This window comes from Ochotona curzoniae, unplaced genomic scaffold (genome assembly GCF_017591425.1).
Source record: "Ochotona curzoniae isolate NIBS_2020 unplaced genomic scaffold, NIBS_Ocur_1.0 contig_1014, whole genome shotgun sequence".
NCBI lineage: Eukaryota > Metazoa > Chordata > Mammalia > Lagomorpha > Ochotonidae > Ochotona > Ochotona curzoniae.
In genome coordinates, this window is record NW_024464920.1 from 40,360,226 (window position 1) to 40,502,080 (window position 141,855).

Below are 141,855 nucleotides of genomic sequence, written 5' to 3' on the forward strand. Positions count from 1 at the left end.
GATCGGCCAGTTTGGTGTTGGTTTCTATTCTGCCTTCCTTGTGGCAGATAAAGTTATAGTCACATCAAAACACAACAATGATACCCAGCACATCTGGGAGTCTGACTCCAATGAATTTTCTGTAATTGCTGACCCAAGAGGAAACACTTTAGGACGGGGAACGACAATTACGTGAGTATTCCAGATCTCTAGTTAGAATTAATGGGGAGTAGAGTAAGGGACTGGGTTCTCCAGGTCTGGCACTGTGAAGAAATAATAGGTTATAGGCCTGAAGTCCTTTGCCTATAAAATGAGGAGTCTGAACTGTTCTCGTCACCTGAAGAAAAAGTTCTGAGGGTGAAGTAGGAAACCCCAGCTTTGCTTGGGAAAAGGGCAAAGGAGGCCTCTTGCAGGGAGGAGGGCGTGTGCAGCTCCAGGGAATACAAGGCCTTGAGGGGCTGTGGGGCAGGGAAGAAGTCTCCATGGGGGGTGGTTTCTGATTCCCAAGGAGATGGGAGGTGGGAACTCTGGGTTTAAGTCCATGGTTTAACCAGCTTAGGAAGAGCAGGTAGAAATAAAAGGGCTGAATGGAAGTTATGGAAGGTCTATGGAGGAAAGTGTCTCAATTGGAGAGTAATTTCTTAAATTCGGATTGGATTTCCTCTTAAGCCAATAACATCAGTTTGTAAACATCAAACACTAGATCTTATTCCTCACAGTAACTTATTTTTTACTCAGAGTACTGAAGTATCCAGGGTAGCTTTTTTGTATGTTTTACAAATATTTTCCACAGTTTTGAAGGGAAGCAATTCCATTTCAGAGATCAGTTGGCTGTCCCAGTCCTGATGGGTGTAAGAGAATGTGCAAACAACTTTAATTCTCTTTCTCTGAATTTCAAATTGTCTCAACAGTTAGACTTTTTAAAAATGTCTTCCCCTAGGAAAGCATAACTACCATTTTGATCATATTTCTTCATCACAGAAGGTAGCATTTTGTTTCTTGATTGTCATCCTCTTTCAGCAAGCATGAATTGGAGAGCTGCATTGTAGTATTTCACTAGCCTGGTGTTACCTGTTTACCATTTACTTTTCCCTGCATTTGTTGCTAATATCCACATCTCCAGGGCTCAGGAGGCATCATGAGGACCGAAACCCCGCTGCCCCGTGGGTCTAAGATGTGAGGAGAGCCGTTTGCTGGAGGTAGCAGGTGGTTAGCCCGGGAGCGGTTGCTATGCAGGGATCTTTGGCTGTCAAACTTGAGAGCAAATGTTTTGTTGGTAGCTCCATTTCTAGAACCTAACACTTGGCTAGCAGATGGATTTCACAGTATCAGCAAGTTCAAGACAGTGTAGTTAAAAGATAGTTAAGTTGCATGGTTTTTCATAGTATATCTTCTCCATAACTTTTTGCAGATTTTCTCCTCATGCCTCTGTCTTGTCAGTCAACATGCCAGAGTGGAGAGAGGGGAGTGGGGAGGAAAGCAGGCAGTACCACCATGTCCTGTCCGACACTGGGAGACACCCCACCCCCACTCACAGTGGAGCTGCTTGACAGAAGGCCTCTGGTATCCACAGGGCCCTGCTTTCAGAACCAATACCGAAATCTGCAGATGTGCAGGCCCTCACAGGAAGTGGTGAACGCTGCATTGAACCCATTTGCATTTAACATTCTGTATACATCAGATCTGTCTCTGGGTTGTTTGGAATGCTTAACTGGATGTGAGTGCTGTGTTGTCACACTGTACTGTTCAGGGAGTAATGACAAGAAACCAGCCTGTTGGTAGGGATGCAACCTTGTTAGGCCTAATGGTTCTGAGTACGCTACACAGCAGCCTCAGCGGCACATTGCTGATGCCAGTGGTTGTGTGTGCTAACACTGCGCCTGCTGCTGTCTCCTGGTTATGGTGACTGGAACTTCCTCCCCGTTGAAATAAGTTAGTGAATCTTGCTGGTAAGCCTAGTGGTTTTCTCAATTTTAAGCTTGTGTGAGTGTGTGTGAACATGTATGAATGTATGTGGTCTGTCACATGCACAGTTCCTGGATCGAAAGCATCCATAGACTGAGATCACACTCTGGGTAGCAGATGTAATTTGTCTCCATCTCACTTTGGGCTCCTGCCCAAGATGTTCAACCAACTACTTCTGTTTGCGTCTAAAGCGAACTCCTTGACCATCACCTGTCTCTGGGACTTGTGCGTGTTCTGAGAGCAGAGACCCAGTCACAGCACTAGACCGGTGGCAGGGGCCACTGCATTGTAAGGCTCTGAGGCAGAAGCCTGGGTGTACCACCTCCTGTCCTTGCGGACAGCCAGATACCAGGATAGGCTGCTGGGCTGACACTGTTTTTGGGTGGAGGAGGGTTTACAGGAGGGGTACTAAGAAAGAGAAAGCGGTGCTGCAGTTCAGTGTGGAGTGATCCAGCCACCACTGCCCGGCAGTAGAGCTTTCCGTCCGGTGGCAGCGCTCTCCAGAAGGGACGCAGCCTGGGACTTCAGGCTGGCATTTTGCAGACAGTGAGATGTGGGTAATCAGATTAGGTTTTTTTTTAAGACTAGGTATTAATTAGAAATTAAGAGATGGGTATATCATGATTATGTAGCCATGAGAGTTGAATTAATTCCATTTTTTTAATCATAATGTTTCAGTGCTTTCTTACCTTGAAAAACAAAAAACAAAAAACGTCACTCCAAAGATTGGGAAGTTTTATTTTCTAGTTGAAGCTAAGGATGCTGTCCATTGAGATGCAGGAGTCTTCTCTCTCCCATGCCCTGAAATGTTTGATATTTAACTCTCAGCCCCTCCTCACTGGTGAAGCAGAGTTCTTGGCGGCAATAATGGGGCCATCTTAGATTGCCCAGAACTGTTCATAGTTGTCATTATCATCAAGACATTTAGATGAATTTATAATTCAACCATCTAAACTTTGGGTGTCTTTCTCTGTTTTCCTGTTGCAGCCTTGTCTTAAAGGAAGAAGCATCCGATTACCTTGAATTGGATACAATTAAAAATCTTGTCAAGAAATACTCACAGTTCATAAACTTCCCTATTTATGTGTGGAGCAGCAAGGTACGGGCGTCCTGGTAATATGTGCCACAGTAGTGCAGGTAGATTTGTAACATTACATGAAGGGTGAATGTGGTTATTTCAGTTAAGGATCCTTTCCGGGTCTCCTAAAGACATTTTTAAGTGTTAAGTTGTTTCATAAGCAATAGACAGATTTATTAAACAAATGTATTTAACTAAAATTCAACAGACCGAAACAGTTGAGGAGCCCGTAGAGGAAGAGGAAGCAGCAAAAGAGGAGAAGGAAGAATCGGACGATGAGGCTGCGGTAGAAGAAGAGGAAGAAGAGAAGAAACCAAAAACCAAAAAGGTAAGTGGTTCATCTTGCTGCTTGAAGTGTGGGTTGGAATACATCCAAAGCCAAGTACAGACTCCTGTGCTCTGAGTGCCCCTTGCCCAGGTGGCCCAGCTGTCACACCATGGCCGCCTTTCATGAGAAAGCTTTCAGACCTCTGTTTTGCCAGAGGCTGGTATATTCTGAATTTTTTAAAATCCTAAAATTCTTTGTGGACCTTTGGTGCTTTTATTTATGGAGATTAATCAGGTAGCAGAATAAGTACTGGTGATAAATGTTAAAAAATGTACATTAAATGGTGAATTCACTCTGGTCCATCTGGTTGGAGCATTCCCAGGTAACAGATACCTTTTGTGCTCTGTATATTGTGTTGCAATCTGCTGAAGCTGTGGTTTGTGCTGCAGTAACTACTCATGAGTGCTGAGAGCCTAATCAAATGCTGTAACTTCAGGTTGAAAAGACAGTCTGGGATTGGGAACTTATGAATGATATCAAACCAATATGGCAGAGACCATCAAAAGAAGTAGAAGAAGATGAATACAAAGCTTTCTACAAATCATTTTCAAAGGTAAATATTTAAAATTTCCTAACCTCAGAGTATTGGTGAGTAAACAAAATGATTACTGTAATAGTTTTGTTGAATATGATATGACCATAGATGAGGTAGTCTCCCCATTTTTTCCATTGAAAAGATTTAGCAAAACTTTTAGGCCAATTAGAATATGTCTCCAGGAGTATAGATGAGTTAGTACTTCTCACTCGAAAGATATAACTTGCCCACTTAGTTGCAAGTAAAATTACATTTAAATTTTACATGAGCCTTTGAGATTAGTATCGAACCAGAGACAGTCTCTGACAGTAATTGCTTTTTAAAGACACCGAAGTTTTTGCTGATTCCTGCTTCTGAATCCCGCAGGGAGCCAGGTGTGTGGTGCAGGGACAGGATGCAGCTTGGGAGGCTCCTTGCATGTGGTAGAGCCAGCTCCACTCCCAGCCCTGGCTTGCTGCTCTTGTTCACATTGGAAGGCTCGGTTGTGGCTCCAGTGCCACCTGGGACCCTGCCATCCGCTAAGAGATTTCAGCTAAAGCTGCTGGCTTTGGCTGTCAGACCTCTGAGGACTGGAAGATCGGTCGGTCATTGTCTCTGCCTGATACTTTTCTTTTTTTTTTTTTAACTTGAGATTATGAGAATCAATACTAGCTCTCAATGTGCTAGTAAGAGATGTTTTGAAACAGTTTCATATGTATTTTAAACATTTCTTAAGTTATTCTGAGAACTGAAGTGACGTATGTTAACAGGATTAAGTACTGCCTGCAGAAGCTGAGTGCTTGGTTTCCATTCTATTGCCCACAAGCCCTGCACTCATGCTACCATGTGCCTTTCTAATGTAGTGTTTAAGCAGCTTGTTTATAGTCTGCAACATTCATTGTGAGAACATGGGCCCAGTTACTAAATATATTGAGACTCTTAATCTAAAGCTAGCATTGATATTACATGACTGCCTATATGGCATTTTATGCTAATAACAGAATCCTGTAATGGATTTCAGAGAACTAGATAAAACTAGTTCCTAATGTTATTCTTTATTCCATACCTTAATTTTGGGGGTTTGTTTGTTTTTTGGTTTTATTTGTTTCAACTCTTGAAATTTTCCCTTGTTCTGTCTGTACTTGTATATTTATGAGTAATAATGTCCTATATGTAAACTTTTCAGGTAAGACAGCTATAAGAACTTAACCCTCAAAGTAATATTTCAGAATATAGTTAGTGTAAGAAAATTAATGAGACATTTTAAATTCTTACTGGTTTTATTTGTACTATACCTTAACACATATCAGTTCAGAATAGCCACATGTCAGGTGCTTAGTGGCCATGCATGGGTCTAGTAATGGATAGTGCAGACTTAGGACATCTCACACATGCCTCCTGATATTCTCTGCTAGAGACCACACTATGTGGGAGAGCTCTGTCCTTACGCACTTTGTGTGGTTCTTCAACATTGTGCCCTTGAGGGGTGACGGTTGTCCTGTCCTGTTCTCACACACTTGGGAAAGCTAGTTTAGCCCTTCCCTCCCTGGGTTTAGGAGACACTGAGAGTCATCCTTAACTGTATCAGGCTAGCTGGAATGGCGGTCTTGATCATTTCTTCTCTCCAGGCTAGCATCCCAGCTCTTGGTGAGGAAACCTTGCTGCATTAAACACTAAGTAAGCTGAATTTGTACGGTGTACTAGATTGCTTAGCCTTTGCATTGCTTTTGTCTAAAAGATGAATTTTTCATAGGAAAGTGATGACCCCATGGCCTATATCCACTTTACTGCTGAAGGGGAAGTTACCTTCAAATCCATTTTATTTGTGCCCACATCTGCTCCACGTGGTCTGTTTGACGAATATGGATCTAAGAAGAGTGATTACATTAAGGTGGGTCTTAAGTAGCATGCAGTGAGCTTAAAATTTGAAAATGCAGTTTCTGCATTTTTCCTGTGCCAGAAAGTGACATTTGTGTGATCTCTGTGTAGCTCTATGTGCGCCGAGTTTTCATCACGGACGACTTCCATGACATGATGCCCAAGTACCTGAATTTTGTCAAGGGTGTTGTAAGTAGCTGAGAACTGGGGGCCGGGACTGGCAGGCTTGGGTTTTGTCTGGCTTTGCTCTTCTCAGTACCATCGATGTTCAGTGACCTTTCTTCTGTCTTAAGGTGGACTCAGATGACCTACCCTTGAACGTTTCCCGTGAAACTCTTCAGCAGCATAAGCTGCTCAAGGTGAGCACTGAGGCCACTGGCCACTGCTCTGGTGTGGGTTCGGGACAGGCCCATGAGTGGAGTAACCCAGTTCTGAGTCCAGCTCCAGCTTTATTGAGAAATAGAGTTCCTTTCCTCTTTCCTCATCAGATCCTGAGAACCTGTTAGGTTTCCCCCAGCTTTGCCTGGCAATTCATAAAATATCAAACACAGAAGAGTGGAACGAATCGCCGAGTGATGAGCTGTGTGCACCCACTGCCTGGTCCTTGGGGAATGTTTCGTCATCCCAGCTTTCCCCCATAAACCATCCAGTTGTTAAATCTTTCCTTTAAACAACCTCTCCCACCCCGGTACTTGCATAATTACAAGATTCTCAGGTTCCTACATTTGAAAGTAGCCCATTCACTTTATGTAGATCCTTGAAAGATCGTGTCAGTGAGTTCTGAAGTTAGACTGGACATTCAGGTGATCTTGGGCCTGTTGCCACCGACAGTTTGAGCTCAGTCAACATAGGAGCATGTCCTGTTCCCTTCCCAATGAATAGCTGTGACAGTGCTATTGACTCACCACAGTTCCCATAGTACCTTACATCCTCGGGTTTTACATGGGCTTCTCTAAGAGATGATTCTTATAATTTTGTGTAGGTGATTCGGAAGAAGCTTGTCCGTAAAACTCTGGACATGATCAAGAAAATTGCTGATGAGAAATACAACGACACTTTCTGGAAGGAATTCGGTACAAACATCAAGCTTGGTGTTATTGAAGACCATTCTAATCGCACACGTCTTGCTAAGCTGCTCCGATTTCAGTCTTCCCATCACCCAACTGATATTACTAGTCTTGACCAGTATGTGGAAAGAATGAAGGAAAAACAGGACAAGATCTACTTCATGGCTGGGGCCAGCAGGAAAGAGGTAGGGTGGACTTTCCCAATGTTCCGGGGACCTTGATGTGCAGCTAAGGATTTCTAGCCAGCTTCTGAGAAAGAAAGGAAAAGTTAAAATTTGTGCAACTAGGTAATTAAGAGGCCTGGCCAGTCACATGTAAGGTGGGCTTAACATTGGCTACACAGCAATGCTGTGACTAAGGAGGCCACAGCCAGACCTGTAGAACCGAGTCTCCTCCCTTCATCCTGCAGGCCGAGTCTTCTCCATTTGTTGAACGACTTCTGAAAAAGGGCTATGAAGTCATTTACCTCACAGAACCTGTGGATGAATACTGCATTCAGGCCCTCCCCGAGTTTGATGGGAAGAGGTTTCAGAATGTGGCCAAGGAAGGGGTGAAGTTTGACGAAAGTGAGAAAACAAAAGAGAATCGTGAGGCCACTGAGAAGGAATTTGAGCCTCTGCTCAACTGGATGAAGGACAAAGCCCTCAAGGACAAGGTATGCTCCTGGGCGGGACACGCTGGGAATGGCGGGCCACTCAGTCAACTGTTGGAACTGCAAGTAGTTACTCTGTAACCCTTAAAAATTGTGAGGAACATTTAATAATGTAACTATTAGGAGGAATTTGAAACTTTGAAGCATTTTCTATAGTTTAATACTGCTTTTATGATTTCTAAGCTTTTACATTATATAATAGTTTTCTGTTTCTAATAGTGTTATTAAAGTATTTCTGATGAAACACTGCAGTGATTGAATGACAGTATTTCAAGAATCTGTAACCCTGAGCGAAAGCTCTGTTTGTGACTGTCTCCTGCTTGTGATCCTAAGTGGGGGCTTAGAAGGCTAAAATGCAGTTTTGGAATGACCTTCCTGTTGATAACCTCATTTTTTGTTTCTTAAGATTGAAAAGGCTGTGGTGTCCCAGCGCCTGACAGAGTCTCCTTGCGCACTGGTGGCCAGCCAGTACGGGTGGTCCGGGAACATGGAACGGATCATGAAAGCCCAGGCCTACCAGACGGGCAAGGACATCTCCACAAAGTAAGAAGCCCTCCCGGGGTCCCTACCAGGTGCTGGCCCTGCAGCAGCAAGCATGTGTAGACACTGAAGCTTGCAGAGGGATTCTGCTGAGTGTTGGCTCACTCCCTAAATATGGCTGCAACAGTTGAAGGCTGTGCTGGGCCAAAGACAGGAGTTCAATCAGAAGTGGAGCAGCCAGGACTGGTACCAGTACCATATGGGATGCAGGTGTCAGAGCTGTTAGCTTTATGTGCTGTGCCACAACCCTGGTCCCAAAGGAGATTTGTACATTAGATTGATTGGTCTTTAGCCTATAACTTTATTGTATATTCAGATGCAAATTTTTTTATCCACTAAGTAAGTATGGAGGGGCATCCAAAAATTCCTGGGAAAATTGAAATAAAAGATAAGCCAGTGGCAGGCTTTTACAGCCTCACAGTAAGACAGCCCGCCTTCCCTCAGAGGCCCTGGGTTTGCTTCCCACCTCTGCTCTAGCTGCCACCTCCTGCTAATGCAGACCCTGACAGGCCGCAGCGACAGCTCCGTAATTGACAGCCACAGGTGTGAGACCTTGGCTGAATTTTTGCCACCTGGCTTTGTCCCAGCCACCGAGATCATTGGGAGAAACTAAGTAAGAACTTACTCTCTCAAATGAATAAAAGGTGTTTTACACAGTGGGTAAGACACAGTGTGGGAGACCCACCTCCCATATCACTGTCCAGGTTCAAATCCCAGCTCCTCTTTGAATCCAGACCCTGCTTTTCATGTGGGAGGCCTACCCTGAGTTTCAGGCTCCTGGCTTCCGCCTGGGTCAGCCCTTGCAGTTGCAGGCATGGGGAAGTGAGCCACAGACAAGTCTGCTTCTCTGCCTTTCAAATGACCAAGTACTGGAAGTACAGCGAGTCTTTGGTACTCATTTTCAGGAAATGGAATGTTTCAGGTTTATATGTGGCACAGCAGTGGCCTTAAAATGACTTCTATCATGTTTTTCTTTCATCTGAAATATCTTTACTTGCTACTTAGTATCGGTTTTCCCAAGGCCTAACTTCAGTAGAACCCCCGTTTTTAAAACCCTTTATCCCAGGTGTAGTACCTGTTGCTGTGATTCTAAAACTGCGCGTATACTCATCCACACGGTCGCATGCCACCTCGCGGCAGGGATCCCTGCTGAGGAGGGGAGGGGGGGCCGTGCGGTTGGAGGAGCCGCACTGATGGTCGTTCTCACTTCACAGTTACTACGCCAGTCAGAAGAAGACGTTTGAAATCAACCCCAGGCATCCACTCATCAGAGACATGCTCCGGCGAGTTAAGGTGCTGTGCGCCCGCCCGTGGCTGGCCTTCCAGGGAGGGTACTTGGGACTTTTAAGGAAGGCTTTTTTCCATTTCAGGAAGATGAAGATGACAAGACGGTTTTGGATCTCGCTGTGGTTTTATTTGAGACGGCGACACTTCGGTCAGGATATTTGTTACCGGACACTAAGGCCTACGGAGATAGGATAGAAAGAATGCTTCGGCTCAGTTTGAACATTGACCCTGATGCCAAGGTTTGTGCCCCAGGCCTTGTCCGTGTGCTGGCTGGCTGGCCTGTGTTTCCCTCCTCAATCAGCCGCTCACGACTGATAAGACATTTACCTGACAGACTCTTGAAAATAATGTTTGCATCCCCATAGTGGCAGGCCCTCACCTAGGAATTAATGAACAATTTCCCCTCTGGTCTGTTCTGTGCTTTTGCCTGCCTGCCCTCATTGGCTTGCCTGTTCACTGACCAGTGTGAACATATGAGCTCAGGCATTCAAACGAGCAAACTGAAAACGGCTCAGGGCGCTGACGCTGCTAACTGCTCCTAGGTGGAAGAAGAACCCGAGGAACCTGAAGACGCCGCGGAGGACACCACGGAGGACACCGAGCAAGACGAGGAGGAAGAGGTGGATGCAGGGGCGGATGAAGAGGAACAGGAACCAACAGAGGTACGCAGGGCAGGGCGGGCCTTGCTCGGTGCTTCCCACGGGGTTAGCACTGTGTCCCCTGGAGAAGCCACGAAGTCACGCTCAGTCAAGTAAAGGGGAGCTTGAGCAGAATGCCTTTTCCATTTCACTGTTGGCCGAGTTCAAGGGCCCTTAGTCTGGTTTGTGAGTTCTAAACTGTTTCTCCAAACCAACAGGATGAAGTTCAGAGGTACAACTGAACTTTGCAGATAGGCTGAGCACTTTGTTCATGAGTAAATGTTGTTTAAGCCAGCTTTTCTGCCAGACTTTAACATCTTGCAACTTTTGTTTTCACAGAAATCGACAGCTGAAAAGGATGAACTGTAAATTCTATTCACCATTTGGATCCTGTGTGGAGAGGGAATATGAAATTGAAGTCATTTCTTTTGGGAGAGACTTGTTTTAGATGCTCCCCCAGCTCCCTCCTCCCCTGCACTGTAAAATGTTGGGATTTTGGGTCACAGGAAAAAGTGGGTTTTTTTAGTTTAATTTTTTTTAACATTCCTCATGAATGTAAATTTGTACTATTTAACTGACTTCTTGGTGTAAAATCTTGTCATGTGTAAAAAAATAAAAAAGGTCCCAAACACCGTCTCTTGTCTCTGTTTTATAACACATAGCATGGCAAGTGTGTTACTGGGCTGATGTTCTTTAAATCCTGGCACCCTGAGCTGGCATCGGAGCACGCGTGTGAGGCTGCCGCTTGGATCATCTGCATTGGTGTTTGGCTCAGCCCAGCCGCTCTGCTTCCCCTCCAGCTCCTGATGTGCACAGGAAGGCAGCAGGTCACACAGCTGGGTGGGAGCCTGAGTCCCTGGCTCCTGGCTTTTGCCTGGTCCAGTCCTGGTTGTTTGAGGAATAACACTACCAGATGAAGGATCTTGCTGTACCTCTCTGCTACTCTACCTTTCAAATAAAAATGTTTTAAAATTGAACTGTAATTATTCTTAAAAGAGAATGTTGAAAAAAAAAAAGTTACTTGATTCAGGGCCTGCACGGCAGCAACATTCCATATAGGCACGCTTGTGTCCTTGCTGCTCCATTTCCCATCCAGCTCCCTGCTAATAGCCTGGGAAGGCATCGGAGCACAGCCCAAGGCCTTAGATCTGCACCCACATTGGAGACGTTGAAAAAGCTCCTGGCTCCTTACTTTGGATTAGCTCACTGCAGCCATTTATGACCACTTAGGGGGTGACGCAGCAGATGTAAGCTCTCTTAACTTCACCCATCCACCAAAAAAAGGAAGTGGAGGGAGAGTTAGACCGAGTATTCAGCCAGAAGAGGACGATCCCATATCGGAGCTGGGTTGTTTTCACCTCTGGCTGCTGCTCACATCCTTACAGTGGCACAAGATGGAGTTCAAGCAACTGCACTAAGAGCATTTAGAGGACGCTAGCTAGGAGCATGTCCTGGCGCAGCGGCTGAAGTCCTCACCTTGAACACGCCGGGGTCCCATATGGGTGCTGGTTCTAATCCCGGCAGCTCCACTTTCCCATCCAGCTCCCTGCCTGTGGCTTGGGAAAGCAGTCGAGGATGGCCCAAAGCCTTGGGACCCTGCGCCCGCGTGGGAGACCTGGAGAAAAGTTCCTGGCTCAGGATCGCTGCAGCTCCGGCCGTTGCGCTCACTTGGGGAGTGAATCATCGGACAGAAGATCTTCCTCTCTGTCTCTCTGTGTATCTGACTTTGCAATAAAAATAAGCCTTTAAAAATTTTAGGTGAAAAATCCTTTTTTTAAACCGAACGATCCTTTTGTTTTAAGCAAAGATCATGTTTTGTACAGGGGAGTTCCAAAGGAACTTTCAGAGAGGTGGCCCTTGATCATCCGTGAAAAAAGTTGGACAAACCTGGTGTACACTGCCTTAATGAAGTGCTGAAGTTCTGTTATGTACCCACAACAGACTGAGAAGGGTACTTCACCTCCAGGACTCTTCCCTAAAACAAACTGGATGGACAGTACTCTGAAAATTTCAGTCATTGAAAAAATGGTCATGGGCCTGTGCAGTGACAACATGCCAGTTGTCTGCAGCCCCAGCGTATCCTATGGGCACCAGTTTCAGTCCTGGCTGCTCTGCTTCTGATCTAGCTCCCTGCTTGTGGCCTAGGAAAGCAGGAGGTGTGGTGTTGAACAAGGCCACTCTGGGTCCTGTCTTTGCTGAAGGCATTCACCAAATGTACCCAGTGCTGGGGCCACCAGTCTTTCCTTAGGTAATGTGGAACGATTGCCCTGAGCAGAAAGTTACTTTTGCCCTAAATTCAGTTAGAAAAGGGTTGAAATGTTTGGTTTTTTAGTGCTAATGAAACCAGGTGGCTTAAAACAGCTGTCTTCTGCTTTGGAGAGTAGAAATATGAACTCTACTCTGGTGTACTGTAAAGCCTCTGCCTGCTGCACTGGCAGCAGGTTACCGGTTTGAGCCCCAGCTGCTCCTCTTCTACAGCTCCCTATTAACAGCCTGTAAAAGTAGGGAAGGTCGGCCTAAGTACCCGGGCCCTGTACCTGCATGGGAGACCCAGAAGAAGCTCCTGGCTTCAGAGTGGGCCAGTGCTGGTGTTAATCACTTGGGGAGTGGGTGGAAGACCTCTGTTATCTCTGCCTTTCAAATAAATTATTTCCAAATAAGGCCACACAAGTACCTAACCTCCAGGTTAGCATTTCAATGTCTTTCTAGTAGATACAATTCAATTTATGACAATGTCCATTTCAGTCAGTTATTTATTCTATTTATTTAGTTAGTTAGTTGGAAAGGCAGAGAGGATGAGACAGGCACAGGAAAAGGTCTTCTGTCCACTGGCTCATTCCCCAATCGGCACCACCAGCCAGGCCTGGACCAGACCCAAGCTAATACCCAGGAGCTTGTTCTAGGTCTGCCAGGTGGGTACAGGGACCCAAGTACTTGGATCACATTCTGCTGTTTTTACACGCTTATTCTCAGGCAGTTGGATCAGAAGTGGAGCAACCACTGTGCACAAACTGATTGTATGACTGAAACAACCAGTACCTGAACATGCAACCATATGGGATAGCAGCACTGCAGCCGACAGCTTAACCCACGATGCCAGAGCATAAGGCCCCAATTAACTTAAAAGATTTATTTTTTTAAAATTAGGAAATCAGATTTACAGAAAGATCTTGTCATCGCCTCTCGGCCTTTTGGCTAAGATCAAGTGCAAACAGATCTTGTCCACTGGTTCACTCCCCAAGCAGCCAGAATGATGGGAGCTGAGCCCGTCTGAAGCCAGGAGCCAGGAGCTTCTTATAGGTCTCCCACATTGGTGCAGGGTCCCAAAACTGTGGGCTGTCCTCGACTGTTTTTCCAGGCCACAAGTAGAGAGCTGGAAGGAAAGTGGAGCTGCCAGTTCCCAAACTGGTAACCATATGGGATGCCAGCGCATGCAATGGATCCATTATAATTTATTTTATAGAAATATATTTTATAGGGCCTGGTGCCATGGCCTAGTGGCTAAAGTCCTCACCTTGAATGTGCCAGGATCCCATGTGGGCGCTGGTTCTAATCTTGGCAGCCCCGCTTCCCACCCAGCTCCCTGCTTGTGGCTTGGGAAAGCAGTCGAGGATGGCCCAAAGCCTTGGGACCCTGCACCTGCATGGGAGACCCGGAAGAGGCTCCTGGCTCCTGGCCCCTGGCTTTGGATTGGCATAGCCACTTGTAGTCACTTGGGGAGTGAATCATGGGACGGAAGATACTTTCGTCTCTCCTCTCTCTATATATATATCCGACTTTGTAATAAAAAAATAAATATTTAAAAATATATGTGTATTTTATAGAGAAATGTTATTTTATAGAAAAAAATTAAATCTCAAATTTTAATTTGGTTTCTTAGATCCTGGGGATTTCTCAAATTTGATAGAGAACTCTTGTATGACCCAGTCACAAAGGTTATAATTTTGTTATGTACAAATAACACTTTATAATATTGAGTGAAATATTAACATCATGCCAGAAGCAATCATTGTCACTATTACTTTTATTATACAGTGTAGTCAAGCTTCCTCAAGGAAGTATCTTCCAGACCACACTCAAGAGCCTGACAGGAAGCACCAAGCAGTTCCCAAGAATGACTGCCTGAATTACAATTAAAGTTCAATGTATCAGTTTGTATCTGCGAAGCACCTTCTCTTGCGGTCAGCATGGTTTCGGGACTCAAAAACAAGAAGTCCGAGCAGTTTGACTCAATAAATTAACCAAAATCCATGGATCTAGGAGAGAGCGTTCCTCCCAGCGCCCTTGGCACAGGCAGCTTCTACTGCTGACACGGCTGGCGTCTCTGCTGCCTCTCCTTCAGGCCCAGGAGCTCGGTTCTGAGCTCTCCACGCTCCGGCGGAACGTCAGGGATCGTCTACAAGAGAAACGAACAGCAGAACAGCACATAAACACACGCACCGTTCCTGGGTAATGTCTCCATGTGACCGAAAGACTGAGGCCGGTCACAAAGAGTAAGAAGGCAGGACAAGCCCCTGCCTGCTGCTGTGGACTCTGACCAGGTCCCTCCGGACAGCCTGCAGCAGACAGGCCTCGCACTCACCATTAGCAGTCAGACTCATCAATCGCAGTGATTCCTCACGGAGATGCATGCCTGAACTACCAGTGTGCTTCAAAAACCTTCATGGGGAATGTCTACCACGCAAAACTATGCATGGATTTCAATTTGCTTCTGACATTTAGCTACATGTGGGGGCACAGCAATCCTTCATCCACTGATTTTTCTTGCCAAGCACTTGGGCCTTTTTCCACTGCTCCCAAGATATAGTAGCAGGAAGCTGGATCAGAAGTGGAATAGCCACAACGCAAACTGGCACTCCGCCACTGGATAGCAGCATCCAAGTCCTTGGAACCCTGAACCCAGGTGGGAGACCAAGAAGCAGCTGGCTTCGGCTTGGCTCAGCGCCAGTCATTGCTACCCTTAGGGGAGTGAACCAGTGGATGGAAGGACTCTGTAACTCTGCCTTTCAAATAAATAAATCATGCAAACACACACACACATATAAAATGCTATGCAATGATTACCAAGGAGGACTGTACAGAAACATCTGTGCACAAAAATGTGCACATGACCTCCGGTTTAATGTGCAGGAAGCATCACAAGCTGTACTTGTGTGTACACACACAGTCAACAAGCAAAAAGAGTGGCTACACACCACCTGAGCACGGGGGCTTCTCTCTGAAATAAACTGCAGAAAGGGAGGCTTTCTTCTTGTTCTTTTACTTCTCTGTTTCTTAAACATTCAATTTTTTTTTTTAAAGATTTACCTTTCCACTTACTTGAAAGGCAGAGTTAGAGTGGAAAGAGAGAAATCTTATTTCACTCCCCAAAAGGCCATGATAGCAGGAGCTGGACCAGGCCAAAGCTGGGAACCCCTGTGGGTGTCACCAAAGGACAGGATGGTCACCGCTGAGTGAGCAATGAAAGAATCTAGACATTTAATGGGAGTTTAACTGAATGTAGTTAGCACCAAGGAAGCCTGGGAGTCAAAGGTGCTTTGGGGAAAATGGGCTTGGGGAGGCGGGGATGGGACAGCGGGGTGTGGATCACTCCGGACAGGCTCAGTAAAGCCTCACGCTGTGGCCAGACGCAGCCCCTGCTCTGGGTTTCTTTTTTCTTTCTGTTAATAAAATATAACCACACTCTCGTAAAGCGTTAGAATGGAATTCTGAGTAAGAAGTAAAAATACTGTGGCTAGACTGTAGTGTTGCACGTTAAGCTCCCGCCTGAGGCACCAGCATCCCATATGGGTGCTGGCTGGAGTCCCGGCTGCTCCAATTCCCATTCAGTTCAGTTATGGCCTGGGAAAGCAGTGCAAGACGCCCACGTGGGCCCCTGAACCCACGAGGGAGACCGGGAGTGAACCAGAGGATGCAAATCCTATTTGTGTAACTTTGCCTTACAAGTAACATAAATAAACCGAAACAAGCACACGCTCAAGAATGAGCGGCTAGACAGTCTCTTCGTGGTCAACACGCCAAGGGAGCAAGACGTGGATTAAAACTCAGTGGGGCGTAGGGCCAGCCCACAGGAGGCGCAGCTCTGAACGCAGCGGGGCGCATCCCAAGGTCGGGCACCCCCGACGCGCCGGGAGCCGCGGGCGCCCGCGCACTCACCAGGTCCGGCCGGTAGTACCGGTGCACCACCTCGGCCCCCGCGCACATGGCCAGCAGGCTGGCCGCGAACATCTTCAGGTAGCTGGGCCACGACACGCCGGCGGGCATGGCGGGCAGCCGGGGCCCCGCGCGAAGGGCTCGCGACCTCGGCCTCCTCGGACACCACGCGAGGGGGATGTGGGGACGAAGGGCCCCCCACTTCAGGCCCCCCGTCGGCGGGTTCTCGGGGAGCAGGCGGAAGGTCGGAACGGAAAGGTGTCCCCGAATTCCCTCAACTTCTAGGAAGGGAAGAAGCGCTCTCGGCGTCGCTTCTGCTCAGGGAAAACACGGTAGGTCAGAGGACGGGCGGAAGTGCGCTCTGCAGTCCCGGCGAACCGGAAGTGCAGGGCGTGCAGCCGGAGGGGAAGGCGGGGGCACGGGCGGCGGCGCGGACACGTGACTAGGGCGGACGTGGGACGCCGACAGCCTGGGGCCCACACCTCTACCAGCCGTGATTTGCTGCGCCCCGTCCCCAGCCTCGAGCTGCATTTCCCTGGCAGAGGGCACTTGGGGTGGGCTCAGGATCACCTTTGGGGAGATAAACGCGCTGAGAAGTTCCCTGTAGTTTGTGAAGGCCGGTGCTCAACCACCTGGTAGCACCTGCCCTGTGACACCTGTAACAGAGCCTCACTCAGACATCTAGTCCTGGGTCTCTGCAGCTCCCGGGAAAGAGGAAACCCGACATGATGGCAGCCCATGCATCTTGAGATTGGATTCTGATTGTGGGTTGAGTTTTGTGCAAAAATGAGTGCAAGAAGGGTTAGGGTTGTGTGAATAGTATGAGTTATGACACACTCACGTGTGTATATGTGATGTATAAGTAGATAGGAAGGAACATCCTCCACCTGTTGATTGCCTCGCTGAATGGCTGCAACAGCCAGGGCTGAGCCAGGGTCCTACAGCTCCATCCAGGTCTCCCTTGTGTGTGGCCAACTTCTACATTTCCGGGGAACATTAGCAGGGAGCTGCATCCATGGCAGGATAGTATTGCAACCAGTACCAGGGTCAAAGACACATCTTCATCCAGTGGCGCATTCCCCAATTGCCTGCAACTGCCAAGGTCGGGGGAGGCAGGAGCCAGGAGCCCCACACTCAATCCAGGTCTCCCAATGGCTGGCTAGACATTGTTCTCCTGTCATCTCCCATGGAAGCTGGAATCAGAAACACAGTATCTGGGACTCAAACCAGGCATTCTGATGAAGGATGTGGGTATAAAGGCAGTGGATCAAATCCCTGCTCCCTCGTGTTTTCAGTCTTATTTTTGGCAGACAATACACATATTTACAGTACAGTTTGATGTCGTTTAAACATTGTGTGCTCCTGTGAAAACATCATCACAGTCAAGATAATCTAGCTACACTCTAAAAGCATCTTTGTGCTGCTCGTCTGCTCCCCTCACACTGCCACATTTCGTGGGGAACTACTGAGCTGCTATCATCACATTAGTTAGCATTTTCATTTATTTGATTTTTTAAATAAAGATTTATTTTTATTGGAAAGTCATGTTTGACAGAAAGATCTTCTGTCTGCTGGTTCACACCCTAAGTGGCCACAACAGCTGCAGCTGATCCAATGCCAGGAGCCAGGAGCTTCCCCCAGGTCTCCCACACACGGCTGCATGGTCCCAAGGCTAGGGGCCGTCCTCGACTGCTTTCCCAGGCCACAAGCAGGGAGCTGGATGGGAAGCGGGGCTGGATGAACTGGTGCCCACATGGGATCTCAGGACATGCAAAGCAAGGACTTTGCACAGTGCCTGGGCCCTAGCCTGCTTTTAGGATCTTACATAAATGGAAGCACACCATGCATTTGCACTTGTCTGTATGGCTTATTCCTCCAGGCTGTGTTGCATCAGTTGAGTACCTCTGACCATTCACCTGTGGGGGGACACGTTAAGTTAGCTGCAGTTGTTGACTAATAGAAATAAAATTTCTACTCACGTTATAGGTGTGAGCATTCTATATAAATCTCTGTGCACCAGGAATCCATTTCTGTGAGGTACATACCAGAAGAATGGTAATTTGGGGAGTGAACCACAGGTGGAAGATCTTCCTCTGCATTCCAATAAGCTTTTTAAAACATCTTTTGTAGGGCCCAGCATGATGGCACAGTGGTTAAGGTCCTCGCTTCGCACGCCCAGGATCCCATATGGGCGCCGATTCTAATCCCGGCAGCTCCACTTCCCATCCAGCTCCCTGCCTGTGGCCCGGGAAAGCAGTCGAGGACAGCCCAAAGCTTTGGGACCCTGCACCCGCGTGGGAGACCCGGAAGAGGCTCCTGGCTTTGGATTGGCTCAGCTCCAGCCGTTGCGGCCGCCTGGGGGGTGAATCATGGGACGGAAGATCTTCCTCTCTGTCTCTCCTCTCTGTATATCCGCCTTTCCAATGAAAATAAATCTTTAAAAAAAAAAATCTTTTGTAAAAATGTCAAACTACCTAACAAAGCAATGGTAATAATTTGCGCACCCAGCAGCAGCGAAGGAGCGTTCTGCTACATCCCACACTGCTCCAGTGTTTTGGTTTTTGTCCTTTGTAATGTGAGCCACTCTAATAGGCAAGTGGGGTTTCTCTTTTGAGTTTTAGTTTGTTTCTCATGACTAAACACCAGGTTGTAGGCAATATCCAATAGACAGGATTCCACAAAGCTCCTGAAACACTTTTTAATAGAAAAAGTTCTTTCAATCTGATACAAAGCAATCGTTTTCTATTTTCTCCTGAATGCTCCTTTTGGACTGCTGGAGTGCCAGCCTAAGGCGCACCCAGACATGCAATGAGCCAGAGAAATACACTGCGGCTACTGTACACCACAGGGGATTCGGCAACAGCTCTGAAAATGGCATAATCTCAGGAAAGCCGATTGCTTTCCCAGCAGCCAGGTTTGTCACCCTGCAAGCCTGAGAGAGGCCCGTCTCCACCCGGAATTCCCGAATGGGGGTCCCATACAAACACCACAACAGCTAATGCTACAAACCCCAGCTGCAAGAACGCTGGAGGTGTGAGACGTGACGGTGTCCGATAGGCTCCCATGTCTGGTGCTGCAAACCTCAAAGATCTCAACCCCAGGTATCTAGAGCAGAGCAGGGTCCGTGTTCTGGCATTTCACGAAGCAATCACCCACACAGGCCTGGGACACCGGGCGGCGCCCCGTCGCAGGCTTTGCTTTCTTTATCCCCGGTTCACTTGAATGACGTGACTACACGACGTGCTGCTGCTTGCCGGGCTGAGAATTGGGGGACGGAGAGGACAGGGAGGATGCTGACTGCGGGGAAGGGCCCTCTGCACCCCGCCAGCCCTAAACGTGCGGTAGGGCCCAGAGCTGACGTCACGGGGCGCGGCTCGTCCTCCTCCCTCGTCCGCCGGCTGTCCTCCACCTTCCCGAAAGGCCCAGCGCCGGAGCAGGTGGCTCACGAGAAGGGGCGCGAACGTGATTGGGCTGCTCTGCATCACGTGGCCGTCACTGGGTCTGGGAAGACGGAAGTGGTGCGCGGACAGGGCCCAGCAGCGGGGTGGGGGGTGGAGCTTGTGGAAACCGGCCGTTGTCCGTGTCCAGCCGGCCATCAGGGCCCAATCGGTGCTCGGGTACCGCCGTGCGAACGCCGCCGTAGCCTCGGGACCAGACGCGCGGGAGCGGCCGCTGGGCATGGAAGCGGAGAACGCGGGCAGGTGAGTCCGGGGCGGGGCGGGGCGCGGCCGCGAGCGCCCGGCGAGTGCGCGCACGCAGGGGTCCCGAGTGGGCACAAAGGCCGTGGCGGCGCGTGCGCACTGTGAGCTGCGCTGTCCCTGCTCGGACCCTGCTTGGACCCTGCTTGGACCCTGCTCGCCGGTCCCCCTGCTGCTACCGCCCCTGGGGATTGGTTCACCGCCTCCCTGCTGATGACCAGGTTCCTCCACCTTCCAGTGCCAAGTTGCCCTGACGATGGAGTCTCTTAGGAATCCAGCTACCGTCGTCATAGTTGGTGGAGTGACTGTGGTGTCCTCCTCTTTGCAAGTGGTATTAAGGATCGCGGAGTAGATAACATTGGTGTAATACTATAGGTAGCACTCTCAGGCTAAAAAAAACAAAAAACTGGGTTTTCCAAAGTGTCTCGGGACGATCTTCAGAACCTATAAAACCCCTTTTAAAGTATTAGCTACGACCAGGGAGGGCTTTGTGAAGGTAGTATGTTAGAAAGCTGAATGAAAAATAAGGTCTTTGAAAAGGAAAAGAACGATATAGTACTGTTAGGCCTAATAAAAGACTGGGAGGGCGGTATTGCAGGAGGAACAGGGCCAGACCACACTTCTTCGGGCCTCCTGGTCAAGGCTAAGAGAAGCAGCTCTGGAATCTGCCGTCGCTGCTGTGTGGCTGGGGCATGCTTAAGTAACCAGAGTAAGTTCTCTCTGAGTTTAGGAGAAGAGATGTATGTGGATGGAGTGTGTGTTTCTTCCTGACTTTATGGGGTCAAATTCTGAAATACAGTCCACTTCCTTCCCACAAGAAATCTGCCAGCAGAGGACTCACCCAGGACTTGTGGCTGTCTCACACCCCGCGAGCTTGCTTCCAGGCGGGACCGGGGCAGAGCGTGCGCTGAGTGCGGCAGGCGCATCTCCAGCCTGTACTTTGGGTCTTACAAGTGCAAGTGGTGACTTTGTTCGCTTCATGCGTAGTACTATTATAGATGCTTTTTGTTTGTTTGTTGGGAGTTGCAAAGCTGACACGTTTGGAAAGTGCCGAGAATATGTGGAATAGCCCAAAGACTTGCTCCTGGGGGCTTCAGAAAAGACTCAGGTTCCTGGTGGGCCCACAGCAGTGGGTCTCTGTCTTGCTTGATTCAAGGCTGACCCAGGAATGGGAAGCTATGCATTAAAAAGTTTTATTTCTTTTTTAACAAACATTTTTGTTTTTTAAATTTACTTTCATGTGAAAGGCAGATTTTAGAGAGAGAGAAGGAAAGCTAGGGAGAGAAGATCTTCTATCCATTACTGGTTCACTCCCCAGATGGTTGCAACAGAGCTGGGCTGATGCAAAGCCAGGAGCCAGGGAGCAAAGCCTGGAGCTTCCTCCAGGCCTCCCATGTGAGTGCAGGGACCCAAGGACTCGGGCCGTCCTCTGCTGCTTTCCCAGGCTATAAGCAGGAAGCTGGATGGGAGGTGGAACAGCCAGGACATGAAGCGGTGCCCATGCCACGGGTAAAGGATTGGCCTGTATGGCACTGCAGCGACCCTAATACATTTTTTGTTTGGAATGATAATTTAAAACGTTTTGAAGAAAGATAGTCCATGGATAAATAGACTTTAAAGAAAAAAACAGAGTCATCAAAGGCAGGTACAGAGTAATCAACCAGAAGAGGAGGAAAGAGCAGTCGTGTAACGGGACTCGAATTTGTCACACACATGGAAAGGACTTTTTACCCAGGATGGAAAACAGGATGTTAGGCCAGATCTAAAGAGATTTTCTTAGAGAGACTTACATGGGCCAGATTCTGCACATGGGAACATCAGTTTTTTACTGTGATTAAGATTTCTGGGAATGCCAAGCAAACCAGGAGGGACTGTTCTAGTCAGGTGGGGGCAATGGAAGGGATTTAGGTTTTCTGCCTGGTTCATTGATGTCGTGTTAGTCAGTGGCAGAAAATACACTTAGATCTGATTTTGCTTTTGTTAGGGAAAATGATGGTTAGGTTGGAAATGGCAGTATAAGTGTCACTAAGAGAGATGGAAGATCAGTTCAGTGCGGGCCTTGGAGAAAACTTTGAGCTGCTTTTGCAGAAATTGTGCGTCCCAGCCTAGCTGGGAAAGGCCTGGTTGTGGCAGTCTTTGGGTACTCAGAGACCAGCAGGTGTGGGCTCTGAAGTGGGATAATAAACTTGTGAGTCCCTGTTTTTCCCAAAGGAAGAGTGGATCCCACGTTGACATTGATTCTGAGCCGCTTTTCCGGTGTGTTGTAGAAACGAACTAATGCCCACAGTTCTGTAATAGATGTTTAGAAGAAACAAAGGCCTAGACCAGGTAGACTGCTTCAGGAGGATGCCAACAGGAAACCACTTACTCCTGGGCACATTCAGGCTTGTTCAAGTCATTATAGTCATATTTGCTGATAGTGCAAATGTAATATACACATCTACATTTAGTAACATCACATATGGTGTTCTGGTGGTTGTGGTGGTATTCCATTATAGATCAGGCAACTTGAGCATTCAGGTTGTTTAGCATTGGTCATTGTTTTATAAGTATTCAGTGTTACATATGCTCAAGAGAAGTGTTTTCAGAAAATAGAAACCTAAATACTTAAGCTAGTATAACTTAAGACTAAGGAAGTTAGAGGCACTAATTCTTTTTTCTAAGATGTATTTTTTGTTAGAAAATCAGATTTACAGAGAGAAGGAGAAACAGAAAAATCTTCCATCTACTGGTTCACTCCCCAAGTGGCCGTAATGACCAGAGCTGAGCCTATCTAAAGCCGGGAGTCTCTTCCAGGTCTCCCAGGCAGGTGCAGGGTCCCAAAGCTTTGGGCCATCCTCGACTGCTTTCCCAGGCCAGCAGGGAGCTGGAAGGAAGTGGAGCTGTTGGGATATGAACCAGCACCCACATAGGAACTTAGCACATTCAAGGCAAGGATTTAGCCACAGGGCCATCACGCTGGGCCCTGGAGGTATTAATTCTAAATATTTATTTCATCTGTTTGGAATATACAGCAAAGAGAGAGATTGCATCTTCTAGTTCACTCCCTAAATACCAGTAAGAACCAGGGCTTGGGTCAGGCTGAAGTTAGGAGGCAGGACTTCCATCAGGGTCTCCCACATGGATGACAGGGGCCCAAACACTCAAGCCATCATCATCTGCTGCCTTCCAGACACAGCGCAGGAGACTGGATGAGAGGCAGAGCAGGCAGGACTCAAACTGGCACCCCAGTATGGGTGGCAGTCATCCCAAGCGGTCACTTAGCCCACTGTGCCACAATGTCCACCACTAGAGTCTAATTCTACAGAAAACATGAAGGAGCTCATTTTCTGAAAAACAGAAATCTAAATTGTCGTGTTGTTCAGCTTGTGTATGTGTGTGTAGGCACATGTGTGTGTGTTTTGAGATAAGTTGTCAGAAAAAACAGTTTATCTGTTTGAGGTGTCTGGACAGAGCAGTCCTGTGAGCCCTGTAGTTCAATGAAAGATGGGTACACCTGGAGGCGAGGAGAGAAAAAGGGGTGAACAGTAGGAGGAAGAGGGGTCATGTGGGATGGTTGGGGTGCACATAAAGATAGATGAAAAAAAGTAAACAGGGCCTGGTGTGGTGGCCTGGCGGATGAAGTCCTCGCCTTGACTGCGTCTGCTGGGATCCCATATGGGCATCGGTTCTAATCCCAGCAGCTCCACTTCCCATCCAGCTCCCTGCCTGTGGCCTGGGAAAGCTGTGGAGGACGGCCCGAAGCTTTGGGACCCTGCGCCTGCGTGGGAAACCTGGAAGAGCTCCTGGCTTCGGAAAGAATGATAAGAATCATTCATAAAAAGAGATTCTTGCTTCATAATTTTTATAGATACCTACAGTAGATCCGCTTGTGATCTGCATTTAGTGACAAATGTAGCAACAGCAAATTTTAGTGGATAAGTGAATCAACAGATGATATAGGGAAGGAGAGCCTCGAGCGGGAGAGGAGCGCCGTGATCAGATGATAAAATGGTGAAGGGGGGGACAAGTTGCATGTATGGACGTTATAGCTCTGTTTGTTTGAATAGCCTTTCCGGTCTGGTCTCTAGAAAATTCTCATGATCTCATTTGAGTGTAGGCCAACTTAACAATACTGCTCTGTTCATTGGTGAGCGCTCCTGTCATTATGGTGCACGGCAGTTCATGTCACAGGAAAGGTTGGCTGAGTGCGTGTGTGTGTGTGTGCACACGCGTGTGCTCTAGGAACTGTTATCTAGGTGTACCCCATCGTCTGTGACAAGGCACCTGGAGCCTGATGTTTCTTCGTGGCTGCTGCTTTGACCTTGGAGAATTGCATCAAGCTTACATCTTCTTTCTGCCTGTTGTCCTTGCAGCTACTCCCTTCAGCAAGCCCAAGCTTTTTATCCATTTCCCTTTCCACACGTGATGGCGGAGGCCCCTGCTTTGCCAGTTATGAATGAACAGCAAATGCCAGTGGAAGGTGCAGTCCCAGCTCCCGCTCCGGAACCCATACCAGGTAATATTCACCATGATGGTTAGCGCAAGCAAGTATTGACTCAGCCAGATTATCTCAGAAAGGGTTCAGTGATGAAGGTTAAGTGCTGTGTGTGTGTGCTGGGCATTGGAATAAGTTCTCGGCGATAAAAGGATACTGGTCTAACCTTCAGATACCTCACAGTCTAGTCGAGGAAGGCAGCGAGCCCACGAAGTAGTGAGAGCGTACCCTGGGGCCTCAGGTGGTTGGCATCTAACACGGACCAAGGGCTCGGGCAGTGGGAGCGGTGTGTGCCAAAGCACAGCCAAGAGGAAGCCCACGCAGCAGCACTGTGGAGCGGTTCTCCGTTATTGCAGTCCAGGATGCAGCAAGGAAATGTGGAGGGCTGAGGCTGGGGTGGGGGTGGGGAACAAGGCTGGTCCCATCCGTTGACTCACTCCCCAAATGGCCACAGTCACCAGGGCTGGGTCAGGCTGAAGCCAGAAGTATCTTCCTGGTGTCCCACATGGGTGGCAGGGGTCGACACACTTGGGCCGATCTGTTACTGCCCTTCTCTAGCCATTAGCAGAGAGCTGGATCAGAAGTGGAGCAGCCGGGATGTGAACCTGTGTCCATATGGGGTGCCAGCAGCTGTGTGTGCCAGGGCACTATCCCCCTAAAACCTTTCCTAAGATCGTGCCTTCACGTAACCAGTGGACATGCTAGACCACATCTCCTTTTTGTCTTTGTTGTTTATGTTTTAAAAATGTATTTATTTGAAAGGCAGAGCTATGGAGAGAAAGGCAGAGAAAGAGATGTCCCCTGCACTGGTTTACTGCCACAGTGGTGGCGCTGGGCAAAGCTGACGCTAGGCGCTGTCTCATCCTTCCATGTGGGCGGCAGAGGCCTGAGTGTAGGGGTGTCTTGTAATACTTTCCCCAGTTAGCTGGGGAAACAGGGTGCTGGATCATAAACAGAACGGTGAAACTTGAAGCAGGATTTGTATTTGCTGGCATCACAGGCAGTGGCTTAATCCACTTTGCCACTAGGCCAGTCGTAGGCCTCACCTCTTAAAGGTTTCACACCAGCTTCCAACACTGCCACCCTAGGGACTGGCCTTCCCACCACATCAACCCGTGGGACGCAAGCTCGGACCCTAGTAAACTCCTCCATTGCTGGCATAGGTGGCTGGTTGAATAAAGTGCCACTCAGCAAGAGACTTGCAAGGGGAGGAAACAGGTGGAGAAAGAGAAGTTTTCTCTGTTGTTGCAGCGTCTGTCTGAGCTCAGAGTTTGGGTTTGTGATTCCAGGAGGGCCTCTGACTGCTCTGCCGTGGGATCCCGCCTGCCCTGATCGCTGCCGCGTTTCTGTGCGTGGAGCACTCGAGCTTCCCTGACTCTCTGGGCGTAGGGAGCAGCTGCAGCAGTGAGCAGAAGGGAGGAAGAGCGACCTGGACGGCTCCAGGCCCCGTCAGGGAAATGCCGAGTAGGAACGGGGTGCTGTAGCAGCCGAGAAGTGAGAACAGTGTTAGAGACCCATGAGTGAGAAAACCTAGGCTTCCTGGTGTAGCTGTAGGCCGGTGGCTCTTGGCCGAGGATGCTTTTGTCCTTCAGGAAGACATTGGAAAGGCCTGAGCAGCAGGTGCTACTGACATCTAGTGGATAGAGACCACAGATGCTGCCAGAACATTGTGTCATTTGCAGAAGATCCCCTGCCACAAAGTTACCTAGTCTAAAACGTCTGCAGGGCAGAGGCTGAGAGCGGCCTGGCCTGCCTGCTTCCTGAGATCGGAGCCCCAGGCTTCTGAGAAACACTGCAGCCCAGTGGTGTCCCCTTCAGCGCCTCCCTTGGATGGACTGTGGGACAGGCTGTGGAACCCCTGGCAGGAGCCACTAGAGGATTTCTGCTGCTAGAAGCTAAGGGATCTTGGTTTCCTTTCCTATTTTTCTGTTTGATCTTCTCTTTGTTAGCTTGCTTCTTGGTATCATTACATCTAGACTCCCTGGTGTTGAGTGAGATGCTGAGTCAGAGTGTGTGGAAAAGTGATCTGTGATGATGCTGGTGTTTCTTTGCATGAGCAGTTATGACGGGAGTGGGTGGTGGGCTGGGACCCCACACAAGGCAGCTCCAGGGTACAAGAAGAGGGGACTGATGGGGGAGGTATAAGTGAATGTAGGGAATTTTAGGGAGTACGTAGAGAGAGCATCAGTGGGGCCACTTCAGGGAAGGCTGCTGGCGGTTGTGGGCTGCTGCTTTCTGTGCTGCATTCTGGAAATCGTTGTGTTTCAGAGGCTCCAAGAGGAAGGAAGAGAAGAACTCGAGCCACAGAAGCAACAAAGCCAACAGAGCCGACAGAAGCAGCAGAACCCAAAAAACCTGCCGAGTCAAAAAAATCTGGCAAGTCTGCCAAATCAAAGGAAAAGCAAGAAAAAATTACAGACGCATTTAAAGTGAAAAGAAAAGTAGACCGTTTCAATGGGGTTTCAGAAGCCGAGCTTTTGACCAAAACGCTCCCTGATATTTTGACCTTCAACCTGGACATTGTGATTGTAAGGATTTTTTACTTCATTTGCTTTATAAACAGCATTAGTGGCGTAGCTGTACTCAGCAGTTGTCCGAGCAAATAAAATTTTGCTGAAAAGAACCATTCTGGGAATCCTTCTTAAGGTTGTGCTATGCGGGAAAGGGTTCCCCCCCCAAAGATATATTTATTTTTGTTGCAAATATACAATACTTACAGAGATACACAAAGAGGAAATATGCAATACTTATTGAGATATACAGAGCAGAGTCGAGAGAGAGGAAGATCTTCCATCCGCTGGTTCACTCCCAATGAACCTGCAGTGGCCAGAGCTGGCTGCAATGTGGCTGCAATGGCCAGAACTGAGCTGATCCGAAGCTAAAAGCAGGGGCTTCCTCCTGGTCTCCCACGTGGATGCAGGTTCCAATCCTCCACTGCTTTCCCAGGCCACAGGCAGGGAGCTGGATGGGAAGTGGGGCCGCCCAGATTAAACCCGGCACCCATATGGGATCCCAGCAGATGTAACGTGAGGACGTTAGACACTAGACTACCGCGCCAGGCCCCTGTGTGGGGAAGTAAGAGAGTGGATTCTAGGTTGGAAGCAGCTGAAGCCACAGGTAAGCCTGGACCTTCTTGTGTACTGTTTTCCTCATTATAAACAGAGTTGATACCAGTGCCTCCCTTATGGGGGTGCTGTTCGATGGAAACACCCTTGGGATCACTTAGATGACGTGTGCCCTGTGCATGCAGTCAATGACTGCATTGATTTTGAACCTGTAGTTTTGTCAGTTACCGTGAGAAACGTCAACACGTGGTGTAATCAGCTAAGTGGTGCAGAGTGTGTTGTGAGCAGGGACTGAGAACAAGGCTGTTAGGCATGGGCTCCGACTGATACACTGCTTCAAAATCTTTTCCTTTCAGGCTGAAGGTAGCCCCGTGGGTGAGGGTGATGGGGCTGGGGGTCTTGAGGTTTTTATAAACAGTGATTCTTTAATATAAAGAAGGTCCAGGAGTGCTGACTGACAGGTGATACTGCCTATGAAGCTGAAGATTGTATTTTATTAGCCAGTGTTGTCCACCACTCCTGCATAGAAACCCTAAGTTTTCTTAAGCCCTGGTTTCTAAGACTTCAAGGCATAATTATTTTGTTTTATAGATTGGCATAAACCCAGGACTAATGGCTGCTTACAAAGGACATCATTACCCTGGACCTGGAAACCATTTTTGTAAGTAATTGCTTTTTATTAATTTACTTTAAAAGGCAGAAAGATTTATTTGGGCCTGGCATGGTAGCCTAGTGGCTAAAGTCCTCACCTTAACATGCCAGGATCCTATTTGGGCACCAGTTCTAATCCCGGCAGTCCTGCTTCCCATCCAGCTCCCTGCTTGTGGCCTGGGAAAGCAGTTGAGGATGGTCCAAAGCCTTGGGATCCTGCACCCATGCGAGAGACCCGAAGAGGCTCATGGCTCTTGGCCTCTGGCTTTGGATTGGCCCAGCTGTGGCTGTTGTGGCTGCTTGAGGAGTGATCAGCGGATGGAAGATCTCTCTGTCTCTCCTCCACTCTGTGTATCTGTATATCAATAAATCTAAATAAATCTATTTTTTCTTTGTTTAAACTGTTTCACTACTAAATGGCTGCAACAGTCAGAGACGAGCAGGTCTAAAAGCAGGAGCCAGGCGCTGCTTGCAGGTCTCCCGTGTCGATGCAGGGACCCCAAACACTCGGACCATCCTTTGCTGCTGTCAGCAGCAAACTGATTCAGAAGTGGAACAGCTAGAACATGAACTGGCACCAATGTGGGATACTGTGCCAGAGCACTGGCCCCTAATTTGCTTTTAAATCCAATATCCTTGTTGATAGAGTTTCCTTTAAACAGCTGTGTCTTTTTAAAGGATTTATGTGTAGTTATATCTTCATCTTTGTGTGTGTGCATTATGCTACAGGCTTTGAAGTGCTATGCCGCTGTTAACATGAGCGGAGGGCGTGAAGAAGAGTCCTTTCTCTTCTGTTTGAATTGTGCTCACTGAGTGTTACTACTGTATACATTTTTTTTTTAAGATTTATTTTTATTATTTTTATTTTCATTGGAAAGGCGGATATACAGAGAGGAGAGACAGAGAGGAAGATCTTCCGTCTGATGATTCACTCCCCAAGTGAACGCAACGGGCCGATACTATGCCGATCCGAAGCCAGGAGCCTCTTCCGGGTCTCCCACACGGGTGCAGGGTCCCAAAGCCTTGGACCGTCCTCAACTGCTTTCCCGGGCCACAGGCAGGGAGCTGGAAGGGAAGCGGGGCTGCCGGGATTAGAACCGGCGCCCATATGGGATCCCGGGCATGCAAGGCAAGGACCTTTAACCACTTGCGCCACCGTGCCGGGCCCTACTGTATACATTTTTTAAAGCTCACTGTAGGCTTGCTAGCGTCAGTAGCTCTTCATGGCTCTGCAGACATGATAATGACCCAGATTTTCCTAAGAGAAATGAAGTGATGAAATGCATTTTCACTTGGCACTTGAGCTGTCATAGTTGTGCAGTGCCGTGATTGAGACATTCTGTACAGGAACTACTAGCAGAACATAGTAGTGAAGGTGCTCATGCTTATAAATTGCTCGATGATTTACTTGAAAGGCAGAAACCTCTCATCCCCTGGCTCATGCCACAGCTGCCTGCCCGGAGCCTGGAAGCCAGCTGGGTCTCCCATGTGGCTGACAGGGCACACCTGCTGCCTGCCACGATGCACATAAACAGGAGGTACACTTGAGAGGCGAGCCAGAGCGTGAACCCAAGCGTTCTGATGTCAGGTGTAGTATTGCAGGTCATTGTTTTGAAAGGCAGAGTTACACAGAGAGCGAGAGATCTTCCATCTACTGGTTCATTCCCCAGATGGCTGCAACAGCTGGAATCGAACCGATCTAAAGCCAGGAGCTTCTTCTGGGTCTCTCATATGGGTGCAGGGCCCCAAGGACTTGGGCTTTCTTCTGCTGCTTTCCCAGGCCACAAGCAGGGAGCTGGATGGGAAGTGGAGTAGATGGGACTAGAACTGGGCACTCAGATTGTATGCCAGCACTGTAGTGTAAGGATTAGCCTGTAGGGCTACCACACTGGCCCTGCAAAGGACTTCTTACATGCTGTGCCAAACACCAAGCCTGCAATGGTTATAAGTTTAGAATGACCTTTGAAATCACATATAAGCCACCTTTTTTAAAAAAGAAAAAAAAGATTTGTTTATTTAAACTTTGGCAAGAGAGCTTTCATTCTTGGTTCAGTCTCTAGCGGGCAGTTACAGCCGGAGCTGGGCTAGGCTGACTCCTGGATTAAGAAACTCCTTCTGTGTCTCCCACATATGAGTGGCAGGAAGTCAAGTACATGAGCCGTTATCCACTGCCTCTGCAGGTGCTGCGGTGGGCAGCCGGCTCAGAAGATAAGTAGCTGGAACCCAAATCAGTACCCCAACCTGGGGTGCTGGTGTCTGCAGTGGTGGCACAAGGTGCTGCACCATAGCAAGCACTCACTGACAAGCTGTCTTGTTTAACACAGCCCAGAGGAGTGGCGTTCGCAGAGTGTCCCTCAGGAAACATGAGCTGATTAACATTTAGAGCAAGTGACAGTAATGTTTTTAGAACTGTTAATATTTTGTCTTCATTATTTTTGAAGCTTTTGTGGTGGAGGTGGTATTACAGCGCTGCAGGCCAGGCTGCACCGCGACAGCAGCGTTGTGACTGTACACGGGTTCGGCTGCCAGCCACTCCACCTCAATGCTGCCGATTCATCTGGGAAAGCAGTGGGAGACGGCGCAAGAACCTGTGCCCCTGGCACCCGTCTGGGAGAGCGGGATGGAGTCTCAGGCTTCTGAACAGGCCATTGAGGCCTTTCGGGGCATGAACCAGCAGATGGGAGAGTTCTCTGTCTCTCCCCCTCTGTCTCTCAGCTTTTCAAATAAATTAAGGTTTAGGAAAAACAGACACACTTTCTAGAGAAAGCTGAACTGTTTTCCTCAGTTCCAGGTGTGTCTAGGTTATCTGTGCGGTGTCCCGGGAGCAGGTGATGTTATCAGCAGTTATTGCAAACGAAAATAGTTTGAGAGTTTTCTGCACCTCTTCTCAGACCTGAGAGATGACGGTGGTGTCTCAGACGGTCACTGTGCTGACTGAAGGGGCCTATGCGTGTCAGGGGTGACCCAGCACATACTAGTTCCTCAATATGGGATTTGAGCTATGTTACAGCTTTTTTTAAAAAAGATTTATTTATTTTTATTGGCAAGTCAGACTTACAGAGAGAAGGATAGTTAGAAAAATCTTTGATCTGCTGGTTCACTCTCCACAATGGCCTCTGCTGAGCTGATCCAAAGCCAGGAGCCAGGAACCTCCTCTGGGTCTCCCACGTGGGTGCAGGGTCCCAAAGCATTGGGCCGTCCTCGACTGCCCTCCCAGGCCACAAGCAGGGAGCTGGATGGGAAGTGAGGCCACCGGGGTTAGAACTGGCGCCACATGAGATCCCGGCTTGTGCAAGACTAGAACTTTAGCCACTAGGCTGCTGCACCGGGCCCACGTATTGCAAGAATAGGATGTGGATGATCACATTGCTCTTTGCACAAAAGCCCTTGACCTTGCGCAGAAGTCAGCCAGCCTGTCTTTTTCCCAGGGAAGTGTCTGTTTATGTCAGGCCTGAGTGAGGTGCAGCTGAATCACATGGACGATCACACGTTGCCTGGGAAGTATGGCATTGGATTCACCAACATGGTGGAGAGGACGACGCCAGGCAGCAAAGACCTTTCCAGGTAAGGATGGCGTACGGAGGGGCTGGCGCCGAGCCGACCCTGAGAGCATCACGTGCTCCTGCTTCAAACTGAGCTCTGCGCATGTGTGCCGGGGTCCTCACTGAGACTGCCTGGGTTGAGCGTGCTGCACATGCTGTCCTGTTTGTGTCTGTGACTACTTCTTCGTTCCATTTTAGTAAAGAATTTCGTGAAGGAGGACGTATTCTAGTACAGAAATTACAGAAATACCAGCCACGAATAGCAGTGTTTAATGGAAAATGTAAGATTTACTTTTAAATTTTGTGGTTTTTTTTTTCTTTGCTAACATTATAGGCATGGTAAATAGATTTGTATTGTGTTTCATTTTAGGTATTTATGAAATTTTTAGTAGAGAAGTTTTTGGAGTAAAGGTTAAGAACTTGGAATTTGGGCTCCAACCCCACAAGATTCCAGACACAGAAACTGTAAGTCATCAAAGTGGCAGCCAGATGTGTAATGTTTCTCATTCATTTCCCTTTCTATTTGTCCTATTCTTTGTATTTCAAGCTACAAGAAAAATTCCACTGTGTTTTATTGAATAACATCTCCGTGTGTATCAGCTTGAACTATCACTTGTAAAATAATTCAGATACTGCTAGAATTTTATTAGAGATATGTTTATCAGCAAAAAGTCTTTTTTAAGTAAAGATTCATTTTTATTGGAAAGGCAGATTTACAGAGAGGAGAGACAGAGAAAGATCTATCCCCTTTTTCACTCCCCAAGTGGCCACAGCGGCCAGAGCTGCGCCAAGATCCAAGGCCAGAAGTAAGCAGCTTCCTCTGGGTCTCCCACGTGGGTGCAGGGTCCCAAGGCCTTGGGCCGTCCTCTGCTGCTTTCCCAGGCCACAAGCAGGGAGCTGGATGGGAAGTGGAGCAGCCGGGACATCAACCCCTCACTGGGCCCAGCCAGGTGTCTTAATGATGTGATCTAGCTAAAGTTTAAGAGGAACTGGTTTATGTGCTTCGTTTAAAATATATTTAATAGCATATTCTTGTTGCGTTCAGTTGGCCCTTGAAGCAAACATGCAAATTGAGACATGATTCTCATGAAGAAAACTATTACCCTACTTGTGTATTCATTTCAGAGCCGTTTAAATATGCCCTGCACGGACGTGCAGCCAACCTCAATGGTGTTCGACCTTCATGTCTTAGATACGAAGGCATCATGAAAAAACAGTGGCTTTCAAACCTGTCCTTGCCACAGATAACTTGATTCCAAACTTGTGTCTTAAATACAGTGGTTTTGGTGATCTTGCTAATATTTATTTTTTTATAAGAATTTTTTTAATTGGAAAGTCATATTTGCACAGAGAAGAAAAGACAGAAAGATCTTCCATCTGCTGGTTCACTCCCCAAGTGCCCACAGCGGCCGATGCTGAGCTAGTCTGAAGCCAGGAGCCAGGAGCTCTTCCGTGTCTCCCACCCAGGGGTAGGGTCGCAAGGCTTTGGGCTGTCCTTGACTGCTTTCCCAGGCCACAAGCAGGGTAAATATCACAAATTTGAACCTCAGCACAACTACTTTTACTAATTTTATGTATACAATATATGTATATGGTTAGACATCAAGTTATTACCTTGATAATCTGAAGGTTGATTCTCTTAACTCCGCACTGTCAGCTGCTAAGAGGGGAGAGAAGAATGTTGGTTAAATCTACTTAGTCTACTTACAAACTTAAATGATCAAGTCAGGAGATTCTGTTCTGAGGTCATCACAGGGTTGCCCTGGCTCTGTGTCCAAGTAGGTCGTCATGGTTACCGGGGGATGCTGGGCATCGTCGAATGATAAGTGGTATGATTTCAATAGGAATCAGTTCAGTAGAGTTGCAGCATTTCTGAAACGGAACTTTGTGATTCCAGCTCTGCTACGTCATGCCGTCATCCAGCGCGAGGTGTGCCCAGTTCCCTCGGGCCCAGGACAAGGTTCATTACTACATTAAGCTGAAGGACTTAAGGGATCAGTTGAAAGGCATTGAACGAAATACAGATGTTCAGGAGGTGCAGTACACGTTCGACCTGCAGCTGGCCCAAGGTACACCACTGCTATCACTCCTTTCGTTATACAAAGTAGGTTAATAGAAGCCGGAGAAGAGGTCACCTCTGTGTCAGAGAGTCGTGCTGCAGATCAGGCTCCTCCCCTGGGCTCCCCCTCGCCAGGCGCAAGGCACACCCCGAGGAGCAAGTGGACTTTGTCTGCTGCCTGAAATTAAGCGCCCTCAGGGTTTCTTCCGTGCTTAAGAGTAAAGCTGGCATGTGCCACAAAGAGTTGAAAAGATGATAGCAAAATGAATTTCAGTATTCATGAACACTTAAAAAGAATAGTCCATGGTTTCTTAATAAAGATCTTCAAAATCACTATTACCTAGTCAGTGTTTAATTTTTTCTCCCTATTTCACAGAGGATGCAAAGAAAATGGCTGTTAAAGAAGAGAAATACGATCCTGGTTATGAAGCAGCCTATGGCGGTGCTTACAGTGAGAACCCGTGTGGCAGTGAACCGGGCAGCTTCCCGTCCAGTGGGGCAGGTGGGTTCCTCCTGCGTGAGCGTGCCTCCCAGAGCACTGGCCCTGTCAGGGTGCGGGGTGGGGTGGATTTAACAGGAAGGGGAAAATTCGCAGATGGGAATGATAATGCAAAATGTCACATGGTAACAGCAAAAAGTTGGTGCTTATTTGGTGGCCGTATAGCTTGTTTCCTTTAAGTCTTCTTAGTTACATTCTTTTCTTTTAATATAATAATAATTCCCTTTTATTGGACTGTGAGAATCTGCTGACTTGATCACTTAAGCTTGTATTTTTAACCAACATTCTTTTCTCCCCTCTTAGCTGCTGACAGTGCGGAGTTAAGAGAATCATCTTTCAGTGACATTCCAAACGGGCAGTGGATGGCCCAGCCGTTTAACAATCATTGTGGAACGCAAGAGCAGGAGGAAGGAAACCGTGTTTAGGAGTGGTGCTTCTCAGCTCAGCTGAATGCTGCAGTTTTAATGCAGTCGTCAAGATACGGAACCTCGTTGTGCTGACCTGAAGTATTTTAGCAGTATTTTACTTTAGCGGTGTCTTTAGTATAGAACAGTTGTGTGGTAGATTCAGCTGTATGAACCCAAGTAATTTGGAAGGAAAAGTAGGGGGTTTTGTATGTGCTTTTATATTGGAATTAACCATCGTTCCAACTTTTTATATACTGTATCTCATGTATGAAGAAATTGATTTGGGAAATTTTGATCTTTAATTTTGAAATACAGCAGTCTGAGTATTTATCATTGATTCTTAACTGCATAAACCGAGATAGAGCCTTCCTCCTTCTATGCCTGAGGAGGGTGTGTTGATAGGAAGGATCATCACAGATACATTGATCTTCATATATGAAGTTGGCCCTTGCTGGAGTCCCATTTGTTAGTTTTTGGTGTCACCCGGAGGTCACCCCAGGTCTCCTTCGGCTGCTCTCAGCTCACACCTCTGTGTTCTGAGGGTGTTCAGAGAGTCACTGCTTAGGAATGTGGAGTGTGGCCTTGCTTCCCACCAGGGCGGAGCCCAGGCCTCTTTGCCCCTGGGTACTAATCCTCCAGGAGGCAGAACATCTGCTGGAATGGGAGGTTCTAGAGAATGCAGCAGAACTTTTATATTATGTGACTCAACTGTGTTTTACTTGAGAGATAAATTTGCTGGGGGTGGGGAGACAATTTCTCCTTTAGTATTTATCACCATTCTAGTTTTAGCCTTCTTGATTTTAACGTTAGTGGCATGAAAAAGTAGTAAGAAATGAACTTTCAGGCTGAGCAAGATTGCTGGAGGGGTTCTATAATTTTTTTCCTAAACTGGTGCTTTCTGTACATGAGATGTACTGAGCTAAGTAATGCAGAACTTCCTTGGCAGGGAAATCCAGGAAGCTCCTTTCTCTGCATCCTTGTCATTGTGGAGTCAGGGGAGCTCCTGGGAGGGTTGGATGCATTCCCACGGTGCTACAGTAGTCCGGCCTGCGGATCTGGAAGCCATCCCCACCTGTCAAGGAGTATGCCCATTTTCAATATGAATATTTATGAGGGTCCTCCTTCCCCCGAGAGGTTGTATGTCGTCTTCTCTTTATAACAAGAGAAACTTTGAATCTTAATGAACTTTGTAGCTTTGGTAATGGTGGGTTTTCTTTCTCCTCGAGTCTAGGCCAAGCTGTGTGTAAGTCATCCATGTTATTTAAATGCTGTACTGTGTTGCTGTTTACATGGACGTTTGCGGGTGCTCTGAAGTGCCTTGCATCAGGGATTAGGAGCAATGGAATTATTTTTTCATGGGACTATTTAAGGCACGTAACTAGGCATTGCTGTAGAAAATAACTTGCAGATTTACAATAGACCTTTTTTAATTTGACTGCAGAAAATACCCCTTAAATTATGACAGGTGCCCACTAGAGAATGGGTTTTCCAAGTATACAATAATGGTGTTTTTCACTGAGCCTGACAGATGCATAGTGCTTATTGCTATATCCTGTATGTGACAGTATAAGACTTTTTCATTAAATAATGCTGAAAGGTTTTTAAATTCATTTGAAAGTCTGATGGTATTTACAATAAAAAAAATCTTGAGAACAGCTGCCCTTAGACTATGCTTTTTTTTCTAGCCAAACTTAATGGTTTTCTCCTCCCCCTGCCTTTTCAACCTGCATCATCTAACCTTCTGATGTTTAGCACACAAAATAATATACAGGGTGGAAAGTTTTTAAAAATCTAGGAAAATTTTATTTCTTCAGACCTCCGTGTTTTGGAAGTAACAATTCTATAAAAGACAAGATTTGACAGCCTGTTAAAACTCTAACCCGTGTGTGAAAAAGGCATTGAGGAGATGCTGCAGCTGTGGCCGCCGTCCAGCAGGAAGCACACTGGTTGCCGACGCCTCTGGGGCTCCTTTTAGCAACGTCTCGCTCCCAGAACCATGGTCTCCACAACAACCACTTGTGCTTAAGGCAGCACGTCCATGCTCCCTGGTCCAAGTCCAGTCTGCACAAAGAAGTTTCTGGTTCTCATGTGGGGGATCAGCTGTGTGGAAGGCACTGCTCATAAAGAACAGTGCGATAGAAGGCTACAAAGGGACAGTTCCACCTTTTTATATAGGGAGTTTTTAAAATGTTGAGTACTATCAGCTATTGTGACGGAGTTTAAATATCCCAGCAGGGTCGGGGACAAACCAGCTTTCCCATAAGTCGTTGTGAACACTTGGGAAGTCCCAGGGTTTGTGCCTTCCATTCCAGTGCAGTAACTTGGCTTCCTGCAGGAAGTGCTCCGAGTACCTGGCGTCAGGATTCCAGCCTGTGTCACAAGCAGAGGGAAAGAACAGGCTTGTTAGAGAATACAGTCTTTACGGTAGCTTTGAATAAGTTCATGTTCTGAGAAAAAAACAAAGGCTTTTGCCATGAGGAATTTCCACCCACCGCAGATCTCCAAAGCGGCCATAATTTACAGTCTGCGATGTTAGTAATGTTGTGCGTGCCTACCTGTACAAAGAAGTGTGTTCCAAAAAATCCATGGGAAATGGAAGTAAGAGATAAGCTGATTTTGCTACAAAAGGTTCTGAAATTCATGTTTCCATGGAAGGGAATTTAGTGTTTTTTCATTTATTAGGATTTATTTGAAAGGCAGAATACCAGGGAGACAGACAGCACTTGTCCTGGGCACTGGTTCACACTGCCCCCAAGTGGCCACAGCAGACACGGGGGTAAGCCACAAGCCTGCAGATCTATCCAAATTTCCCATCAGGTAGTGGGGGCCCAACTACCGAGGTTTAATTATCTGCTGCCTTCTCTGCTCTAGCATGGAGCTAGATAAGAAGCATAGCAACCAGGACTTGAACAAGCTCTGATACAGGGTGCCAGCAGCACAAACAGAAGCTTAACCTACCTCACCACAATGCCAGCCCCTCAGGGGCTTTTTTTTTTTTTTTAAGATTTTTTAATTTTTATTGTAAATTTTTAGAGAGAGGAGGAGAGACAGAGAGTAGGATCTTCTGTCTGATGATTCACTCCCCAAGTGACCGCAATGGCTGGAGCTGAGCCGATCCAAAACCAGGAGCCAGGAACTTCTTCCGGGTCTCCCATGCGGGTGCAGGATCCCAAGGCTTTGGGCCATCTTTGACTGCTTTCCCAGGCCACAAGCAGGGCGCTGGATGGGAAGAGGGGCTGTCAGGATTAGAAACAGCACATTCAAGGCAATGGCTTTAGCTGCTAGGCCTTCCCCCTCAGTGTTATTTTAAAACATCTCCAAGGCCACTGAGTAGAGAGGACAATTAGCAAGAACATGTTAGTCTGATTTATGATGTTGACAAAGTCTGGCTTAGTGTTTGTAAAACTAGCTGAGAAGGTGGCTGCACAGCTGGTTTCCAGCTGTAGTACGATAACGAGTGATTTCTAGGTGCAGGCAGTCTGCACAAAGGAAATGCTCTGTGAGTGAGGGCCGTGCCCAGTGAGTGCCTCCTTCAGAGTTCTGTGAGTGAGGGCCAAATTTAACGCCTGTTAGTGTTAGATTGCTTTATGCCTTCAAAACACCAAAGTATTTGTGTAGATACAGCTTTACAGATTATCCCTGATTCCAGATCCTTCCAGAGTAAAATGACAGCTCTCATTTCTACATGTCAGTAAGCTCAGAAAGTAAGCTATATCATAACATGCAGTGCACCGTCTCTGTTCCAGGACCACAGCACATTCAGACCTTATCATGGTACGCTCTGTATAGACCTACTTTGATGGAAATTTCTGTACACAGAAATGCCATTTGATTTAAAGCCTAAAGTTACTACACACCAAAAAATGACCACACTAGGACCTGTAGTGTCCCTTGGGTGCCCGCAGATGCTCAGGAACATCGAGAGCTTCAGTAGGGGACATGTAAGTGCACACAGGACTGCTAAGAGCAGACCAATACCCGGCATCCATAGTTAATGTCTGCTTTCGTTGTAGCAGAAGCAGGGATCTTTTCAGGACTGTGAGAATTGGAAGTAATACTTTTATCAGCCCACCATAGGCCAGTGCTTAACATGAGTACTTAGTCAACACGTTCGTATCCATTCTCTAAATCCCCAAGGTGAAAACAGAAGCCTTTTTGATGACTCCTTTGGCAGTAAACCTTAAATCGCACACAGAGTCACATTTCCCGTTTTTAAAATCTAAAGTATTTCCAAATTTCTCAACAATCCTGGCTCACTTTGTTAGGGGCCGGTGTTGTAGCTTAGCCAGCAAGGCTGCCAACTGCAACACCTGCATCCCATATGGGTACTGCTGGTGTCCCAGCTGCTGCACTTCCAATCCAGGATCACAGCTGATGGCCTAGAAAAGCAGTGGAGGGTGGCCAAAGTCATGGTTCCCTGCTACCCAGGTTGGAGACCAGATGAAGCTTGTGGCTTAGGCGTGGCCTGCCCCTGGTCATTGTGGCCATTCAGGGAGTGAGCTGATGAATGGAATGTAATCTTTCTCTTCTTCACCATAAGTCTGACTTTCAAATAAATAAAATCTCTAAAGAACAACAAACAAAAAAATATGAATGTGTTCCCAATGCCAGACTCTTCTAAAAAAAAAACAGTTCATGTGTATTTGATTCTAATTGATTCACCTAAGATTACATAATGGCCGATTTGGGCTCCAAATTCATAGCGTAGACCTGCATTCTTGGAGTAAACAAAACACGGGTAAATAAGTGTCTGTTAATTGTGGGGCTGGCTCCATGGCACTGGCATCTCATATGGGCACCTGTTTCGAGTTTCAGCTACTCTACATCTGACCCAACTCCCTGCTTATGGCCTGGGAAAGCAGAGGAGGATGGCTCAAATTCTTGAGTACGTGCATGCATGTGGAAGACCCAGAGGAGGCTCCAGGCTCCTGGCTTCAGATCAGCTCAGCTCCAGCCGTTGCAGCCATTTGGGGAGTGAGCCAGTGGATGGAAGGTTTGTCTCTCTGTCTCTCCTTCACTCTGTAAATCTGCCTTTTAGATTAAAATAAAGAAAGCTTTAAAATGAGAGAGGGCCTGGTGCAGTAGCCTACCGGCTAAAGTCTTAGCTTCACACCAGCCAAGATCCCATTTGGGCGCCAGATCTAATCCATCCTGGCAGCCCCACTTGCCATGCAGCTCCCTGCTTGTGGCCTGGGAAAGCAGACGAGGACAGCACAAAGCCTTGGGACCCTGCACCCGCATGGGAGACCCGGAAGAGGCTCCTGGCTCAGCTCCAGCCGTTGTGATCATTGGGGAGTTCTTCTCTGTCTCTCCTCTCTTATATCTGACTTTACAATAAAAATAAATAAGTCTTTAAAAAGAGAGAAAGAGAGAGAATGTAACGCCAGCTCATCTCAGACAACCATAGGCCATTGTACAACTGGTTTTGTCCACAGCAGCAATAAGGCATGCAAAAAAGTCCTGAGTTACATTTTAACCACAATGAAGTCAGATAAGGCACACAATTATGTACTAATTATTCATGTAATAACTTTTCATGAATTCCTAGAAGCGCAGCCATGGTGGCTAAGGAAATCAGCTGCATTGGCAGAATCTGAGCACCGAAGTAGAGTGACACCCCAAGTCATGAGGAGTTGTACCTGTTCACTGGGTCTACCAGATGGACATTTGCAGTTTCTCTGGAACACTTACCCAGGTGCCTGATGTGCCACAGGGGGTTGATGGTGGAATGTTTCCCATGAAACACGATCAGCATGGGAGAGGTGGCAACCCCTCCACCCAGGGAGCTGCTGTACAGGTTCTCCCTAGGATGGAATGGAAAAGTGTCATTTGGCCTGAGTCCCCACAAACTCAGCGTACAACTAAACACTTTTAAAATATGTACACGGTGCACTCTGTTAGAATGCCAGGAGGTCATAACACACATCACCCACATTCACAGAGTGTCGATTTTTTTTTTTAAGATTTATTTTTATTGGAAAGGCAGATATATAGAGAGGAGGGGAGACAGAGAGGAAGATCTTCCATCTGATGGTTCACTCCCCAAGCGGCTGCAACTGCTGAAGTTGAGCCAATCTGAAGCCAGGAGACTCTTCTGGGTCTCCCATGCCAGTACAGGGTCCCAAAGCCTTGGGCCGTTCTCGACTGCCTTCCCAGGCCACAAGCAGGGAGCTGGATGGGAAGTGGAGCCATCAGGATCAGAACTGATGTACACATGAGATCCCGGTGTGTTCAAGGCGAGGACTTTAACTGCTACGGTATCATGCTGGGCCTGAGTGTTGATGTTTTAATAGTACTTTGTCTACTATTAAAGATCAAATTCTGACCCTGTATTAGCTGGGTTAACTTACAAATTCAAGGTTATGATGGTATTAAGATATCCAGATTTAAAAAAAGACTGAAATGGATGGGGCCAGCATTGTGGTGTAACATGTTAAACCTCAGCCTGTGACACCGATATCCCTATGATTGCTGGCCCACACCCCAGCTGCTCCACTTCCAACCAGCTCCCTACAAACGCACCCGAGCAAGCAGCAGAAGTAGCTCAAGTATTTGTGTCCCTGCCACCTAAAGGGGAGACCTTTACTAAAGAAGATTCTGGCTTCAGCTTGGTCTAGCCAGCATTGTGGCCATTTGGGGAATGAACCAATGAATGGAAGATCTCTCTGTTTCTCCCTCACTCTCTCTGTGACTGCCTTTCAATTTTTTTTTTTTTTTAACAACAAAAAGACTGTGACGCCAGTGCCATGGCTCAACTAGCTAATCCTCTGCCTGCAGGCGCTGGCCTCCCAGATGGGCACCAGTCTGTGTCCCAACTGCTCCACTTCTGTTCGGCTCCCTGCTTACTGTCTGAGAAAGCAGTGAGGGATAGCTCAAGTCCATGGGACCCTGCACCCCTGTGGGAGACCAGAAAAAACTCCAGGCTCCCAGCTTCAATTTGGCTCAGCTCCAGCTGTTGTGGCCAACTAAGCAGTGAACCAGTGTCTCTATGTTTCTCCTCTCTGTAAATCTTTAAAAAAAAAAAAAGTGGTTCATATTTTTTTTTAAAAAATGACTCATAAAACACAATGATAGGATAATAGTGGCTGGGTTACAGTTACTTTACTTTTAAACATTAATAATGAAAAGTTGTAATTTTAAAAAATCAACCTTAAAAGGCGAAAGTGACATGACATACTCCTTAAGCATAAATTTTCATCAGGACAAACGTGACTAACGTAAAGGAGGTGACCAGTGGAGAATATTCAAGTCACACTGTTGTTAGGACAGTGCATGAGGCTCCTTCACAGGAGCTTGGTTCTTCTGATATCAGTTGAGGAGAGATTTTTATCTACTGCCCCCATTTTCTTTCTCAAAAGTGCCTCTATAAAAAAAAACCCTGTGAAACACATCTAACCCCTGAGCTATGCATAGAAAATGAACAGAATTATTTTATGCCCGAGCATGGGAAGAATGCTAACCCAACACATACTCCACATTTTTCTGCATCCATTTCTCCAGTTGCTTGGTGATACGCTGGTGTTTCCATTCCGTCATGTTGGCTACAATCACGCCGGGATTGAAAGAGCAGGTGCTGGGGCTGATGCCAAGGTCCTTTATGGTCTTCTTCCGATAGTCCAGATAGCCCATGTATGTGTTCTGGAAAGGAATGGGGCACATGTGCTTTTGAGCTGTCACTTCAATCTCCACCTTTTTCATTGGCTACTTCCTCGCTGGTTCTGCTTGCTGGTCTGTCTTCCTCTAGAGGCCCAGTGCTCCACTCTCACCCCCAGCACCTGTTCCCTTTGCTGGCACTGACTGCCAAGCAGCCACATCGAGGCTCTTGGCTCTGACTGCCGTCTGTCTGTCAGCTTTGCCCTCTCCCCAGAGTCCAGTTCCTGCTGTCTGCCAACTCAGTGTCTCCTGCTGTATGCTTACTAGGGCAGCTCCAAACGGGTCCTAAGCCCATGCCAAGCCTGCTTTGCCTCTACCTGCTCCACCCCTGTGAGTGGCCACTCTGTCCTTCTGGTTCCTCGGGCAGGAGGCCCAGAGCAATAGGTTTTGCCCTGACTTCATTCTCACCCACCTCTCATCCAAGTGCATCAGCAAGTCCTGTTGCTCACACCTTCAAAGCATGTCCAGGAACGACTGCTCCTCTTGCCTCAACTGCCTGTTCCAGTCACGGGAATTTCTGCAACTGCCTCCTCACCAGGTCCCTACTTCCGCCCTCAAGAACTCCACTCTGTCTCTGCATCACTCATTTCTTCACCGCCCTTTCAATGATGTCCTATTTCATCCATGGTAAAAAGCCAGAGTTCCTAAAATGCTTGCCATGTGCTACACATTTTAGCCACCCATTCCTTCTCCAATTTCTGCTATATTCCCCCAGTTCTTCTGACACCAGGTTCGCTCAGGCCCTTTGCACTGGCTGTTGGCTTATTCCTGGAGTGTCTGCTCCTTCAGTACCTGCCTCGATGTTTCACTCAGTTCTCCCAGGTAAGGGCACAAACCACACCAACTCTGTGGAGCCTCACCCAATTTCAATACAACCCCACCTCTGCTGTGATTCTTGGTTACATAATTCACTTGTTCACTGTCTTCTCCTTGGAATGTAAGCTACACAAAGGCAGCAATTCAGGTTTTGTTCCCTGTTTTACCAGGACCCAAAGCAGGATAAGTAAGCATGGATAAGTAAGTAAATAAATGTAGTGGGAGGAAGCATATATTCTTTCATCCAAAGAGATCATCATAATGCACTTTAATACAATGTTCCTAAATATGACTCCAGGGTGGCAGAAATACTCGAGCACTTTCTGGGTACCAGGCACTGCCCTAAGAAATTTCTAGGCATTACTTCATTCACAGCATGTCTTTGCTCATTTAATTCCCACAATCACTGTACAAGTGAAGTATGACTAGTACTTCTGTTGCCAACTAGTGGCAGGAAGGGGGGATGATTGGCCAGGCAAATTGCCCAAGGCCATAAAGCTAGTGACAGCACCAAGGTTCTGAGACAGTTGGATCTGGTACCAGAACCTACACGTTAAGATGCCTTAAATGTCACAAAAATAAAATGATTTGCCAAACATGCTTTTGAAGGACAGCATACAATTCATAAATAATAACCCCTCATATTTCAAAACCATTCCTCAGTTTCAGTATTAGACATAGGTTCAGTTTCCCTTATTTCCACCAGGGTAAAGAGATACAGATATCTCTGAACAAAATACTTTGTCCTACTAAAAGGTGATGGGAGAGCAATGGTCCCAACTCCACAAACAGAGCCAGCATTTCAGCAAGTGTCTTAGTGAATGCATCAAGTCTGTAACAGTGTGGTTAGGAACACCCCAACTAAGTCATTTCTGGAGCTGGACACTTGGACATGGCATTATTTCATCTCAGCTCAGAAACTGCAACCTAGGACAGCTTCTAGGTCTCCGATAACGGAAAGTAGGACTTTGCAGGATGAAAGTGACTGGCCCCAGAGATGATAAGGAACAGAGCTGTGGGAGGAACGGGAAGACCAACCCCATGCACTGCTCCCCTCTTTCCCACCAGCAGCACACACAAATGGGTTTCCCAGGTGTGTAGGGTATGTGTTCCAAGTTGAAAAGCAGGCAGGGTCAAAGCAGCAGAGAGCCGGGTCTTGGAGTCAAGTGTCCCTACCTGAAGTCCCACTAGTCTGCTTATATCCTGGGAAGAGGGCAAATCGCAGTCATCAGAGAAAGCTGCTGCATGGCCCAGGGCCAAGGTGGTGTCGTACAGCTCTTGGATGTCACCTGCATTGAGACGTGTCACAGTTTAAATGGGACAGTGTTTGTGCAGGCTGGGCAGTCTTAGAGCTCAATTCCTGAGGTTTCTGTAAAGGAAGACTATGAGATCCCTGATTCCAGTGGATGGGCAAGTTGCATAGAAGCTTGTGCCAATTGAGGAAAAACACTTAATAGATTCAAACTAACATCAAATTTCATTTCAGTTGCTGTACAGGTAGCACACCAACACTTCTTGCAGGTGTGGGTACATAGTAGTCCTCAGAAAGGCAACTGGATTGTCTGGGAGAGTTTATCTCCTTGAGAAAACTTCCCATTGTACAATAATGCTGCATCCCAAGATTAGTTAGCAAAATCACTCAGCAACTAGCTGCAGGGAAAGCGAGGGAACACGTGATGTTCATCAGAGAGCCTTTCCCAAGGGTTCAGGCAGTCAGCGAGTCTACCTTGTACAATGACGTCATCGTCCAAGTAGATGACTTTCTCATGCTGGTGGATCAGCAGGGGGAGGTAAAATCGAACAAAGTTCAGCTGTTAAAACAAAAACACAAACAGGGCGTGCAGCTTGGACCGTGGCCTCCATTCAGCTCCAGGTTTGGAACAGAATACAGAGTTACACAAACACCTCTCCCAGCTTCTTCCTGTCCCATTGTTACTGAACCCTGGGCTGATTTCAGCACCAGCAGACCAGGAACTCTCCCATGCCACATACACTTTCTACTTTCCCCAAGTTGCTGTGGCAGGCTGGCAGAGGCCTCCTGGTCTACCTTTAAGGGAAAAACCAGGCTGTCTTTTTTTTTTATTTGTTTTTTTTTTTAAGGATTTATGTATTTATCTTGTATTGGAAAGGTAGATTTTTTTATGGAAAGTCAGAGAGTTCATCCATCCACTGGTTTACTCCCAAAATGGCTGCAATAGCCAGAGCTGAGCCAGTCTGAAGCCAGAGCATCTTCTGGGGCTCACCACATGGGTACAGGGTCCCAAGGCTTTGGGCTGTCCTCTACTGCTTTCCTAAGCCAAAAGCAGGGAGTTGGATGGGGCAGTTGGGACATGAACCAGCACCCATATGGGATCTCAGCACTTGAAGGTTTAGGATTAGCCAATTGAGCCCCTGTGCTGGACCTGACTGCCTTCTGTGTTCACTCATTTTGTTAGACACCCACCACTGAATCCCACACACACAAAAGCACATGCATCATTCCCACACTTAGCTCAACCTTTTGGCTCCAAGGAGTTTTAAAGTTTCTAGTTAAACACTCTAATTCAGATTGCACTCTGACAAATACCTGGAGTTGGGGAAACATGGCATCAGAGACAAAATGCTTCGACTACTATATCCAGATGTGAAGCTACAATGCAATATGCATCCTTACTTCTAAATCAAAGATGGACTCCCAATGAAACTGCTGGACATGTCTAGACAATGGGAGGCTAGACTGTCATTGGCTATACCAGCAATGTCAGGGCACACTTAAATAACAGACGGATGGAATTATAACTTATTATGAAGGACTATACTATTATGGGGAAAATCAGTCAGGGGGAGGGAATTTGGGCATGAGGAATCTCAGACCCTACACAATTATACCATGAAATTAAAAAAAAAAAAACAACTGTAGTACATTTTCAAGAATGGGTTTAAGTAATAACTATTACCTGAAGGTGGATGCACTATCTGTACAACTGCCACAATGCCCCCTTTTCATTTTTTAAACATTTTATTGGAAAGCCAAATTTACAGAGAGAAGGAGATAAAGATCTTCCATAGACGGGTTGTTTTTTGTAAGTCTTACGATTAAATCTCTAAAAATTTCCAGGCCAGGAAAAAAAAAAACATGCGCTAGTCAACATTAGGAAGTATTATTGTATCGTGCTTTTCTTCATAGCTTCTAGCAAACCCAGAGCCAGGTCTGATGTGCAGTGGCACAGGCTGAGGTTTGAGGTGTTTTTTCCTGGCCCACTTCTAACTCCTTGTCCTATAGACATGTTCAAACACAGAAATGCATCTTACATTTCTAATGCTTCATCATGCTTAGGTAAACAGGCTTAAGTTCTTTGGGGAGCAGGTGGTTTATAAATTGTAAATGAGCAGAGGGGTAGGCGTTGGGTGTAGCAATTAAAGCACCAGTTTAAATGCCTGGTCCCACATCGAAGTTGCTGGGTTCGAGTCCTGGCTCCTCTCCTAGTTCCAGCTTCCGACTAAGACACACCTGGGGAGGTGGCAGGCAATGGCTCCAGTGCTTGGTCCCATATGGGAAACTCAGAGTTCTTGGTTCTTGGAACTTCTGCCTGACCCAGCACTGGATGTTATGGCACTTGGTGAGCGAAGCAGTGGACAGGAGACCTCTCTGTAGCTGTTCTTCTACCTTTTTGTGTCTGTCCTTCTACCTTTTCTCTTTTTAAGATTTATTTGTCTTTATTGGAAAAGGCAGATTTACAGAGAGAAGGCGAGATGAGAGAGAGATCCGTCTGTTGGTTCATTCCCCAAGTGGCCACAATGGCTGAAGTTGTGCCAATCCAGAGCCAGGAGTTTCTTCTGGGTCTTCCACACGGGTGTAGAGTCCCAAGGCTTTGGGCCATCCTCTCCTGCTTTCCCAGGCCACAAACAGGGAGCTGGATGGGAAATGAGACTTGAACTGGTGCCCATAGGGGATCCTGGCGCTTGCAAGCAAGGATTTAGCCACTAGGTTACTGGGCTGGGCCCATCTACCTTTTGAATAATTTAAAAAAAAAAAAGAGTAGTGTAAGCAGTGTTTGGTGGCAATCTAACACTGTGAGGGTCCGAAGCACTGTGCATGCCTGCTAGTGGCTGCTGCTCCCTGTGGACCAGGGCCTTCCTCAGTGCGGCCACAGCCCCTGCATGCCTCCTACTCACAGGCTGTAGCAATTCAGGCCTCGATGAGTCTGGTCGGATCTTCCCTTTGAGCACCATCGGGTTGAACTCCACAATCTTAAAGTTTATCTCTTTCAGCTTAGAATGTTCAATCCATTTCCTAAAGAGATGAGAAAAAAACATCCTCTTGTACTCGCTTCCAGGCTCTTTTCCATTTGCCTTTTGCCTCGGGATCTGTGCCTCTCCAGGAACATAAAAAGAAAATGTGTTTGGCCTATGAATCCTTTTGATTCTTTCCCCATCTGTTCTAGATTGATTTTTTTTTTTAATCTTCACATAACTCGGCAAAGGAAAGGAAGCAAAATAGTAAAAATCAAATTACTTCTTGGACTTGGATAATCTCTCCCGGACAGTGGGGGAACAAAAGCATTCTTTTTTCTTCCCAAAGCAGCATCTACAGCTCTTGAAACACACTTGGCCATGTGGTGACAGCTCTCAGTCAGGAAGAAACAAGACTTTGACCCTGCGGCTTTAACTAAAGGCATCTGCCCTCCAAGACTGACTTGAGTTCGTCTTTGTCTCTCTCTCTTTTTTAAAGATTTATTTTATTTTTATTGGAAAGTCAGATATATAGAGAGTGGAGGAGAGACAGGGAGATCTTCCGTCCATTGATTCACTCCCCAAGCAGCTGCAATGGCCAGAGCTGCACCAATCCGAAGCCAGGAGCCAGGAACTTCCTCTAAGTCTCCCATGCGGGTGCAGGGTCCCAAGGCTTTGGGCCATCCAAGACTGCTTTCCCAGGCCACAAGCAGGGAGCTGGATGGGAAGTGGAGCTGCCAGGATTAGAACTGGCGCCCATATGGGATCCTGGCACTTTCAAGGCGAGGACTTTAGCCACTAGGCCACCGTGCCTTCGTCTCTTTGACCTGAACTCTGATCTTCCACATCTGGCCTCAACTGCCACCTTCTCTTCCTCCTTCCTCTTCTCTGCCTTTCCATTTCCTCCCTCTAACAGATTGTCTTTTATACTGTCCATAATGAGATTTTTTGATACATATAATCTCAAAATAGAATTTCCAACAATTAAAGTCACATATGGTAGCATTTGTTGTGTTGCTGATTAAAATTTGACGAAAGAGTGGCTGACATTGTGGTGCAGTACATTAAGCTTCTTGGGGCATGATGGCTCAGTTGGCCGGGCCTCCCCGCTTCAAGTGCTGGGATCCCATGCAGGCACTTGTTTATGCCCCACTGCTACACTTCCCATCCAGCTTCCTACTTGTGACCTTGGAAGGCAGAGGAGGATGGTTCTGGAGGAAGGTCTTTCTGCCTTTCTCTGTGGATCTGCCTTTCCACTGAAAATAAATGATTCTTTTTTTTTTTTTTTCTTAAAGCTTGCTGATACCTGCATCCCATGTAAACACTGGTTCAAGTCCTGCTTGCCCCAGTTCTGATCCATCTTCCTGATAATGTGCCTCAAAAACCAGCAGATAATGGTCCAAGCGCTTGGGCCCTGCACCTATGTGGGAGACTGAAATGGAGTTGCAGACTCCTGGCTTCAGCCTGACCCAGCTCAACTAAGATGGCCATTTGGGAGTGAACAAGCAGATTCAGAACCTGCATCTCATATCATAGTGTCTGATCTGAGCTGGGGCTACAACATACTTTATTTTTTATTTTTATTAGAAAGGCACATTTACAGAGAAAAGGAAAAACAAAGATCTTCCATCTCCTGGTTCACTATCAAAATAGCTGCAACAGCTGGAGCTGAGCCGATCTGAAGCCAGGAGTCAGGAATTTCTTCTGGGTCTCCAGAAGATTATGCAGGTGCATAATCCCAAAGCATTGGGCCATTCTGCTATCTCCAATATGGACTGGCTGTTTGTTTTTCCAGTCCATAAGCAGAGCCAGAACATGAACTGGCACCCATCTGGGATACCAGGTGGACAATTAGCTAGTGTGGCCCAGTGCACGCTTAAAAAAAAATGTATTTATTGTAAGTCAGAGTTACAGAAAAAGAACACACACGTACGGGGGCCTGGGGGGAGATGGAGAGAGACCTTCTATCAACTGGGTTATTCCTCAAATGGCTGTTATCAATCAGGGCTGAGAAGCCAGGAACTTTTTTTTTTTTCATTTAAAAGTCAAATTTACAGAGAGAAGGAGAGAGAGAAAAATCTTCCATCCATTGGTTCACTCCCCAAGTAGCCACAATGGCGAGAGCTGAGCCAGAGAAGCTAGGAGCCTGGAGCTTTTTCCAGTCTTCCACATGGGTGCAGGGTCCCAAGGTTTTTGGGCCATTCTCAACTGCTTTCCCAGGCCACAAACAGGGATTTGAATGGAAAGAGGGGCTGCTGGGATTAGAACCACTGCCTATATGGTATCCTGGTACGTTCAAGTCAAGGACTTTAGCTACCAGGCCAGGCCCCAGGAGCTTTTTTTGTCCAAATTTCTCATGTGGGTTCAGGAGCTCAAAACACTCGGACCCTCCTCCACTGCCTTCCCAGCGGCATTACCAGGGATCTGGCTCAGAAATGAAGCAGTGGGACTTGAACTGGCACTCTGATATGGGATACTGGCATTGAAGGTGGCAGCTTAATTTGCAGTGCCATAACAGTGATCCCCAGCCCTTGTTCATCCTAACGGGAATTACCAATCCAAAAGGAAGATGATTCACTCAAGGAAAGCTATGAAGAGTGAAAGTTGGCAGAATGCTCCCCCAATGTGTCACATACAAATTACCGAATCCGAGTCAGAGTGTTCCGCAGTCCAACCACATAGAAGAGAATGTTGGCGTCGGTGTTGCTGTAGATGCTGTTGATGGCAGCCATGGCAGCACCCATCCTCCCCGCGGCCGCACAGATCACCACGGGAATCTCCTCCTCCACTTCCTCTGGAGTCTCGGCGTCCTCATCTGCAAACATCCAAATCAGTGCCTTAGAATAGAACGAGCTTGCACAGGTGCGCCAGTGTTAGCTGTCCCCCACACTCCTCAGGTTAGGCTGCACAGTGTAGAAGGGACTGCTGCCCTTTTCCAATAGCCAGTTTTCTGCTTCTTCCCACAGAAAAGAATGGGGGTGGCATAGCATTGTGGCACACCAGCTGCTCCACTTCCAATTCAGCTACCTTCTGGTGTACCAGGGAAGGCAGTAGAAGACAGTCCAAGTCTTTGGGTTCCTATACCCTCATGATAGATCATGATGCAGTTCTAGGATCCTAGCTTTGGACTGCGCTTGCTCAAGTCATTGTGGCCCCTTGGGGAGGGAACCAGTGGATGCAGAATCAATGTCTTTCTCTCTCTCTCTTTGCCTCTGTGTGTGTGTGTGTGTGTGTGTGTGTGTGTGTGTGTGTGTCTCTATCACTCTGCCTTTAAAATAAAATAAAAATGGAGCCAGACACACAATAGCCAAGTGGCTAAATCCTCATCTTATATTCACCAGGATCCCATGTGGGCACCAGTTCATGTCCTGGATGCTCCACTTCCTGTCCAGCTCCCTGCTTGTGGCCTGGGAAAGTATTGGAGGATGGTCCAAAGCCTTGGGACCCTGCACCCATGTGAGAGACCCAGAGGAGGCTCCTGTTCCTGGCTTCGAATTGGCTCAGCTCCTGCCATTGTGGTCACCTGTGGAGTGAACCAGCGGATGGAAGATCTCTCTGTGTATCGTTCTCTCTGTATATCTGCCCTTGAGATATAATAAATAAATCTTCTAAAAAATAATAAAATAAAAATGTTGGGACTCTTGCTGGTACACAGCCATTTACTAAGACTATTTTTCCTACACCCTGTTGTTGCTGCATGTGATCAAGTTCAAATCCATGAGATGTTACTTCATGTGATACATGTAACTGCTAGAACTGCCCTTCAGAGGAATCTGCTTACTGCCACTCCCTTTATCCTTCCTCTTTCCCATCAGCTGAAACATTGATTTGTTGGCTGAGGTGAGAGCAGGCAACCCCAAGAGGGAGGCTACCTGTTGAGGACACCAACACCTAAAGACAAACTGAATCTTGACCTAGATGATAGTGAATCTGACGTATCCAGCTTTCACTAGAGGAGAAAGTAAATTTCTCTTTTGTTTAAATCACTGTTGTTTTGGAGCTCTCTGACAGGAGCCAGATACACACCACACACGCACTGCTGGACAACATAACAATGAGAAGCCTTCTTTGTTCAACAGCCCTCAATACCTCCCCGAGCCTCCACCTTCCCTCCACAGCTGCAGAATAAGCTGCATGTGACTCCCCTCCCCGAGCCTAGTTTCTCAACGCTGACGGCAAGAGAGGAGGAAAGTGCAAGTTCAAAACTAACACACAAAAGGAAGAAGTGACGACTGTTTCTAGTATCACTGGAAACATGCAAAGTGTTAATGCCGCAAGATCATGCTTTGCTTCTGGAACTTTCAGATATGAAGAATAATCGTCGGTATGCAGAGTGTCTGCTAGCAAACACCCACCTAATTTTCCTGAAAGTTTTCTCTCTCTACAGACGTCTTTGGGCAGCACCTCCTTCCTTCAGGGCTAGGGTAGTTCTGGCTGATATTTAATTCAATCATCAATTATGGACTTGACCTTCCAGGAACTTGCTTTGTGTCATTTGAGAATAATTATATGGGCCCCCTTTTCTCCTTGTACATCATTCCCTCCAGCTAGCAAGGACATTTGAAATTTCCATCACCAGAACATTGTTTTTAGGATGATTGATTGACATGAGAGCGTAATTATAATATGCAAGCATTATAAAAAGAGGAAATACAAAATTCTCTCTAGTAGCTGATACCAATGTGAGACATGCATATTTTTAAATGTTCCTATATTTATTTGTATGATTATGAAAGATTGTGTCTTATATTTTCAGATTATCTAAAACAGTCACAAGTTATTTATGTAAATAGGGCAAAATATAGTTTCTCAAGGTCTGTTCCTTATGGCCTCGATTGTCATCCTGGGAGGTCCCCAGACCAAGGGTATTTTATCCACAGGCAATGAAGTGATCTGCCTGAAATGCAAATCTGTCTGTACTTTATTGCCGAGAGTCCTTCAGTATTTCCTAAAAGGTAAAAAGCCACATTTCTTGGTTAGCCACCCAATATCCCTCCCAAGTCATCCCATGCTCACCTCCCCAGCCTTATTGGCTCCCATGAGAGCAAGATCAAACTCATGGCCCTCCTAGCATGATTCCACGCTGTCTGCTGCCTCAGGGTCTTTGTGCACACTCGTCCTGATGCCTGGGATGCTCTTTGAATCCTTTCTTGCAGGGCAACCTCTTTCCTGCTCATTCTGGTTGCAGTACAGACTTCAGGGAGCCTCTAACAGCTCTATACCCAAACCAGCCTGTCCCTTGGTTTTCACCTTGTGATGGGAGTGACTACATTGCCACGAGTCTGGATGCATGTCTTTCCTGTTACACTGGCTGTTCTGTGTGGCAGAGATGGTGTCTTGCTCATCTGTGTCCTCTATACCTACCCTAGTGCACGGCACACAGCAGACGCTCCTTACACGTGGATGGGTTTATTAGACACTACTATTTGAGCACTCATCACACTGTACTGGAAGAATTTACATGTCTGTCTGCCCCCATTGGACCATAAGCCCATGAATTTGGCATATTGAAAGTACATAATCAAAGGTTGCTGAAAGGAATGATATTGAACTGATGGATTGGCTCTAAAGAATCGGATCATGGAACAATGATTCATGGTCTATACCTAGGAACAAAGTGATAAGGAAGAGCTGAGAAGCTGAGACACAGCCCAACTGCCAAGCCCAAGGAAGTCTTTCACAGACAACAGGCAGCAGGAAGTGGGAGAGAGACAGCATCCCAACAGTACAGCATTGAGTGGACATTACCCTGCCACACTTCTGAAGAGTCACTCCACCAGAGAAGCAGGGAGCAACCTCAGCCAAAAATACTGATCTCTTCCAAGAAATCTCTCCTGGACAGAACGAAGAATGAAGGACCGTTGAGCAAACGCAAGGGAAGGCTAGCCAACTGTAGATTCCCCACTAATGCTCCTCTCTTGGCAACTTTTTCGGGCATTGTCTGTTGAACTATTTGTATCCATTGGTACCTGAGCCAATCTATTTAAAGATTTGGCTGTGGGCCCAGCATGGTGGCTAGTGGCTGAAGTCCTCGCCTTGAACATGCCCAGATCCTATTTGGGCACTGGTTCTAATCCCAGCAGCCCCGCTTCCCATCCAGCTCCCTGCTTGTGGCCTGGGAAAGCAGTTGAGGATGGTCCAAAGCCTTGGGACCCCACACCCATGTGGGAGACCTGGAAGAACTCCTGGCTTCTGGCTTTGGATTGGCGCAGCTCTAGCCATTGTGGCTACTTGGGGAGTGAATCAATGGATGGAAGATCTTCCTCTCTGTCTCTCCTCTCTATATGACTTTACAATAAAAATAAATAAATCTTAAAAAAAAAAGATTTGGCTGAGGGAAAACATATGGTGCCTAACAAAATGAGAGAACAAAATGACAATGACAGGATGAACTGGAAAGGACATTGCCTGAGTTCCTTTCCACAAGCTGATCTTAATTGTGGAAGAGGTGAAATATCTGCTCTGTCAAGGTCAATACCCAGAATCCCATTTAGAAAAGGATTATTTTAGCCCCAAAGTACTTTGCTGCAAATGAGACGGGAATGAGTTGCCAGCACACTAACTGCAAGGAAATGATCAAGAGAATACCTGTGTGTCATTGTTGCTAAGACACACAGAATGGCATGAAGATTTTGTCACATTGCAACCTCACCAGGCCTCTGAACACCAACTGATCACACTTGTTCTTTAAATCATTGTGGCTTTTTAAATTATAGAAATAATATGTATTTTGTTTTTTAGAGACTTGTTCATTTTTGTTGGAAAGGCAGACTCACAGAGAGGAGATTCAGTGAGAAAGATCTTCCATTTGTTGGTTCACTCCCCAGGTGGCCACAATAGCCAGAGCTGAGCTGGTCTGAAGCCAGGATTCTGGAGGTTTTTCCAGGACTCCCACACCCCTCTCACATGGGTACAGGATCCCAAGCTCCTGGGTCATCCTCTACTGCCTTCCCAGGCCACAAGCAAGGAGCTGGTTGGGAAGTATAGCTACCAAGACAGAAACTGGTGCCCATTGGGGATCCTGGTGCTTGCAAGGCGAGGATTTAGCCACTGAACTATCATGCCAGGCCTTAACATGCATTTCTTGAAATAATTTCAGCTCAAACAGAAGAGTATCTGGAAAAGTCATGACTGTATTTTTTAGGCGTCTCCACTCTCACTCCCAAGGCAGAGGCAGGTTACCCATATGGTGATTGCCCCCAAAACCTTTTTCAGGCAATTACATGAATAAGAGAAATGCACCACACATATGTATATTGAGTCACACTTTATCATACTTTTCTGCCATCTGCATTTCCTATTTAATCTACCGTTATCATCATGTCTATCAATACCTCCTGCTTCTGAAAGGAGTTTCCTAAAGTGGATTTATTTTCACTGTAACATTGAATGGGTTAACTGTAACACTGGATCCCCTCTGTGTGGTCCAGACACTTTGTTTATCTGTGGATAACCGACAAATTGGTCAGGATGCACATTTCCATGCAGTTGTTTCCACAGCTGCTCTAAGAATTGCCCGTTTCTTTGTGGAAAACAGAGTCTGTGGTCAGATTTACCATCCCATAGATGGGCTCATTTCTTTTTTTATTTTTAAAGATTTATTTATTTTTATTGCAAAGTCAGATATACAGAGAGGAGGAGAGACAGAAAGGAAGATCTTCTGTCCTACAATTCATTCCCTAAATGACCACAATGGCCGGAGCTGCACCTATCTGGAGCCAGGAGCCAGGAGTTCTTCCAGGTCTCCCAAATGGGTACAGGGTCCCAAGGCTTTGGGCTGTCCTCAACTGCTTTCCCAGGCCACAAGCAGGGAGCTGGATGGAAAGTGTGGCTGCTGGGATTAGAACCAGCACCCAAATAGGATTCTGGCACATGCAAGGCAAGGACTTTAGCCACAAGGCCACCACCCTGGACCCTAATTCAGCTCTTTAGTAATGCACTTGGCAAAGGTAGTGGAAGATGGCTGAGTTGCTGGACCCTTGAACTCACATGAAAGTCCTGGATAAAGCTTACAACTCTGACCTGGCCCATTCCCAGCAATTGTGACCATTTGGGAAGTAAACCAGCACGAGGTCTTTCTCTCTTATGCTACCTTTCAAGTTAATAAATAAGTCTTTAAAAAAACTCACCTACTTTAAGTGCTCAGTGATTTTTAGTATATCGATGGATTTGTGCAACCATCACCACAATCTAACTTGGAATACTTTCTTTACCCCAACTGCTAATCTGCTTGTTGTCTCCCTAGCTTTGCCTTTTCCATCAATTTTCACACAGGTAGAATCATACAATGTGGTGCCTGGGTCTTCCTTCTTTCACTGAGTACACTGTTTGAGATTCACCCGCGTTGAGCTTGCATCAGTAGTCTGTTCCTCTGAGTTCCTGGAAAGTACAGCACTGTGTGGACATACTATGTATCCTCTACCCCCCCCCCCCACTGGTTGACGTATGTTGGACTCTTTCCAGCTTATGGCTGTTATGACTACCATCCAATGAATATTCCCATACTGTATGCCTTTGTATGAGAATCAGCCTTTTCCCGTATGCTCCCAATATACATTTAGACCAATTATATGTGTTCTCAATATTTTAAAATGCTTTTTCCTAATCAAAAAAATACCAGAGGGCCCGGTTAGGTACCCTAACTGCTAAAGTCCTCACCTTGAATGCACTGGGATCCCATAGGTTTGCCGGTTCATGACCTAGCTGCTCCACTTCCCTTCCAGCTCCCTGCTTGTGGCTTGGGAAGGCAATTGAGGACAACCCAAAGCCTTGGAACCCTGCACCCGCATGGGAGACCCGGAAGAAGCTTCAGATTGGTGCAACTCCAGCCGTTGCGGCCACTTGGGAAGTGAATCAGCATATAGATCTCCCTCTCTGTCTCTTCTATCTGTATATCTGACTTTCCAATAAAAATAAACTAAATCTTAAAAAAAAAAAAAAAATAGGGCCCGGTATGGTGACCTAGCACTAAAGTCCTCGCCTTGAACACACTGGGATCCCATATGGGTGTTGGTTTTAATCCCGGCAGCTCCACTTCCCTTCCAGCTGCCTGCTTGTGTCCTGGAAAGGCAGTCGAGGACAGCCCAAAGTCTTGGGACCCTGAGCCCATGTGGAAGACCCAGAGGAAGTTCCTGGCTCCTGGCTTTGGATCCGTGCAGCTCTGGCTGTTGTGGTCACTTGGGGAGTGAATCATTGGACGGAAGATCTTCCTCTCTGTCTCTCCTCTTCTCTGTATATCTGACTTTGCAATAAAAATAAATAAATCTTTAAAAAAAAAAAACAGAGGTAATGTCAGCTTTATGAGAGTAGGGACATTCCCTTGTTAATTGTTATGTATCTAGTCCTTAGGCTCTGGGAGTTGTAAAGATTTATTTTTTTATTTAATTTCTTAAAAGGCAGAGCAACAGAGAGGGGCCAATACCTTCCATGCACTGGTTCACTCCCCACATGCCCACAGGAGCCAGGGTTGGGCCAGGGTGAAGCTAGAAGCCAGGAATTCCATTCTGGTCTACCAGGTTGGGAGCAGGAAGCCCAGTACTCGGGTTATCATCTTTTGCCTCCTTGGCACGTTAGTAGAAAGCTGGACTGGGAACAGATTCGGAATTTGAATTGGCACGCTGATACTTAATGTGAACATCCCAAGCAAAAACTTAACCTACACCACAATAGCTGCCTCTCAATTCTGGCCTTTTTCAAAAATGTGGAATAAACGTATATAATATACCATTGTTTCAACTGCATTTTGTCTTTGGCTGATGCACTTAGGGGTGCTATTTTTCTTTTCTGTATTTCCCATAAGTCAGTAGATCTGCTTGACGAGTGTAAGTAGAGGAGCTGAAGACAGATTGACTTTGTATATGTGTTGAGGTTCCCAAAACACCTTCTCACTCAGTTCACCCCTGAGGAGGGCTCTAAGGGCAGCTGCTAGAGGATGTGGAGTCAGTAAAAGATCCCTTTGAAGCTGAGAGGCAGCTGTGAGGCTGCCGGGGCACTGATGGGGATAAGTCAGCAGGAAGAGGAACAAGAGAGCAATGCCCATAAGCGTGAGGTTAGAGGGTGCCAATGGGAGGGGATGCAGAGCAATCCTGCACAGTGTGATCCGAGGGCCCATCCCATCAGCACCCACTGGAAGCATATCTGAAATGCACCTGCTCAGGCCACATCCGTTCCAGTCCTCGCAGATGCGGCTTAGGATTGTACTTAACAAGCCTGCCCCGCAGGTATTACGCATGCAACAGTGTGAAGAACACTGGTCACCACACAGCCCAGAAGGACATTCAGCACTGGTGCCAGGAACTCCTCGGGAGCTCACGAAATGGTCACTTGTCTCTGAACTCAGCTACCTATAGCACCTGAAGGAGTACATCTGAGCCATGGGCCTGGTGTCCCTGGGTTCCCCACCTGCTTACCTGCGTCATTCCTGAGCACCGTTCCCCTGTGCACTTTCTTGTACACAATCCCACAGATGGTCACAATCAGTAGGAACAGCAGCACCTGATTAACTGAAATAAAGACAGAAGCGTGTTAAAGCTTAGCCGTGGACATGAAAACACGCTGGAGAGCATGGCTCAGTGTGAGCAGATGCCTCTGCAGCTTCAGAGGAGTCTGTGGGGCCTGAAGCTCTTCTTTGACGAGAGAGCACGAGTATGAAAGTGCCCACTCAGGGCACTGTTATTCAATGGAAATTACCTTGAAATGATGCCAAAAATTGCCTGTGAGAAAGCTATCCTTGAACAGAAAAAAAATTTATCCTTGAAAAAATTTATCCTTGAAAAAAAATTTCAAGATTTATTTATTTTTATTGGAAAGCCAGATCAGATTTACTGGGAGAAGGAGACACAGAAAGAAAGATCCACTGGTTCATTCCCCAAATGGCTGCAACCGCCAGAGCTGAGCTGATCTGAAGCTGGGAGTCATGAGCATCTTCCAGGTCTTCCATGTGGGTGCAGGGTCCTAAGAACTTAAACCATCCTCTGCTGCTTTCCCAGGCCACAAGCAGGGAGCTGGACAGGAGTGGAGCAGCTGGGACATGAACCAGTGCTCCTATGGGATCCTAAAGTTTGCAAGGTGAGGATTTAGCCATTGAACCATAGCACTGGGGCCAAAAAGAGAATCTTTAAAAAGCCTCAACATCAAAACAGTCTTTTTTTTTTTAAGATTCAGGATTTTTAGAAGTTATAATCTTACTTTTTCGTAGCAGAGCCATGAGTGTTCACGTGGATAAGAATCGTGACCTGTGGATTAAAGAATATAATTATGCTTAAAAGACAATCAATTTGAAAGTCATCAACACATGTTCAGGACTAAGCCTCCTTTGAAAGCCTATTGCCTTGGGAGACATGTGGTCATCCCTCCCTGCTGTGTATCTAGACTTCTGGAAGTGAAGTCTTTCTGGAAGTTAGATATATAGAGAGGAGGAGAGACAGAGAGGAAGATCTCCCATCTGTTGATTCACTCCCCAAGTGGCTGCAATGGCTGGTGCTGCTCTGATCTGAAGCCAGGAGCCTCTTCCGGGTCTCCCACGCTTGTGAGGGTCCTAAGGCTTTGGGCCGTCTTCGACTGCTTTCCCAGGCCACAAGCAGGGAGTTGGATGGGAAGTGGAGCAGGTGAGGGATGAATGGCACTCATATGGGATTCCAGTGCATGCAAGGCAAGGATTTAGCTACTAGGCTACCATTTCAGGCCCCCGTTAAAATTTATTTTAAACAGATTTCAACTGTGGAACATTTACTCCAGGCATATTATCTGGTCAATTTCAAAATTTGACTTAATGAGAGCCAGCGTTGTGGTATGGCAAATAAAGCTGCCATTAGTAAAGCCCATATAGAGAACCAGTTCAAGTCCCAGCAGCTCTAGTTGTAATCCAGCTCCCTGCTAGTGGGCCTGGGAAAGCAACATGCCACCTCTGTGAGACGCTGGAAAGGCAGCGCCTGGTTCTCCTGGCTTAATCCTGGACCAGCTTCTAGCTATCGCAGCCCTCTGGGGAGTAAACCAGGCCACAGACATGATCTTGCTCATTCTCCTCCTGCCTCTATCCTTCTGCCTATGAAGTAAGTTTAAAAATGTTTAAAATATCTTGACTTGATAATTTTTAGATTTTAATATTCTGCATGCACTAGATTCATTTTACAGTTGCATAGCTGTATGCATTCTAACACATGTGTGCCTTCTAACAACGATCACAAGCAAGTGAGAAAATAATTTCAATCCTCCTGAAGATCTTCCCTCTACTTGCATACTCCCTAGCACCTGCTTTCTTGGCAACCTCTAATCTGTTTCCTGTTACTTTAGTTCTGCTTTTTCCAGAATGCTATATAAATTAAATCATACGGTGTGTGATGGTTTGAAACTTTCTTCTCTCACGGAGCATTGCTGTATTTGAGATTCTTACTTGTTGCTGCTGTGTGCTTAGACCTGTTTAAATTTATGTTTTATCTGAGACAGAGAGGGAGGCAGAGAAAGACAGAGATTTTTCATCTGCTGGTTCAGTTCCCAAATGGCTGTTAACAGCCAGAGCTGAGTTGATCTGAAGCCAGGAGCCAGGAGCTTCTGGGTTTCCCATATGGATACAGGGTTCCAAGCACTTGGGCCATCCTCTGTTGCTTTCCCAAACACATTAGTGGGGAACCAGATTAGAAGTGGAGCTGGCAGGAGTCAATTGGTGCCCACATAGGATGCTGGCACTGCAGGCAGAGGCTTAGCTTGATATACCACCACACTGGCCATGTACTTGTACATGTTTATCAATGAATAATATTCCACAGTATGGATATGCCATCGTGTATTGATTCATTCACCCACTAAGGGAAATTTAGGTTGCTCCTGGTGCTTTCTATTTGCTTCTGTGCAAATATTTTTCCCTCAGGAAAATAACCAGAAATGACCCTGCTGTGCCATTTGGTAGCAATATGGTTCATTCTTATAAGAAACTGCCAATTTGTTTTTCTGAATGGAAACAGAAGTTCATTTTGCACACACACCAGAAGCATTCTAATTGCTGTATCCTGCCAGCATTTTGTATTGTATTTTTGATTATGTTCTAATAGCTGTATTACATCACTATTTTAACTTACTCTTTCCTAATTACTACTAGTATAGAGAATCATATATGTTTACTAGCCATCCATTTATGGTATATATTTTGTCTATTTTATATGTTTATTGTTTCCTTATTTTTTAGTTTTGAGCATTATTTATTTATCCTGAATACAAGTCCTTGGTTAGATATATGATTTGCAAGTACCCGCCTCTAATAATTTGCCTTATCATCCTCTTAATAAGGAATTTTCCATGGCAAAATTTATAAATTTTGATTAAAATTTATCATTTTTTCCTTTCATGGATCATAATTTTGGTGTCATTGCTAAGAATTTTCAGCCTAACTCTAATGGAGAACAAGTTTCTCAGGTTTTCTTCTGAGAAGCCTATAGTTTTATATTTTGCATTTACACTTTGGTTTAATTTTTGACTATAACACAAAGTATAGCTTACAAATTCACTGTTTGGGGCTGTTGTCGTGGTACACAGTCTAATCTTCCACCTGCAGAACCAGCCTTCCACAAGGGCACCAGTTGGAGTCCTTGTTGCTCTACTTTTAATTCAGCTCCCTGGTAATGGCTGGGAGAGCAGCAGAGGATGGCCCAAAGCCTTGGACCCCTGAACCCACATGGGAGACCCAGAAGAAGCTCCTGGCTCCCAGCTTTGGGACTGGCCCAGCTCTGGTCACTGCAGCCACTTGGGGAAGTGAATTAGCATAGGAAAGACCTTTCTCTCTCTGTATTTCCCTTTGTCTCTCTGTAAATCTGTCTTTCAAGTAAACTTACATAAAATTATTTTTACAAATGTATCTTTTGATGTATGAAAATCCATTTGTTTTCAAGGCTGCTTGCCCGCCCCCTCCCTTTTTTTCTTTTCTGCTTATTTGAAAGACAAGGACTCAGATACATAGACAGAAAAAAAGATTTTCCATCCACTGGGTCCCAAATATAAGCAACGGTCAGTGCTCGCCCAGACTGAAGTCAAAATCGTAAAATTCAACCTGGATCTCTGTGTGTGCGGCAGGGATCTGATCATTTTAGGCATCACCTGCTACTGCTAGGATGCACATGAGTGGAAGTAAAAATTGGAAGCAGCATCAGAACTTCCACCCAGAGCTCCACAGCAGGAGGCAGGTGTCCCAAGCAGAGTGTTAACTTCTGTGCCACAACCTCTGCTCTCCAGGACCTTTTGTTGAAAATATTGTCCTTTTCACGAGACTGAGCTTTTTAAGTATTTCATTCCAATTTTAGGGCACATAGCAAGGATGTGATGTCCGTCACAGGGTTTGGATCTAGAAGATTAAGTGTCTTCCAAAGAAGGGAGACAGATCAACAGAGATTTTGAATTCTTTCCAGTGATCGCTAGAAAAGGGCCTTGGTGGCTCTCAGAACTCAACATCACATATTCAGGAATGTTTCTAGAATAGTCTCATGATGGATTTGCCAGGAAAAGGGCAAATCCATCATGCACAAGTTCCAACCACACATTTTCCCAAGTTTAATTGCTGTCTTGGTACTACTTGGGTTTGTTTATGCTCCAAATTGGAGAAAGTAAACTAGCTCTATGGTCTCAAAATATACCTGATGTTTTCCTAAAGTGGTTTAACAGTGAGATAAGAACTTTAGATAATAAAATTCATGTTAATCCAAAACCAAACTTTCAATTTTGCCACATTCACTTCTCAGCAGCGCTTTGTCAACAATCCCAAAAGGCAGAAACTTTCTTTTATTTTTTTCTAAAGTTAATTTAGCATAAATAGCAATTTGTCTTGAAAACTCAGTTTGTTTTAAAATTAAGTTCATCTTCCTTAGTTTCGGCCCTTCAAAGGAACTTCTGGACTTGACATTTGGCAGTAGGCGGCAGATAGCAAACAGAGAATCCGAGGTTTTTGGAAACTTTCAACGTGACGGAGCCAGCCTTATAGGAGAAATCAGAGAGGGATGGGTGTCGGTGCTCCAGGCCTGCTGGGCCCAAGGGTGATGAGAACCTACTGGCAGTGACTAGGAGAACTCTTCAGCTGAGGCTGGATTCCAGGGATTAGTTTACTGTAAACAGGCAGCTACAACGTCCCCTTTATTTTCCTGCAAGTGTGGATCGCACACCCAGACATCTGCCATTGCTCTTCTCCTCTTCCCCTCTTAACTTGGCAAAGAATTGAGTCAAAACAGCCAAATGGCTCAGGACGTTGCTGAGCCTTAAGCACATTCCATCCACTTACAATATTGGTGATAGGCATCCGTCTGACTCATGGGGATAAAGTTAACTTAGGGTGGAGTTTAGCCACCTAGCCCCTCCTACTGCTTAGATGAAGGAAGTCATCTGGTACCAGGAGAGAGAGTGTGTGTAAAATGGACGGCCGTACAGAGTGAGGGTGAGGGTAAGGGTGAGATCCCTGAGGCCTGTCCTCCTCGGATGTCCCAGTTACCCAGCCAAGAAACTTCTCTTCTTTTTATTTAAACTGATTGGAAATGAGATATACTTTCTTGCCATCACAAATCCTTCCAGGCAGAATGATGTGAAAGTCTGCAAAGTTGTTTATTTTGATTTGCTTCAAAGGCAGAGTGACAGAAAGAGACAGAATGAGAGAGACAGTGACAGAGAGAGAGAGAAATCTTGTGGCCTTTGGTTCACTTCTCAGACACCTGTAATAGCTGAAACTGGGTTAGGCCAAAGCCAGAACCAGGAATTTCCATCTGAGTCTCCCACATGGATGCAGAAGCCCACATGCTTGGGCCTGCTTCTGCTGCATTCCCATAATATTAGCAAAGGCATGGATTAGAAGCAGAGTGGGGACTCATCAAAGGAAATCTGAAATGTGATATTGGTGCCCCAAGCCTAGCTTCACCTGCCGTGCAGTGAGATCTGCCCTGGGGAGAAGTGCACAGCGGTCAGATGATACAGTGTTATTGAAATTTCAATTTGTACACAGCTCTGACAATTTAAGTACCTTATCTCCTTTAGTTCTTACAACACCATTAGGGCAGATGGATATATTACTTTACAAAAAGGATTTACTTATTTATTTCAAAGGCAGAATGATGGGGAGACAGACAAAGAGTAACAGAGAGGGAACTTACATCCACTGGTTCATTTCCCAAACGGCAGTACAGATGAGGCTGGGCCAGGCTAAGGCTAATAGGCTAGTAACCAGAAACTCTATCCAAGTGTCCCATACAGACAGCAGAAACTCAAGCACCTGAGTCAACACCTGCTGTTTCCCTGGCACATTAACAGGTAGTTGGATCAGAACTGGGGCATCTGTGACTCAGAGTCATTCTGACAGGGGGCACCAGTATCCCAAGCAGCTGCTCAACTCACTGTGCCCAAATGCCTGCCTCCAATTTTCAAATGGTGAAAATCTGAGTTCAGAGAGGTTCCGTAACTTGCTCAAAACCACACAACCAGTAAATGGTAGATCAGGAATTAGACATTAGAATTTTGTGATGCCAGCACTCCCTAGCCACAAAGTCCTAGCTACTGTAGGGCTGTCCTGTGTGCACCAGGGGGCAGATTGAGCTGCAGGTCACAGATCTCACTGCAGGCTGAGCAAGGCTTTGGCTCTCAGCAAGCATGGTTTGCTCTCCCTCAAGTGTCCCATTACAGTTACTGTGAGCCTATGCCAGGGGTAGAGAAGCAAGAGTTGACCTGTCTTTCCCTGTCTCACCTGCTGTCAACTGAGATCTCTTTAATATGGGAAAAGAGGCTTCAGGTTGATGACGGCACAGCTCATGGCAGCCAGAGGGGTGGAGAGCCAAGGAGGGGAGACCCTGGGGTCTTTATTTCAAATAAATAAATTAATTAAGAAAAACACACACACCCATGTATATGAGCCCAAATTGCATCCTCTTCTTCTTGGCAAGTTCATCTTACTTCTAAGGGTGGCACTTACTGGGTTAAAAAAAATTTGAAATGAGGAAGACACAGAAACTGATTGAGTAGCTAATATCCAGTGGAATTTCTGCTCTAATGTGTTCGGTAGATTGCTTGGTTAGAATGTGGGCCTTGCAGTAAGACCTACCTGAACTCAAACCCCAGCTCTGCCATACAGAAGACCCTTTCCTTTTGGGAACTTAATATTTTTTACAAATGGCCATAGCCCCATCTTGCAACCACCATGTTAACAACCAACTCAGATTAAAAAGCCCTAATGAATGTGACAATGCTTGGGCAAGAAAAAAAAAAAAACCTTCAATGAATGCTAAAAGGTTGTTGGAAACAGGAAATTCTCACTCTGAAAGTGTCACTTCATTAATGAGTTATTCATTGCAGAAGGAATTTCCTGTTAATTACAGCCGAGAAACCACTCTTAAGAGAGAAACACTGATAATGGAACAAATTAAAATTCTGTGCCTTGGGATGTTATAAACAGCAATGTGTGCTTGACTATGACATTTAACCTGATGCTACCACAGATAATATCAAGGTCAAATCTAATCTGTGGTGCATTCTAAAGGTCAGTCTTTGACTCTTTGAACATGGCAATACAATGAAAGAAAAAAATGGCTAGAACTCTTGTGGATACTTGACAACGAAATGAATCATGGCAACCATGGTGTTTGAATTATCTATAGAATTGTCTATAGAATGGGACCATTCTGCTGCACATACTAACATGCATAGGGAATAGGGCTGGGGCTGGGCTTAGTGGGTGCTACTGGGGATGACTCTGACTAGGCTGTAGTTGTTGCTGGCGTGTAAGGGCCATGTGTGGTGGGTGGTGTTAGGCTGGGCCATAGCATTTGTTGGTTTGCATATAAGATGGAGCCAGGGACAGAACTGACCAGGTTACTGCAAACACTAGTATGTGTATAGGCTGATGTGGGTGATGGATTGAACCAGATCCCACACCGGCTGACACACAGAGGAATCAGGTTGGAGTCACCTCTGATAAGGTATCTTTGCGAACCCCGCAACTAGACCACTGGGCTCAGAACTCCAACTACAGTGAAAAACACAGGATCTGTGGTCTAACCATAGAATGTGAGTCAGAACTGGACCTCCTCAGTTGCTGAGATGGTGCAGTGGACAGCATGCCCAGGTACACATGGAGGACATGACAAACAATTAATTGAGGCCTGCAGAGAACATCTAGTACCATGGAGGGCAGAACAAATTGGAGTGCTCTCCTGGTCAAGTTTTGAAGTGAGTATCTAGGCAAACAGAGACTCTAAGATGGACTATGCCAGCCAATAGACCTTGAAAAGATTTCCTAATCCTTGGAGCAACAAAATCAACAGTATCTCAGAGCTATCAAAGCCACTTAAGTAGTACCCTCAGAACATGCTCCACATCGGGGACCTTGGAATGACACTGGGTGGCTGTCCTCCATTCCCGGGTACTGATGCGGTTGGGCTCTGGGGGTAGTCCTTTCCTCTTCTCTCCCCTTTTTCCCCAGATACAGAAAGAAAAAAGGAGATTGGAGGCAGCTGTCTGATCCACTTTTCCCCATTCCCCCATTCCTCGAACTGCCCCACCCTAACCAGTAGTCCACATGGGATGATGGCATGCATCCCTCTCAACTATGTAAACATTGTCAAAAATAAAATGAATTTATTATTAAAAACAAATAGGTAAATCTTAAAAAGAAAAAATAAATTATCTATAAAGTGTATGGTTGGGAAAATCAGGAAAATATCAATTATGTCAATATTAACGTTCCTGCATGGATAATTGTGATATGGTTATGCATGAATATATCTTTCATCATTAGACACATACACACACGCATACATTTACGGGTGGAAAGCTAAGACAAGTTCAGGATGTGTGTGTGTGTGTGTGTGTGAAGAGATAATGAGACAAAGCAAATGTGGCTAAATGTTAATAATTGGTTGAGTCAGTGACAAAACATCATTATACTCTTCTTTAACATTTCCATAAATTACCTTCTTAAATAAAAGTGAAACAAACTGAGCACAGTGAAAATAAGGTGTTGTGTAGAGTAAATGCTATAATTCATTTCAAGCTCAGTGAAAGCACTTGGTGAACAGCAGGGACCCCAATTATTCCAGCTGTTATGATGGCGTGAGTCCAGGAAAATCACTTCACCTTTCTACGTCTGTTTCCTCATCATGACTAAGGAGACAATTCTAACAGCTCTAACATCCTAAGACTTCACATGAAATTTCCTTTCAAAGGGGCACTTACGAATCTGACTTCAAAAAAGTAGCTGAGGCGTGGGCACTTATTCCAACAGTTAAGATGTCGGCACACTATATAGCAATGCCTGAATTTAATTCCCAGCTCTGGCTCCAAAACAGTTTTCCGCTAACACATAGCCTTGAAGGAAGTAGTGACAGCTCAAATAATTGGGTTCTGCCACTGAAGTGAAGCCTGGGTTGCACTCATGGCACCTAGCTCTGGTCCTGGCCCAGCCCCGGCCACTGCAAGCTGCTGGGGAATGAACGAGCAGATGCACTATCCATCTGTCTGTCTCCCTTTCTCTGCCCCTCAAATAAATTAAAATATGTATAAAGTGATTGAGAACAGAAGAATCAATATTACAAAAGCACATGCTACCAAAGACTATTTAGTTTCAATGCAATTTCTATCAAAATTCCCATGGCATTTTCCACAGAAATAGAAAAAATAATCCTAAAATTTACATGGAACCACAAAAGACCCCAGATGCCTAAAACAATCTTGAAGAGGAACAAAGCTAGAGGTATCACACTTCCTGATTTCCAATTCTGTCATAAAGCTACAGGCATCCAAACAGTGTAGCACTGGCATAAAAATACACACATAACCCAATGAAACAGAGCAGAAAGCCCAGAAAAGAAAAACTGTATATATAACCAATTTTCCAAAAAAGGCATCAATAACACACAATGGGGAGAAAACAGTCTCCTCAATAAACAGTGCTGGGAAGACTAGATACCCACATGCTAACAAATAAAACTAGGTTCTTTTTCTTTTAAGATTTATTTTATTTTTATTACAAAGTCAGATATACAGAGAGGAGAGACAGAGAGGAAGACCTTCCATCTGATGATTCACTCCCCAAGCAGCCGCAATGGCTGGAACTGAGCCAATCTGAAGCCAGGAGCCTCCTTTGGGTCTCCCATGTAGATACAGGATCCCAAGCCTTTGGGCCTTCCTCTGCTGCTTTCCCAGGCCACAGGCAGGGAGCTGGATGGGAAGCAGAGCTGCCAGGATTAGAATCGGCACACATATGGGATCCTGGTGCGTTTAAGGCAAGGACTTTAGCCACTAGGCCACACCGCCGGGCCCAAAACTGGGTTCTTACCTTACATTATTCACTACAAGCAACTCAAAATTGGTTATATATTTGTTATTTGTCAATGAATGTGTATGTAATTGTACATAGTCATGGGGTACAGTACAATTTTTGACACAGAAATGCAAAGTACAATTATCACATATGTGTATATTTACCACGCATTAAACATTTAAAGGCAAAATGTGGAACTACAAAACTAGAAGAAAAAGAACAAAAGTCCATGGCTGGTCTTTGCAAAACACAAAAAGTCCAGGCAAGTTGACACCTAGACCCCTGAAAACCTTGCAATAAGAATGTGTTTTATGGGCCCGGCGCAGCGGCGCAAGTGGTTAAGGTCCTCGCCTTGCACTCCCAAGATCCCACATGGGTGCCAGTTCTATCCCGGCAGCCCCGCTTCCCTTCCAGCTCCCTGCCTGTGGCCCAGGAAAGCAGTCGAGGACGACGGCCCAAGGCTTTGGGACCCTGCACCCGCGTGGGAGACCTGGAAGAGGCTCCTGGCTTTGGACCGGCATAGCATCGGCCCGTTGCGCTCACTTGGGGAGTGAATCATCGGACAGAAGATCTTCCTCTCTGTCTCTCCTCTCTGTATATCCGCCTTTCCAATAATAAAAAAAAAAAAATCTTAAAAAAAAAAGAATGTGTTTTATGGGCCCAGCACAGTAGCCTAGTGGCTAAACCCCGCCCTCCTTGCATGTGTCAAGATCCCATATGGGCACTGGTTCTAATCCTGGCGGCCTCATTTCCCAGCCATCTCCCTGCTTGTGGCCTGGGAAAGCAGTTGAGGATGGCCCAAAGCCTTGGGATCCTGCACCAATGTGGGAGACTCAGAAGAGGCTCCAGGCTCCTGGCTTTGGATTGGCTCAGTTCTGGCCATTTTGACCACTTGGGGAGTGAAGCAGTGGACAGAAGATCTTCCTCTCTGTCTCTCCTTTCTGAACATCTGACTTTCCAATAAAAAACAAACTAAAAAAAAAAAAGAGTTTTACCTGGGCAAATTGGAGTCAAACCTAGAAAGATCATTTGGAGACCTGGCTAAGGGAATAACTCTGCCTTCGAATGGGGGAAATACAAAAATGGGAAGGACTCTTTAGATGAATATTACAAACATCGGAACCACTAAGTTAATCATTTGCCTATTAATTCATTTGAGGACAAACAAAAAAAGGTAACACATAGGTACTGGCATTGTGGCACGGCAAATTAAGAGCCACCTATATTGCTGGCATCCCATATGAGAGCACAGATTCCAATTCCTGCTGCTGCATTTCCCTTCCAGTCCCCTGTTACTGCATGGCAAGGCAGCAGCAGACACATGTGGGAGACCCAAATGGAATTCTAGGCTCCTAGCTCCTGCCTGACCCAGGCCACCTGCAGCCAGCTGGGGAGTGAACCAGCAGACAGAAGATCTTCATCTCTCCCTCTTTGTCACTCTGTCTTTGAACTAAATCAAATAAACCCTTTAAAGATAAAGTTAGTCCCTGGGGTATGGCCATTAGGTATAAAGTAGGATTTTTCATAAAGGAAACCAGCATGGAAACATGTACAGTCAGAGGGAGCATCCCAGAGCATGTTGGAGCAATGTTACAGAATACTTGCTAAAATGCCTGGGGGTCACTTGTTTGTGTTCAACAGCCTTAAGCAGGTTTATTTACTGGGGCACCGCTGAGAACCTTTAAAATGCCCTTCCTCCTTGAGCTCTCTAAGAGGGTGCTGTAGTTCACAAAACACATTTCCCTTGGGACGGCGCTCTCCAGAACATTCTTCAGAAAGTGCTGAGATAAGGGAGTCTTACTGAGAGTTGTGTTCCTCGAGGGGCTAGAAATGAAAATTACTAAGGCTGCGGCTTTCAAAAGCTTGTCTTTCTCTGAGTGAGGACAGAGGAGGATGAAGGAGAGGCAGAGTACGCTAAAGAGACGACTGGGGAGGAGAGAAACAAGCAGGCCCCATAGAGAATCCAGGCGAGGGCATGAGACGCAGGACCCACTGTCGGGTGGAACAATGAGTCAAGCAGGGATGTGCAGGCACTTGACGCTCACCTTTCGTGAGACCCCATTGCTTTGCAGATCCTCTACTATGCCCTCTCTAGAGATGATGCCAATTAGTTCCCATTTCACAGATGAGGTAGAAGGGGCACGTGCTGGAGAAGTAAACCCGCTACCCAGTGTCAGACTTAGCAGCGTCCGCACAGATTCAGCGCTGTGAGTCGGGACCGAGGAGGCTGCCTTCTCGTTACTGCAGCGCACGGTCTTCTGACCGCATAGCGCGGGGATGGAAGTTTGTTACATAATACAGTAATACCCAAAGGGTCTCCTGCCCAACGGCAGCGCCAAAACACCCAGAGGAAAAGCAAAGGACAAAACGCAGCCAACCAGCCGATATCACCTCGGAGTCTGGCTGAGCAAGGCCAAACAGCTTTAAAGGAATGGATTTTTCCGTAGTATATCCAGATGTTGAGATATCATTTCTCTCTCTCACACATTCCTGTGTGGACTATTCATTTTAACTTATGTTGACAATTTATCAGGCTATGTAAAGCATCTCCAGTGTGGCACATCTGCTTTCAAAGCAAACATGAGACATTATTTGAAAGTTAAAAATAAAAAAGCACTTCAACTCAAATCCCACCGCTACTGTACTTACCAGAAGCTTCTCTTAGACTTTGGCCACTGTCACTTTCTTTCCTGGGGATGTGGACCATCCCAACATCCTCCTAAAGCTGATTCCAAAAATCTGAATCACGGCTCAACTGAATCATCAGTGGCTTCAAAACAAACCTGCATTGAAGGTTAGCATTGGTCACATCCTAACTACTGATTTCTGTGCTCAGAATCAGAGGTGGGTGGATAACCCAAGTCTGGGAAAGCAGCTCAGGACACGCAAAAACTTATACTAGCTATCCTGGATTTGCTGCCATGGCAGAGAGATTGCCTAGGAACGCTGCCGACGGAATTGGAGACTGGGGAAACCAAGCTTTTGTAGGACAGCCTGACACCTCTGATTTAGGAGTCTGCAGCCAAGACTGCACAGGCGGGCCAGGGAACGGGCAAGACACAGCTTCTTGTCTGCGTCTCTGTTTACCTGGCAAATGGCGAGGTAGGGCGTTTGGCTGCCCCGTCGCGAAGAGCTGGCAGGGGCCGAGCGTTGGAATCGTGGCTGGCGCAGGGCTGCTGCCCTCCTCGCTGCTTCTAAGATCCCATGGGATACCCCAGCGGGCTGGAGAGCCCCAAGGCCAATGTGACGTTTCCACAAGAATATTTCTCCTCCCTGCTTCCCCGCACCCTGCTCTGCTTACGTCGGCTTCAGAGAGGCTCGGGTTTCTCCCATCCCTGCTCCTGGGAGGCGCCTCAAAACGGCTTCCAGATGTGCGGGAGGGGTGGGGCTGTGCTGCGCTGGGCACACCAGAGGCCAATGCTGGCCTATGCAGGAAGAGCAAACGCTGACAGGAAGACTTTCCAAAGAGCAGTGGTGCAATTCGGAGTGCAGAGTGCTTTTGAGGGTTTTCAACTGCTCACCTTTGAAATGCAGTCCCCCTCACCTCCTCACCACCACCACCCCGCCCTCCGCCCCGTGACCCCCAAGCAAAACCCAGATATCAGCTCTGGTCAGAAGAATGAAGCAACTTACTTTTTGCTTAAAGAGTTAAAAAAAATTAGCTTAATTTTTTAATTTGCAGACCTAGAGAGTGAAGGACAGAGAGCTCTTCCATCTCCCAGTTCACTGGCCATATGGTCTCAACAGTCGGGGCTGGGCCATGTGGGTGCAGGGGCCCAAGGCTCGGGCCACTTTTGGTTGCTTTCCCAGGCACATTAGCAAGGAGCTGGATGAGCAGTGGGGCAGCCAATGTAGCACCTCCTCCACCAGACAAGTTCCTGGCAGGGTCACTCACTGAAGGATCCCAGCATATGCTGCCTTCCTTCTTGGGATGTTCTCTGCAATGGAAATGCAATGCACACTTCTAACTTTAAATTGCTGAGGACCACATTAATAAAACTACAAACAGGCAAAAGCATTTTACCCAATAGATGCAACATTCTAGCTTTGGGAAATATTTACTTATTTATTTGAACTGCAGAGTGACAGAGAAAGAAGAGACAGACAAAGAGAGAGAGAGAGATTCATCTGCTGGTTTACTCCTGAAATGCACACAACAGCTGGGCCTGGGCCAGGCCCAAGTCCAGAGACTGGAACTCCATCCTCCTTGCTTTAGTGGGTGCAGTTGACAGAGCTCTTGCGCCATCTTCCACTGCCTTCCCAGGTTCATTATTAGCAGGGAGTTGGGCTGCAAGTTATACAACCATGACTTGAATTAGCGCTCATCTAGGATGCAGTGTCACAGGTAGTGTCTTAATCCACTGCACCACAAAGCTGGGCTCTGGATTTTTTTGATTCCACATGTGGGATCACACAGTATTTGTCTCTCTGTATCTAATTTATTTTACGTAGAATAAACGGTTTCTAGGGTCATTTGTGTTGTTGCAAATGATAGGATTTCAACCTTTGTATAAGGTTGAGCATTTTAGCATGAACAAGCAGTCTTTAAAAAGTCCATGGGCATATGTATTATGAAAGAACTTTGCATGGGTTTCCGGCTTGGTTTTTTTTTTTTTTTTTTTTTTTGCACTAAAATATCCTTTAATTCAATTTCCCACAAACATATCAAAGTGTTTTTGTATATATTCAGTATTTTCCCTCTCTATTCTTCTGTTGATGGACGTGCTAGCTATTCCCATGTCTTGGATATTCTGCACAGTGCTGCAGTGAATGTGGAAATGCAAATTCCTTTCCAGACACAGTACTGACTTCACTTCCTTTGGATATATACCCAGAAATGGCACTGCTGACTTAGCAGCTCTATTTCTCATTTCTTGAAAATCTGTACTGCTTTTCATAATGAATGCATTTTTATTGTTGATAAAAGAATCCATAAATTATGAACCAGGGAAAAGGATTTTAGCACTAAGTTATGCTTATTTATTTATTTATCTATCGGCAAGGCAGACTGGCAGAGGTCAATGGAGAGACAGGGAGGGGAAAAGACCGAGTTCCACCATGCACGATTTCACTCCCTAAGTAAATGACCACAATAGTCAGGGATGGGTCATGCTAAATTCCATCCTGATCTGCCACACAGGTGGCAGGTACCCAGGTACTTGGGCCATCACCTGCTGCTTCCCAGCTGGCTCAGAAGCAAAGTAGCCAGCTCTTCAACCAGCACTCAGATATGGAATGTTGTCATTAGTAGTAGTGGTTTAACCTGCTACACCACAACACTGGCTTATTATTTTTAATTTTTAAAAGAAATCCAAATGAATTAAATAGTCTTAGAGACATTGCTGGTGGCCAAGTCATAGCTTTTCTTTTGTTGTTGTTGTCGTTGTCCTAATAGAAACACTATTTTACTCAAGTCATCAAAGTGCCCATTATAAATGTTCCACTCCTTACAAAATCTGCAGTTGGTGTGGCCTGTGAACAGAAACCTGTGGCTTAGGATTCCCTAGAAGTCCTTTATTCCTGGCAAACAGCTGCTTGGTGTTGCTTTTTCACCCTGTGGATTCCTACAAGTGCAGTAGCCATCCTGCAGCTCCAGTGATAAAAAGGCCATGCTGTGCTGCCCAGGACCACACTGGCTATGCCCAGACAACATGGAGTCCTTAGTCAGAGGCCTGGCAGGCCACAGATGGCTCATTGCATAAGGATGCTGGGAGGAGGATTTCATTGTTGAAGGGTGTACTATATGTTAGGAACACATGGTTAAGAGAGGGCCCTATATCCTGGGGAAGCAACAGCCAGGAGAAATCAACAACCACATGACTGGGAGACATCGGCAGCCTTATGGAGAAGACTCCCGAATGACAGCAGCCTTCCTATTAGGAAGCAGCCAAACTGTGAGGGTCTATACAGGAGGAATTAGAAAGCTAATTATTTTAACCTTCCATCTCCAGTTGGTGGTACCCACCCCACTGACCAAACCCAACTGGAGGTCAGAGGGTAAAGAGTAAGTGTAACAGTGCATTCAGGTCAAAACCTCAGGACACCAAACAGGTTGGAGAAGGGCAGAGGAGAGATATATACAAGCCATTGGAAAATGTCCTTGCACAGCATAAAAATAGGGTCCCCTGTCATTGAGCTGTCCAGCAGCCTGACACATATACAGATGGCACCAAGTAAGGAGCCCAACTCCCTACTGGCCTTCAGAATTACCATTCCTGAACTAACTGCTGCTGTAAGATTCCTTTGTTACGTAAGAAAAACAAATCTTAATGTGGTTAAGTCACATCAGCCCACTACAGTTGTATGTCTGAGTGCAATGCTGTGTGATGTATAGTCATGTGTCACATAAGGATGTTTACAGTCCTGCGCCGTGGTGGTCCCTTAATATTGTTATAGAGCTGATGGCATGGCTGTGCTGACCTCTTAGAGTAACACACTCCTTAAGTGTCTGTGGTGAGAACAGTGATATGAAAGAGCAGCTCATTCAGTTATATAGAGTTCATACTTGGTAATCAGCCTCTATGTTCCTGCCTAATGAATTTACTATACTGTACTTCTTATTGTTACCTCAGAGCTATTCCTTCTACTTGCTAACGAAGTTCTCTGTAACACAGCCCTAGGCAGGTCCTTTAGATGTCCAAGTACTGTCATCATAGGAGATGACAGCCCCATGCCTGTTACTTCCTCTGCAGACTTGCCAGGAGGAGATATGGGGGTGGGGAGGAACACAGTCAACATCCTAGTCTGGGCTACTACCAGTGCTTGTATCTTTGCTTTTAACAAGGTTTAAAAAGTAAAACACACACATACACAGTAACAACTCAAAAACCCAACAGGCTCTATGAGATAGTTTCAGTGTGTCTCGGGGGGACCATCCAGATTTGTGTAATATATGACGTTCATACAACAATAAAATTACCATTGATGCATTCCTTAGAACATGTTGTTATGCCACATATGTCGCATTTAAAAATTCTATTTATTTGAGGGGCCGAGAGAGACAAGGAAAGCGAATTTCCTTCCACTAATTTACTCTCCACATTCCAACAACAGCTGGGGCTGGGCAAGGCTGAGGGAAGACACTAGCCACTGAATCCAGGTCTCCCGAGTAGGTGGCAGAGACCTAGCAACTTGAGCCATCACCACTGTCTTCCAAGCTGCACACTGGCAGGAAGCTGGTAAGGGGAGTGGAGTCAGGACTTGAACTTGGGTACTCCGATATAGCAAATGGGCATCCCATGTGGCAGCTTAAGTACTGTACCAGATGCCCATACTTCACATACATTTTAAATTCGTGCTATCACTGTTACCTAAATGTGCACCTGAGACCTTATACTCGGTGTACACCTTGTTGAAGCTTCATCACTTCTTGCCCACAGGTCCTGCCTTGCCTGAGTGTGAAACTTTTAGATAAGATCACAGATAAAAATCTATTAAGGCTGATAAGCGTGTCTGGAAGGAAAGGAAGAAGAGCTCTGCGGTAACCAATGAATCACTACTACACTAGGTCAGGCTGATAAGACTTTTTATCCCCTTTGTCTCCTTGGTTGGTCTCCAAGATCACACGCAAGGGCCAGAAATGACTGCAGCAGCCTTCATTCCCTGTCGCATGCTTGGTGAGCTCTGCTTCTCCTTACCAAGCTGAGCGTCGGCACCCTGCCACTCTCTGGCCTGCCAGCAATTCAGGCTCCCTTACCTGAGCCTTGGACCTGGTTCCTGCTCTCCCACTGCTACAACTGTTTTTCTTCCTTGGTTGTTTTGTTGATTTCCTATTCCGGTAACTGGCTTAGGTACTATCTGGCCTAGAGCCATGCCTTGCTCTTGCCAGCTGCCCTCCCCCGCCACTATCCTTAAGCCAGGATCTATGGCTGGAGCCTTGCCATCCATGCACAGACCTCTCAGACACCACCTGCTTCACTCATTTCAAGAGCAGAACCTGCCCAGGCTCTCTGCTATTGAGTTCCACCCACCTGCTCATACTCCCCGAAAGCTCTTCTCAGACTGCTGCCAATAAGCCCTTGGCTCAAGTCCTGAGATGAGATTAAGGTCTCCTTTGGCCATTGTGAATGACACTCCTGGCTGAAAACACTGCACGCGGTCTGCAACCTCTGGCACCAGCTCCTTGTTGTAGCTCTGACTCCTTAGTGGCCTGCAGCGCAGAAGGATGAAATGAAACAGTGGTATTGTCACTAAAATAAAGGCAGTGATGTCAAAATAAAACAAAACACTAGTGACTAAAAGCTAACAACATGCCAAGCACTGCATAAGTTCAGCACAGTCCTTGCTTTACCTGGCCACAGCACAACCCTAAATGCCTTTGTCTTAGTAAGGCACACCAGTTCCCAGCAAAACAGTTGAGACGTCAGTCACTGTGAGCAGCTGCATGAGTCCAACTTCATTACTAGCTTTTTTCTCCACAAGGTAACTGTGGACGTAACGATGAATGACAAAGCCCTTGACTTCTTTCACAGTCTGTTGGTGAATGGTCACTAGGCCTGTGTTATTCAGCTTCTATATTTTGTTTAATCCAAAAGGATAACCTTAAAAAGTTTTACTGCCATTTTTACAGGCAAAGAATCTGAGGTCAAAGAGGAAAAAACATTCAGCCAAGGGCATACAGCTAGAAAGTGACTCACTGGCTGCATCCCAAAACCCAAGACTCCGTTGTGACATGTGGGCATCCCAAATGGTGACTTAACCAGTAGTGCTACAATGTCTTTTCTTTCCAACGGATCTTCCTTGTGGTGCACAATCATGAGCAAGTCTTGTCATCCAAAATGATTTTCTCTGCATGCTTTTTCCTACAGCTGCTGTTGTTTTCTCACAGGAAGTCTCTCTAAAGAGTAGACACTATGTGTTATCTGTATTTCCTTATTATCCATTCTTTGATTCTCTCTGGCTTAGTCCCTTCCACTCCTCAGAAAGTGTTTTAATCTGGGGCAGAAATAACAATAGCCTCTAAATTTACAAATCTAGCAGATTTGTAATCTGTTCGCCCTCCTACTTGAACCCTATGGCTTTTTGATAACCACTTCTGCTTCTGTGAAAGTCCCTTCGCCTGTGACTTCTCTGACATCCTCACCTAGTTCCCTTTTGACCTCTGTGGCTACTCAACCTTTTTCTCTCGCTGTCTTTCTCTCTCTCACACACACACCCCATGAAAAAACAAGAGCTATCACATTGGTATAGCATGCCAATCATCTGCCCATGCACTGACACGCCATTTGGGTGCTGGCTCAAGTCCTACTTGCTCCACTCCCAATCCAACTTCCTGCTAAATGTCTGGGGAAGAGTAGAATATGGCCCATGATCTTGGGGTCCCTTCACCCATGTAGGAGACCCCAGTGAAACTACTGATTTCAAACCAGCTCAACTTAAATTATTGCAGCCATTTGGGGAAGTAAACCAGGAGATGGAACATCTGTCTCCCTTCTTTCTGTAACTGACTTTCAAGTAAAAAGAAATAAATCTTTTAAAATGAAATAGAGCTCAACATGATGGCTCAGTGGCTAAAATCCTCCCCTTCTATGCTCCAGGATTCCATGTGGGTGCTGGTTCATGTCCTGGCCACTCCACTTCCCAACCAGCTCCCTGTTTGTGGACTGGGAGACCAGTTGAGGACAGCCCAAGGACTTGAGGCCTTGCACCTGCATTGAAGACCCAAAGAAACGCCCAGTCACTGGCTTTGGATCACTACAGTTCTGGCTGTTGTGACCACTCGGGGAGTGAATTAGCAGACAGAAAATCTTCCTCTCAGTAAATCTGCCTTTCCAATAAAAAAAAGAAGAAGAATTTCATCAGCTGGTTTACTCTGCAAATAGCTGCAACAGCTAGGTCTGCGTCAGGAAGAAACCAGGAACCTGGGACTCCATCCAGGTGTCACTCATGGGTGACATGTTTAGCTGCCCTCCCAGGTGCATCAGAGGAAGCTGGACTGGAAGTAGGGTAATTGGGACTCTAGTTTGGGATGCTAGCATTACAAGCAAGCAGGTGACTCGAATCTGTGGGACAGTCTTTCTGGTTCCTTCTCTTCCATTTACTGCAATAACATGTCCTCCCCAACACTCCTCTCCCTCCCTCTTTGCTTCCCTTTCTACACTTTTCTCCTAGGAGACAGCTTCCATTCCTGTAGTTTCAAAGACTGAAACTTCCTGAGAGTTGAAAATCTGCTATAGACTTATCACTGAAGGACAGGCAAGCCAAAGTTTCTCTTGTAAATAATCTTTCCTGTTGAATAAAGCATCACATCAGAGACTGGACCTAAACACCCCACCAATATGTTCAATTCCCAACCCACACAGCCTGTGAATGAGACCTTATTTAGATGTAGGACCTTTAGAAGTAACATAATAGGAGACCATAGGATGAAAGAATTTCTTATTTAAAAAGGTAGAGAATTATTTCTCAAGGAAACTTAAATGGTTGAAAAGGAAGAGAGGCAGCCAGAGAGGCAGCTGAAGGGTTAGGGGGGAAGTGAGTTAAGCCTAGGAGAGAAATTGAAACAGAAAACTAAGAAAAAAGAATTTGGGGTCTCATGCCATCTAGCCCGTGTTGCAGCTTTCCCACAAGTTCTTGGGCCCTTTAGTAGGGGTTTCCCCCCTTGATGTTCTTGTATCTGTTTTATACCCAAATTTAATTGTGTATATTCAAATATGCCACATGCTATGGGATGCACACAGTAAAAAGGCTACTTTAGTGAAGCAAATGAACACATCCATCATCTCACACAGTTGCCCACTTTCAGTGTAAGTGGCAGATCACATACATGCTCTTGGCATGAATTTCATAGACTCCACCTAATGTAACTGTATGCATCTGTGAAGAGTGATTTTGCGCAAGATCACCAGGCAACTGGCTTTGCTGAGGGTTACAAAGCTGCTAGCAGAAACACTGTTGTCTTGTGGTTAGGCTGGGCTGCAGGAGGCATACCCATGTAGGAATCCTAACCTCTATTATTTTAATTTTCTTTAGAAAATGAAGAAGCAGGAGAGTGAGGCAGAAACGAGGGTGTGGTAAGAAAGTACTCCATAGTTGGGTCACTGCTCAGATGCCTAACTCTGATCCAGGGGCCATGAACTCATCCAGACCTCCCTGTGGTGGACAGAGACCCAAGTCCTTGAACCACCCTGCCAGCTCCCAGGGTGCACTTCAGCACGGAGCTGGGCCAGGAAGGAAGGGGAACAGGAACTTGAACCCAGGCACTGTGAGACAGCAGACCAAGAGCCTGCCCCCTCTATTCTTTTGTGTCCACCAGATAATCAGGTTCCTTCTCTGTGCTCAGGTGGGCCCAGCTCACTGGATGGGTGGAAGGATGCTATGCCGGGCAATGGAGGGCTAAAGGTTGTTAGCTAGAAGTAAAACAGAAATCTACACATACTCTCCCACCCAAATCAAACCAAACCCTTTCCGTGGCTCACGGTTCCCAGTGTGGCTCCCCGACCTACACTGTGCTGCGGTCCTAGCCACAGCTCCGGAGGGCGCGCGGCGTCCCTTCACGCCCCTCAAGCTGTCTGGGTTAACCCCGCGACGCCCTCCCTCGACCAGCCAGACAGGCCGGGTCCTTTTCCCGCGTTCGGGGCTTCGACTGGGATTTCCCTCAGGTCGTGTCTGAGGTAACTGCCCCGAGGGTGTGATACTCGACAGACTACCCCCGAGGATACTACTCTTTGGCAAACAGTCTTCCCCCGCCAGGACGCGCGTTGCGCCGGGCTCCCCGCCTGCTCCCCGCGAGCGGCCCGGGGCTCCCCGAAGGCCCCTCACCCCGCGGGCCGGGGCGCGCAGGTCGGGCGGCCGGCGCCCGCCGTCACGTGACGGCCCCTCGCGCGCACAGCTGGAGGCGCCGGGAGCCGCGGCGCTGGAGCGGGCGCGGAGCATTGTGGGGCAGAGGGGCGGGGGTTGGGAAGATGGCGGCTCCCAGCCTCCTCAACTGGAGGCGGGTTTCTTCCTTCACGGGGCCGGTCCCCCGCGCCCGACACGGACACCGGGCCGTGGCCATCCGGGAGTTGATGATCATCTTCGGAGGGGGCAACGAAGGCATCGCGGACGAGCTGCACGTCTACAACACCGGTAAAAGGCGCCGCGACGGTTCCTCGGCCCCGCCTGCGGGAGCCGCTGAGGGGGAGGGGAGACGAGGCGGCGGCCGCGGCCCTGACAGCTGTCACCGTCCGGTCACCGCTTCCTCGGGCGGCGGGGACCGCGGCTCGGCCGAGGGCTGAGCGGCTCGCCGTGGTGTCTCGGATGGCGGCTGTTTCCTCGGGGCCCGCGGGAGGAACGGCTTCCGAGCGGAGCGCGCAGGTCCCCAGGTCACCCCCCGCCCCGGCCCTTGCCGGCCGACGGAGGCCACCGGGGCGCTTTCCACCGGCCCGGGCCTCTCCCGGAGGTCTCCCTGCGGGGTCTTCGCATCCTTTTTCTGACAAAAACGACAATACTCCTCCCTTCCCCCCCGTCCTCTCCCCCCGCCACACACCTAAGCGCCTTCTAAAGCTGCCCCGGACTTGCCTTCCTTGGGAGGAAGGGGGATCATGGAGGAGGGGAGCGGGAAAGCGAGAGGCCTTCTGGTACTTTCGCTCAGGGTCTGACCGGGAGCGGCGTGGAGCCACCCGCTGAGTAACGCTCTGGTCTGGCAGCGACGCGCGGCCTGCCGCCTGCACCTGCAGCTGTGTGTGGGGACGCTGAGCGAGAAGGGGGCTCCCTGGGGCTGCTGGAGCTGGAGCACGACCCCAAATGCCCGGGCCGGGGAGGCCCTGGCCTTCGGGCACCTCCGTGGAGTAAGAAGGAGGTTCCAGAAACGAAAAGGGAATTCCAGTTTCCCCACTTGGTCAATACTGCAGCTGTCAGCGATGTGTTTCCCTAGTGTGAGACTAAGCTACTGGATTCTGTCTGGGTCGGCTCCGTGACCGCTAACTTTGCTTTGACACGACAACTTCATCACAGTGGCCGTTTAAAAGTTAAACACTTCAGTAGAGGAAATTTTATGTCTTTCAGCTCCTCCTCCTCCTCCTCGTGGTGCCTCAGCCTATGAAGTTCAAGTTGTTTGATCGAGTGTGTAAAAATGCTGGGCTTTGGGAGCAGTTAGACTTGATTTGAATCTTGCTGTGCCAGGTTACTTAGGAACAGCACTAATTACCAAGGTTTTTAAGCCTCAGATTTTTAATTTGTACATGTCATGAAACTAAGACTTAAATGCTGTGAGTAAAAATTTTTTTTTCCTACAATAGCAGTACTTTTGGCAAATTGAAGCAGGTGATTGACACCTGCCGTGTCCATTGTAAGATATTTCACTGCATCCCTGACTTTTCCCTACCAGAGGCCATTCCCATCCACACTACCAGCTGTGACAGCTAAGAATGTTTCCAGACCTTGCCAAGTGTGTCCTGAGGTGGAGGTGGGGAGAACCATCCCCCCATTTAGAACCACTGATAAAGCTAATCCAGTGGAAGCGCATACTGTAGAATGTGTTGGTTTTTATAATTGCTTTTGCTTTTATTTTGGCAACTAGTTACAAATCAGTGGTTCCTGCCAGCTGTTAGAGGAGACATCCCTCCAGGCTGTGCTGCCCATGGATTTGTCTGTGATGGTACCAGAATATTGGTATTTGGGGGAATGGTTGAGTATGGAAGATACAGCAATGAACTGTATGAGTTACAAGTAAGTGCATTTACAATTTATTTTTTATATTGAAGCTTTAATAAAGACACTGCTCACAGTTGTTCACAAGATTGCAAATATTTGATTCACATATTTAAAATAATATAAGCTTCACATTATATGGCTGCAAAGAGGGGTAATTCCACATCAGAAGTCAGAGTGTGTAATGTGAGTCTTTTTCCCTGCCCAGTATGACATTGTGACGTAAGGTATCTGTTACTTAGCATCAGTTGTATGTGTTATATGCTTAATATCTTGATGCAGTTGTTCAGCTTTGCCCTGCTGCACAGGGCCAGAGCGCGGGGAGGACTTGGGACTACAGAGTGCAGGTCCTGCCTCCAGAGATTCTGTGTCGCTGTCATCTGCTGGGAGCTGAGCATCTGCGTGTCTGCCACATTCCCAGCTCAGGCTGCTGGTTTCCACACCATCCTTTGAAAACCACTGCTTTTTTCTCATAGTAATTGAAGTGACTTTTTTCCTCTTGGCAGCACATACAAAACAGATTCATAAAACATCTGGAAATTTTACTGCTAATGAACCAGACCTGGGGTCCTAGTTCACTTTTCCTCCTGATCTGCTCATGTGCTTCCAGGCACATGTGGATGGGTTATACCTGTTTACAGATGACCCATTTCACAAATAGTGTAAATATAGAAATACCTATGGCCATGAAGGTAATGGGAACTCAGTTACTGTGGGCTGTCATTGCCGCTTCCCAAGATCTACATTGCAAGACGTTGGAGTCAAAACCCAGGGCTGGGAATCAGACTCAAGCATTGATGTGAGATGTACGTGTACTAGCTATTTATGCTAAACACTTATTCCAAGAGAGAAAGAGAGCATTTACTTTTTCATTTGGAGAAAACTTAGTGTTTATTATTATTATTAGCTTAATATGCCATTGTGAATTCTGTAAATTTGAAAGACTAGCCTTCATTTTTATTGGCACATATATTTTAATTCCAGAAGTTAGCTACTTATTTGTCATTTATTCAAAAAGTGTTTTATTGGTTTCTTCTTACTCGATCTGGATTAAAATGTGTTGTTGTGATGTGTACTGTTGACAGTGCTGGAGCTTCCTTGATTTTTGCCTGTGTGTGCTTATGTTCTTTTTTAGGCAAGTCGTTGGTTATGGAAAAAAGTGAAGCCCCATCCCCCTTCTTCTGGGTTGCCTCCTTGTCCTAGGCTTGGACATAGCTTCTCTTTATATGGGAACAAATGCTATCTGTTTGGTGGCTTGGCAAATGAAAGTGAAGATTCAAACAATAATGTTCCTAGGTATGGTCTTTCTTAGATCAAATATTTATTTTATGATATGGATTAAGGAGATTTGATTTCTTCCATCCTGAATTAGTAAAAGGGAGGACGCTTACTGAGCAAACTTGTGTGTTTTTTTAGTCCTTGGAATATTTTTTTTAAAACTGTTTTTTCTAGTCAAAAGTCATTTTATTAAATTGATGTTAGCATAATTACATTTATCATTAGATTTGTATATACTGAAACATAATATATTTATGTTATAAATGATAAAGAAAAAATAACAGGATTATTTTATAATTAGGTTTCCTTGGAAATCAAACTTTTTAAAATAGATTTTATTTGAAAGGTAGAATTACAGAGAGAAGGAGAGATGGAGAAACAAAGAGATCTTCTGTATGCTGGCTCGCTCCCTAAGCGGCTGAAATGGCCAAGGCACGCCTGCTCTGCCAGCTGCATTAACAAGACTTGAACCGGTGCCTTTATGTGTTGCTGGCATTATCAACAATGGCTTAACCTGATGCACCACAACCCTGAGCCGTTTTTGGGAATTTGCTGACAAAAATATGGCTATTAGATGAAAGTTGTAATTCCATATTTCATAGACAAAGCTGTTACAGTAGGTCAAAGCTGACAAATAATTTTAAAAATCTTTTTCTCAGAGCCGTCACCTTGGCTTAGTGAGTTGGACCTCTGCCTGTGGTGCCAGGACCCCATGTGGATGTTTGTTTGACTCCCAGCTATTCCACTTCCTGTTCAGCACCTGCTAGTGTGCCTAGAAAGGCAGTGAAGGATGACCCAAGCCGGTACGCTGCTGCATCCACATGGGGCCCTGAATAGAGTTCCTCGTTTCTGGCTTCAGATCGACCTAGCCTTGGCTGTTGTGGCCATTTGGGGAGTGAACCAGCAAATGCAAGATCTTTCTGTCTCTCCTTTTTTTCTGTAAATCTTTCTAATAAAGATTAAAAAAAAAAAAGATTTTAAAATTTATTTATTTATTTGCTTATTTATTTATTTTGGAAAGGCAGATTTACAGAGAAAAAGAGAGGCAGCAAGATCTTCTATTTACTGGTTCACTCCCCAAATGGCCATTGTGGCCAGGGCTGAGCTGATATGAAGCTAGGAGTCAAGAGCTTCTTCTGAGTCTCCCACCTGTGTGCAGAGTCCCAAGGCTTTGGGCTGTCTTCTACTGCTTCTCCGCGCCACAAGCAGGGAACTGGATGGGAAGTGGAGCAGCCAGGATACAAACCGATGTCTATATAGGATCCTGGCGCTTGCAGGCAGAAGATTAGACAATGGAAACATTGTGCCAGGCCCCAAAAAAATCTTCCTAAACAGAATTAATCACTAGCTGTTCTCTGTTAGGGTTGGATTTTGATCACAGTGTTATTACAGCACTTGGATTTCGGATAGTGTGAGTCTAAAGACTTTTTTTTTTTTAAAGACTTATTTCATTTATTTGAGAGACAGTTACAGAGAGAGAGAGGAATCTTCTATCACTGGCTCACTTCACAAATGGGCACCATGGCCAGGGCCTGCCACAAAAGGCTGTTTTCTGATTCACACTTGCCTGTGTATCCTTCATAGCAAGGAATCTAAGCCTCTTTGCTTCCCTGTGATTGAATACTTTTCTACCAGTTTCATTGTGATGGCAAAATAAAATCTTTGGTGTAGATTTCACGGCACTTTCAAGTTGTGTTTTGTATAGAATGGAATCTTCATAGTGTATAAAGGTTTGTTCTTCTGGACTTTAGCTTTAAAAGGTAGAGTGATAGGAGAGATAATTGATCTTGTACCCACTAATTCACTTCCCAAATGCCCTCACAGTTGGGGCCAACAACAGACCCTGCGTTTTCATCTGGGATTCCCAGGTTGGTGAAAGGGACTGAAGTACTTGAGCCATCACCTGCTGCCTCTCTGAATTCATTAGCAAGAAGCTAGACAGCAAGTGGAAGAGCCAAGAGTTGAATTGGTACTCTCTGTAGGATGTGGGTATCCTGTGCGGTGACTTCATCTGCATCTCAATGTTCATTCTGTTGTAATAATTTTTTAAGGTTTTTAATTTTAATCTTTATTACAAAGGTGAGGGGTTTGCAGGCCCAATTGGGTCTCTGATTAGGATGTGGAGGGTCAGAGGGAGGGGAAGGTGGGTAACATAAATGCTTTTGTGTCTTCTAAATCAGCACCAGGAGACAGACGTTTGATGTCACCTTAGAGACCCTGGTGGGGGGAAAGAATGTGCCAAGGGTGTTATTTGAGTGGTCTTAATTGTTCTGAGAAGTTGTTGGCTCTGTTGCACCAGAAGTGAGAAATTTTAAGGGTTGTTGGTTGCCCCTGACTACCTCAGGGTACTCATTGACCTGCGTGCTTGTTGTAGAACCTATTCTGTAGTTTTGTTCAGTCTGCCCTTCAGTCTGCCCTTCTTTCCATACTTTGAAGAGGTACTCAAAGCCTTCTGTTAGCTTAGAAGGGCTGGCTGTGCATCTGTTTGCTCTGTTCTTGCACAGGAGTCAGCAACTGAGGTGGCCCACTGCTTCAGCATGTGCTCTGGAATTGGACCTTATGTCTATGTAAATTTTTCTGAGGTCTGGACTTGGACATAGCAGTCTAGTTGGGGATTCCCCTAAGAAACCCCACCTGGAAGGTCGTCAGACCTGGCTCTCATGTGTGCTGGCCAAGCCAGCCCCTGCACCAGCCCACACACTTACTCGAGAGTACCTGTGCCTGGCCAGTTCCACCCCAAACCTCAAGTCTCCCACAGATCACCTAGCCCAACCCAGTCTCCTGCCCTAGGCAATTTGTGTTCCCCCCCTGGGCAGATACTGTAGCCCTGGGCAGACACTCTTGCCTTAAGTTTCCCCAAGTCTTTTGTTTTGCTTTGCTTTGTTTTAAAGAATAGACAGTTATGCTGGCACGTTGGTGTCGTTAGCACAGAGTTGGCATTAACCAGCCCAGAAGTTTAGCCAGGTATCAGTTGCTTTTCTCCCAGCAGTTGCCTATAGTTGGGCTAGGTTTTATAGTTTTAACTCTTACATTTCTATCCATGAAATGTTACATTTCTGTTCATGAAATGCACATTCAAGTTCATCTGAGTTAAATATTATGTGTGAGATGGTAACAGTCTAAATTCATCTTTTTACATATCAATATCCAGATGTTCCAACACCATTGCTTGACAAGACTACAGTTTCCTTAGAAATTGGATTGGCATCTTTGTAGAAAAACAGTTAACCACAAATGTAAGAGTTTCTTTCTAGACTGTCTGTTCTGCTTTTATTTATTTATCTGTGTTGAAGATCCAGACTGGGCTCCTAGTCCATGGCTTCTACCTGGTTCCTAGCTTGGTCCTCTCTCAGCCTTGACTGTTGTGAACAGTTGCGGCATGAGATAATAAGTGTTTCCACCCACCAAGTGTGTGTGTGTGTCCATGCTTTTCAAACACGTTTCAGAGATACTTATTTCCCCCCACCTGCCCTCACCGTGTCCCTCCTGCCTTTCCAACAAGTTAACCATTTAAGAGATACTTATTTCCTCCCACTGCCCCCACTGTGTGTGTGTTTCCCTGCCTTTCAAACAAGTTGACCATTTAAGAGATATTAATTTCAGAGACAGAGAGCTCCCATTATTATTATATTTCCAACATTTATTTTCTTATTTATAATGTAAGGTTACATCAAAAAGCTCATGGAAAATATATTTTGAAAAGCATATATATATATACACACATACACACACATATATGATCATTAGTACTTTTTATTATATATACACACATAAACATGTATGATCATTAGTGTTTTTTTTTTACCATACTGTCTTTTTGGGTAATCGGATGCTATTCTGAGTATGTTAGGATTATCTTAGCTCTGGAAAAAAAACATAATTAGGGATATCAACCAAGGGTGTGGCAAGCTCTCCATTTTTTTTTTTTTTTAAAGATTTATTTTATTTTTATTGGAAAGGCGGATATACAGAGAGGAGAAACAGAGAGGAAGATCTTCTGTCCAATGATTCACTCCCCAAGTGAGCGCAACGGGTCGATGCTATGCCGATCCGAAGCCAGGAGCCTCTTCCAGGTCTCCCACGCGGGTGCAGCTTTCCAAAGCTTTGGGCCGTCCTTGACTGCTTTCCCAGGCCACAGGCAGGGAGCTGGAAGGGAAGCGGGGCTGCCGGGATTAGAACCGGCGCCCATATGGGATCCCGGGCGTGCAAGGCGAGGACCTTAACCACTTGCGCCACCGCGCCGGGCCCTCCATTTTTTATTATACTGAAAAAATGTAAACCCTTGCATTTTAGATAGAAATTTCTGATAAGTGTCTGGATTTATTATGAAAATAAATAAAAGGCTGTTTGTCTTTTCAGTTTTATTATTGATCTGCTTAGGTTTTCTGTTTTCTCTTGAGTCATCTTGATAATTTATGTTTTCCTTGAAAAATCACCCATTTATCTAGATCTTTTGATTTATTTGTAAAAGTTATAAGATGGGGCCCAACATGGTGGCTCAGTGGCTCTATCCTCGCCTTGCAAGCACCAGAATCCCATATGGGTGCTGGTTTGTGGCCTGGCTGCTCAACTTCCCATCCAGCTCCTTGCTTGTGGCCTAGGAAGGCAGTAGAGGATGGCTCAAAGCCTAGGACCTTGCACTCACGGGGAGACCCAGAAGAAGCTCCTGGCTCCTGGCTCTGGATCAGCTCATCTCTGACCATTGCAGCCACTTAGGGAGTGAACTAGTAGATGAAAGATCTTTCTCTCTGTCTCTCCTTTCCTTCTGTAAGTTTGTCTTTCCAATAAAAATAAATAAATCTTTTTTTTTAAAGTGTTAAGATGATTCTATCTTTAAAATTGCTCATTTTCCGTATTCCTAAATGTACATATCATCTTTTCTAAATTAGATTTGCCTGTTTATTTTTTCATTGAATTTTTTCCCCACTGAACCCTTTGTTTTCATTTTTTAAAAATTATTTATTTTACTTGAAAGAGTTATAGAGAGAGCTTCCGTGCAGTAGTTCACTCCCCAGATGATCGCAGTGCACACATCTGGGTTTTTCTGAAGCTGGGTACCAGAAGTTTCTGTGTCTGCTGTGTGAGTACAGGGGCTTAAGGCTTTGAGCACCTTCTGCTGCTCCCCCGGCCAGTAGCGGAGAACGGGATTGAAAGTAGAGCAGAGCTGCCTGTGTGGGTTACCAGTACCAACGGTAGGGGATTATTAACTGCTAGACCATCACACTGACACCTGTTAGTTTTATTGTTTATTTATCTTTAACTCTAATATTTCTTTCTCTTTTATTTTTCTAAGTATTTACTTATTTATTATCTGATTGACGGGTGGTAGTGGTGTCTTTCATCCACTAGTTCACTAATTAGTTGTCTAAAGGGCAGGCAAAAGCCAGGAACCTGGAATTCATTCTGAATCTCTCCATGTGTTGTCAAGGACATAAGCACTTGAGCCTCCCCGGGTGCACATTAGCAGGAAGCTGGATTGGACCTAGAGCTGGCATTCAAGCCCTGTGGTCAGGTTATGGGAGGCAGATGTCCTAAGTAACATCTTAATTGTTGTACCAAATGCCTCCCTGTCTAGTCTCTAGTAAATTGCTAACAGTTTGAATTTTGTTTTTTAACTTTTCTCTAACTTCTATTCATTTATTTTCATTTTTAGTTATGATTCATTTACTTTCAATGCCTGAAATCGCTGCACATTTTCCTTTAGCTGACTTTTGCCGTATCCCATAGTTTTTGGTATATTATTGTACTTTCCATTTAATCCAAAAGTAGCTTGGTAGAGTACCTTAGCTTTTTCTGAGCGGAAATTTTGTTGTGGTCAGAGACTGCTGTTTATGCGATTGTTCCTGCTTGAAGAGCTTATTTGTGGCTTTCACAGCAACATTTGATTTTTTTTTTTTGTAGGTGCTCAAAAAGGCCAAGAGTCCTTGAGTCAAGTTTGGGGACAAAGTTTTTTATTAAATCATTGTTTTAAATGATTCAAAGCTTTCTGAATTTGAGGGTGTGGGTGTGTCAGCAACATGCTAAAATCTCCAAGAATGATTATATATTGTGTTTTATTACTTTGTTTATATAATTTTCAGGCTGTAATCATTTTGGTGTAGACTTAGCTGTTATAAATAGAACTGACAGGTGCTGACACAATGACTTGGCTGCTTATCCTCCCCTTCTCAGCACTGGCATCCCAGAAGGGTGACTACACCACTTCCCTTCCAGCTCCCTGCTTGTGGTCTGGGAAAGCAGTGGAGGATGGCTCAAGTCCTCCGAATGCCTGCACCCCAGTGACAGACCTGGGAAAAGCTCCTGGATCCTGGCTTTGGATTGGATCAGCTCTGGTCATTGTGGTCATTTGGGAGCGAACCAGTAGATAGAAGATCTTTTGCTGTGTGTCTCTCCTTCTCACTGTAAATCTGTCTTTCCAGTAAAAAAGGAACAAATCTTAAAAAAAAAAAATAGAACTAACAACCAACATAAAGAGGTATAGCATTCTGTGTGTGTCCACTCTGATCGTTTTACAACTCTGCCATGTCAGTTGTTAAACAGTTTTAATAGCATCCTTGATCTTTTTAGCTTGTAATTAGATTCAGAGCCCTGTTTCTGTCATGTTCCCAGCTCTAATCAGAGATTGCCTTATTATAGGCACATTTTTCATTGCCTTCATATTTTGTTTAATATGTATTTTGCTTTTTTTGTTTGTTTGTTTCTTTCTGCTCTCCTGGCTTCTTGCCTTAAAAGTTTTGATGAGATTGAACAGTTGTATGTATGTATTTGTGTGTGTGCATGCCAGTGTCTCTGTGCATGTGTGTATACATTTGTATAATTTTTATGTCGTGTGAATTATCAATTTATAGGCTGTTGATGTCTTTTGTGTGAAAGACTGTTATCTTGTTTTTTTACAGCCCTTTTTTCTGTGATGTAGATAGATTTTCTTTTCAGTTCATCCTTTTAACATTGCTTATGGTGGATTTTTGTTTAAAATTAATAGTGTGTTTCCGTGTGCTGTTATTTGGTTATTTTTCCTTTCTTTTGATTTTCCTTTAACTCTTCAGTAATTCAAAAATCAGATAAGCTAATTTCATGTTTTCTTTAGTTGCTTAGAGGTTAACATAAACATTTAAATCAAGAATACCCTGTCATTCTTGAGAATAGGTATTGTTTTTACCCTTAGCATTCTTTTGTTACCTATTTTGTCTGTAAGTTCTATATTCTTTTTTTTTTAAAAAGATTTATTTGTTTATTGGAAAGTCAGATATACAGAAAGGAGGAGAGACAGAGAGGAAGATATTCCATCTGATGATTCACTCCCCAAGTGAACATAACGGCTGATGCTATGCTGATCCAAAGCCAGGATCCAGGAACTTCTTCCAGGTCTCGCACGTGGGTGCAGGGTCCCAAAGCTTTGGGCCGTCCTTGACTGCTTTCCCAGGCCACAAGCAGGGAGCTGGATTGGAAGTGGAGCTGCTGGGTTTAGAACCAGCGCCCATATGGGATCCTGGCGCATTCAAAGCGAGGACTTTAGCTGCTAGGCCATGCCACCGGGCCCTAAGTTCTATATTCTTGAATCTTGTTATAGGTATAATGATAGTAAGGAATCAGCTTTTTTTTTTTTTTAAGATTTATTCCCATTTGAAAAGCAGATTTTACAGAGAATAGGAAAAATACCAAGAAGGTCTTCATTTGCTGGCTCACTTGCCAAATGACTACAAGGCCCAGTGCTGACCTTATCCAAAGCTAGGAGCTAGGAGCCAAGAGCTTCTTCTTCTTCTCCCATGTGGGCAGAGGGTCCCAAGGACTTGGGCCATTTTCTGCTGCTTTCCCAAGGCTATAATCAGGGGGCTGATTAGAAGTGAAGCAGCCAGGAAATGAACTTGTGTCCAAATAAGATGCTAGCACCACAGGGCAGAGGGTTAGCTAGCTGTGCCACCGTGTCAGTCCCAGAAGTTAACTTCTTTGTTTTTTAATATATATATTTTTTTTATTACAAAGTCAGATATACAGAGAGGAGAGACAGAGAGGAAGATCTTCTGTCCGATGATTCACTCCCCAAGTGACTGCAACGGCTGGTGCTGCGCCATTCCGAAGTCGGGAACCAGGAACCTCCTCTAAGTCTCCCACGTGGGTGCAGGGTCCCAAGGCTTTGGGCCATCCAAGACTGCTTTCCCAGGCCACAAGCAGGGAGCTGGTTGGCAAGTGGAGCTGCCAGGATTAGAACTGGTGCCCAAATAGGATCCCAGCGTGTTCAAGGCGAAGCCTTTTTAATGGAGAAGCTAAGCTACAACCATAGTTCACATCCCTTTAAATATAATCTTGAATTATTGCTTCTTTTACTAGTGTTTATCAATATATTCTTTCTCTTGTATTTCTTTCTCCTAATAACATCAGAGATCACTTCTTCAAAACAATTGTTTGGCTGAATTTTGAAGTTTGTTTATCCCAAGAAGTCATTTTGCTGAAAACTCTAAATATATCCATACAGATAAGAAATTGTTAGTTTCTTCTTCAAAAATATTTGTTTATTCATTTATTTTATTTGAAAAGAAGAAAGAAATATCCCATTCACTTATTCGTTCCCCAGATGCCTCAAACAAATGGGACTGAGTCAGTTTGAAGCTGGGAAGCAGGAACTCAGTTTGAATTTCCCAGATGGGTGGTAGAGACCCAAGTACTTGAGCTGCTTGCTGCCTCATAGGATAGCCATTAGCTGGAAGATGGAATTGGGAACAGAGGTGGAATTTAAAGTGACAATGTACAATTTTTCATGTCATAGTAAAAGGTTGACTGAACTCCTAAATGTGAAGGCTTGAATAGATAATAATGCCTCAAGTGAGGTTGTTGAAGGACATTCCCAGTGGGACCGTTACTCCTCACGCGTTCCTCTGTGAATAGTGGTTTTGTGGTAGTTGGGCTTGCTATATGGTGACTCACCATTCCGGAAATAAGTGAAGCTGTGTTAGCGTTCTGTGATCCAGCCTCAGAAGTCACCAAGTGTTGTTTTTGACGCCCTATTGTCAAGGCATCACAAACCAGGGTTAATTAAGAGGATTCCAGGTTCTGTTTTAAAACCTCACAATTGTCATGAATAAAGTTGTTCTTAATGTTGACGGAATTTAAAAAATTTCTTCTGTTTACCACTGAACGCCCAAGAGTGCTCAGTTATGTGACAAGTGTATGTATCATTTCTTTCCTGATATCCTAGATATTTAAATGATTTCTATGAGTTGGAGCTGCAGCATGGCTCCGGTGTTGTGGGTTGGAGTATTCCAGTGACTAAAGGAGTTGTGCCTTCTCCAAGAGAATCCCATACAGCAGTTGTATATTGCAAGAAAGATAGTGGAAGCCCGAAAATGTATGTTTTTGGAGGAATGTGTGGTGCTCGCCTGGATGACTTGTGGCAACTTGACTTAGGTAAGTTTAATTTGATTCATGTTCAGGAATTGGTTATGATTGATAAAGACAAATCTTTAAATGCTTTAAAATGTTTTTGATTATACTTAGATTTATAATTAGCACTTGAAGCCCGAAGGGCAGCTGAAATGTCATATGAATGGTTGATACCAATCAGATTGGACAGATGAGTATTTGACTTACAATATTGTAAGTTGGTTTGCTTTAAGTTGTCCTGGTGTATATTTATTGTCCTGTGTAATTAAAAATAAAAATAGTGGTTTTTAGTATCACCTTTCATGCTAAAAAGTATTGTTAGGGATAATTGTATATGATTGCTCTATCTATAGAATATATAGCATTAGCAGTATAATTGCTAGTCAGGGAACAACACTTAGATAGCTTCCTATGGTTTAAAGGAATTAAAGGAATCAATGATTGGAGTGTAGGTATGCCTTTTACGTTTGATTATCTTTTATACAATATGTTCTTATTTTAAATGTTAAAGCAACTAACATTGTTCTGCTAGTACACTCCACAAATGGCTGCAACAGCCAGAACTGGGCCAGGCTGGAAACGGGAGCCAGGAACTCTGCTGGATCTGCTGTATGGGTGGCAGGGATCTGGTAGTCTGGGCATCATTTCTGTCCTTAGGAACTTTAGTAGGAAGCTGAATTGAAAGCAGAGAAACTGGAACTTAATTGCGTACTCCAATATAAGATATAGGAGTACCAAGTGGCAGTTTAACCTACTGTGCTGTAACAGCTACCTTACTAACATTGTTTTTAATTCACAAAAAGTGGTACCCTAAGCGTACCTCTCCATTGCAGATACTTTCAAATATAGAGATTTTGGTTGGTAATTCATATTAGCTGTAAAAGTTTATTTTAAGGTAAGTTCAAATTCTTTTGGGAACATTTCTACTTTAGTCCTTTTTTATTTTATAACTATAGAAGTAGAGATATTTTTGTTGTTATTAGATCAATTTGCTAATATGTTTATTTTTGCTTTTAGAAACAATGTCTTGGTCAAAACCAGAAACTAAAGGGACAGTGCCACTTCCACGAAGCCTTCATACAGCCAGTGTTATAGGAAACAAGTATGATATCTTCTTGAGTTTTGCTTTTGCTTTAAAAAAAAAAAAAGATGCACAAAGAAAATTGATGCTGCTAATTTCTTGGCAATAGATTGCTTAATTTAATAATGTGCTTACCAAAGCCACAATGATTTGCCTGTGGAGGCTAACATACCTTCTGTGCCCTTTTGTTATCCTGCTGTCTTTTATGTATGTTTGCCTTCTTCACAGTAGTAACCCCAGAGTAGCTTTAGAGCAGTGTAAGGTCAGGCATTCTCAAGTGAATCTGTTCTCAGAAGCTCTGGCACACCTAACTCGCTGTTTTTGAATACGTTTGGTAACGCTTGGTCTGCGTGCAGGTACATGCTCTCTGTGATTGTATTTTGTGTGGCAGTCTTGTGGAGTTCTGGTTACAATATAGGCTCGTAATCAGATTATCTGAATTCAAGTCTCTGGTCTTTGTCATGTGTGACATGAGGCAAGGAAACGTAATCCATCTGTAAGTCAATTTCCTTACACATTCAGTGGAGATTAAAGTGAAATCTACTCTACAAGGTTGTAGTGAAGATTGCATGGATTAACACTTATGAAATGTTTAAAGCGTTCCATAATGTGTTGTGAGAACCCCTTAAATCTTAGCTGCTATTATCAACAAGTGCTCTTCTTTCTGTACCACTGGGCCACAGTTGGGTATATTTTTTAAGTAGAATTAAAGGAAATACTTACTAATATAGGCATTTTACTTTAATGCTTTAGGAAAGTAGTAGTTATAATTTATGACTTCACTAGCTCTTTTTAAACATATAGTCTCAAAACCAAAGGAATAGTTTTTACATTAAAAATTTTAATATACAGTTAAAAATTGATAAAAATAATTATTTGAGAGAGGCAGAGATTGAGGGCTTCCATTTGCTGGCTCACTTTTGCTTGCAGTGGCTGAAGCAGGGGTCGGGGCCGTAGGAAACAAACCAGAAACTTGGATCATAATGCAGGTCTCCTGTGTGGGTGGCAGGCACCCGGTTCCTTGAGCCATCACCACTGCCTTCAAGGTTCTGTGTTGCTGGGAAGCTGGAGTCAGGCCAGCCCAGACACCCTTGTGTAGGGCATTCACATCTTAACTACTAGGCTAAGCACCTACTCCAAGGGGCAACTTTGAAACACCAGAGCCCTTTAAAAAAAAGAAAAAATATATATGTATTTATTTTTAATGTAAAGGCAGGTTTAGAAAAAGGAGAGGCAGAAAGATGTTAAATTCACTGCTTGGTTCACTTCCCAAATGATTGCCAGCAACTGGAGTTGAACCAATCCAAATTTGGTAGCCAGGAGCTGCTTCTTGGTCTTCCATGCAGGTGCAGGGTCCCAGCTTGGACAAAGACTGACACCCATGTTGGATGCCATTGTTTGCAGGTAAAGGATTTGCTAGTTAAGTCATTACACTGGTTCCACTAGAACCCTTTCAAAAGGAATTTGGGGGTTGTCATGGTGGCACTTCAGGCTAATCTTCCTCCTGAAGTGCCTGTATCCCAAAAGGATGCTATGGTTCTAATCTCGGCTGTTCCACTTCTTATAAAACTCCCTGCTAATGGCTTGGGGAAAGCAGCAAAGGATGGTCCAAATTCTCAGGCCTCTGCACCCATGTTCCACACTTGAAAGAAACTCCTGGCTACCAGCTTTGTACTGGCTCAGCTTTGGCCATTTTGGTCATTTAGGAAGTAAACCAGAAGATGAAAGATCTCTCTCTCTTCCCCACCCCTCTCCCACCCCCACTTCTGTATCTCTGACTTTTAAATAAATAATAAATCTTTAATAAAAAGGAAAGTTTTTTCCATTGAAACCTCACTATGCAAGATGAATATTTAGAACATTTGTAGTTGGCATGAAATCATATGGGTCCTAAACTATTGGATACATCTGTTTTTCTTCAGCAATTCTGAGACTTATCTCAGGAACCTGGAAAGTCCAGACAAAAACCATTATTTACGTGCTGTCAGTGACCAAAGTTACATGAAACTTAATCCTCTCTGGTAATCATATACACACAATTCTGAGTTTGACTTTGGATGTCACATAGCTTATATAGGTGTTCTTCTTACTGAGATATCCATAGTATACTGCAGATATATTGCTTTCAACTGCATTATAATTGAAATATTCCTCCCCTTTGAGTAGCTTACTAGAGAGAAATAATTTTATTTCATATTATTGTTATGTAAAATTGTAAATTCTTGAAGCAATACTATTTTATTCATCTTATTTATTATCTTGACAGTGATAGATGAGTAAATAGTCCTGAAGCTTTGAGTAAAGGGAAAAAAATTTTGGTTCTTTTTAGTCTTTCAAACACAGAAGTAAAATTAAGTCAGCTACTTATATTTTTGCCTTTTTGTTGCCCAGGATGTACATTTTTGGTGGATGGGTTCCACATAAGGGGGAAAATATTGAGACTTCGTCTCATGATTGTGAATGGAGATGTACCAGTTCATTTTCTTACCTAAATCTAGGTGAGTCTCTTAAGACTTATTTGTTGAAATAGATTTCATAATAAAAAAAAAGATTTCTATCTTATAGTTTAAGAACAATAAATTACTCATGGATATTTCTGTCTTTTTAGATACAGCAGAGTGGACAACCCTTGTATCTGATTCTCAGGAAGATAAAAAAAATTCACGACCAAGACCAAGAGCTGGACATTGTGCTGTTGCAATTGGCACTCGATTGTATTTCTGGAGTGGAAGAGATGGTTATAAAAAAGCACTGAATAGTCAAGTTTGCTGCAAAGACCTTTGGTATCTTGATACTGGTAGGTAAGAGTATTAAATAAAATTTTTTCTTTAGGTAAATACTCACACAATAGCAAAGACTTGCTGTGAATGCCACTGCCTCTCTTTTCCATAAAATGAAGGGAAGAAACAATATATGTAGATAAACCCCTGTTTAGAGGAGTGTATTAATTCCACTCTCTTTGAAGGTTGATTGCATTTAGAGACCCCTTCCCGAAGAATAGAGTATGAAAGGAACACAAAATAAAAAAGGTATCTTTATAATAAAGAAACCTGGCAGACATTTCTTAATCGAGGAATTAAGGCCTCATTGTATATCTGAATTTCAATAAAAATCAATAAATCTTTTTTTTTTTTTTTTTAGTTTTTTGTTTTTTTAAGATTTATTTTTATTATTATTTTTCATTGGAAAGGCGGATATACAGAGAGGAGAGACAGAGAGGAAGATCTTCCATCCGATGATTCACTCCCCAAGTGAGCGCAACGGGCCGATACTATGCCAATCCAAAGCCAGGAGCCTCTTCTGGGTCTCCTACGCGGGTGCAGGTTACCAAAGCCTTGGGCCGTCCTCGACTGCTTTCCCAGGCCACAGGCAGGGAGCTGGAAGGGAAGCGGGGCTGCCGGGATAGAACCGGCGCCCATATGGGATCCCGGGAGTGCAAGGCGAGGACCTTTAACCACTTGCGCCACCTCGCCGGGCCCAATAAATCTTTTTTAAAAGGACTAAAAAGATGACTGGTTCATTAAAAAGATTTTAACTTCTAAAGAGAATTTTCAATAATATAGCTACAATTATGTAATATTTGATTTCTACCCAAAATCTACTTCTAAAATTAAACATTTTTTCTAAATCTAATGCCTCAGGTAATTTTGTACTGGATTGCCCATAGGTTTATTTTTATAAAAAACTAAGTAAATAGAATCAGAGCCTTAAGCTATCTTTATGTGTGGCCTACTATCCTGCTTACCTGAGTAGAGTTTTCTTCTGTGGGCAAATCGGTAAAATACTCAATGCTAACCTTTCCATAGCTTCACATCCACAAAAGGCTGTTTAAAACTTACTTGTGCTGTATCGTTATTTTCTTTAGAAAAACCGTCAGCACCATCGCAAGTGCAGTTGATCAAAGCTACCACAAACTCTTTCCATGTCAAGTGGGATGAAGTGCCGACAGTTGAGGGCTATCTTTTGCAACTGAACACAGACTTGCCATGCCAAGCTCCATCATTAGATTCTTCAGCAGCACTGACTATGCCGGGTAAGATAAGTTTCATGCATGTGCAATCATATGCTGCTTAAAAATATTCTGCCAAAAAGTGTATGTTTAGTCTTGCTTTAATCAGGCTTGATTGCCTGGTCTATGTAATATTTTTAATTTAAATTCTGAAACTTAGCTGTCTTACCATTATGCTGTAGTAGAAAATATAAACATGTAGGGTAGAATCTTTTTTCTGGAGTTTATTTTGATGTACTGTCTTAATGTGAAATATTGCTTTATTTTAGGATTTGTTTTTAATTAGCTTTCACACATATTTCAGTTTTTCCTCAAAGGTGTTTTTAAGTAAACAGGTAGTTGGAAAGTAAAACCAAATTAAACATATTCCTCCAAAGAGGAGTTCAGTCAACTTTTAAGCAAATTGTTAAGAAAAAAAAGCCTTTGATAAAGATAGTTTGGTTTTAACCTTTAAAATGTTAATTTTAAAAACTTAATTATAGTATATTGTACTGAAGAATTGAGAGTGTATCAGTCTGGACTTTTTTGTTCCTACAGGAGTCAGGAAGGATCCTCACAGACAAGGCCCTAATAGCATCATTCCTAACAATGTAAGTTTCAAAATTTATAATGGTAAATGAGTGTTTATGTTATAGCCCTGATTTTTTGAAAAATTTTAGCACTATTACTTAGATTAAGAGTCCTCAACACTGTGTGCACATCAGAATCATCTCTGAGATAAACAAATATGGTTTCTTAAATCCTTCCCCAGAATGAATTAAATAGAATCCTTAGCATGATGTTCAGATGCCTGTTTTTAGAAAGCTTTGCGGGGGCCCAGTCTGATGGCCTAGTGACTGGATCCATGCCTTGCATGATCCAGAATCCCATGTGATTGCTGATTCGTGTCACGCTGCTCCACTTCCCATCCAGCTCTCTGCTTTTGGCCTGGGATAGCAGTTGAGAATTACCCAAAGCCTTGGGACCCTCAGCCCACACAGTAGACATGGAAGAAGCTGCTGGCTCCTGGCTCTGGATCAGCTCAGCTCCAGCTGTTGTGAACCAGTGGATGGAGGATCTTTCTTTGTCTCTGCTTCTCTCTGTAGATCTTCCTTTCCAATGAAAATAAATCTTAAAAAAAAAAAAAGCTTCACAGACTATTATGACAATGGCTTGAACTGAGAACCCCTTTCCCTTAGGCATAGCAGCAGAGGCTATTCCCTCATAATTTGTGCCTACATATCTTTATTTTGATATTTCAAAATATATAGATGCTTTCATTTAAAATTTCTAAAGATCTATGTTTTTTTTTGAAGATGTATTTATTTTTATTACAAAGTCAGATATACAGAGAGGAGGAGAGACAGAGAGGAACATCTTCCATCCGATGATTCACTCCCCAAGTGACCATAATGGCTGATGCTGCGCTGATCCGAAGCCAGGATCTCCCACATGGGTGCAGGGTCCCAAAGCATTGGGCTGTCCTCAACTGCTTTCCCAGGCCACAAGCAGGGAGCTGGATGGGAAGTGGAGCTTCCGGGATTAGAACCAGCGCCCATATGGGATCCCGGCATGTTCAAGGTGAGGACTTCAGCCGCTAGGCCATGCCACCAGGCCCAAGATGTATGTTAAAATGTGTATGAAATATGATTTGAATTTTGTTGTTTATTTATTTGAAAAGCAGAGAGATTCTTTCATCTATTAGGTTGCGCCACAGATCCCTGCAACAGTTGGGACTGAGCTAGACCAAAGCCAAGATCCTGAGCTCAGTTCCTGCTGTCTCCCAGGGTGCAGGGTTAGAAGTGGCAATGGGACTTAAATCTGGGACCCTCAAATGGGATGAGAGTGTCCCATGTAGCAGCTTTAGCACTGCACTGAACACCCACTATTTTTATATATTCTTCACTGTGTATTTTGTTTACTAGAGAAAATCACTTCCTAAAGCAAACACCTATACATGTGAAGTTGTTTCTTGCTTAAGAAGTATTTCACAATAGGTTTTTGTGAACACACTAATGGATGCATTACTAAGATGGATTACTTTTTCTGTCAACTTGCTGTCTACATTAGTAGACTCTTAAGATCTGGGTTAGCACCACCTGTAAGTAACATGAGAGCAATCTCTTGTCAGTTTTGGAAGCTGTGTGTGTAGGGGAGTACAGCCAGTTTGATTAAGAGCATTCACTTAAACACCCTGCCCCAAAAGAGGTGGTTTTTTTTTTGTGCACAATATTTATTTTTTTTTTCATTTTTTAAATTGTTATTAACATTGTATTATGTGATACAGTTTTTTTACAGTATCATCCAGGTCAGCAGAAGCAGGGATATTAAGAGGAGACCGATCTATGTCATCTTTATAATTCACTGACACTCCAAGTTGCAACAAAGAATTCAATATTTGTGTATGTCCAACTGAGCATGCGCAGTACCAGGCAGTTTTGCTGTCCTGGTCAGTTCTTGTTGTCAAGGATTTATTGGCCAGGATGCTCTTTCTCCACTCCTTCAGGTTCCTGCTAGAGGCCAGGGTTTAGACTGTTGCATTCAATAGGGCAGCCTTCCGTTTCACTTTTCCCAGCTCTAGGAGCAATCACCTCATGTCTGGCCTGGCATGGTAGTCTAGTGGCTAAAGTCCTCACCTTGCACATGCCAGGATCCCATATGGGCACTGCTAATGCCCGTGGCCCCACTTCCCATCCAACTCCCTGCTTGTGGCCTGGGGAAAGCAGTTGAGGATGGTCCAAGCCTTGAGACCCTGCACCCATGCGGGAGACCCAGCAAGGCTCCTGGCTCCTGGCTTTGGATTGGCTCAGCTCTGGCTGTTGTGGCCACTTAGGTAGTGAACCAGAAGCAGATGGAAGATTTTCCTCTCTGTCTTGCCTCCTCTCGCATATCTAAGTTTCCAATCAAAATAAATAAATCTTTAAAAAGAAAAGATGAAGTGAGGTAGAATTTGTAAACATGTAACATGATACCTGACACAATGTCTGACATATTGATTTCTATCATTTATTAATAATCACTGCCATTAAGGGCTAGTACAGGTTATGTGGTGAACAAGTAAACTTAGGTAAATTATAAGAGTTAACAATAAAGGTAGAAGCAGAAAAATAAGAAGAAACTGATAACTTAAAAGGAGCAGAAATGTTGGATATTTTAATGAAACCAGGTGACTTTCCTAGTTCAGTAGACCAGTAGATATTGGCATATAATTATTGTTGTTTTCATTGATGATATTAACAAAAAGTTAAATGTATTCAATATAGTAGGTTTAAAAAGGCAGAGAAAATATAATTTGGAAGAGTCTTATCCAAAATATTTAACTGTAAGGAATATATTTATAACTGTAAAGATTTACTTCAAAATGTTCATGGAAAAAAAACAATTGAAACTTAAGTTTGTTTTGGTGCAAAAAATGTGTTTTTTAAAATGAACTTTTATTAAATAGTGATTTACCTGTTTTTTGTAAATCCAGTTCATCCAATTCTGAAGATATTTGTAGTTTTTCTGTTTTCTTGTGTGTGTTTCAGATTTATTGTTGGGGGCAGCACTGAGGCATAGCAGGTAAAACTGCTGCCTGCACTGCCAGTATCTCTTCTAAGCACCAGTCTGAGTTCCAGCTGTTTTACTACTACTTATTTTTTTTTAAGATTGATTGATTTTTATTGCAAAGGCAGATATTACAGGGAGAAGAGACAGAATGGAAGATCTTCTGTCCACTGCTTCACTCCCCAAGCGACTGCAAAGGCCAGATCTGCGTTGAGGATCCCAAGGCTTTGGGCCGTCCTCAACTGCTTTCCCAGGCCACAAGCAGGGAGTGAAATGGGAAGCAGGGCCACAGGGATTAGAACCAGTGCCCATATGGGATCCCAGCATGTTCAAGGCGAGGACTTTAGCTGCTAGGCCACTGCGCTGGGCCCACTGCTCTGTTTCTGAATCAGGTTCCCACTGATGTGCCTGGGAAAGTATCAGACGACAGCCCAAGGGCTTGGCCCCATCACCTTTTTGGGAGACGCAGAAGAAGCTGTTGATATCTGGCTTTGGACCAGCCCAGCTTTGGCCTTTGCGGGCGGCCATCTCAGTGATGATCCAGTGAGTGAAGATCTCTCTGTCTCCCTTGCCAACTTCTAATTCTGTTTTAAATAAATAAATCTATCTATTTGAACAGCAGACTTACACAAAAAAGACAGAGACTTTTTATCTATTGGTTCATGTCACAGATGCCCACCACGACCAGGCCAGGCTGCACCAGGCAAAAACCAGGATCCTGGAGCTTCCTCCACTACTTTCCCAGTTGCATCAGCAGGGAGCTGGATCGAAAGTGAATCAGCCAGGTCGCAAACACTTGCCCATATGAGATGCTGGAGAGGAAGCTGCTTAACCTGCCAGCCTACAACACTGGCCCCACCTTCCCCCTTCTAATAAATATATAAGCTTGTTAGAAAAATAATGCAGAAATATATAAATATGTCTATTAAGTTTCTGAAATGTGGCCAACTTTCTCACCTCATATCCAAAATTAAAAAGAGAAGAGTTTCCAGTTTTGACCAAATCATTTTCCTAATTCCTGTGTCTGTAATCTCAGGCCAGTGTCTGTTGAGGAAAGATCTTAATTTGTGGATTTGATGGTTTACACTCTCTTGAGGTGATGACAGAACCTGTCCCTTCAACCTCAAGTGTAATGAGGGCAGGGGTACCTCCTTCTGCATCCCAGAAGTACATGGACGTTCGCTGTTGCCATGTGTGGTTCTTGGTTTATATGTGAAACCATTACTTCTTTCTGCCTGCTTATGGGTGCTTTCCTCCTCCTTTACTCTTGCCTCCTAAGCCAGGAGGCCTGGGATTGACCCTGTCCCTAAATCTCCATCCCCTTCCCTTCCTGGCTTTGTGGATCCCTATTTGACTTTCCCCCAGGACCCTGATGGCCTCCCTTCCTCTTAAACTTCTGACTCATTTTCCTCCTTTTGGTGGCTCCCCCTTCATCCTCTTCCCTCATCTCCTTCTTGGTGACCTGGATCACTTCCAGCTTAGGCATTTTGCTGTTCACCGCTTCTCTTCGGGGTGGGGAGTGCTCTTGGAAGCACCCCTAAGAGGCCGTGAAGACTGACCTCTTGGTGTGGTACAGCCTAGCTCACCCTGACTTTGCTGTTCAGTGTGGTACATGCTGTCTGCGCTGCACAGTGTCTAGTGCATGCAGACCATTATGTAGAAGGTTCAGTTCACTGTTGGCTACCTGTTCATTCCTTGTTGGCCAGAATGTTCTTGGTGAACTGGTCTTCTACAGGGACATTGCTGCTCCTTGGTGTAATCCTGAGTGTGCGGGTAGACCCTGCTCCACCCTGTAGCAGATTGTTCCTCTTGGACCAGTGCCCTTAGCGCATGCCAGCTGCTGCCAACATAGAAGTGACTGCAATCAGGGCACCAGCTTCTCACACAGTAGGCAGGTGCTGGGCTCAGGTAGCTTAGCCACTTGCGCTTCTTCAGTTTGCTTCATTGCCAGCTGTCAGTGTGGTTGGGCAATCTCAGCTGGAAGCCAGCAGGTTGCCTGGGTCAAGCTCTGACTCACAACTGCCTGTGTGCCTGGGTGCACTGTGGCTTCTCTGACTCAGCCTGATCTGCCTTTACCAGCAGCTCCTGTGGGCTCGGCTCCTCCACAGCTCCCACCAGGCTCAGGTGGTACAAAATACTTTTTAAATAAGTGGATAAGTTTTTCATAACATATATTTCCTATGAATTTTTTTGAAGATTCCTCATGTATGTATCAGTCTTTCCATCTTTATGGAAAACTCAGTCATAGTAAACCATTTACATGAAAATTTCATGCAACTAAGATTTTACTTTTAGGAGTTATTGGATATTTAGCATATAAGCTTGACTATTGTTTGTTTGTTTTTACTAAGCTTGATTACTGTTAAGAAACCTGGACCAGAATAATGAAATTAGTAGCTTTAGTGTTTTTTTTTCTTGATTACCTATTTATTTGTGATACTTAGCTAGTGCTTATTAAAACAATGATTTTTTTTTTCAAAATGTAATCTCCTTTTCCTCTTTAAACACTGATTTTTTTGAAAGCAGAGACTAAGTGAAGAAAAATTGTTTTCTTAAAAACCTTTGCAAAACCTGAAGAATAATTCTATGGGACCCGGCAGCATGGCCTGGCGGCTAAAGTCCTCACCTTGAATGCACCGGGATCCCATATGGGTGCTGGTTCTAATCTCAGCAGCTCCACTTCCCATCCAGCTGTCTACTTGTAGCCTGGGAAAGCAGTCAGGGACGGCCCAAAGCCTTGGGATCCTGCACCTACGTAGGAGACATGGAAGAAGTTCCTGGCTCCTGGCTTCAGACTTGCATAGCACCTGCCGTTGCAGCTGCTTGGAGAGTGAATCATTGGACGGAAGATCTTCCTCTCTGTCTCTCCTCCTCTCTGTTTATCTTACTTTGCAATAAAAATAAAAAATGAATCTTTAAAAAAATTTAAAAAGAATAATCCTATGGAAATTAAGAATATAATTCTAAAATATTTCACATTGTAAATTTATTTTCAAAATAATTTAAATGATAAATTATTTGCTTATTTTTTACATGTATTTCTATATCGCTGGGCTCTTCTTGCTGTAGTAACATGTTTTATTTTTTGTAGATCAGTGATACAGCAAACAGTACAAAGACTGAATATACAACCATAAAAGGAATTTTAGTGAAAAACAAAGCAGACTTCAAAACATCAACAGATTCCAATGCTTCCTTGTGTTCATCTCTGGCATCCAGTGCTTCTAGCCATAACAGCATGGAAGAAATGACAAGGAAAAATGAAGGTACAGGATGGCACTTGAAGGAAAACTAAACCTTTTTATAAAATTAGGGAGTTTTTAGAGTTATTATATGGTCTTGATTTATTTCCTCTGTATAATATACTTACCATCTAGAATCTAGTTAAGCAGATGTCAGAATATAAGTAAATGCTCATTGAATAGCATGTGTTTTGTTAAACTTTTATGGATTTTACGTTAAGCTGAGTATTTATATGACATTGGAAACTGGCCAGAGAGTTCAATTTTAATATCCTGTTACTTAGCCCTTTTAACTTCTGAGAATAGTCATTTCGAGCAAGGATTATTTCTGTTTTTTTTTTATCTAGATTTGTGTCACTTGAGTAAATACTGTTTAGCAAGTTGTTACATTAACCTTACAAATTTGATTTGTGAGAACTGGTGATTAACCCATTGCATTTGTGAGATAGCCTGTAAATTGCTAATATTAATTTGAAATTTCTAATACCATCTGAAATATTTTACATATTATCTCTAATTTTAATATCTCAGATTATTTTGGAGATTTCATTATGATATATCCCTGTTATAGGAACATGAGACTTTATTTATTTTTACTTTAGAAAAAATAACTACAGCCAATATAAATCTAAAATTTTTCTTCAGTGACTCAAATTCAGTAAGATTAATTTTTTTTAAAGATTTACTTATTTATTGGAAAGTCAGATATACAGAGAGGAGGAGAGACAGAGAAGAAGATCTTCTGTCTGATGATTCACTCCCCAAGTGAGCACAACGGCCAGTGCTATGCCGCTGCGAAGCCAGAAGCCAAGAACTTCTTCCTGGTCTCCCACATGGGTGCAGGGTCCCAAGGCTTTGGGCCGTCCTTGACTGCCTTCCCAGGCCACAAGCAAGGAGCTGGATGGGAAGTGGAGCTGCCAGGATTAGAACTGGCGCCCATATGGGATCCTGGCGCGTTCAAGGCGAGGACTTAAGCTGCTAGGCCATGCCACCGGGCCCAAGAAGAGCACTTTTGTTTAGTTGACTTTCTTAAATAAGGGAATTGTTTGGTTATAATTTTCATAGTTTGTTCCTAGACTTCAACTTAAATTTCTTATAGTGAATTTCTACATGTTTATGAAAAAGTTATCTCTGCAAACAAACAGAAGCTTTAAGATTTCAGAATCTTAATGCATCCTAAATGAGCCAGAACAGTTGTACAATGACAGTGCGTGGCATATCACAGAACTGACACCTATCAATGTTAGGGTCATCTGTCACCGTAACAGGAGGAGTTTGACTTTTTCTCTGCAGGTTAGAATATGTTACAAAAAGTTTCTAGCCTCTATCACAAAGAATGTAGTATTTCTTGTAGGCTAGTGATGGGTGGAGGTGAAATTACTGACTGGACATTGTTAAGAGGCTTTTAGCAGCTTGCATCTATTACGCTTGGCAACTGGTGGAATTTGAGAAATACAAGTGTTTGATCATGGCTCCTAGGTTTCTAGATTGAGCATCAAAATGAATGATGGTGCTCTTTATCAAGATAGATAATAGAGGAGCAAGAACAGATTTAAGAAAAAGATTTGATTTTAAATTAACTAATTTTTTTTACATAGATTTGGTTTTTTTGGTTCTTTATTGGAAAGGCACATTTACTGAGAGAAGGAGAGACAGAGAGAAAGATTTTCCATCCACTGGTTCACTCCCCAAGTGGCCTCAATGGCGGGATATGAGCTGATGCAAAGCCAGAAGCCAAGAGCCAGAAGTTTCTTCGGGTCTCCCATGTGGGTGCAGGGTCCCAAGACTGTGGGCCGTCCTTTACTGCTTTCCCAGGCCACAAGCAGGGAGCTGGAGCAGATATATGGGATCCCCATATGGAATCCCAGCACATGCAAGGCAAGGATTTAGCCATTAAACTATTTTGCTAGGCCCAGCACTGTTTACATTGCAGAAATATCAAGAAAATGAAAAATGAAAAGTGTTCCTTAGAAATCATTGTTTTCCTTTCCAGACCCATTTCATTAAGAGCAATGTGTTAAGAATGCAAATATGCAGGAAGCTAAGAAAATACAAATTGCTCTGAAGGGAACTGGTGAGAAAGATGATAACTGAAGGAGACTGTGGGTCAGGGGAAGATGCACATTTATTTGCTTGAGAGTAGGTGATATGTAGAGGCTGAGCTTCAGAAGCTAATGAAGAACAACAAACTAGTTGTTCTGAAAAATGAGAATCCCAAATATGAGCAACGAATGGGACCAAACGTTTAGGAGAATAGATTAAATTTAGGAGAGAGATTAGCTTATCCTCTACAAGGCAGGGAGGGTGGGCTGAGGATCATAAACGCATTTCTGGTTTGGAGCAGAAGAGAGCCAAAAACTGAAGGAATTCATGTCTGATAATCTTTTTTCCCCTCTAAGATGTGAGACATAAAGCCAGTTGATCTATGATTTAGAGGAGTTCGATGTATGGAATAGAAGAGGGAGCTCAGAAAAATAGCCATTGCTGATTTTATTTTTTCCTGAACGTTTTATGCCTAATGGTGAATTCATATTAATGCCAATTACTGTGTTAATATTTATAATTTTAAGGCTAAAGTATCCAGAATTACATAAGAACTATAAGATACAGTAGTTACCTGAATAACATTTTTAAAGTTTCAATCCAAGATTTATATTGAGTTATGTCATTTTAATATTTGATCTTTTCCCCTTACATTTAGGTCCTCACACTTCAGCAAACATAGGTGCATTAAGTAGCTGCCTGAACTTAAGAACAGTAGTCTCTGAAACTTCTATGTCCAGTACTGTTTCCAGCACACAAACTATGGTAACCCAGCAGTCCATTAAAACTGAATCCTGCAATACAAACGGGGCAGTGGTTAAAGATGAAGCCTCACTACCAACACTCCGCACCAAAGCTGAAGGTGTGAAATGCGTTTCACATACTGTGTTTTGAACCACTTGTGTATACAATTAATCATGCTTATTTGTCTTAATTGGGAGTTGCATTTCATATAGGTTTGAATTATGTAAGAAGCTAATACATTTCTGTTAAACTCATACTTAAATAATCTTTACTTCCTTACAAAAAATATTTAGATTAGCTCACACTGAAATACAATTTGAATATATCTTCTCACTCACGAATAAATTCAGCAGACTATTCATTAGAAAACGTTGATTCTAGCCTGTGGATTAACAATTTCCCCAACTTGATTGAGTCTAATTTTGTAAATTCTTTCTGTTGCTATAAAAATTCTGTTTGATCTTTGATCAATATGCTTTTAAGTGCTAGCTGGTCATGAAACACTGAAGAAAATGAACTTTATTGAGTTAAGTGTATCATTAGGTGATATTAACTATTTGTATGTTTATAAATTATACTTTAATGTAGCCATTTGATAAGGGACTGCATATAAATCTTACCTGATTATTTAATTTTTAGTTGATGAAACATGTGCTTTGCCTGCAAGTAAGATCAGCCGTGTTGAGACACATGGTGCAGCAATGCCATTCTCTGTAAGTATGTAGTTTGGTCATGCTGCATGTTTACAAGTGACTATGTGCTTTTAAATGCTGAGCAGTTTCTAAATAAGTTCACAAAGTCCTGAGGTCTCAGTTATTAATGAATTGACATCACTTTAAAAATAAGTACTTAAATGGGAATGCTCACAGTGTATTCAGTGACAAAGGATGGACGAGCTGTGGTCTCATGTTAAAAAGCACACACACAGTATACACATTCACAGACACATTCGTACCTGCACATACATGACACATGTTCATACTAAAGTAAGAGAGGACTCCGCAGCTTTGGGGGCTGCAGGTAATTTTTACTTCTTGTATTTTTCTATGATGACACACATTCTAATCAGAAACATGTTCACGTACGCTACATGTGCATCCAAAAGTTTAGAAAAATTCATAGAAAATGTTTATTAGGGAAAATTATGCGTAAAATTTAAAATCTTTTGTACAAACATCTTTAAAGAAATTTTTTACTTATCTATTTTCATTTCATTTGAAAGAATTAGAGAAATAGAGACAAATTGAGAGCTCTTTCATTCATTGGTCTACTTCCCCCAGACCCACAGCAGCCAGACCTGAGTGCAGAACTCAGCCCAGGTCTCCCCGATGAGCGGCAGGGACACTGCATGTGGCTCATCCCCAGCTGTCCCCACAGTGTGCTTCAGCAGGAAGCAGGGTCAGGAGCAGAAGGGTTAGGACTCAGACCAGCCACGTGGACACAGGATTTCTGTGTCCCATGCAGTGACTACCTACTCACCTCTAAACTTAGCTTTCAATTATATTTTCTTTTTTTCTTTAAGGTTTATTTATTTTTAATTGCAAAGTCAGAGAGACAGAGAGGAAGAGAGACAGAGAGAAAGATCTTCTGTCCGATGATTCACTCCCCAAGTGACCTCAATGGCTGATGCTGCGCTGATCCAAAGCCAGGAGCCAGGAACCTCCTCCATGTCTCGCACATGAGTGCAGGGTACCAAGGCTTTGGGCTGTCCTCCAATGCCTTTCCAGGCCACAAGCAGGGAGCTGGATGGGAAGTGGAGCCGCTGGGATTAGAACCAGTGCCCATATGGGATCCGGGCATGTTCAACGCGAGGACTTGAGCTGCTAGGCAACCATGCCGGGCTCTCGATTATATTTTCTATGAATTTTTTGAAGTAGCTTCAGACATATGTGTACTTATATCTATATAAAATTTATACCCATGGTTTGAAGATAATATATTATGGGAAAAATTTGGATGACTACTTAATAGGAGCATGACAGAATATTATAGTATCATATTGCTTACCTAAAAATCTTTGAGAATTTGCCTGACATCAAATTAAAATGCCGGGAAAGTGCCTCACAAACATATCAAGATTGTCTTAACTATGTAAGGATGATACCTATGTATATGAGGATGCTTTGAAAGTTCATGGAGAAGTGGAATTAAAAATGCTTATTTTGGTACAAAAATTTTGAAATTTAAGTATAGTATTTTTTAAAAATTCGTTTTTCTGGGTTTTTTTTTAAAAGAGTTATTTACTGTGACCAGTGCTTGGGCCCTACACCCACATGGGAAACCCAGAAGAAGCTCCTGGCTCCTAGCTCCGGTCTGCCCCATCTCTGGCCACTGCAGCCATTTGGGGAGTGAGCCAGCAGATGGAGTCTGTCTATATAGAGAGAAATCACTCTTGCCTTTCAAATGAATCAATAAATCTTTAAAACCAAATGGGCCACTAGCACAATATTAAGAAGGACATGATGGGGTTTTCTGAGGCATTTTTCTTTTTTAAAGATTTATTATGTATTTATTTGAAAGGCAGAGTGACAAAGAGAAAGAGACCTTCTATCTGTTGATTCACTTTCCAAATGGCCACAGTCATCAGGGCTGCAACAGGCCAAAGCTGGGAACCAGAACCCGGAGCTCTGTCCTGGTCTCCCAAAGCTCTGCCACCCTCCCAGGCATACAGACAGAACCAGGACTCAGACTGGCACTCCATATGGGATGCCAGCATCAGAAATGGTGAGTAATCCACCAACCCACAGTGTCAGGCCAACTGTGAGCTTTAAAAAACCCCCCTTATGTACTTTTTGAATGTTTTAAAAATTTATGTATTATTTCAATTTTATTGCTGAGACCAAGAGTTTTTTATTTTACCTAGTTGTTTGCTTTTAAGATCCTTAAGAATTATCTATAGATTTCAATTTTAAGGATTTCAGCATTTATTCATTCTTGTCAGCTTTTATTTTTCCAGAAAGTTAAGTCCTAGTGTTCTTAGATTCTTTTCAGAGGATTATTAAAAGAACTTTGTTTTCCTTAAGCCTGTACAGCACATTAGGTAGAATTACATTTATTATTTTAGTTGGAGCCAGTTGTTTTATAAAAGTTGAGAGAGTTTCTGCAACTTTAATGAACACAAGTTTAAAGCCTTTCTTTTTAAACTTTAAAAACTCACCTAATTTACTTTGTCATGTGTGATAACCTTAACAAAAATGTAATCAGAAGCGTGTACCTCTGCTCTTACACATTTAAGAGAAAAAGAAATAACTGAAGTGCACATTTGTTTTGAGCTTGTGGAAACAGTTGCTCATTTTTAAAGAGTATGGAAAGGTTGGTTCAAGGGATAGGTATGATTCACCTGTCACTAGAAGTAGCTTAAGGTAGAAGTTAATTTGTTGTTAATTTGTTGTAAAAATGTGAAACTGTTTTATCTTCTGTTTATTTTACACTAAAATATATTCAGATTGCATTTTAGTTTTGAACATTTTTTTCTCCTTTTAGGTTTGGAGAATCACAGGTATTTGAAGTGAAAGATCACTGAAGTTATACTAGTTGTTTTTGAATCTGGAAATGAGCCAGTTTGACATGGGTTTTCTGAGTTTCCTCCTTTTGGAGTAAATTGCAGTGTTCCACTAAAGGGATTACATTTTCCAAGAGTCTCTAAAATGACAGTGTTCCATAAAAAAGCTGGCATTGTAACATGTCACGATTGGAGAGCATGCTAACTGCAGCCACAATGATAGGACAGAGCTACTGCCATGGAGAGGGCCTGTCACCCCACGTGTGAATTGGTGTCCCTGTGTCACTGTCGATTGACCTTGATTTACTTAGGAGCTGTTAATGTTGTGTTTACCCTTAGATCTACTTGTAGATCACTGCATGAATTTATTAAGTCTTGAAATTTTTCCAGTGCTCAATGAGAGTCTTCACAAAATTTTCTTTCTCTGAAATTAGAAAGAGATTCCTTCACATCCAGTCGCCACAGCAAAAGCAGGAGAACGACAATGGTGTGATGTGGGAATTTTTAAAAATAATACAGCTTTGGTGAATCAGTTTTACTTGCTGCCAAAAGGGAAGCAAAGCATCTCAAAGGTAGTTATTGATATTTGTACAGCATGAATGATAAACCTCAAGAATGCAATTTTTTTGTTATCTTGATCCAGGTAACTTGATTGAATAAAATTAGATTCACCCAATAATCTTATTGTTGAGAATTCTGTGTATCTAGGTACATTTGTATTTTGTTGTTGTTAAGGCTGTTTTTATAGAACAAATCACAAGTGTGTAATTTTAAAAGTCTTATATAATCAGTGAGATGGGTTTTCAGTCATGAATTATCTAGTATGACTCAAAATTTTTTGAAATATTTACAAATTTGTTACCCAGAATGTTTAAGGATTAGATTTTTCCCTTTCTTTCCTTTCTTTCCTCCTGTCCTCCCTCCCACTTTGCTTCCTTCCTCCTTTCCTTTCTTACTTTAAACAGAAATCTTTAACTCACTGTTTCATACCTGAAATGCCCTCAACAGCAAGGGCTCTACCCAGCAGAATCCAGGAGCCTGGAGTTCCCTTCAGACCTCCTTCATGGGTGGCAGGAGTCCTATGTTTGAGCCATTACCTACTACTTCCAGAATATATTAGCAGGAAGCTGAATCAGAAGCAGAGTAGCTGGGACTTGAAGCAGGTGTACTCTCATAGGACATAGGCATTCCATGCAGTGACTTAGCAAGTCCCTGAGCCATCAACTCCTGCCTCCAGTGTAGGCCCTGGCAGGAAGCTGGAGTATTAAAGGGAGCTGAGAGCAGAACTTGCACTTCAGAAGTCGGTGTAGTGATATAGAAGGTCAATCTGTTGCCTGTGACACTGCCAGCATCCTTTATGGGTGCTGGTCATGTCCCAGCTGTTCCCCTTCCAGTCCAGTTCCCTGCTAATGGCCTGGGAAAGCAGTGAAAGATGGCCCACGTGTTCGAACCCCTGCCATTCACATGGTAGACCTGAAAGAAGCTCCTGGCTCCTTGCTTTGCTCCAGTGCTGGCTTTTTGTCTTCTGCGGTTTGAATCAGTGAATGGAAGATTCTCTCTCCTCTTTCTGTAATGCTGGCAAAATTAAAAAAAAAAAAAAACAACAGCCAAAAAAAGAAGAACAGAACTTGCAGTGCAGTGGAGGATGTAGGTGTCCTAAGTATACCTTAACTAGTGTTTATTAATTTCTACATGTTTCCAACCATATGCTAGTCACACCTCTACTATGATGATTACCTACATTATGAGATTTCTGATCCGTGTTAAGTCTACACAGGGATGACGTAGTTAGTACTTTGTTTATAGTGGCTCTTAGTTATTTTCTGCCTTCATACAATTCATGGACTTATACATTTCTCTTTATAAAAATCTATGACTTGAAAAGGCCTTTTCCCCCCCAGAATCACTGACTTGTAACCTTAGTCACGTTTGTTGTAGAGGTCTCATATCATGTATAAAATAAGTAAATGTAAACTGGAACCTCAAAACTAATTTATTTTTAAAAATTTTTATAGTTTAATAAAAAATAAGGAATTAAAAATTATACTAAGTTGATCATGCCTTTTCTTTGACTTACGCATATTTGCATTTTAGGCAGGAAATGCAGATGTACCTGACTACAGTTTGCTTAAGAAACAAGATCTTGTTCCAGGCACAGGATACAGATTCCGGGTTGCTGCAATTAATGGTTGTGGAATAGGCCCTTTCAGCAAAATTAGTGAATTTAAAACTTGTATTCCTGGTTTTCCTGGAGCTCCTTCTGCAGTTAGAATTTCGAAGGTGAGATTTCATGTTGACTTGTTAGTGACTGAAGTTATTTGAACCTGCAGACATGAAGTAAATTGTTACTTTAGAAATTCTTGTTAGCATCTAATTAAATGAGAAATATCTAAAAGGAATGGATTAAAATGTTTTTCTAGTCATGAATGTTATTGCTAAGTACTGAATTTTCAGCAAAATTTACAGGATCCAAATTACAGAAAGGCAGGGAAATCTGGTATGCTTAGCTTGTACTTGTTCTTGAATATGGAACTCATAAAATTGTAATGGAACATATGAGATTAGATTAATTTTATGCTAAGATTTACTTTTAGGGAAGAAAAAATCTGTATTAGGAATATTAGCAGTTAAGCCTCATTGTTTTTGAAAAGTAGGCATTAATTAAACATTAGAGTTGTAGTTTCAATGAAGGTAGGTCTAAAGTCAACAATAAAAGATGTAACATTTAAACAAAAATTTTTAAGTTACTTAAAAGGCAGAATTAGAGAGACAGGTGGATTTTCTGTCTGCTGATTCACTCCCCAAAATGTCAATAAACGGAAGTGGGCCAGTTGGAAACCAGGAGCCAGGAGCTCTATTTGGGTTTCCTAGTTGAATATTAGGGGCCCAGCCTTTTGAGCCATCTTCCACTGCTTTACCCAGGCCCATTATCAGGCAGGTTCAGAAGTAGAGAAGCTTGGCCTTAAACTGGTACTCATATAGGAGGCCAGCAGCACAGACAGTGGCTTATCTTGCTGTGCCATAACACTGGCCCCAAGATCTGATAGTTAATGGAATTACTTCAGCAAAAAGGAGATTTCTATATTTTCAAAAATAGTCTCATCATAATAAGTAAAAATAGGAAAAAACTTGAGAGGCTTTACCTGGTTTTTTCCCCCCTCTCTTTAAGAACGTTGAAGGTATCCATCTTTCCTGGGAACCTCCAACTTCACCTTCTGGAAATATTCTGGAATATTCAGCCTACTTGGCTATTCGCACAGCACAGATACAAGATAATCCAAGCCAGCTTGTGTTTATGAGGATTTATTGTGGTCTTAAAACATCATGTATAGTAACTACTGGGCAGCTTGCAAATGCACATATTGATTATACATCCAGGCCTGCCATTGTGTTCAGGATATCAGCAAAGAATGAAAAGGGATATGGACCAGCTACACAAGTTCGATGGCTTCAAGGTAACAATAAGAAAGCACCTTTAAATTGATTTTGTTTTTTACTGAAACTGTTGTCATAATGATTATTTATTAGTAACTGGTTATGAAGATTGTCATTTAAGAGTGTTCTCTGACTGTATTTCTAGCAGTTAAAAATCTGAGTTTGTAAGTTGTTATTAAAATGTATTTGCTTAATTCTACATACAAATAAAATAGAAAAGAAGCAAAGACTCTGAAAATTAGTACATGAGTTCCTCCTTAACAGATACAGCTCTTTTATAAAGAAAAGCAAAATTAAGATAAAAGCTAGAAGGCTTTGTTATCCCAGTATTGTTTATAAAGGCTGTGTAACTCAGTCATCCGGGAGGTGCTGAGATGATTGCAGTAACTAGCTCTTATACACTATGCTGTCATAAATAGTGTGTTCCACATTACAATTGCCCTGTCTTTGAGTGTGCCCTCTGGCTTTATTTTATAGGAGCAATGGTCCTCTAGCAACTAGCTTTTATTGGAGATACTTATGATAGTTCTTTCAGTAGCTATTGGTTTCCTTTCTTTATGTACAGTTGCAACAGAGCTTGAGAAATTATAAAAGGAGAAAAAGCAAGGTCAGAAATTACTTTTGAATTTTACCATTTTTCCAAGAATCATGGTAAAATATTTTTTAAAAATGGGTTTTCTTGATTTGTACTAAGTAGCTATATTGAGTAAATTTTTAGTTAAATCACTTAATTTATCTCTCCATTTTCTCATTAATATATGTGAAAGTTAAAAGAGTTTACCTTGAAGGTTCCTTTCAGCACTAAAATATTATATTTTCATCAGAAGTGAAGTGAAGCCCTAAACATTCTCATCTGTCTTACTGGCACTAACTTTGCTCTTTACTGAAATTTAAAACTTCATAATTGAAAATTAAAAATTAGATGTTCTCCTATTACAGGAAGAAGCACCTTAACAAGAAACAAGTTTTGAAATAGTGTTCGAAACATTTGTAAGATTTTTGTAAATGCTCTAAATGTTTTATTTTTGCATTGTTTTTATCTCAAAATTGTATAAAACTTTTTTACAATGGAAATAGAAGCATTAGACAGCTCACTCGGGTCCCGTTGCAACCTTCAAGATGCAGACGGACCTCATGAGCACTGCTGCAGGTGGCTTGCCTAAACCTGCTGGGATGTCGTGGTTCCTCTGCCTGTTGAGATCGGGATGAACATGGAAGCAATAATGGCAGACAGGAGGTTTCAGATTAAGATCTGCAATTGACTGCAGGGCCAAAGGTCTGTCTGTTTATATCACATAACCTTCTGCCAGTTTAGGCTGACCGAGTAGCTGTGTCCTCAAATTTTATGTATAACACTCCCAGCAAAGATGATCTAATTGTGCAGAATTGATATATATGTGTGTTCCAGTTACTAATTTAAAATGTATAGAGTATTTTAATATATAATTTTTGTAAAGAATGGGGTTTTTATACAGCAGTATTTGTAATTAATGTGTCTCACTAAATTTCTCTTGAAAAAATATGCAAACTGTTAGACATACAGTGAGTGGTTTCTGAACTCTAAAGATAAAATAAATGCACTACTATGGTGTTATTAGTACTCTTTTGTGGCTGTATGACTCTTTAATCTTGAAAAATGTGTATTTTACAAATAATGTTTACAAGGAGCTTCTCTGGTTGGTTATTTTGGCAACTTCCTTGGTGAGAGCTTCATCTGCATTTTTAACTCATATGCTTTGCTTTTGGCATATGCTTGCTTTTTGCACTAGTAGAATATTAACTTACCTCATTATTATGTTTGTAATCATTTGTATAGCTTCCATCATGTGTCTGATATAGGCTAAAAAGACTTAACCAAAGTTAAAATTAAAATAAATGGTAAGCAATTTTGCACATATTAAATGCTAGGGTTTGTTGTGTGTGTGTGTGTGTATATATACCTAGTTATAAAAAGAAAAGAATTGAAAGTTATAAGTGTGTTTCAAGCCCAATTATTTTAATGATCTAGTTGTTTTATTAGAACAATTCTCTTAACTCGTACTCCTCAGTAATTAATCAGTTTTATCGTAAAGCACTTCTCTTAATGACAAACGAATAAGTTACCTTTAAGCAAAAAAAAAAAAAGGGCTATTTCTTTTGAGTGTGCACATTTATACCTGTTAGTATTTGACTTAGTTTACTTTGCTTAAAGCCTTTCCTGCTCTCGACCAGCAGATGAATATGAATCTGTCATTCTAACGTACAGCTTGTTTTTAGAGGAAAAGGCAGCTTTTCTAAACCGACGAGTGTGTTAAACTAATGATGCTTTGACTTTGAGGATTAGCCCAGATTGTTGTTGTTATTATTATCATTATTATTATTATTTGGGCATTTGTACATTAAGTACCAATCTTTCTCATAAATAATCATGAGCAATTAAAAGATATTTATCTGCTGCTAATTAAAACATGCCATTTAGAAATATCTGTGGTTTTGATATTAATAGTTAATATAAAGAGATATTAGAGCTCTATGTTCATGAGAATGGACTAGAATGGACTAGGTAACTAATGAGAAAATTACATTTTGCTTCTTATGATTGCACATTTTCTGAGTGAAGATCATTTTGTAAAGCAGTAGACTATATCATGCAGAAATTTTTCCTAAGCCATACCTTGAGTTAAGTTAGTTTCTTAACTTCCCAGTTGGGTAAGCAATTTAATAGAACAAACTTGTGCCACAGTCCTTTTCTTGCACTCTGTTCTTTTATTTCATATTAGTACTGAAATATTTTAATGTTGCATGCTCTCAGAATTTTATTTTTAAAATATTGGCTTCGTTTTAGTTCAGTAAACTGTTTTGGCAATTAGAAATAAAATATATATAAATTCATTTATATCTACAGGTTTTTAAAAATTTGAAATAATATGATTGTATGTATGAAGCATTCATGCCTCATGACCCAATTACATAAAGGTAATCATCTGTAGGAAGGTGAAACTTGTTCTGTTACTTCAAATACTTACAGACTAGCAGAGATTTGTTCTGATTAGATTTATGCATTTTAGTGACTAAAGATATTTTTGAAATTTAGTATTTGTAGCATAAAGAACATTTGTAACATTGAATATGAAATTATTAGTATTGAAAATTATTTCAGCCATCTGATGATAACTGAAGCAGATGAAAAATTGGCTTGCTCTTCGACCATTTAAAGTGTAGCTGAGTGTTGTTTCCCAAGACTGACTTTCAGGCAGTTTTATGTGATATGTACCAATGACATATAAAATAAAGCAATTACAGATGTTATTTATTTTGAGTTTCACTAAAGAAAAAGTAGTTATGGCAAAGAAAACAAGTGAAAGTGTTAATTTCATCATATTAATTTAAATTAGTATGGACTATCCCCTAAGAATGGATTGTGTCTGAAAATTTGTTATTGGATTATGGTTGAGAATTACATAGAAATGGAAGGCCTGATTCTTGTTATAGCTAAATTAACATGCTTGCAGGTAAAAGGCAGCTGGCTCCAAGAACAGTCTAGACTTGTCACCTGTCTTTTGTCTTCCATTTACTCTTAAACCTCATTTGGCTTTTCACCCTTTTTGAGTTCTTAGCAGCCAAGGCTTCTGACTGACTTTTCCGTTGAAATGGCTCTACCAGAAGTCGGGGGTAACTTCCCATTTTCCAAATCCAGGGAATTTTTTCATCAAACATAATCATGCCATTTGAAATTTCTATCCATTCCTTGGGTACTTCATTTTGTAGTGTCTGTCGTGCTTACACTCTTTCTTAATGTTCCTCTTCCTGCCTACCTCTCCCACTTCCACTTGCCACCATTCATTTTTTTTTAAATTCAACTTGGTAAAGCCTTTCCTAACATACTCTATTTTCAGGTAGATTTCACCCCTTTGTTTTGTACCTCCAGGTGTCCTTTGTGAAAACTTCTGTCAGAACAGTCTAAACATGTGCCCTTCTGTTACTGTGTCTCTCTAAGCAGGGAGTCTCAATGCCCAGAAGGATCCTTTTTTTTTTTTTTAAAGATTTATTTATTTATTGGAAAGTCAGAGATACAGAGAGGAAGATCCGTCCAATGGTTCACTTCCCAAGTGAGCGCAACAGCTAGAGCTGAGTCACTCCGAAGCCAGAAGCCAGGAACTTCTTCCGGTTCTCCCACACGGGTGCAGGGTCCCAGAGCCTTGAGCCATCCTCAACTGCTTTCCCAGGCCACAAGCAGGGAGCTGGATGGGAAGTGGAGTTGCCGGGATTAGAACCAGCGCCATATGGGTTCCTGGCATGTTCAAGGCGAGGACTTGAGCCGCTAGGCCACGCCGCTGGACCCCCAGAAGGATTCTTTATATCCCGTCCCTAGTGGCCTGTAAGCTGGTGTCTATGTATTTTAACAAATATGTAGAATTGTCACACTTTCCAGACTCCCACTTTGCATTCTAGTTAGAATCAAATTAAGAGGCTTTGAGAAGGAAGAGATCCTGGCGGATTTAGTAGGCCTCTGGAGAACTGCGAACTCTTTAGCTCTGTCTTAGACCAGTGTACTCTTACTTGGGTACATGAGAGAAGTTCTGGAATCAATGGGAGATTTCATATTGGAATCTTAAGACCTTAAGAGATCTTTGATTTGAACAGACTTAGCATTTAATGATGTTAGGGAACATGCGTAGGTTTTTAATACTAGGGAACCAAAACAAGCTAAAAAATAACTGTCAAAAGTTAGTGTCTTGCCTGAGAATAGAAAAAAAAAATCCCTACTTAATTGCAAGGAAGTGCTGGAGGGGAGACACTGAAGTTGGAACTGTACTAGATTCTGCTACATACTCCTGTCACTTCTGAACTTACAAGACAAGGGATTCTTGCATGCAGGAAGCAGGATGGCATCACAGAGCTCCCTGTCAAGGTTCCCAGTTACAGTTGTGAGTCCTTTATACTTAGTTGTTCTATAAATCCAAAGAGGGTTTAGTATAATCATACCTAGAAAAACAGGTATGACAACATTGTGTAAAACATCTTGAGAGATAAACAATAAATTTTATAAGCTAAGTGAAGAAAAAAAGTCAGCTAGTTAAATCATAGCTATATGTCTGTAAATATTACACAAGTATTCCTTATTTACTGATTTTATTTTACTGGTTCAACAAAGTCTTTGAAGACTGCCTAGTGATATCACAGTGTTTACATATAACCTCTGAAGATAAGAGTATAAAAAATGTTCATTAGTGTGCTATATGAGATATGGAAGCTGTAATAGAGGTGGCAATGTCCCTGCCTTCTACCCACTGCCCATTCATCTCCTTGCCACCAAGACAAGAGACGCTCAAATAGATGCACATTGCCAAGTGGGAGAGCTGAGGAAGACACCGGAATAACCCTTTGTGTCTGAGCATGTACAGGGTAAAAATAAATAGCAGTAGCTGGTATTTATTTTGAACATACACTGGCTCCTGCCTATTAGTATTGCTTGTCCAACAAATGTCTTTCTCTTACCAAGAGTGTTAGCCATTCCTCCTCCTGAGGAGATAAAAGTTCTCTAAAAACTTACAAGTTTCCTCCTAATTTCTGTATTCATACTGTGGAGGGGACAAAAAGTTGCAGGCTTGACACTTGGTATCCAGTACGACTGAGCTTAAGATATGAGAATGGGAGAGGTCTGAAGATACAGTGAGCGAAGATCATCCCGCTCCCAGTCGAAGTCTAGCACCCCCTGCTGGCAGTCGATTCCAACTTAACTATTAGTTTCTGGGTCTTGTAGCTACTTAGGATTTTTAAGAAGCAATCAAGGCAATGCCTTATTTTCTGATGAGTTGTTATTCTTGGCAAACCCTGGTGACACATTTAGACCTGCAGAAATACATTCACTTCTTCCCCATCCCTTGACCTGGTATTTGCTTCTGGGCCTATTCTACCCTTTCAACCAACTCCCTAAGTCAAGACACAGGAACTTAAACTACTTGCCCTGCTTGGGTACAGGGAAGGGTTGAATGCTTCAAAAATTATTTAATATTTAGAACTGATACAAAAATCTATCATTTCTTGAGCCAGGGGAAATTATACCTTAACTGTGTCTTCATTCTGAAAAAAATGGCATTGATGGTGATAATCTTAGCAAAGACAAAATTGTGAAATTGTTAACATCTGTATGAACAGCGAGGCACTTATTATTACTGTGACCAAACACACTGAACAGCTACCATGCACCTTCCATGTGTCCAGAATACTTAACACATCAGTGCATTATTAGAAGAATGTGCCAGAGGAAATTTGTACTTTTCAAAAGTCAATTTAATTCATGAGAGATTGTCATTTCACTAAATACCTTATACAAATAGTCATCTTCATGAACAAAGCAAGCGACTAGCTGCAGGGAGGCCAATGCCCAGGCCATTTTGGAGGAGTGTTACCATCGCAGTACCATCTTTTTGGATCTTCACCTTATAGGAAGCTAACGTCTGTAAAGAATAGACCATGCTTGTTTCTGTTTTCATATTATGCTTTATTCTTCATTTTAATAATTGGCAAGATAGACTACCACAGTAATGGCTGAAATCTCAGAGATTTCTTTGTTGATGGAAGTATATATTGCATAACCTTATATGCTTTGTCTTTTAAAGTATTTGTTGTAAAATAATGCCTACCAAAACACATAAACTGTATATGTATGGTTTTAAAACAATCACACATGTACCCAGTCTTGTGCTTCAGCATGTTCTCCAACGCCGGAAACACCGCTCTCCCCAGCTTGTCCTCTTTCCGTGTATGTCGCATGGAGTAAACATTTTTCTGAATGTTTTATTAGTGCTTTTCTTTGGTCAGTGATTCTCATGTGTTTTGTGTGTGTGTGTGCGTGTGTGTGTGTGTGTGTGTCTACCTTCTTTATATGTATACCTAGTAATTTGTCATTTAGATTTACATATTTTTGAACTTTGGTGTAAACGGAATCATACTGTATGTATTTTTCTGTAATTCTGGTTTTTTTAACATTGTTTTTGAGATTCTTGTCCATGTTTATGCATGTACTTCATGTTTTTTGCTGCTGTATAATGTTCCATTATATGACTGTTTCACTATCCATTCTTCTATTTACAGAGATGTAGATTATTTTCAGCTTTTGTTATTATAAATAATGCTCTTATGAACATTCTTCCATTACAATGTAAGCATTGTCTGTTTTATTCTCTGCTGTAACCACAACATCTAGAACAATAACTGACACAAGACAGATTCTCAATAAATCATTGAGGAATGAATACCTTCTTGTACCTGTCTCCTGGTGCACTTGTGTAAGTGTGGCTGTAGGACCGTTGCCTTTGAGTTATGTTCTGGGCTCCCTGGGGATTCTTGAGCCTCTTTTAGAACATCTGTGAGGACAGAACTATTTTCATAATGTTAAGACATCATCTGCTCTTTTCACACCATTTTCTCAAAAGTTTAAATGTTTCTCAGATATGTGGTGACAGCATTGCTCTGACAGCAAACCAGTGTTTTTAAAATGTCTCCATTTATGTGTCTGAAGTGATACCTACTGAGGGACGTAACCACATGAAAGACAAGTCTTTGAGATGCTCATTGGCATTTCAGAACGTAGTGAGGCTCCGAGACCAAAAGTTTGAGAACCGTTGTTCTAAGGAGTGAGTTTAACTTGGTAACGTTGAGCTGTCTTCTAAAGCATTTGTACCCATTTACATTCCCACTGGCAGTGGGACTCCACATCCTGGCAAATATTTGCTGTTTTGTTGTTATTGTTGTTTTTCACATTATATTTTTATAATTTTTTTAAAGGTTTAATATTTGATTAGATATAATTCTGAGAACACAGTGACAATCCTCTCCCCCTTTCCCATCTTCCTCCCTCCCCCACCTTTTTTTAAACTTTTGAGATAACATACTTTAGACTTATACCACAGTAAAAGGCTTAATACTTCACCAAATAAGTTTAACAATTAAAAAGCAAAAAGACCTTAGTTCATGGGAACATACTTATAAATAATAATTGAATAGAGAAATGACTCACGCCTGTACAGCAAATTAAAATCACATATTATTAAACTATAGCTGTCTAACATCCTTAACCATTGATTTAACAAAACTGTCTAAACAGTTTTACAGAATTATATTTGCAGTGAAAATGATACATGCAGACTTTTTTTTTTTGTTCTTTTTGTTTGTTTTTTAAATTTATAGCTCCCACATATAAAGGAGAACATGCAGTATTTGTCTTTCTGGGTCGGGCTTATATTTCACTCAGTATGATATCCTCCAGTTGATTCTATTTTGCTGCAAGTAGAATTTAGTTCTGTTTTATAAATGAATAATATTCTATTGTGTATATATACCACATTTTCCATTCATCTGGTACTGGCCACCTTGCTTGATTTCACATTGGTGCAGGTCCTTCTGTGTTCAAGTCTTTGTGGTATATACCCAGTAGTAGGACTGCTGAATCAGAATGGCAAGTCTAATTTATTGTTTTAAAAAGACATCTCTACACTGTTTTCCACATTGATTACACTGTTTTATGTTCCCACCAACAGTGTATAAGGATTCTCCTTTGTCCACTTCCTTAATAGCATTTGTTACTCTGACAAGGATGAAGTGACATCTCATAATTTTGATTTGCATTTCCTTGCTGGCTAGAGATGTTGAGCATTTTTTCCCGATATATTTGCTGACCATTTCTACTTCCTCTCTGGAGAACTGTCAAAGTGTTTTGCCCATTTCTTAACTCAGTTGGTTGCCCTTTGGGTTGTTGTTCTTTGAGATTTTTAAGTTACCAAAATACTCGGGATGTTAATCCTTTACATAGTAAGTGTCTGGTGAATATTTTTCCCTCTTCTGTTGGATATCTCTTCGTTCTATTGATCTTTTCCTTTGCTGTGTGAAAGCTTCTGAGTTTCACATAGATAAAACACCTAAAGCACAGACAACAAAAGCAAAACTAAACAAATGGAGCTATAGCAAAAACACTTGCTTTTGACTGTCTTACAATATTTGCCAATGGATGGTTCTCCTATAGTATCTTACTTTTGGATTTTGCTTACATTTTCCTAATCACCAATGAAACTTTTTTTTCCCTCTTTTCCTTATACAGTGGATTGCTCATATGGATCCTGTTCTTTCCAATACCTACTCATGTCTTTTCCCCATTTTTCTATCAGTTTGTGTATTTTTTTTCTAAGACTTCTTTATATATTCTGAGTACCAGTCATTTGTCATTTAAGAATGTTGCATATGTCTATATCTTCTGGTGTGCATAGTCTATTGATCAACTTGTAGAAAATTGAACACTTTTTAAATGAGTCTTCCAAATCAAAAATATTGTGTCTCTCCAGTTAAGACTCCTTCCATGCCTCTCAGTAAACTTCGTTCTTCCTAGACCGTATTTTTTAATGTTTTGGTAAGTTGAATTCTAACTGTTGCTAATTATAGAAATATTGCTGCTAGCATGGATTGTAGATCCAACAACCATGCTAAACTATTAGTTCTAATAATTTATCTAGGTGTCCTTTTGAGGTGTTTACAATTAAAAAGAAAAACCTGCTTATCTTTCTGCCTTTGGCTGGGACCTGTACCACAGTGCTAGAGGGAACATCCTTGTCTTAACCCCAGTTTAAAGGAAATGCTATAGGGTGGGCATTTGTTGTTGGGTGGTTAAAGCACCACTTGGGATCAAGCCCTGGCTCTTGTTCTAGCTTCTTGCAAATGAGAATCCTGGGAGACCTGAGTGATGTCTCAAGTATCTGGGTCCCTACCAACCACATGGGAGACTTGGATTGAGTTTATGACTCCTGTCTTTTAGCTGAATTTTGCCCAATATGTCACAGGTATTTGTGGAGTGAACCAGTAGTTAGGAACTTCTCTTTCTTTCCCTCTGAAATAAAAACTTGTAAAAAAAATTATTTCCTTTTTAGACTGAATGATCTTCCATCCGCTGGTTCATTCCCCAGACAGCCACAATAGCCGGAGCTGAACTGATCCAAAGCTAGGAGCCAGGAGCTTCTTCCAGGTCTCCCACATGGATGCAGGGTCCCAAGGCTTTGGGCCGTCCTTGACTGCTTTCCCAAGCCACAAACGGAGCTGGGAGGTGGAGCAGCCAGGATATGAACTGGTGCCCATATGGGATCCCAGCTCATGCAAAGCAAGGAGCTCAGACACTAGGCTACCACGCTGGGCTCCAGAAATAGTTTTAAAGACATTTTTCCTCCCCAGTAAGGGATGTCTCTGCCATTTCCTTATGTAGCCCAAATATTATTGCTTTGTGTTCTCTTATTGTTTGCTTTGGCGTAAAAAAATTTAGATTTGGTTTGTGGAGCTGATGTTGGAGGTTATTAGACATGAGTGAGCTTCTTGGCCGACCTCTCCTGGCTCAGCCCCCCTGACTGCTGTGCTTTGTCTTTGCCCAGCAACTTGTTTTCAACCAGATACACAGGTTCAAGGTTCAGAGAAAAAGTGCACAAGTCATTTACAGACCTGTTGCTGCTTCATCTTAGGAGGACAATTGTAAAATCCCAAAGTTATACATTGAAGCAATGATTTATGCCACTGTGGCAATTTCATCTTAGTGTATTTTTATGAAAAAATGGAGGAATTAATTTGCATTCCTAAAACTAATACAGTAAAACTCTACAGTGCCAGTACACATTCACTCCACCCATGAGCCCAAGAACAGCTATGACTGGGCCAGGCTGAGAGCAGGAGCTGAGAACTCGAGCCAGGTCTCCCACATGGGTGTTTGAGACTCAAGTGCTCTAGGCATCACTTACTGCCTTCCAAGGGTGTGCATTAGGAAGTTGGAATTAGAAGTGGGATCAAACCCAGGCACTCTAATGTGAGATGCAGACATCCAAGAATACCCATAGCTGTTGTACCAAATGCCTGCCTCCTGTTCTCATCCGGCATACTTATTGGCACTCACTGTTGGCAGTACATTGCCCTGCACACCTGTCTGACACGTGGTATAAAAGGAAATGGTCTCTGAAGTTGGTCAGGAAAAGCAGTCACTGTACTGTAAGCAGGGTTTTTATTTTTAATATTTATCTATTTGAAAGAGAGAAAAACAGAGGTCTTCCATGTGCTGGTTCACTCTCCAAATTATTGTGACGGCCAGGGCTGGGCCAAGCTAGGAGCCAGGAGTTTCATCCAGATCTCTGACATGGGTGAGAGAAGCCTAAATATTTGGGCCATCTTCTACTTTTTTTTTTTTTTTGAGATTTGTTTTTATTACAAAGTCAGAGATATACAGAGAGGAGGAGAAACAGAGAGGAAGATCTTCCATCCAATGATTCACTCCCCAAGTGACTGCAACAGGTGCTGCTGCGCTGATCTGAAACTAGGAGCCAGGAACCTCCCCAGGTCTCCCATGTGGGTGCAGGTCCCAAGGTTTTGAGCCGTCCTCTACTGCTTCGCCAGGCCACAAGCAGGGAACTGGATGGGAAGTGGGGCTGCCAGGATTAGAATCAGCCCATATGGGATCCTGGTGCATTCAAGGAGAGAACTTTAGCTGCTAGGCCACTGTGCCAGGCCCCATCTTCCACTTCTTTCCCAAACCATTAGCAAGGAGCTGGATTGGAAGTAGAGCAGCTGGGATTCAATCAGTGCCAGTATTGGATGCCAGTAGGGCAGGCAGTGGTGGCTTTACGCACTGTGCCACAACAGTCTCAAGTGCCTTTCTTTACAGACAACAGATAGAAGTCAGAGAAATGAATCCGAACCAACATCACCTGTGGCCCGTGATTTGAAGGCATTGAGCCTTATGGTTTCATAACTCCTTAAAATCAAGTATAAAAGTACAATCTTAAGAGAAACCTGAGGAGCCAAGGTACCCAGCACATGGGCTACTCCAAACTGGGTGGTGCTGTTTTCCATCTTGGCAATTAGTACAAAAGTAGCCTTCAGGATGAATCACCCAAGGGATGAGTGGGCCTTGGGCAGAGGAACATGTTAATGTGGGCAGGTCCAGGGACAAAAAGGCAAAGGCCTGGCACGGTTAAACATGGTGAGCACGGGAGTGCTAAACTTGAACCAAAGGAGCACTTTCAGCTCTAATAGAAACTACTCCTGTGCGTGCTTTGACAAACAGTACAAGGCTGTTCTGTGTCTCGTGAGCCTCTACTACTGCGGCTTAACCCTGAGCTAACGCCAGAAGAAACAGATTATGAGCTTATATAAATGTACACAATTCAGAATTGTATTTCATGCAAAATACTTTTGAAATATTTGTAATCTTTAAGAATATGCCTTTTCCATAGGCTTTTTGAAAAGCTGTATTCAGGAATATCAAAAATACAAATAGGTAAGAGCTTTGATATAGACCTTATGCATTATCATTTGTTTTTAGTAACTCTAAAGTGTATTTTATTATATAAAGCAACAAATAATACATGTCTGGGATTGCTGATAAAATAACTTTCCCTATGAGAAAATATGTATGAGGAGGCTTCAAAAAATTCATGGAAAATACTCATTATGAAAAATAATACATGAACTACAAATTTTTTTGCAAAATAAATACTTTTGATTATATTTTCCCACAGAGTTTTCAAACATTGCATAATAGACAACTTTTAAAATTTTTCATGCCCAACTTCTACATTATGGAGACTTTTTTTTTAAAAAAAAAATGTCGACACCCAAGCAGTCCCCTTGATCCTTTTCTTTAAAAACAAAAGCAAAAGAAAGATTTATTTATTTTTATTGGCAAGGCAGAATTACAGAGAGAGAAGAGTCAGAAATCTTCCAAACACTTGTTCCTTCCCTAAGTGGTCGCAACTGCCTGGCTGTTGCCGAGCTGATCTGGAGGCAGGAGTCAGAAGCTTCTTTGGGGTCTCCCACTGGGGTGCAGGGTTGCCAGCTTTGGGCCGTCCTCTACTGCTCTCCCAGGCCACAGGAAGGAAGCTGGATGGGAAGTGGGGCAGCCAGGACTTGATCTGGTGCCCAGAGATGTGCATGCCACAGTCGGAGGCTTAGTCTTCTGTGCCTGTTAGGAGCCCTTTTAGTTGGACCTCACAACTATGTTCAATTAGAATCAGGCAAAAAGTATTCATTTAACTCACTAAGACAATCCAGAAAACAGGCAATAAGGCATATTTCTGAAGAAAGCAGAACAATGCATAGAGACTACACTGCATGAGGAAAAGATATGCAAATAGTTTTCACACCATCATACCAGCATATCTAACATTAGGAAGGAAAATTAAAAAAAAAAAAAGAGTAGGAAACAAAAACAGTGTAGGGGCCTGTGGATTCGCTGCTGCTTGCAACACGAGCTCCCGCATCAGAGTGCTGAAGTCCCGCTGCTCTCCTGAACCAGCTGCCGGCTAATCCATCTGCAAAAGCAGCAGAGAATGACTCAAATGTCTGGGCCCTTGCCTCCCAGGTAGGAAATCTGAATGTAGTCCTGGCTCAGCTAAAGCCTGCTTCTGTCATTTAGAGAGTGAATCAGCAGATAGAAGACTGTGTGTGTACACATGTGCTTCCCTGCTCACCATCATTTTCTCAAATAAATAAATCTTAAAAAACAGAAACCATACATAGCGCTTTCTGAACTAGGCGTCTCCAAGATGTCAAGGAGATAGGTAAGCTTCTTAAATTTCTTCTACCTCTGATGGCTTTGAAACCTGTTCTCTGTCTTAGATAATCATAAAAGCAATAGCTACAAAATTATAACATTTTTAGGTTAAATAAGAACTTACATCTAAGTTTCAGGGGCGAAAACAAAGCTTTCAATTAATTGTATTAAATTGTATCACCTAAGCAGTCTTCCCCAATTCTCACACACAAAGTATGTGTCTGATATATGTAGAATGTTGATTTTGCTTTTTGTGCATGAAGGCCCTGGTGTTGATCTGATTTTACCTAAAGTTTTAATTAGTATTACCAGCAAATTACTATTAAGTTTGGCAACTGAATAGATCAACTTAAAATTTTAAGCTGTGAAATTCCTCTTTATTCTTTACTCAAATGTAATCCAATCTTTAGTATAATTTGTAAATAGCAACAGCCTTAAAATTTAATATATCTGGGGCCAACATGATGGCTCAGCTAATACTCTGCCTGCAAATGCAAGCATCCCATATGGGCACTGGTTCATATCCCAGCTGCCCCACTCCCCATCCAGCTCCTTGCTTGTGGCCTGAGAAAGCAGGGAGGACAGCCCAAAGCCCTGGGACCCTGAACCTGAATGGGAGACCTGGAAGAAGTTCCTGGTTCCTGGCTTTGCATCAGCGCAGCTCTGGCCATTGCAGCCATTTGGGGAATGAACCAATGGATGGAAGATCTTTCTATCTTTCCTTCTCTCTGTAAATCTGCCTTTCCAATAAAAATATCTTAAAATTTTTTTATATCTCATAAACCAACAATTCTACTTCTAGAAATTTCAGAAACAGCCATGATATACACAAGTTTCAGTGAACTGCTCTTTATAACTGAGAAGATGTAAATAGTCAAAATGCCCAGTAAATAAATTATGATTCAATCATACAATAGAATTATAAACCAACAGAGACTGTTGAAGATTATGTGTGTGACTGGCAAAGACATTCACAATATACTGTTAAGTGGAAAAAGCAGATTACAAAATGGTATGCACAATGAGCCCATTTTATAAAAATATACATATTTTGCAAAGTAAAAAGACAAATGATATTTATCAAAATATCAACATTGGTTTTTTCAACACAGTAGGATGATAATTGATTCTACTTAACTACCCATCCCTTTTACTCCTATTTGAATTTTCCATAATGCAGATTATTTTCAAACAAGGGTCTAGGGGAAGGGAATTACTACCTAGAGTAGCCAACTTGTGCCCTGAAGGCTCCTGGCAGTCAGGAGAGACTCATTTTGCCTAGTGAATTTGAGTGTCCTTCAAAGGCCTCGTTCACTCAAACCTCCTTTTGGCAAAGTAGGCAATAGTAACTTGTGATATTAAAATTGGGGGGAAAAAAACCACTAAGAGAATAAGATGAGAAAATATAAGTCCTTATCTTAAAAAAGAAACAACCAAGTACATACCACTGGATCATACAAAGTCACACTATCTTAGTTTATTGCCAAGAGCAAAACAGCACACGAGGTCGAGGCTTTCTTCCACACTGTCCCTAGCACTCACTCTGTTTTCATTCTCATTCATTCACCGTGCAAAAGGTCTGTACACATGATGTCCAATGTTTCCTGGTTCCCATAGCACAATAGGAAACGACATTTCAATTAAAAAAAAAAAAAGATAAAATTCCTCTTCTGGAAGAGGATACTATAATACTTGAAGATATGCTTTGAAAAAAAAAATCATACACCAAATGAAAGGGGCACCCTTTGGAGGGTTCTAGAACTATGTCAAACTTCAGTGAATTCTAATACTTGCTACAAAGTAAGTCAAAATCTAGTCTTAACAAAAGCTGTAATAAGTAAAACTACGTTAACAGGCACAATGAACAGTGTAAACACTGTTAATGGGCACCGAGTTTAATAGGGCAGACAATAACTTCTGCATTCACAAATTCTTCAGTTACATTTTTAAAATGGTGCAACTTTGAATGGTTTACCCAAAAAAATTAACCTTAATAGATATGGCAAATGCTAAAAACCTAGCTAGGTTACCATGCAAGATAATATCTATAGCCAAGACAAACTCAAATTTATAACAAAGGCAACTTACATTCAAAATGAACTCTACCCTTATATTTTATTAAAAGAGCAAACATCATGAATTAACCCAGCTGCTTACTTGAATTACAAAAGTAACATGATTCAATATGAAAATAAGAAACTGTCTACAAATCTCTGACAGTAATAAATTGCAATATACAATGCATACAGGAGTCATACAGCGCAACAAACTCTCGTACAAAACAAAAATATTTTAATACCTTTAAAATCCAAATTTTCCTTTAAAATCATTCATGAAAAAGATTCTCAAGTTAGAATTAACACCTCAATTAGTCAAGCATCAGGAAGCTACATTACAGCTTTTGAATGTACAAAGAGACATTTTTTTCACCAGTCACTGTCTTCCAATGTCTCAGTTCCAGAATCAGACTCTCATCTCTACACTCCCAGCCCATCATTTCTTCAGATCATGAAAACTGAATTTGTTGAACACCAGAAATCTAAGATAAGAGAAATTTAAATTCAGAATTAAAGAAAAAATAGTTCATAAGTAACATGCATATCATTTAACAGTCAGTGAATTAAAAATAACAATGAAAAATAAATCTGCTCCCTAACTCAGATCTTTTCTACCCAGGGAGTTACTTTAGGAATTTTTATGTCTTCATACAAATTGTCTATACAAATAAACATGTACATAAGTGTTTTTATGAATAACAGAATACTGTACATACCTATGCATACTTAAAAAAAAGTTGTAATAACTTTTATCAAGTCTTTATTAATACATTGAAATTCCCTATAATAAAAAATGTATATATTAAATACAAAGAAGGTACTGTACCTGTTGATATGATGTTGTATAAACCATGACATTTTGTTGTTGACCGTCTGCAGTTATTAAGCCAGCTGGTAACGGGTTAGCTAGAACAAAAAGAGGAAGTTAGAGTCAAAGCAAACCACCTACTTTCTCAGCCTGAACCTTAAGGTTCTGCCACTGATGCCTCCCTACAGTCCCGCTACTTACGATTTAATTTGGGTAAAGTCATAAACGTAAAATTTTCCAATCTAAAAAGTTTCTTGATGTGGGGTCACTGTGGTGGCTCTGCCTGTGTCACCTGCAACCTACATGGCGCTGGTATGAGTCTCAGCTGCCGCACTTCTGACCCAGCTCCCTGCTGATGCCCTGGGAATGCAGGGGAGATGGCCAAAGTCCTTGGGCCCTTGCCCCAGTGTGGGAGACCTGCAAGGAGCTCCTGGCTCCTGGCTTCAGAGCAACCCAGCTCTGGCAGAAGCGGCCACTTGGGAAGAGATCCAGTGGATGAAGATCTCTGTCTCTCCCTCTCTCTCTTTGTGATTCTGACTTAAATAAAATTTTTAAATCTTCCAAAAAAAAGAAAAAGAAAAAGAAAAAGTTCCCTAATGTGCTAAGGCACATTTTTAGTGCATTTTTTCATTTTTAGAATCTTCATCCTTAAAGTATATTTAAGCTAACTGCTCGTGTGTACAAATCTCGAAAACAAAAACTAGAAGAAGTCTGATTCATATTAGACCTATGTGACACCATGAGAGTTAGCTGGGGCTAACTTAAATACAGACATTTGACCTTTCACCAACATAACAATATGATACTCAACTTTTAAATAACAAACTTTAAGCTCAAACTTTTTAAACGACAATATTTTGTATTACAAGCTACAGTTCCCTATATTCGTATCTTATACATCTACACCTAAAACTAGGAGCTATGGAAAGCCAGTGAGAACGTTCAATGAAAAGTTAAGTCTCTAGAATTAAATATTTCTGTACTTGACCACTAATTTCAAATACATGAGTATGGAATAACAAGAACTATTCCAAATAGTACAGTGTTGAAATACTTAGTGCAGCTACTCCTACAAGGACACCTGCAACGTTCGTACGAATCACCCCTCAGCAGTCTGCATGCCGGTCACACTGCCCTGGCGTAACCCTGCTTACTGAACGCCTCCTCGGTGAGCTCTTCGCTCAGTCCATCTGTGGCTGTGACTGCTCCACCAATTCCTTTCTCTCCTTTCATAGCCTGGGGAGGGAACACAAAAAAATCTAAACAAAAACTAAAAAAGTAGTCACTGGTTTCCAAATCAAAGTTTCCAAAATGAGGCTGCTTATTTGTTGCCTAAAATTAGGAGCTCCTATTATTGCCAACACTAAACAGTATTTATTGCTACTTCTGGGTAATTACAAATGAGGAAGCCCTTAAAATGCTTTTTATATAAGCAGTGATCATTATTAAGACAATGTCAGTAATGGCCTAGAAAATCTTAAGGATTTATGGGTAAAACAAACTATTCTAATTCCAAACCCCATTAAAGGAATATGGAGTCACACATTTTAAAAGGCAAATAAGGAACCTTCTTTTGTTGAGAGCCCGACAGGAGGCACTGTGCTCACCTCCCTGAATTTCTGCAGGTACAGTTTCAGAGGCTCCACGTAGCTGTCAAAGCCCAGGGTGGACATGGCAAAGAGAATGTCTTCCCCGTTGATTGTCTTCCGTTTCTCCTGATGGCACCTCTCACTTGCTTCAGATGTTATAAAGCTAATAAACTCACTCACACACTCTTGAACACATTCTTTGGCATCTTTCGCAATCTAATGAGAAAAAAACAAAGGCAAATCTGTAGGGAATATAATGATTATCACCTTAAGCTGAAAAAAGGCAAGGCTAGCTAGAAGAATTTATTCACATGAAGGAAGATACGAGTAACACACAGAAACTCAAAAGTTAATTCATGCACAGTTTAGAACGAAGTAAAACAATGTCACATGGTCACTTTTTTACTTTCTTACTATCCAGAGTATCAGGCTCAGGTCAAGTTCATTAAAAAATCTGCCTGAAGAAGTGCATACCTTCTTTCTCTCTGTAAATCTGCTTTTCCAATAAAAATAAAGGTATAAATCTTAAAAAACCCAGTTGACTAATCCTATTCCTACAAGCATCAGCATCCCATATGGGCACTGGTTCATGTCTTGGCTACTGAATTTCAAATCCGGCTCTTGTGGCCCGGGAAAGCAGTGGAGGACGGCCCAAAGCCTTGGCATCATGCACCCACGTGGGAAAACCGGAAGAAGCTTCTGGCACCTGGTTTTGGATCAGCTCAGCACCGGCCTTGTGGCTATTTGGGGAGTGGGAGTGGGGAGTTACCATCAATTATCACTGACCACCACCCACCGTTGCACACTAAATCTAAGACTGGGGACCTACCTGGCAGGACTTGATCACTATCCCCACCAGTGAGCACTGGAACAGGGACAGGGTAGCGTTAGGGCTGGGCCACGACACTAACCTGCACCCAAGAGAACCAGGTCTGGGGCCAGATTCTGTGGAAGACATCTGGGCCTACCCCTGTGGAACTGCAGTGTCTGCTGGTTTGCTCAAGAGCTGGAGTGGGTGATGGGCTGAGCTAGGCATGACCATGGAACTCCCTGCCCCCTGACATGATACTGGCATTGGAAACAGGTTGGGCTGGTCCAGGCTGCAGTACTCATAGGTGTACCCAGGAATAGGGTGTAGGGCACACAGGCCCCAACATCCACCAGCACATGCAGAGCTTGAAACAGAGGGGACAGACTACATGGGATAAGCAACCACTGGCACATGTGAGATCTGGGTCTGGGAGTGGGCCTGATACGGGAGCTTGGGGAACTCCCCTGGTGGGCCCTAGCTCCTGCTGGTGAGTATGTGATTCAGGTCTGGGTGTGGCTCAGGCCAGGCAGGGCTGCTACACTGTCAGAAAGTGTATAGGTTGCTTCTTGGTGGGTGGGGCTGGCCAGGCAGGGCCAGGCCAAACCATAGCACATTGGCAATGTGCAGGAGCCTGTGTAGGTCAGGTCTCGGGGAGGACCCAGCAGTGCCAGTTCATAACACCCCCTGGCAGGCAGATGTGAGAAACAGGACAGGACGCTCGACAGGCCAGGCTGGGCCACACCACCAGCCAGTTCACATTATGGCCAGGATGGAGAGCTGGCTGGGCCAGACTAGGCTGCAGCACCCACAAGCAAGAGATGGAAATGGGGACAGACCAGGCCAGGCTCAACACCCACTGGCAAATGTCGAGGTGGGGTGGACCTTGCCAGTCTGGGCCAGAGAACCCACCAGCACACGCAAGATACAGAAGAGGGGTGGCAAGCCCTGTAGTAGGGCAGAGAGGACTCCTGTGCTGGGTCACTGCTGTCACTGGTAAGTGTGAGAAGTAGGACCGGGGGCAGACCAGGCTTGGCAGGGCTACAACACCTGTTGGCCTGCACTGTGAGCTGGATCAGGGGGAAAGGCAGGCTGAGCTAACCGACTGTATCCATTGGTATATACATGAGCCAGAGTAAGGGCGGGCTGATTGGGCTCACTCAGCTGGTAAGTGCTGGGACAGAGATCAAGTCCTGTCAAGCCAGATTGCAGAACCACCTGGAAAGTCCAAGATCCGGGGCTGAGTCAGCCTAGTAGAAAAACTGTGGGCACCCCTCTAATGGGCTGCAGCTCCTACTAGTGAGCCTTAGAACCAGGGCTGGGGGTGCACCTGGCTAGACAGGTGGAAGTACCCACCACATAAGTATGATTTGGATAGTGGAGATGGTTGTCAATAGTGCCCATTGACATGTACAGAAGTTTAATGGAAGGTGGGACAGATCAACTGGACCAATCTGTTGCGCATACAAAATCATGTACAGGAACCAGGGTTTGGGATAGCCCTGGTTGGGATCACTGGGGGTCACTCCAACAAGGCTGCAGTTCCCACTGGTATACATGAGGGCTGAAAGCATGGTGGGCAGGGTTGGGCTGGGCCAGAATATCACTGGCTTTTGTAAGAAATGGGGCTGGAGACAGAACTACCAAGCCACCACAAACACTAGTGTGTGTGTAGGCTGCTGTGGGTGATGGATTAAGCCGGACCCTGTACTGGCCAGCACACAGGTGTCAGTTCTAGGGTCATCTAGGTGAGGTTTCTTTGGAGAACCTCCCTACCCCCAACTGATCCACTAGACTCAGAATTCCAACCACGGGGAGAATCAAAGCATCTGTGATCCAACGGTGGCGTGCATGTGTCAGAACTGGGCCTTCTCAGTTCTGAAGATGGTGCAGCACATGGCATGCCGAGGTACACACCGGGTATATGGCAGTCCACTGGGGCCTGCAGAGGGCATCTAGTACCACAGCAGAGGATGGAGGGTAGAACAAATAGACAACTCTCCCAGCCAAGTGTTGACAGCATGTACCTGGTGCCTCCGCTTGGAGACTGGGAGGGACTGTCACCCAGTGGACCTTGGAAGAACTTTCCCATCCTTGCAGCAACAAAATCAACCCCATTTCCAAACTGAACTCAGAGCATGCTCCACTTAGGGACCCTGGGATGACATCAAGTGGCCGTCCCCATCCCTAGTTACTGACATGGTTAGGATACAGGGTGTGGCTTCTCCCCTTCTCTCCCTCCCTCCCCCAGATACAAGAAGAAAAAGAAAATTGGAAACAAATCGTCTCATCCACTTTACCCTATTCCTCAGCCCTTCCCCCCCAATCAGTGGTCACATGGGCATGCATCCTTCTCAACTATGTAAACATCATCAAAAAAAATCATTAGCTGAAATGTAAGTACGTGGAAAGTTATTTCCAAATACCAAGACTTCTAAAAATTTTTTTTACTGCAGTCCAATATAACCAAATTTTGTTGTAATACTACAGAAGTACAACCAACCTGACATACCTAGAGCTTCCATGTACCTATTTTTTCAGCTTTGTAATTCTGTTTTACCTGTTTCCAATGAGAAGAGGGCAGTTTTGGGGACTGGGACAACTGAAGATACAACACTGTTCAGTAACTGAGCACATAGAGTCTGAGCACTGTGAAAAGGCCGAGTGATGAACTACATCCAAATACTATGTATTCACAGGCTTACATTCTACCCCCCTGAAAAACTAGTTAAACTTCTCCGCATTACCTTTCCTGTTTGAGGTATGGCGTTCTTCATTATCCTAGCCACATTTGCAATTGGAAGATAGATATCTTGTTCTCGGAAACTTTCTTTTGAGCCATTTGTGTCTTCATGATCATTCATGCTGTCCTCAGTATCTGAAGAAGCAAAAACTTTGCATTTAAAGCTTGTCATAATTTTTACTCTGAGATTTAAAAAAAAAAATCTGTCCGATCAGGAAGACTGGCATGTACATCAATCCTACTGTTTTATAAAAGTACACTTCACTTCCAAATTATATAGACTTAGATATAACTAAAGATTTCAGTAACATCCTTTTATGACTAAAATACAGCATCTTTAAATAAACTGCCCGCTCTTTCTGTGGACTAATACATATGAGGTGTTTAAGATGATACAGGCTGACTCTATTTCCATTTTATGTGTTTAAATGAGTTAAAGTTGAGTTGATTTTAATATATGTTTTAATATGAACTATCTAATCCCATCTTCCCTGGAATGGTTTTCTAAAAAAAAAAATCTCTAATTTCCAAAATTTTCCATGTCAAAAACGCCATGAAGGAGCAGGCATGTGGAAGGCCTGAATGCCATCTCACACTGAGTGCCTGCATCTGAGCCCTGCTCCGTTTCTAAGTCTAGTGTCCTGCTGATGTGCACCCCAGGAGGCAGCACATGACAGCTCAAAAGACCTGGGCTCCTGGCCCAGCCCCAGATGTGTGGGGATAGAGGAAATAAATCAGGAGACAGGAGAGCTGTGTCTGACTTTCAAATAAATCAACACATTTTATTTATCTTTTTAAAGATTTATTATTTTTATTGGAAAGCCAGATATACAGAGAGGAGCAGAGATGGAGAGGAAGGTCTTCCGTCCGATGGTTCACTCCCCAAGTGACTGCAATGGCTGGAGCTGAGCCAGTCTGAAGTCAGGTGCCAGGAGCTTCTTTCCAGGTCTCCCATGGAAGTGCAGGGTCCCAAGGCTTTGGGCTGTCCTCAATTGCTTTCCCAGGCCACAAGCAGGGAGCTGATTGGGAAGCAGGGCCACCGGGATTAGAACCGGCCCCCATATGGGATCCCGGCACGTGCAAGGCAAGGACCTTAACCACTATACTATTTTGCCCGGGCCCAACACATTTTAAAAAGTAATATTACATGCACCCATGTGGGAGATCAGGAGGAAGCTCCTGGCTCCTGGGTTCAGACTGGCTCAACTTCAGCCCTTGCGGCCACTGGAGAAGTGAACAGAAGATCTTTCTTTCTGTCTCTCCTCCTCTCTGTATATCTGCCTTTCCAATAAAAATAAATAAGATCTTAAAAAAATAATAATGTGGTCTAGTAGGTCATCACAACTATATTATAATTCCTAATATGAATATTACGTAAGTCCTAGGAATTCAACATCCAAAAGAAAATAAATATACAATAAAATACAATATCCAACAATTTAATTCAACCTCAAAAATATTTTTATGACTATCAATTAAGAATTTCTTAGGGTCAGTACCATGGCATAGTAGGTAAAGTCTCTGCCTGCAATGTCAGCGTCCCATATGGGCACCAGTTCAAGTCTAAGCTGCTCACTCTACTTCCAATCAAGCTCTTTGCTGATGTGCCTGGGAGAGCAGCAGATGGCCCAAGTCCCTGGGTACCTGCAGCCATGTGGGAGACCCTGAAGAAGCTCCTGACTCCTGCCTTGAGATTGCCTGGCTCTGGCTGTTGTGGCCACTTGGGGAGTGAACCAGCAGATGGAAGCTCTCTCTCTCTCCTCCCGTCTATAAATCTGCCTTTCAAACAAACAAATAAACAAAATGCTTAAAAAATTGTATCATATTTACTAGGAAATGAGTAACCAATTTAAAATAAACTATACAAGTTTTAAAAAAGTGCATGCTTTTGTAGAATTCTATAATTCAAATAGCTTTGAAAACTATTTTTAATAAAAATAGCTAATTAGACCTTTTTAACTTTTCCCTGAACCATGATGTAAAGCTGCTAATTTTTCTGTGAAGACAAATGCAACAGGACATCATATTTCCTACAACTCCATTTCCTAACGTGTTTCTGCTCGTGAAGGCGGCTCCAGGGCGGGCCTCTCACCATCGTGGGGCTGTATGACGTAGTGGCTCCCTCCAATGTAGTCTGCAGAAATGCCCAGCTGCGAAGCGTCTGTGGTCGAACTATCACCATCCATCTAGGAGCAAAAAAGCACAGATTCCCAGTACTCTTCAGGGAAGCTTACACTGAAACACACAGTAGATTCAAGGCTCATAAACTGTCAAGATGGGTCAGTTACATTGCTCAAAGCTTAAGCAAAAAGAAAACATATGTCTTTAATTGGAAACTTTTTAATAACTCAAAAGATTCCTTTATCCATCTTCCTTGTTTCCTTAGGCATAAAACTGTATGGAAACAAAAAAAGAAAACTGAAAACTGAAAGAAAAAAAAACCCAAAACACCTGAAGCAGATGCCTCTTCTTGAACGGCCTGCTTCTCCAGCTCAATGCACTCCACTAAGAGCGCCCTGGAATCATCCTGGGAATGACAGTCAAAGCTTCGCTTGCGCAGGAAGCGAACTGGCAGTCACATCTACCCATCACTCGCCACTCTTCTGCTGAGGCCTGCTGTCCTGGAGAAACCCTTCGTGCCTCCCCAAGGCTCCACACTGGACGCCCAGGCCTACGCTGCCGCTGCACAGTCCTCAGGCAGCATCCAGCCCGGAAGTGGTCAAAGGTGACCCCGGCTCCCCTCCATCCTCAAACTGTGCTTCTTAAAAGGGAGGGGAAAGGAGCTAGGAGCATATAGACAGGAAAATTATAATCACAAACAAGAATTAGGGTCAAAATAACAATTTCACACAAAGCCTTAGCTCATCTTCCTTCCAGCTGAAAGAATTACAAGAGGATAATTTGGGGGAAGGAAAGGAACCCAAAGCCCTGAACTGGCTCCATCCCATCTCCCCCACGTGGTGCCTCCCAGACGTGGTGCTTGGCAAATGTTGCCATTCAGCACCATGCACCGATAGGAGAATTTTAAATATACTACCCGCATTAGAAGCACTGCATATACCAACTATAACTTGTACATGCTTTCAGGTGAAAGAGATTCTTGCCCCTCACAGTTTATTACGGCCCAGGACCCATGATGTTAACTGCAGCCTTTTAGTGCCTGCAGAACTCATGTCTTCTTCCCACTCGATTGGATTTCTACCTAATACCGAAGAATTGGATTACTTTCCAAGTCTTTGGAAACCTAGCATTGCACTCACTGCTCTGTTGTGATGTCTAATTGTACATATATATGTCCATAATTTACATAGTTGTTTTTCAAGGAGGTAGAAAACAACACTCATAGACCTCTAATAAAGTGAGATGAAGGGCATTTACTTATTGATACTCTGTTACTTTAAGAAGCAAACAACACAGTAAGCCAACTGGCCCAGATTTTCCCACTAATCCTCTAAAAAACAAGAAGGTCCAGTGAGTAAAATGTATTTTTGGAAAATGGAAATAACAATACTACTGAAATAAAGTGAAACACTAGCCTGATCTAAAATGCCATTGTGATGCGAAGGTGTGAGCAAGATGCTCAGAGGGCAAGTGTTCGGAGGCATGATGAGGGAATTGTGTGTGCCAGAAGAAAAAGGTCCATTAGGACATCTCTGAGCGGACTGCTTCTCCTAAGGGTGACGGAAGGCAAATCAGGCTGGGAAGGACAGAACCTACAAGTGGAAGCCAATCCTTGTGGGGAGCGAGGGAGGGGTAATAATGGAAATCAGTTTCCTAATTAAGGTCCACAAGATACCACAAGTCTCTTAAAATTAGCTAACGAGCAGGACGTTATTGAAACAACCAGGCAGATGTGACAGATGGTTTAATTTATAACACAGTATCACAGGCAAAAAAAAAATTTAAGCCATATTATTGTGTTACACACTGGAATTTAGTAGCAAGGTTACCACTTGGCCTAGTGAGACCCCGCCTCCCTAAGCCTGTCTCCCAAGGAGTGGCAGGTATTTCACAGAATCCTCAGGATTAAGTAAAGACCAGGAAGCTGCCAAGGCAGGCTTTTTTCCCTCTGAAGGGAAACCACACTTCTTCTGCTTGACTCTGTCCCTGTGGTTCCAGTTTCAGCTTTTCTGTCATTTCACTTTCTGTTTTCCTCTCCCGACCCAGACTCCTATTCTGCAATTCAAAACCGAAATGCTCTCTTCTTAGAAGCCCCTATGACACTTAAACCTTTCATTCAAATCTTGATGCTTTCATTACAAAGGTACCTCAAACAGTTTCTGGGAAAATTGAAGTCTTTTAGTGCATATAAAAGGTTTGAAATCCATGCAGCTTTTCCGTTAATATACATTTTCCATGAACTTTTTGCATCTCAAAAAATTTTAAAGCAAAATAAACAGAGCTTTTTATTGCATTTTCCAGACTTTTTTTTTTTTAAGTTTACTTTTATTTATTTGAAAGGCAGAGTGACAGAGACAAGGAGGGAGAAAAAGCAATCTTCCACCCACTAGGCAACTCCCCAGACACCCAATCTGGCTACGACTGGGGCAAGCCAAATCGAGGAACTGGAGACTCCTATTGGGCCTTCCACCTGGGTGACGGGCATGCAATTGGGCCATCTTCTGTTGCCTTCTAAGGCACATTAGCCAGGAGCTGAACTGGAACCCGAGCAGCCAGGACTCCAATCAGCACTCTATCTGACAGGGAATGCCTGCATTGCAGACTGCTGCTTTACCTGTTGCCTCACAAACTTTCTGAAGTACCTTCATATGGCAGCCATTATCTAATACACAAGAAATGATGGAAGGAACCTGCCAGATACATCCCAAGGGTCTCCTCAGGTCCTAAACTCTGGTAAAAATGTGTAGAGGGTAGATTGCAAGGAGCTGCTGACATTGAGTACTTGACACTGAGCAGGCCGCTGGTGCCGTAACAGCAGCACACAGGCCTCTGTCCTCTCCCTGCAGAGGTAAATGTTAGGCAAGCTGGGGCACCGGGTGCTGCGGTGCACAGTTATCACCCGTTAGAACTTCTAGGGCGCAAACTCTAAATCAGAGCAGTTTGAATTCCCTGCTGTCTACTCTTCACGAGACCAAGAACAAGTAGCTTCACACAGCTCCTGCAGTAGTTAGCACAACACAATGGGAACACTCATTAAATGTTATATATTCGGTTAAATAATTACAAAGAACTATTAGAGCTAAGAATAACTCCAGGTTTGTTACATGTTATGGGAGCTTATTCCAAAAAGATCTCACTAGTGCAAGAGGCCAAGAGAAGGTGCACTAGGGAATGACATGTAACCTGACAGTGAAAGATGAATACAAATCATTAAGCAAAGAAAGGTAGGGAACTGAGAGATATAGCCCTGGCAGACTGGGAGAGCCAAGAGGAGCATCATCTAGCAGAGCTTAAGGGCAAAAGTATAAGTTAGATATCCTTTTTGAAAAGATTACTTCTGGAGCATGTGCAATGGCTCAGCTGGCAAGCACTGGCACCCCATATGGACTCTGTTTCGTGTCCTGAGAAAACACAGGATGGCCCAAACCTTGGGTCCCTGCACCAGCCTGGGAGACCTGAAGAGGCTCCTGGCTTCAGTTAGGCTCAGCTCTGGCCATTTGGGGAGTGCACCAGAGGATGGACCATTTTTCTCTCTGTCTCTCCTTCTCTCTGTAAATCTTTCCAATTAAAAAAAAAAAAAACCTTAAAAAAAAAAAGAAAGCATGACTCCAGCTACCATCCAGTACACAAAATGACATGAAGAGTCGTGAACAGAGAGAGGAGTGGCAACCAGTGAGGCTCACTCCCCGCAGCTGGCTCAGGGCGGCAGCAGCAGGGGGTGAGAGGAGCAGAGAGTTGATGGGAAGGAAAGCCAAGAAGACCAAGAGGATAGCACAGAAATTTGAGGAAGAAGCAAGGGCGATGGTGGCATTCTCACAGCTGGGGAGACAGACAGCTGCCACTGCAGGGACATGGAGGAAAACAAGAGAAGAAAAGTGGGCAGCGAAAAGCCCTGAAGTTCAAGCTGGTGATCAAGACTTTTCCGTGGCCTGATCTGCACGCGTGGAAGACCTGGCAAAAGGATGCTTAAGAGAATGGGTAAAATGATGAATACCTGTGCAAGCGCACTAACACACACAAACAGGACTTGGAGCCCATTCATTTAGCTAAATAAACAGTCAGCTGGCTGAGTAAATTTTTATTCTATTTTCATCATACCAATAGTTACATTAGGCCAATAACTTGCTGCACAAATACAGTAAACAGTAACCCCTTGCACACATCTGCATTTATGGAACGCTTTTGGAGCTGTCTCATGCAATCTTGAAGGACTTGTGAAACAGGCAAGAATGCTACAGTCTGTGGGGCTGATGCTTGGCCCCAGGTGGTACAGCAACCAGAACTGGAATCCGGCACTGCCCTTGCCACGTTCTTCCCAGTGTTCCTCCCTGGCAGTTCTTCCCCTAGTCCTTCAGCCCACACTGCTAATCTGCCTTTAAATTCTAACTCTGCGGATGCCACGCTGAAGACACAAGCAGCTTCTCCTGCGAGGACAATTCCCGGGAAGTAGTTACAGCACTTGCTCTTGGGGCACCTGCCAGCTTTGCAGCTTGGCTCCCCACAAGGAGCCTCTGCTTCCATCCCCCTCGATTTCAACATGGACTTGCTGTGAGAAGCTGCTGAGTGCAAGGCGCTTAGCAGCGTCAGATACGTAAAGAACTCCAACAGCATCATCGCGCATCCTGACTGCCCCAACCCAGTGCTCATTCCTCACAGGCACAAGTCTACCCTCCTGAGCCTGCTCTGTGCATCCCATTCTCTTCCCAAGGACAAGAACTGACACTTCTCATCTCTAATGCATCTTCAGTCCTATGGAGGCACACGCAGTCTCACTTATTAAATACACAGAAGGCCACACAGGCAGAACTGGCCTTCTGCCTAGCAATCACTCAGCCCGACACACTGCCCTCTCACACCTCTGTATTCCTACTTCAGATC

The 141,855-nt window shown here is 43.8% G+C and overlaps 6 protein-coding genes across 10 annotated transcripts in view; 3 read left to right on the forward strand and 3 right to left on the reverse strand.

Annotated features, from left to right (window-relative positions):
* The window catches only part of HSP90B1 (heat shock protein 90 beta family member 1), a 13,924-nt gene extending 3,369 nt beyond the window's left edge, over window positions 1-10,555 (forward strand). The window contains exons 5-18 of the mRNA XM_040984617.1: window positions 1-171; window positions 2,932-3,043; window positions 3,231-3,350; window positions 3,787-3,903; window positions 5,618-5,755; window positions 5,854-5,931; window positions 6,036-6,101; window positions 6,725-6,994; window positions 7,219-7,464; window positions 7,868-8,004; window positions 9,216-9,294; window positions 9,372-9,527; window positions 9,831-9,950; window positions 10,266-10,555. The exon at window positions 1-171 is cut by the window's left edge and continues 161 nt beyond it. Coding sequence (XP_040840551.1) covers window positions 1-171; window positions 2,932-3,043; window positions 3,231-3,350; window positions 3,787-3,903; window positions 5,618-5,755; window positions 5,854-5,931; window positions 6,036-6,101; window positions 6,725-6,994; window positions 7,219-7,464; window positions 7,868-8,004; window positions 9,216-9,294; window positions 9,372-9,527; window positions 9,831-9,950; window positions 10,266-10,295 — 1,840 coding nt within the window. The 3' untranslated portion in view covers window positions 10,296-10,555. The remainder of the gene's footprint in view (window positions 172-2,931; window positions 3,044-3,230; window positions 3,351-3,786; window positions 3,904-5,617; window positions 5,756-5,853; window positions 5,932-6,035; window positions 6,102-6,724; window positions 6,995-7,218; window positions 7,465-7,867; window positions 8,005-9,215; window positions 9,295-9,371; window positions 9,528-9,830; window positions 9,951-10,265) is intronic.
* A 3,385-nt stretch (window positions 10,556-13,940) lies between these two features.
* CUNH12orf73 (chromosome unknown C12orf73 homolog) lies at window positions 13,941-16,394 on the reverse strand. The gene is made up of 2 exons (XM_040984651.1): window positions 16,083-16,394; window positions 13,941-14,322 (listed from the first exon to the last, which is right to left on the reverse strand). The coding sequence occupies exons 1-2, from the start codon at window positions 16,188-16,190 to the stop codon at window positions 14,227-14,229; spliced, it is 204 nt and encodes a 67-aa protein (XP_040840585.1). The 5' UTR covers window positions 16,191-16,394; the 3' UTR covers window positions 13,941-14,226.
* A 3,233-nt stretch (window positions 16,395-19,627) lies between these two features.
* On the forward strand, window positions 19,628-36,356 carry TDG (thymine DNA glycosylase). 2 transcript variants are annotated; one of them, XM_040984627.1, is made up of 10 exons: window positions 19,628-19,780; window positions 24,133-24,275; window positions 26,523-26,782; window positions 27,911-27,980; window positions 31,399-31,534; window positions 31,711-31,793; window positions 31,883-31,977; window positions 33,410-33,581; window positions 33,948-34,069; window positions 34,374-34,471. In XM_040984627.1, the coding sequence occupies exons 1-10, from the start codon at window positions 19,758-19,760 to the stop codon at window positions 34,392-34,394; spliced, it is 1,125 nt and encodes a 374-aa protein (XP_040840561.1). In that variant the 5' UTR covers window positions 19,628-19,757; the 3' UTR covers window positions 34,395-34,471. The 2 variants fall into 2 exon arrangements, with proteins under 2 accessions (XP_040840561.1, XP_040840560.1); XM_040984626.1 differs by having other exon boundaries at window positions 19,630-19,780; window positions 33,948-34,073; window positions 34,374-36,356.
* A 130-nt stretch (window positions 36,357-36,486) lies between these two features.
* Window positions 36,487-70,771, reverse strand: GLT8D2 (glycosyltransferase 8 domain containing 2). 2 transcript variants are annotated; one of them, XM_040984642.1, is made up of 10 exons: window positions 70,518-70,771; window positions 58,346-58,392; window positions 57,568-57,660; window positions 49,802-49,973; window positions 47,102-47,219; window positions 44,673-44,757; window positions 44,123-44,235; window positions 41,949-42,115; window positions 40,169-40,281; window positions 36,487-36,847 (listed from the first exon to the last, which is right to left on the reverse strand). In XM_040984642.1, the coding sequence occupies exons 2-10, from the start codon at window positions 58,362-58,364 to the stop codon at window positions 36,678-36,680; spliced, it is 1,050 nt and encodes a 349-aa protein (XP_040840576.1). In that variant the 5' UTR covers window positions 58,365-58,392; window positions 70,518-70,771; the 3' UTR covers window positions 36,487-36,677. The 2 variants fall into 2 exon arrangements, with proteins under 2 accessions (XP_040840576.1, XP_040840570.1); XM_040984636.1 differs by lacking the exon at window positions 70,518-70,771 and having other exon boundaries at window positions 49,802-49,995; window positions 57,560-57,660; window positions 58,346-58,364.
* An 8,535-nt stretch (window positions 70,772-79,306) lies between these two features.
* Window positions 79,307-117,310, forward strand: HCFC2 (host cell factor C2). Of its 2 annotated transcripts, XM_040984660.1 has the most exons (16): window positions 79,334-79,496; window positions 80,929-81,077; window positions 82,195-82,355; window positions 91,531-91,739; window positions 92,733-92,817; window positions 95,188-95,294; window positions 95,405-95,593; window positions 96,662-96,829; window positions 97,343-97,395; window positions 103,422-103,596; window positions 106,274-106,477; window positions 106,999-107,072; window positions 110,296-110,433; window positions 111,956-112,141; window positions 113,031-113,316; window positions 114,236-117,310. In XM_040984660.1, exons 1-16 carry the CDS (start codon window positions 79,334-79,336, stop codon window positions 114,265-114,267), a joined length of 2,379 nt encoding a protein of 792 aa, XP_040840594.1. In that variant the 3' UTR covers window positions 114,268-117,310. The 2 variants fall into 2 exon arrangements, with proteins under 2 accessions (XP_040840601.1, XP_040840594.1); XM_040984667.1 differs by having other exon boundaries at window positions 79,307-79,496; window positions 113,031-117,310.
* A 10,374-nt stretch (window positions 117,311-127,684) lies between these two features.
* Window positions 127,685-141,855, reverse strand: part of NFYB (nuclear transcription factor Y subunit beta) — an 18,255-nt gene continuing 4,084 nt past the window's right edge. For both annotated transcript variants that reach the window (XM_040984676.1, XM_040984680.1), the window contains exons 3-8: window positions 136,949-137,042; window positions 134,861-134,991; window positions 131,324-131,521; window positions 130,871-130,952; window positions 129,735-129,814; window positions 127,685-129,390 (exon numbers count right to left, since the gene is read on the reverse strand). In XM_040984676.1, the coding sequence (XP_040840610.1) occupies window positions 129,358-129,390; window positions 129,735-129,814; window positions 130,871-130,952; window positions 131,324-131,521; window positions 134,861-134,991; window positions 136,949-137,042 (618 nt within the window). In that variant the 3' untranslated portion in view covers window positions 127,685-129,357. The remainder of the gene's footprint in view (window positions 129,391-129,734; window positions 129,815-130,870; window positions 130,953-131,323; window positions 131,522-134,860; window positions 134,992-136,948; window positions 137,043-141,855) is intronic.

Bases quoted from the DNA above. Each gene is read 5' to 3' on its own strand.
- CUNH12orf73 (XM_040984651.1), bottom strand. From the start codon at position 16,190: ATGCCCGCCGGCGTGTCGTGGCCCAGCTACCTGAAGATGTTCGCGGCC. The intron at 14,323-16,082 runs GTGAGTGCGCGG...TTTCTCTTGTAG, and splicing joins GGTACTACCGGCCGGACCTG to ACGATCCCTGACGTTCCGCC.
- TDG (XM_040984626.1), top strand. From the start codon at position 19,758: ATGGAAGCGGAGAACGCGGGCAG. The intron at 33,582-33,947 runs GTACACCACTGC...CCTATTTCACAG, and splicing joins CGACCTGCAGCTGGCCCAAG to AGGATGCAAAGAAAATGGCT. The intron at 34,074-34,373 runs GTGGGTTCCTCC...CTCCCCTCTTAG, and splicing joins CTTCCCGTCCAGTGGGGCAG to CTGCTGACAGTGCGGAGTTA.
- GLT8D2 (XM_040984636.1), bottom strand. The intron at 44,758-47,101 runs GTGAGTAGGAGG...TTGTTTTAACAG, and splicing joins GGCCTGAATTGCTACAGCCT to CTGAACTTTGTTCGATTTTA. The intron at 42,116-44,122 runs GTAGGGACACTT...ATTCCTTTCCAG, and splicing joins GCAGACTAGTGGGACTTCAG to AACACATACATGGGCTATCT.
- HCFC2 (XM_040984660.1), top strand. From the start codon at position 79,334: ATGGCGGCTCCCAGCCTCCTCAACTGGAGGCGGGTTTCTTCCTTCACG. The intron at 79,497-80,928 runs GTAAAAGGCGCC...TTTGGCAACTAG, and splicing joins GCTGCACGTCTACAACACCG to TTACAAATCAGTGGTTCCTG. The intron at 113,317-114,235 runs GTAACAATAAGA...CTCCTATTACAG, and splicing joins ACAAGTTCGATGGCTTCAAG to GAAGAAGCACCTTAACAAGA.